Source organism: Ascaphus truei, chromosome 2 (genome assembly GCF_040206685.1).
Source record: "Ascaphus truei isolate aAscTru1 chromosome 2, aAscTru1.hap1, whole genome shotgun sequence".
Classification (NCBI taxonomy): domain Eukaryota; kingdom Metazoa; phylum Chordata; class Amphibia; order Anura; family Ascaphidae; genus Ascaphus; species Ascaphus truei.
This window is the reverse complement of record NC_134484.1, coordinates 97,712,308-97,856,486: the sequence shown is the minus strand read 5'-3', so window position 1 is coordinate 97,856,486 and position 144,179 is coordinate 97,712,308. Positions and strand designations below refer to the sequence as shown.

Genomic DNA, 144,179 nt, shown 5'->3' with positions numbered 1-144,179 from the left:
GCACAGCTCACATTCTGTGCCACACGGGCCAGGAACACACTGCAAAGCTGCAGATTAACCCTTTCATTGCCCAGCTCACATTCTGTGCCACACGGGCCGGGAACACATTGCCGAGCTGCAGATTAACCCTTTCATTGCCCAGCTCACATTCTGTGCCACACGGGCCAGGAACACATTGCCGAGCTGCAGATTAACCCTTTCATTGCACAGCTCCCATTCTGTGCCACACGGGCCGGGAACACATTGCCGAGCGGCAGATTAACCCTTTCATTGCCCAGCTCACATTCTGTGCCACACGGGCCAGGAACACATTGCCGAGCTGCAGATTAACCCTTTCATTGCACAGCTCACATTCTGTGCCACACGGGCCAGGAACACATTGCCGAGCTGCAGATTAACCCTTTCATTGCCCAGCTCACATTCTGTGCCACATGGGCCAGGAACACATTGCCGAGCTGCAGATTAACCCTTTCATTGCACAGCTCCCATTCTGTGCCACACAGGCCAGGAACACATTGCCGAGCTGCAGATTAACCCTTTCATTGCCCAGCTCACATTCTGTGCCACACGGGCCGGGAACACATTGCCGAGCGGCAGATTAACCCTTTCATTGCCCAGCTCACATTTTGTGCCACACGGGCCAGGAACACATTGCCGAGCGGCAGATTAACCCTTTCATTGCCCAGCTCACATTCTGTGCCACACGGGCCAGGAACACATTGCCGAGCTGCAGATTAACCCTTTCATTGCCCAGCTCACATTCTGTGCCACACGGGCCAGGAACACATTGCCGAGCTGCAGATTAACCCTTTCATTGCACAGCTCACATTCTGTGCCACACGGGCCAGGAACACATTGCCAAGCTGCAGATTAACCCTTTCATTGCCCAGCTCACATTCTGTGCCACACGGGCCGGGAACACATTGCCGACCGGCAGATTAACCCTTTCATTGCACAGCTCACATTCTGTGCCACACGGGCCAGGAACACACTGCCGAGCTGCAGATTAACCCTTTCATTGCCCAGCTCACATTCTGTGCCACACGGGCCAGGAACACACTGCCGAGCGGCAGATTAACCCTTTCATTACACAGCTCACATTCTGTGCCACACGGGCCGGGAACACATTGCCGAGCTGCAGATTAACCCTTTCATTGCCCAGCTCACATTCTGTGCCACACGGGCCGGGAACACATTGCCGAGCTGCAGATTAACCCTTTCATTGCCCAGCTCACATTCTGTGCCACACGGGCCGGGAACACATTGCCGAGCTGCAGATTAACCCTTTCATTGCCCAGCTCACATTCTGTGCCACACGGGCCGGGAACACATTGCCGAGCTGCAGATTAACCCTTTCATTGCCCAGCTCACATTCTGTGCCACACGGGCCAGGAACACATTGCCGAGCTGCAGATTAACCCTTTCATTGCACAGCTCACATTCTGTGCCACACGGGCCGGGAACACATTGCCGAGCTGCAGATTAACCCTTTCATTGCCCAGCTCACATTCTGTGCCACATGGGCCGGGAACACACTGCCGAGCTGCAGATTAACCCTTTCATTGCCCAGCTCACATTCTGTGCCACACGGGCCGGGAACACATTGCCGAACTGCAGATTAACCCTTTCATTGCCCAGCTCACATTCTGTGCCACACGGGCCGGGAACACATTGCCGAGCTGCAGATTAACCCTTTCATTGCACAGCTCACATTCTGTGCCACACGGGCCGGGAACACATTGCCGAGCTGCAGATTAACCCTTTCATTGCCCAGCTCACATTCTGTGCCACACGGGCCAGGAACACATTGCCGAGCGGCAGATTAACCCTTTCATTGCACAGCTCACATTCTGTGCCACACGGGCCAGGAACACATTGCCGAGCTGCAGATTAACCCTTTCATTGCCCAGCTCCCATTCTGTGCCACACGGGCCGGGAACACATTGCCGAGCTGCAGATTAACCCTTTCATTGCACAGCTCACATTCTGTGCCACACGGGCCAGGAACACATTGCCGAGCTGCAGATTAACCCTTTCATTGCACAGCTCACATTCTGTGCCACACGGGCCGGGAACACATTGCCGAGCTGCAGATTAACCCTTTCATTGCCCAGCTCACATTCTGTGCCACACGGGCCAGGAACACATTGCCGAGCTGCAGATTAACCCTTTCATTGCACAGCTCACATTCTGTGCCACACGGGCCGGGAACACATTGCCGAGCTGCAGATTAACCCTTTCATTGCCCAGCTCACATTCTGTGCCACACGGGCCGGGAACACATTGCCGAGCTGCAGATTAACCCTTTCATTGCCCAGCTCACATTCTGTGCCACACGGGCCAGGAACACATTGCCGAGCGTCAGATTAACCCTTTCATTGCACAGCTCACATTCTGTGCCACACGGGCCAGGAACACATTGCCGAGCTGCAGATTAACCCTTTCATTGCACAGCTCACATTCTGTGCCACACGGGCCGGGAACACATTGCCGAGCGTCAGATTAACCCTTTCATTGCACAGCTCACATTCTGTGCCACACGGGCCAGGAACACATTGCCGAGCTGCAGATTAACCCTTTCATTGCACAGCTCACATTCTGTGCCACACGGGCCAGGAACACATTGCCGAGCGGCAGATTAACCCTTTCATTGCCCAGCTCACATTCTGTGCCACACGGGCCAGGAACACATTGCCGAGCTGCAGATTAACCCTTTCATTGCACAGCTCACATTCTGTGCCACACGGGCCGGGAACACATTGCCGAGCTGCAGATGAACCCTTTCATTGCCCAGCTCACATTCTGTGCCACACGGGCCGGGAACACACTGCCGAGCTGCAGATTAACCCTTTCATTGCCCAGCTCACATTCTGTGCCACACGGGCCGGGAACACATTGCCGAGCTGCAGATTAACCCTTTCATTGCCCAGCTCACATTCTGTGCCACACGGGCCGGGAACACATTGCCGAACTGCAGATTAACCCTTTCATTGCACAGCTCACATTCTGTGCCACACGGGCCGGGAACACATTGCCGAGCTGCAGATTAACCCTTTCATTGCCCAGCTCACATTCTGTGCCACACGGGCCGGGAACACATTGCCGAGCTGCAGATTAACCCTTTCATTGCCCAGCTCACATTCTGTGCCACACGGGCCAGGAACACATTGCCGAGCTGCAGATTAACCCTTTCATTGCCCAGCTCACATTCTGTGCCACACGGGCCGGGAACACATTGCCGAGCTGCAGATTAACCCTTTCATTGCACTGCTCACATTCTGTGCCACACGGGCCAGGAACACATTGCCGAGCTGCAGATTAACCCTTTCATTGCCCAGCTCACATTCTGTGCCACATGGGCCAGGAACACATTGCCGAGCGGCAGATTAACCCTTTCATTGCACAGCTCACATTCTGTGCCACATGGGCCAGGAACACACTGCCGAGCTCAAGCGCTTCATTGAGAAAGAGCAGGGATGCATGGCACAGCCAGCCCTCTGGCAGGGAAGGGTTAATCTCGTACTAATGTCAGTTATCTAGAAATCATAAAGGGGATTCTTACATTAACCACACAACAGCCCCCGGAGTAACTGTGCCCGGCACCACATGCATTCCGGAGACACCAAGCAGCAGGGACCGGTCAGTGCACAGGGAGCAGCAGCAGGGACCGGTCAGTGCACAGGGAGCAGCAGCAGCAGGGACCGGTCAGTGCACAGGGAGCAGCAGCAGCAGGGACCGGTCAGTGCACAGGGAGCAGCAGCAGCAGGGACCGGTCAGTGCACAGGGAGCAGCAGCAGCAGGGACCGGTCAGTGCACAGGGAGCAGCAGCAGCAGGGACCGGTCAGTGCACAGGGAGCAGCAGGGACCGGTCAGTGCACAGGGAGCAGCAGCAGCAGGGACCGGTCAGTGCACAGGGAGCAGCAGCAGCAGCAGGGACCGGTCAGTGCACAGGGAGCAGCAGCAGCAGGGACCGGTCAGTGCACAGGGAGCAGCAGCAGGGAACGGTCAGTGCACAGGGAGCAGCAGCAGGGAACGGTCAGTGCACAGGGAGCAGCAGCAGGGACCGGTCAGTGCACAGGGAGCAGCAGCAGCAGGGAACGGTCAGTGCACAGGGAGCAGCAGCAGCAGGGAACGGTCAGTGCACAGGGAGCAGCAGGGAACGGTCAGTGCACAGGGAGCAGCAGCAGCAGGGAACGGTCAGTGCACAGGGAGCAGCAGCAGCAGGGAACGGTCAGTGCACAGGGAGCAGCAGCAGCAGGGAACGGTCAGTGCACAGGGAGCAGCAGCAGCAGGGAACGGTCAGTGCACAGGGAGCAGCAGCAGCAGGGAACGGTCAGTGCACAGGGAGCAGCAGCAGCAGGGAACGGTCAGTGCACAGGGAGCAGCAGCAGGGACCGGTCAGTGCACAGGGAGCAGCAGCAGGGACCGGTCAGTGCACAGGGAGCAGCAGCAGGGAACGGTCAGTGCACAGGGAGCGGGAGCAGCAGCAGCAGCAGGGAACGGTCAGTGCACAGGGAGCAGCAGCAGGGAACGGTCAGTGCACAGGGAGCAGCAGCAGGGACCGGTCAGTGCACAGGGAGCAGCAGCAGCAGGGAACGGTCAGTGCACAGGGAGCAGCAGCAGCAGGGACCGGTCAGTGCACAGGGAGCAGCAGTAGGGTCCGACGTGTGAGCAGATGCATAGCAGCCATGTTACCTCAGTCTACACGAAGAAAACTCCCGCCAGCTCATCATAGCAACTCCCCCATCTGCCAGCACTTCCTCCTCTCCTGTGCACTGCACACACCCACACACACACACATCCTCCCCTCCCCTCTGCACACACCCACACATCCTCCCCTCTCCTCTGCACACACCCACACATCCTCCCCTCTCCCCTGCACACACCCACACATCCTCCCCTCTCCTCTGCACACACCCACACATCCTCCCCTATCCCCTGCACACACCCACACATCCTCCCCTCTCCTCTGCACACACCCACACATCCTCCCCTCTCCTCTGCACACACCCACACATCCTCCCCTCTCCTCTGCACACACCCACACATCCTCCCCTCTCCTCTGCACACACCCACACATCCTCCCCTATCCCCTGCACACACCCACACATCCTCCCCTCTCCTCTGCACACACCCACACATCCTCCCCTCTGCACTGCACACACCCACACATCCTCCCCTCTGCACTGCACACACCCACACATCCTCCCCTATCCCCTGCACACACCCACACATCCTCCCCTCTCCTCTGCACACACCCACACATCCTCCCCTCTCCTCTGCACACACCCACACATCCTCCCCTCTGCACTGCACACACCCACACATCCTCCCCTCTGCACTGCACACACCACACATCCTCCCCTCTCCTCTGCACACACCCACACATCCTCCCCTCTCCTCTGCACACACCCACACATCCTCCCCTCTCCTCTGCACACACCCACACATCCTCCCCTCTCCTCTGCACACACCCATACATGCTCCCCTCTCCTCTGCACACATTATCCTCTCACCCCCCCTCTACACTGCACACACCCACACATCATCCTCTCGCCTCCCCTCTGCACTGCACACACACACACATCCTCCCCTCTGCACTGCACACACCCACACATCATCCCTTCTCCCCTCTGCACTGCACACACCCACACACCATCCTCTCTCCTCCCCTCTCCACTGCACACACCATCCCCTCTCCTCCCCTCTGCACACACCCACACCCACACATTATCCCCTCTCCCCCCTCTGCACTGCACACATCCACACATTATCCCCTCTCCCCCCTCTGCACCGCACACACCCACACATTATCCCCTCTCCCCCCCCTCTGCACTGCACACCCCCACATCATCCCCTAGCCTCCCCTCTGCACTGCACACACCCACACATTATCCCCTCTCCCCCCTCTCCACTGCCCACACCCACACATCATCCCCTCTCCCCCCCTCTGCACTGCACACACCCACACATCATCCCCTCTCCCCCCTCTGCACCGCACACACCCACACACCATCCTTTCTCCTCCCCTCTCCACTGCACACACCCACACATCATCCCCTCTCCCCCCTCTGCACCGCACACACCCACACACCATCCTTTCTCCTCCCCTCTCCACTGCACACACCCACACATCATCCCCTCTCCCCCCTCTGCACCGCACACACCCACACATTATCCCCTCTCCCCCCTCTGCACTGCACACACCCACACATCCTCTCTCCTCCCCTCTGCACTGCACACACCCACACTTTATCCCCTCTCCCCCCACCCCTCTGGACTGTACTGCACACACATAGCATCTTCTCTCAAATAAAATCAGCTTTATTGGCATGACAGAAAAACATTTCCATATTGGCAAATCATGAATAACCAGGTGACATGGTATAATGTTTACACAGTACATCGGTAACAGTTACACACAGGGATGTGGGGGTTAGTAGACATCTCCTAGACCTCGGCCAGGTATGGAACGGGCGCGCTTGTGCGCTGCGCCCTGCTCGGCCGGCCGATTCGTGGCCGGCTAGGTCCGCGCACGTCTGGGGGCGCGGCCACGACGTCACGGAGTTGGTTCGCCCTCATTGGGCGAACCGCTCACGTGACGCCCTTGCGAGCAGCAAATTCAAATTTGCTTGCTCGGCAAGCAGCTAAGCGCCGAGCAGGTGCGCCCGCCCGCTCACGCTGGCCACACACATTGTCGCAATGTGTCTCATCGTGGCGAGCGTGAGCGCCCGGTCAGCGCCACCCTGGACGAGGCCTAAGCCTGTGACAGGTGCTGATATAGTGTGCAGCCAGTTCTGCTGTAGTTTCATCTTCTAGAAGTATCGCTATTTTTTAGTTCTCTTCTATATCATTAAAGTTCTGGATGAGAGCTGTGTGTTTCCAAGTGGGCACTCCTCACTTCAGAGTATTGTGTGCAACGCAGCAGGAAGTGTGTTTCATCTTCTACCTCTCCTAGCTCACATTGCTGACACAGTCTTATTTCCTGGGGCTACCAGTTCTGTCTGTGTCTGCCTGTTTCTAATTAATTAATATAAATTAAATGGGGTACAATTAGGAGAATCCTTGATGGAGAAGGATTTAGGAGTGCTTGTAGACAGCAGGCTTAGCAATAGTGCCCAAAGTCATGCAGTAGCTGCAAAGGCAAATAAGATCTTATCTTGCATTAAACTGGGAATGGATGGAAGGGAAGTAAACATAATTATGCTCCTCTGTAAAGTATTAGTACGACCACACCTCAAATATGGAGTACAGCTTTGGGCACTACTCCATTGAAAAAGACATTATGGAACTAGAAATTTTTTATAAAAGAGCCACCAAATGAATAAAGGGAATGGAAAATTTGACTCATGAGGAGAGACCAGCTAATTTTGATTTATTTAGATTAGAAAAGAGGCATCTATGAGGGGATATGACAAAGAAAAATAAAATAACTGCGCCAACCGTATTAAAATGGATTCAAAGTTTCAGTCCCTTCATAGAGTGTAGTCCTGCTGCCAGAGTTTCTTTCAGAGGTGATTCACCAACCTCTGTGTTTGTCACAGAAAAGAAGAGGGGGGGGGGGATCCTCCGGCGCGGTGTTTCACTCAGATTTCCAGTTAGATAAAGGGGAAGGGCAGTGGGAACAGCGTGATGTTGAAGATGTTTGACCCATCTACATCTCTTCTTCTAGTTCTATTTCGCCTATTAATGCCTCCTCTCTGTCCTCTAAAGGATGACCCATCATTTGTGTTGCCAGTGGGATGAATAGTTCTTTTGAAAGCTCCTTGTATTGTTGCCAAATATATTTGTATATAGTTGTCATATCCCCTTATCTCTTCTTCTAGTTCTATTTCGCCTATTAATGCCTCCTCTCTGTCCTCTACGTCGTTTTCTCTTTTTTTCTTGCTGCTTAGGAGCACTAAATCTAAAGGGGGTTTGGATATCGTGGTAACCTTGACCTCCGGAAAGATGTGCTCCCTTTCCTTGCGCCACTCGGTACCGGATATAGAAGAGACGTGGTAGTTGCCGTTTGCCAAGGTCAAGGAGTGAAGAGGTCTGGATAGTCGAGATGCAAGCTGTGATCGAGGAATGTGAGAGACAGCTTCGTCAGGAGGGAGCCGGGGTCGAGAGCCAGAGAGAATTGTCCGCCAAGCCGCGTCGTAACTTTCCTTTAGGAAGAGGGGTGGAAGTCCATCTGCATAGCAGCTGTATAGGAGAGCTCTGTGGTATTAGGCAGCCTCTCTGGCTCTCGACCCCGGCTCCCTCCTGACGAAGCTGTCTCTCACGTTCCTCGATCACAGCTTGCATCTCGACTATCCAGACCTCTTCACTCCTTGACCTTGGCAAACGGCAACTACCACGTCTCTTCTATATCCGGTACCGAGTGGCGCAAGGAAAGGGAGCACATCTTTCCGGAGGTCAAGGTTACCACGATATCCAAACCCCCTTTAGATTTAGTGCTCCTAAGCAGCAAGAAAAAAAGAGAAAACGACGTAGAGGACAGAGAGGAGGCATTAATAGGCGAAATAGAACTAGAAGAAGAGATGAGGGGATATGACAACTATATACAAATATATTTGGCAACAATACAAGGAGCTTTCAAAAGAACTATTCATCCCACTGGCAACACAAATGATGGGTCATCCCTTAAGGTTGGAGGAAAGGAGAAAGAGGTTATTATACCTTTCATCATTAGGGGAATATATGTATATCCCACCGATAGTTTCATTGGTCTGTAGACTTCTGAGTGCATTCTATTAGGGCTTCTGTGACCCTCTGTGGTCATGATTCAAGTGTCTCTATATGGAAAGGAGATTCCACCAGCGGCAAAGGAAAGGGTTCTTTACAGTAATGGCAGTTCAAATGTGGAATTAATTATCCATGGAGACTGTGAAGGCAGATACAATAGATATAATTTTTTAGAAAGGAAAGGTATACAGGAATATACCAAATAATAAACATGGGAAGAATGTTGATCCAGGGAGAAATCTGATTGCAATTATTTGGAGTCGGGGAGGAATTTATTTCCCCCATTATTAGACATCATTGGATGATGTTTCACCTGGGTTTTTTATTTGCCTTCCACTGGATCAAAATACTTTAAATACAAATATCGGATTTATTTATTTATACCAACATTTATATAGGGCCCTTATCCAGGGCACTGTACATTAGTTAGTAAAACTTGCTTGGTTAGTGGGCATGGGTTGGGGTCAGGTCTCTGGATTTAGTCTTGTCGGTGGCATGGTGATGACATAGGGGACATGGGAGGCAATTGGATCAGTGAGGTGGGTGACGTTGGAGGGTTTTGGGGAGACTTTAGGAAAGTGTGAGCATAAGGGAGATCATGGGCATTGTTCAGGGTGGGTTGGGATAGGAGGTTAATGGGGGATCATGGAATGTGATGGATAAGAGGTGAGTTTTGAGTTGACTTCTGATGATAGGGAGGGGGCAGATTGAATGTGGTGGGGGAGCTTGTTCCAGTGGAGGAGGGCGAGTAAGGCAAATGATCAGAATCTAGAGGAGGCACGGGGATGGGAGCGGAGTGAGGGTTGTGGCAGTCAGGGAGGATGGGAAGATGTGTAGTGCGAGATGAGTGCTGAAAGGTAAGACGGGGCAAGACCATGAAGAGATTTGTAGACCATGGTGAGGAATTTGAAGAGGGAATGCTGTTGGATGGTGTGGCAGGACGGCCTGTAGCCGAGGTCAGGGAACAGTCCACACGTGTAGTTTCAGGATAAATGAAAACGTTCAGTGGCTTTATTTCTCCACAGCAACATAACATGCGGGTACACTGTCCCTTTTAGCAAATAAATCCTGCTCCACATTGGGAGAAAACTGACTAACACAGCAGTCCTAGCTAGCAGGCTGGCTGGCTAAACCATACCCAAACCGTAAGAGTCTTTTTAAGCAGTCATGCAAACAAATGAAAGAAATCTTACTTTGGCTGCAGTAAGTAGTGTGCTGTATCCTTCTGGCTAGCAGCACATCTATCCATGTGCTCTCATCTCAGACAGCCAGCTACTGCTGGTAACAAGATCCTTATCTACCTTGCTGGCTCTCAGGTGTCAGCTTACATCCTGATTAGCTAGCTTCCACCTGAGTTAACCCTTATGAGTGCTGGATGAAGCACTCAGACATATGTTTCCCAGGCATAACTGATAGGGGTTGACTTCACCCTGTCACATACCTCCCCTGTTTGTGTGTGGCTAGTGTCCCACACGGCTGAAGCCCGACCCTCCACTCCTTCTCTTGACAAAAAATCAGCATTTCCATGGTCTTTTTCAGGTCTATGCTGAATATCAAAAGAGAAGGGTTGGAGGGCCATATACCACCTGGTCAACCTTGGATTTGTGTCCTTCATGGTGTTTAACCACTTCAAGGGCGCATGGTCAGTGACCAGGGTGAAGTGTACTCCGGCGACATAATGTCTCAAGGCCTCAATTGCCCATTTTACAGTGAGGCACTCCTTCTCAATAACGGAATACCTCACTTCCCTTGGGAACAGGTTCCGGCTGATGAACAGTATGGGGTGTTCAACACCATCAAATTGCTGAGACAGCACTGCTCCCAGTCCTACCTCTGAGGCATCCGTCTGGATGATGAAGGGCTCTTTAAAATCTGGGCTCCGAAGAGCGGGGCCCTCTGACAGGCACTTTTTTAACATGTCAAAGGCGTCTTGGCACTCCCAAGACCATTTAACTTGGGTCGGGGCACTCTTTTTTGTCAGATCTGTTAGGGGTGCAGATATTTCTGAAAAATTGGGGATAAACCGCCGGTAATACCCTGCTAACCCCAAAAGGGAGCGGACCTGTGTCTTTGTCTGTGGGGTGGGGACTTCCTTTATGGCGGCCACCTTGCTAGCTAGTGGCCTTACTATCCCTCCCCCAACGGCATAGCCCAAGTACTTTGTAGTGGATTTACCCAGGGCACATTTGTTTGGATTTGCAGTGAGCCCTGCTTCTCTTAAGGACGTTAGGACTGCCCTTAACCTTTTTATATGAGACTGCCAGTGTCTGCTATAGATGACAATGTCATCCAAGTAGGCCGCGGCATATGCCCTATGGGGTCGTAGTACCTTGTCCATTAACCTTTGGAACGTGGCTGGAGCCCCATGTAACCCAAATGGCATAGTGACGAATTGGTATAACCCGAGAGGGGTGGCGAAGGCAGTTTTGCATTTGGATTCTTCCGCTAGAGGTATCTGCCAATATCCTTTCGTGAGATCTAGGGTAGAGATATACTCTGCTTTCCCAAGCGAGTCAAGCAATTCATCCACCCTAGGCATTGGATATGCATCAAATCTGGATACAGTATTTACCTTTCGCAGATCCACGCAAAACCTCACCTTCCCATCTGGTTTAGGGACCAACACGATAGGGCTACACCATTCGCTGTGGGACTCCTCGATCACGCCCAATTCCAACATGTCTATTATCTCCCTCTCTACCAGGTCTTTTCGGCCCTCTGGCAATCTATAGGGACGGGACCGTACTTTTACGCCAGGTTCTGTCTCAATCCTATGGGACACTAAATTAGTCTGCCCTGGCAGCTCCGAAAAAACATCTGGGAACTGGTCACATAATTCTAGTAGGTCTGACCTTTGTTCCGTTGTTAACTGCCCTCCCATGGGAACCTGATGGTCATTGTACGTACTACCCTTTGGAAGCTGCGGACCCAAATCCGTCTCTCCTTCCCGAGGGTGGATGAACAGTGATCTCATCGTTTTCCAGGGTTTCAGGAGGTTCACGTGGTAGATTTGTTTACCTTTCCTGGACCCTGGTTGAGAGATCTCATAGTTCACCTCCCCGGTGCGGCGGAGAACTTGGAAAGGACCCTGCCACTTCGCAAGGAGTTTACTCTCTGATGTCGGTAGTAGTAGCATCACTTGGTCCCCAGTAGTAGCATCACTTGGTCCTTAAGCGAGCATTTTGGTTATACTGCCTTTCTTGACGTTCTTGAGCAGATTTGAGGTTTTCCTTAGCAAACCGACCTATCATGTCTAGGCGATTTCTAAGGTCTATGACATACTGAAGGGTATTCTTGGAGGGGGAGGGCTCCTCCTCCCAGGATTCCTTCAGTAGGTCGAGAATACCCCGAGGTTGGCGTCCATATATGAGCTCAAACGGGGAGAAGCCTGTGGATGATTGGGGAACTTCTCGTACCGCAAACAACAGGAAAGGGAGAAGTTCATCCCAAGCTCGCTTTTCAGTGTCCACAAACTTCCTAAGCATGGTTTTTAAAGTACGGTTAAACCTCTCTACCAATCCATCAGTCTGAGGATGGTAGACTGAAGTCCGGACGGATTTTACCTCCAATAACTTTAGGACATCCTGCATTAACTTTGCCATGAAATTTGTTCCCTGGTCAGTTAACATTACTTGGGGAAGTCCTACCCTAGAGAACAGTTCTAACAGCCTGTGAGCAACCTGTTTAGCAGTGGCTGATCTCAGAGGGAAGGCCTCAGGATATCTGGTGGCATAATCTACCACAACGAGTATAAATTTATGTCCCTTCGCAGAGGGTTCTAAAGGTCCGACCAGATCTACCCCAATTCTCTCGAATGGGACGGCTACCAAGGGCAGAGGCTTCTGTCCTTTTTGGCTAGTTAACTGGCATTCAGGACATGTCTCACATAGTTTCATGATGTCACCATGTATGCCTGGCCAGTAAAACCGGGACGAGATGCGGTCCGTGGTTTTATCTCTGCCCAAATGACCACCCCATGGGAGAGTATGGGCTAGGGTGAACACTGTTTTAATCAACTCTTTAGGGACTAGCATCTGTCGAATGACCTCCCGTTTGTGTAACCTTATTCACACAATATAGAATGTCATTCAACAGTTCAAAATGTGGAAACACTTTTACACCCTGTTCATCCATTATCTTGTTGTTGACCTGTACCACCTTCTCATATTGTCTAGCCAGAGCTGGGTCCTCCCTCTGCCTCTGACGGAAGTCAGGAAGATCCAGGTCTGGCAAAATTCCCGTATCTATCTGTTCCCCACCCTGGTCATCCCCGGCCATGACCTGTAGTCCTTTGGGCTGACTAATGTTACCAAGAGTCCCAGCCTTTCTTAACCAGTCCTCTTTTTCCGCACGGCTCTGTTTACGTGTCTTTGGGACATGGTGTCTACGGGGAAAAATCTCTGGGGAAAAAGGGAACAAGTCTCCGGGCTTCTCCGTTACCAGAGAAGTAGGCTCCGTAGGAGTAGGGGCCAACAATGTTTTGAGGTAGGGCCAGTCTCGGCCAAGTAGAACAGGAGCAGGTAGCCAGGGAGCAACTCCCACTAGTAGGCTAGCCTCTTGATCCTGGATACGCAGTAGAACGTTCGCCGTCGGGTATCTCTTTGTATCCCCATGGATACACTCGATATTCCAAGGAGAGTCATAAGATAGTCTATTGCTTGGAATTAGGCCCTCTAGGATCAGGGTTTTTCCAGAGCCCGAGTCCAGCATGGCGTTTACTTTTGTCCCCTCCAGAGATGCTGGGACTAACCACGGATTGTGGTCCCCTCGGAGACAAGCTGTGGCAGTGGTTCTGCTATATGAACAGTCCATCTCATCTCCTGAATCCGCAACCTCGGTCGTCAGCGGAAGCTCTCGACGGGGCTCGGCGTTTGGACCTCTCCGCTGTTGGATGGGATCCTCCCTTCTGGTTGGTGGGGTTATCCTCTCCACCGGGTGGGTGACAGGAGTCCAGGTTCTTGGGGAATACTGTGGGTGGCGGCCTCCCTTGAGTGATCCAGTGGCCTCGGACCCACAACGGGCGTCTCTGCGGGAGTTTGTACCAGGAACCCTCCGAGATGGGAAAGGGTCTTCCGATCGGGTTGACTGGATCTCCCGAGCTGGCGGGTTGTAGACCCCTCGATTGTCTGCTCTCCTGCCTCTAGTATCACCGGAAGCAACTGGTGTTTGCACCGGCCATTCCCAGCTATCCTGTTGGGTGTCGTCGTCCAGGAAGTTTTCCACCAAGCGGACCGCTGAATCCAGGGAAAATGCAGCGTGTCTTTTTACCCAGGAGCGGGAGGAGGGGGGCAGTATCTGTATGAACTGCTCGAGCACAAACTGTTCAAGGATCTCTGCCTTGTCATGTTTTTCCGGTTGTATCCACCTGGTACATTTGTCTACTAAGCGGTGGGCTACGACCCGGGGTCTGTCTCTGTTTGTATATTTGACTGTCCGGAACCGCTGTCGGTAGGTCTCTGAAGTGAGGCCTAGGCGATCCAGAATAGCAGCCTTTAGTTGCTGATAGTCCATGGCCTCGTCTGCTGGAAGAGCCTGGTAGGCTGCCTGAGCTTCCCCTATGAGGAGTGGAGCCAGAGTCGTTACCTAGCGATCAACTGTCCAGCCGTGGGCCGTGGCTACCCTTTCAAAAGTGAGGAGAATGCCTCTGGGTCTTCGTTTGGCTTCATTTTATGCAGCATCACCGGTGGATTATTTGGAATCCCTGGTCTGCCTGGGGCTGGGCCTTCGGCCAGCAATTGGAGTAGCTTTTCCTCTCGCTGGGCCTGTTGCTCATCTTGCTGGGCTTGTCGCTCAGCTTGCTTCTCTGCTAGCTGGAGCTGTTGCTCAAGGAACTGAGAAAAAATTGTCTCCATTTTTTTTTTTTTTTTTACCGTCTGTGTGTGTGTGTGTGGCCCTTCAGATACAGGGCCCGTCCAAATCCCACTTCTGACACCACCTGTGGCAGGACGGCTTGTAGCCGAGGTCAGGGAACAGTCCACACGTGTAGTTTCAGGATAAATGAAAACGTTCAGTGGCTTTATTTCTCCACAGCAACATAACATGCGGGTACACTGTCCCTTTAAGCAAATAAATCCTGCTCCACGTTGGGAGAGAACTGACTAACACAGCAGTCCTAGCTAGCAGGCTGGCTGGCTAAACCATACCCAAACCGTAAGAGTCTTTTTAAGCAGTCATGCAAACAAATGAAAGAAACCTTACTTTGGCTGCAGTAAGTAGTGTGCTGTATCCTTCTGGCTAGCAGCACATCTATCCATGTGCTCTCATCTCAGACAGCCAGCTACTGCTGGTAACAAGATCCTTATCTACCTTGCTGGCTCTCAGGTGTCCGCTTACATCCTGATTAGCTAGCTTCCACCCGAGTTAACCCTTATGAGTGCTGGATGAAGCACTCAGACATATGTTTCCCAGGCATAACTGATAGGGGTTGACTTCACCCTGTCACAGATGGGTAGCCAGTGGAGGTGGGAGAGGAGTGGTGTGGACAGAACGGGGGAGCATGAGAAGTGTACGGCAGCAGCATTTTGGATTTGTTGGAGGGGGAGACCGAGGAGAAGGGAGTTACAGCAGTCGAGATGGGTGAAGCTGAGAGTGAATGAGAAGTTTGGCCTAGGAGAGAGAAATTAGTGGACACATTTTTCTTATGTTGTATAGGTGGTAGCGACAGGTGTTAATGATGGATGTGATGTGTTGTGCGAAGAGGAGGGAAGGGTCAAAGGTGACTCCAAGGTTGCGAGCAGGAGAGGGGGGTGGTGGGGGAAGGAGATGATGGGGATTGAGGAGGATGGGAGTGAGGAGGAAGCAGGAAAGAGAAATTCAATCATAGCTGGGTTAATTTGTAGGAAGTGTAAGGACATCCAGGTAGAAATGGCAGAAAGGCAGGCAGAGATACAGGTGGAAAGTTCGGGTGAGAATAGTGGGAAAGAAAAATAGATTTGGATGTCGTCTGCAAAAAAATGGACATTGAATCCATGGGAGGAGATGAGGTCAGAAAGGGGCAGTGTAGAGGGAAAAGAGGAGAGGACCAAGGATGGAGCCTTAGGGCATTCCCACTTGGAGGCTGGTGGGCAGAGAGGATGAATTGTTGAACGTGACAGAATAGGAGGGGTGGGAGAGATAGAATGAGAGGGCCGTGTGAGTGATGCTAAGGTTGGGGAGGGTGGAGATGGGTGAGGTTGAGGAGGATGAGGATGGAGAGCTTATAGTTGCGAGCTTGGGAGATCAAGTTGTGGATGGTGAGGAGGGCAGTTTCAGTAGAGTGTGTGGAACAGAAACCAGACTGGACAATGGGAATGAGGGAATTGGTGTGGATGAAGGTGGAGAGTTGGTTGTGAACAATGCACTCAAGGAGTTTGGAGAAGTATGGAAGGAGTGTGATAGGGTGACCGTTTGAGGGCAGGGTCGAGAAATCTTTTTTTGAGCAGAGAGATGACTACAACAGTTTTGAAGTTGTCTGGGTTTTGTCCGAATGATAGGGAGAGGTTGAAGAAGGCTGAGATAGGAGAAAGTATCTGTCATTTAAATTTAGCATAGGTAGAACCTGATGGACAACCTCATCTACTATGTAACACATCATCCTCCCTTCTACACTACACACACCCGCACATCATCCGCTCTCCTCCCCTCTGCCTACGCAGACATTTCATGGACACTTAGAGATCATATGGATGTGCAACCCTCCTTGCCCGGCTCCTATGGAGTTAACATCAGTTAATTATGTACATGGTTTTGCTCAGTCTCTCATACCTTACCAAGGTATTGGATCCACGCAGGCTGGGCCAGATATGCAGATGGAATAATGAAGGGCGACAGGAACCTTTATAGTACAAACAGGAGCTTTATTAATAGCCATTGATAATGCTCTTAATAGCAAGACAGTCGTTATTATATACACTTTAACTGGTCAACAACCATGTTTGTACTCTTTAATTCTTCCCTGGGTAACCCTTACTCTCGTGCTGTGAAGGTGCGTAGGCTTGATGCTGTTACTATAACCTTAAGTGGCCGTCTTCTGCATAGCATCCATAACTATCTCAATAGGACCCTATCTTAGGTTACATTCACTATCATGAGACTACAGGTGACCTCTTAGCAGGGCCACTCCGATTAGATCCTAGGGCCACCACCTGAATAACCCTAATAGGACATAGACCACCTCTATAGGAACCTGTAAGCTTCTGTACTTCCTGGATTATAGACTCCAACTGGCTAGAACACTTTCCCTAACTACAAAACAACAAACAGGGACAGGATATTATCACTATACGTTTACTATACATGAGAACCTTTTTAAATTACCAACTGTGAGGGTTCTCCAACCATCACGCCCAGAAACCTAAGTTTTAGAGCATTCATTCTCAAAATATATACCCAGATTGTGACTTCACTGGTCACCATGCATACAGTGGGAGTGGCTTCTTTCCTGCTCAATTCCTCTATACTGTGATGGGAGAGAGGCATTACTCTGCAGGAGTCCACACAGTTAACCGCTTCAAGACATTAACCCCTTAATTACAATAGTAGCTCCTAGAGGGGGGCTACAGGTGTAAGAAACAATTACAGAAAGGACTAAAATGTGAGACAGCTGAATTTTTTTAATTACTTAAACTTGAAGTGGTTTAGAGAGTCTCTGGTAGGTTATTCCAGTTTTGGGGTGCTCGGTAACAGGAGTGCCATGATACCTTGTTGAACCTTGGGACCATGAACAATCTTTTGAAGTCTTATCTCAGGTGATAAGTGTTGCGTGTAGTAAGGTTGAGGAGCTTGTTCAGATAGGTGGGTAGCTTGCCTAGAGTATTTGAAGGCAAGACAGGAAAACTTAACTTTGCGCCTGGACTCAAGGAATAGCCAATCTACCACTTTGAGCATTTTGCAGATGTGTGTGTTATAGTTACATTCTGGGACAAAGCGGCATATGGAGTTGTAGAGGATGTCTAGTGTGCCATGGTGAGTCTTGGGTGCTGTGTCATATACTATGTCCCCAGTCTATAATTGGCATTAACATCTGCTGTGCAATGCGCTTTCTGACCAACGGGCTTAGGGAGGATTTGTTCCTATAAAGTACACTCAGTTTGGCATAGGTTTTGGATGTCAGAGTATCAATATGCAACCCGAATGTTAAATGGGAGTCAATCCATATGTCCAGATATTTAAAACTAGTGACAGGGGCTAGAATGGTTAGAGTTGGTTCTGATCAGTAGCTCGGTCGTTGGTAGCATCTGAAATGTAGTCCCAAATACCATTGTGACACTTTTGACAGTGTTTAAAAACAGTTTGTTTTGGGAAATTCAGCATTCTAGTCTTGAAAAATCAGATTGAAATACGTGTCCAAGGTCGGAGAGGCTAGGGCTGTGTGCATATAAAATGTCATCCGCGTACATGTGCATTGAAGCTGCCTTACAAACTGTAGAAAGGTCATTAGACTGAAAAGAGTAGGGGTCCCAGAACAGAGCCTTACGGGACCGCACAAGTGATATCAAAGGGATTGGAGTTAGAGCCCGAGATAAATATTGGGATTTACCCGATGGGTATGAGTGAAACCAGTTTCAAGCATGTTCCCCCTATTCCAGTGCACTGACGCTTGTTTAACAAGATAACAGGAGCAACAGTATTACAATCCTGTGCAAACTCTAGGAATATTGGAGCAGTAAATGGTCCCTGTTACATTCCACACTGGATCTCATTGCAAACTTTTAAGATGGTAGTCACCATGGGGTGGTTTCGGCAAAAACAAGACTGGAGTTGGCCGACATGTTTTCTTGGTATAGTAAATTGCTTAATTGGGAGTGAACACATTTTTCCATAACTTTGGATAGTATTGGGAGAAGAGAAATTGGTCTCTAGTTGGAGACAAAAACATTCTCCATTTCTAGACTGACAACTCTGGCAGTTTTCAGGTCTGTGGGATATGGGCTGAATACAAGATAGTCGATTACAGGGGCTAGCAGTATGGCAATGACTGGGGCACAAAGTCGTAATAACGCATCAGTCTCCTTCCCTCTGCACCATGCCTCCTTCCCTCTGCATCCATTCATAGCACGATACCTCTACCCCTCTATCCACCCGCAGCACAATGCCTTCTGCACCATGCCTCCCCCTCTGTACTGCACACCCACAGCATCATGCTGCCTCCGCTCTGCACACGTACAGCATCATACCTCCTCCCATATGCACACAGCATTGCTTCTTGCACTCCATACTCCACAGCATCATCCTTTTATATCAGAAAAAGTTGCAGCAAGGCCAATCTTTGCATTTGCAAAAACATTGAATCAAATGGTAGGTAACCTCAGAACAGGTGAGATAACTTGTACGAGCACGTATTATGTAAGCCCCTCAAAGGAACATTCATAAAGTATTAAAGTATTGCATTGTGATTGCCCAAAAACAAACACTCATTGACCACTGGAAACTTGTTGAATCAACACTTCAAAAAATAATTTTCTTCCAGCCACTACAGGCATGCCAATGTATGGGGAATAAGCCCCACCCATTCAGGGGTAGGACAATTTTTGTTAAACAAAATTATATTCAATTAGCTCATTATTAGGTTCCCCATCTCTCCTTACAGTAGTTATGTCCATCAGTCATAAAAGAAAATAATCCTTATGGGAGGGAATGTTGAACTAGCATGGAGGAAGTAGAAGAAAAACACTACAGAACACAGTTCTGGGCAAGTGTCGTCATTCAACATAAGCTGGGCTCACCCTCGAGTTAAAAGGTGGATGCTCAATAACTCGCAAACTAATTTTATGTATTGTTAGAAGTAAAGGGTGGATGGACGAGAACTCAGACTAATGCAACAGGTGACCACAAAGCACCTACCTGCTTATGAAACAGACAAGCAGTAATAAAGGAGCTATTCAACTCCTGCTCCAACTTGGGTAGCATAAGATTTCTTCAGAGGATATAAATAGTTTTTGTACCAATGGCCCTGATAGTCAGCCAAGAGCTGGGTGATCCTCTTCAGGCAAGTAGGGCACATAACTTGCTTTTGAAAACCATAAATGCAGTGAGTGTGCGAGTAGGTCAGTACATTTTAGCACAATGGCTAGTACCACGAGTACACCCACACCTACTTGTTTCCACTGACCACACAGAGTATTGTGGCCCAACGGGATTTAGGACAAATCTGCTCCTTAGTCAGACAATGAGGCCCGCAGGCACCCTACACGAAGATGTACTAGAAAATTAGACCCTGCGAGGAGAGAACCTACCCCCTTGCCAGTGGATCAAAACCCAACTGCTGTGAGGAGAGCTGGGAGCATTATTGGGGGATAATGGAACCAGATAGGTTGAACATTTTATCCTAGCCTGGACTGGGCAGGGCTTATTCCCAATGCATTTGTACTGGCATGGGAGGATCCAAAAAAAGAAGTGGTGTAGACTGTTAATATGCAAGAACTCATCTCCTTTCCAATTGGAAAGGATACAAAACGTACATATACATATATACACATATATATATACACACACACACACACACACACACACACACACACACACACACACACATTACCCATAAGCATGTTAACTGCCATAGTTCCATTTTTTGTTTGTACATTTATCCCAAGTTGGGGCAACAATACATTGAAATAGTGAAATCGTGAAATAAAAGTTTTGCCTTTGGAGTAATCATTCTGCAAGCGAGCACACGGGCATGAGCTGCATGACTTTTCTTTTGTGGAACTGTTGGCAGGTTAGGGAGAACACAAAAACATATCTGCACCTAAATAGTATTTTCGCTCCTATAAAAGTTTGGATAACTTCTTTTTTTTTTAAATCCAACAATGTTTACATTATCGTTGGTAGCTTTGATTCCAAGTCATGTCCAACAACAAAAAAGGGGAGATGGCAGCATCCAGTAATATCGAAAAATACTTCTTCATAATAACTCATTGAACAAAAGCTTTTACTTGTTTCAGCAAATTAACATTTACAAACTGGTCCCAAAAGATATTTCATGACAATATTAACTAAACCAAATGACTTAATGCTTTCAAATGTGCACATCATAATTACAGCAAATGACACAGACACTTAACATGTTTAAGGCTTTCATTAGTAAAGATATAAATATATATATTATTTTTTTATCCAAAAATATAAATGTTGTATACAGAGAACCAAGTTTTCAGGTATCACAATCATAGATGGATGAAAAGCCAAAATATTCCTAATCCCACCCAATTTCCCCATGACTAAAATCGAGCCTGTGTCAAAATCAGTTGATTAAAATTGCTAACATTTCAGCCGAAATACAACTCCAATTTTAAAATAAACCATATAGATGGAATGGCTATGTTGATACCCCCCAAATATTATTAATGGCACTGGTAGAGATTGTTTGCAACAAGCATTAGTCAACTTCTGTTCTAGAGAAAAGGCGGTTTAAATGTTGATATTAACACAGTGTTATGGTGTTCCCCAGTTTCCTAATGTTTTAAGGCATGCATCATAAAGGCATTTATTCTTTGAGGGCCTATTTCTGCAATGCAGGTTAAGCCAAGATAATGTAAACACGCTTTCTTGAAAAATGACCCACTGTTGTTTCAAGTGTGCACAACTTAATTTTTTGTTTTATTTATTTGTCGTTTTTAATCAAATAGGGAAAAAAATTGGCTTATAAAAAAAACTGAAGTGAAAATACATTTATCACGGCATTTACATATTTTAAACATTTCAGTTGGGATATCAAAAGAGTAGGTTGCTGGAACTGTACAACAGGACAAAGAAAATTACCAATGCTTTAATGCAATTTTGCCAATTGTTAAAATGACTCCAGTTTTGCACTTGTCTTCACCCACCCAATGAAACTAATGGGGTGCTTGTGTTGATACATTTGGCTTCAATTTCTTTTTGCACCAGTGCAAAACTGGAGTGAATCCTTGATCAATTACCTGCAATATGATCCTCCATTAGGATTATCCAAAATGAAACAATATAAGTTTTTTCTTGATTTTTGTCAGTTCTACGATTAAGCAAACGCTTAATGGAAATAAAAACGCCCTGCACACAGTTGGCGCTTCATGGCATAGTGTAGAATAGAAACACATTGCATCATATGTTGTAACAGTAAGAATTCTAGTGCTGAGGGGCTTTTTACAGCACAAGGCAACTTCTCTTTGGGAACAGAGTACATTGGAGGCAAAATGCTTTTCTTTTAAGAGGATTTCTCTTTGCGGCTGCGAGGAGAATCTGCTCCGTTCGAGGTTACTGTTCCATTCACTCCGTTTTCTGAAAAGAAGAGACATACTTTAAGTACACGGGCTCTTGCATTGCCATGGTTTTATTCTCCAATAAGTTAAGAAATGTAGATCCAAGTGCTACTAATATCGAACTGCATTTTCTATATAGAAGAGCTTTTTTTGATACTTCTACAGCTTGTCCACTTGGATTTGAAAGCTAATTTTGTTGTCCAAAAAATAAAAAAAAGTCTGCACATATTGTGCCATCTAGAATGAAACAAACCAAAGGAGAATAGGTGGAGGAAATAATTGTAATATATTTGTTAATGTTATATTTTTAGTGTTGGAGGGGATCACTGCTACATATATGGTGAAACAGAACTGTCCCAAAAATAAAACTACTCTGGAAAAAAGATTTAAATAATGGATTCACTTACTGGTTTTCATATTCCCTGAGAGCAGGAAGGGCAACTCCAATCCTCAAGGGCCACCAGCAGGTCAGGTTTTCAGGATATCCCTACTTTAGCACAGATGGCTCATTCTGACCGATCCACCTGTGTTGAAGCCGGGCTATCCTGAAAACCTGGCCCGTTATAGGCCCTTGAGGACTGGAGTTGCCCACCCCTAACTTGGAGCATATTGCTTAATAAACCAATCGATAGCAGACCTCGATAGACACCCTAACAATCATATTTCAAATTCGCTCAGCAGGAAAATAGCTAGACTGGCATTAAAGTAATCCCCCCGCTCATTTATAGTAAATAAAATAAGGGCAGTAAGGAAACCATTTACAAGTATCCTACGGAATTTATACCAACAATTTCTTCAGATGCCTTATCCCTGGTTCGATGATCAGAAATCCCTAGACAGTCGTTTATGGCCATCAAATGCAGGGCTAAAATTCCTTAACCCCTCCATCAAATGCAAACATTGTCCCACCCACATCCCATATCTTAGTACCACCCACACCCCATATCTTAGTACCACCCACACCCCATATCTTTTTCTGCTTTCTGTATTCTAACCCTCTCTACATTCATCAGCAAATGGTCTTTAGGTTGATTTGTTCATTACAATATTCCTGTTCCCATGCTATGTGTACTGAAAATGTACTGTATACAACAAAAGACAAAAATTCCCAATACCACATCCGATAGGACAAAATTATATAGTTAAATACTTCTGTTTGTCTTCTCATAAGGGTCATTTAGTTAAACCCTTTGGCCAAAGCGTTATAAGCCTGCAGCCACGTCACGACATGACCACTCTGCAGGTCCTAACACTACCTGTCACAATTAATCATTTACCTCTGCCATGGAGGGAGAAATGTCTCACAAGATCAATCTTTCACAGGTGCATGAAAACGCCTTCTACTTAAACAAAACTGCAGCGGTAAATGAGAATTTTCACAGGTAGTGTTAGGACCTGCAAAGCGGCCATACCGTGATGTGGCTGCAGGCTTATAACGCGTTGGCCAAAGAGTTTAACTAAATTAACCTTACTTATGAAAAGACAAAGAAGTATTTAGCTATATATTTTATGTCATATCGGATGTAGCATTGCAATTTTTTTCTTTTGTTGTATACATTTGGTCACACACCAACAGCACTCTGACTGACTGAATATGTTTGTATTGAAAACATGCATAAATAAAAAGAAATTCTATGAAATAAAATTTAAGGGAAGAACTGATCTATATAGCAACTCACTATTCTCTGTTTCTCTTCTAACGCATTATTGGTTCTCTCTTTTTAGCGCAGTAAGACTATTAAAATAAAAAATCTAAAAAAAGGAAAATATGTATGCACTGTCCAAAGTTACATCCAAAGTTCCCGTATTGCATTTGCCAGCTGTTTTGCTGTAACTATACTTTGCAACATCTTAATACTGTATTTGATGCAAATAGGGGCTCAAATGCCCTACTCAACAGCATGCCCAAAGCACTCACTGTACCAGAGGAAAAACGCAACTGGGATTCTAATGAGTGCACTGTTTCAACTGTTAAAATGCACAAATTAAAGAGACGCCATCAGTTTAAAAAAAAAAAAAAAAAAAACACATTGTGATCGTTTTCCCTATGGAGTAAAAAAGGTTAAGTAAAAGGAAATGTTTTTATTAAAGAAAAAAACCTACAAAAAAAAAAAATGCATGTTTTAATACTTTGAAGATAAATAACCACACAAAAGCTAAGGCATAGCAGAGAATTCCTAAACCTAGCTTGACAAGTATGGCATAAGACAACAGTATGGTTCAGTAAGGTTCAACAGAAGCGTCACTTATTGCTTAATGCTTTGGGCGGGTAACAAAGCACTGCATGTTCCTACCATCATTAAATAAGTTAAGTGGGTTTCCATAAAATCCGGTTTAACTCACTGGGTCACAAAAAACTCCAAATTAAAGGATTCCTGTCGAAACCCGCTGTCCGGATACCACCCCATATAGCAAAAGATGTAAATACAAAGGCTGGTCATTAAAAAGGAGCAATCCATGCAGTTTTGTGTTTTCTTATCTTGTAACATAGGATTGAAGCAGGACTGAACCTCATTAATTTCAGCCTCTGGGGACCCCCTGCTCCCCAAGATACTTACCTCCATAGGGGTGCTGGTATCTTGGCAAAGTTTAAAGCTCCCGCATTACATGGGTCAATAAGAAGTCGAACCTGATGTCACAGCTTCCCATTGGCCCGCAGGGGGCAGGAGATTTGAAACCCTTCAATTACATAACCCTGCTCCGTGAGCGGCTGCCGGCTCCCCCTTTGGAGGTACGCATCTCAGAAAGCAGGAGGTACTCACAGTTGAAGTAAATGGGTTTTAGCACCAGGGACCCCGATTCAATCCTATGTTAAAAATAAAAACAATTGCATGCTTGGATTGCCGCTTTAAATGGGCTCTGAAAGTGCTACCTATTCTTTGGCATCATCTTTATGCAATGTCAGTTAACAATGACCAAATGATGTCACAGAAACGGGACAATTCTGTTCTGGACACTGGCTGAACTACAAACCTTTTTCCTTTCTGGAGGCTTTGCCTTTAGCAGAGACTGTTTTCTTCCGTTGAGAGGGAGGCTGGGAAGATGAATGCTCTCTCCACCGTCTCAGTTGGAAATTAATGAACTTCCACATCATAAATGCCTGAGTTATGCAAATAGACGCCAACACACTGATTCTAAATGCAGAAAGATGAATTAATGATGAGGTGACAGTTCAATAAATCACTAGTTAAAAGTGACTTCAAAAGTCAAGTTACAAGGTTCAGCAAATGTTGTATTTAGATTTTGTTTTTGTTTAAAGGGCTCTTTAAATAATGTATTTTGTACATCAATGTGTATGTATTTGAATTCCCTGTGATCAGGACAACTTTATTAGATGTTTTGTTAGTCTGATAAAGAAAGACTTACATGTAACAAAGTAAAAAAAATTATATATCCAGTAAATATATATATATATATTTGACGAAGCCACTGCGGATGACCGAAACTGCAAATCCACAGTAAGCCTGGATGGGGATAATTTGGTGCACGTGCAGAAATGGGACGGAAAAAAGACAAAGTGCGTAAGGGAAATCAAAGATGGCAAAATGATTATATATATATATATATATATATATACACACACACACTGTACCTTATAGCTAAAATGTTGAAGTTCCCAGTGCTGATATCCAAATCTTGATTCTCTGCTCTAGCAAGTCCGAATCCAACAGTGAGAACAGAGAGAATGAGGGTGAGAAGACGTCCCAGGACAAAGAGAACAGCCCACAGAGTAAATCTGAAGAGGTAAAAAAAAACATTGTTGGAAATGCAACATATGACCTTACCTTCAAAAGCAGGGCAACTGTACAACATGCTACCTTGAATTCGAGCATGCAGCAAGAACAAACCAGATTTTTTTTTTAAATGAAACACAAAATTGCCTATTTTTAAGATTGTGAGAAAAAAAGTAGTATGCTGAAATACATATCAGTACTTAATATTGCTAATCACTACAAGCTGTTACAGCTTCAACAGAGAACATAGCTCCCAAAATTCATCTGAGCACCTTTACTCATAAGTACAACCACCCCTCACTAGATGCCAAGATTTTCTAGAAACCCTTCTTCTGACGAACAACTCCCTTGTTACAGTACGTGGAGTCATGCAACATCACTGAGACATACCTGGTGAAGGCCTGCACCTTGGTGCTAGTTTAAAGTGGTGTTGCCTCTTGATTTTTTAAATTAGGTTTAAAGCAGGGGGTTCTCCAGAGCTGAACCACATTGATCTCCGCTCTGGGGACCCCTTGCTTGTATTGGAAAGGGTGCCGGTAGCCGCTACAGAAAATATCTATTTAAAAAGTTACTGTGTCCCAATAGGAAGCTGCAACGTCATGCCTTGAGGCTTCCTATTGGTCCACGGGATCTTTAGAACAAGTGAGATACTGGCATCACCTTTAGAAGCAAGTATCAGGGGGTCCCCGGAGCAAACATTCATGTGGCTCAGCTCCAGAGACCACCTGCTTACTAAGGGGAATATACATTCATTTAAAAAAAAATAAATTTAATATCAAAAGGCTTTAAGTTAAAATGTTTAGAAGGCCCTTTGGGTGTTTGCCTTGTGCAATTATACCAAGTACTATATACATTTACAGTGTGCTCATTTTTAATGAGGCAATGTATTCTGGTACTTAAAGTGATAACAAAAATATATAATAAAATCACAATGTTATCTACCATAACTTCCGTTTAAAAAGAAAGCATTAGATAGGAGTGGACACCATCAGCTTTAAAATTAGACATTTCATTTGTGGAAAGCTGTAACATTTAAGATTTTAATTCTTCAACGTCACCAACTACAAAGAAGATTATGATTTCAGTACCAGGTACAAGTTGAAATGTAAGGCTACGGCCCCGCTCCCTCAGTCAGCGCGCCCGCACTGCATGCAGGCAGCGCGCTGAGAGGCACAGACCGCTATCTGCGGTCTGTAGGGAGCGGGGGCCGTGGTTTGAGCGGAGGGGGGCGTGGTTTGAGCTGAGGGACCCGCTAATCCCCCCCTCCACGGGCTCGGTCTCCCGGGCTGCAGGAGGGAGCTGCTGCGGGCTGCTGGAAGCTGCTCCCTTCCCCCACAAATAACAATCACACACACACTCAATCCCACACACATACACACTCAATCCCCCCCCCCCACACACACACACAATCAATCAATCACACACAATCAATCACACACACAATCAATCACACACACAATCAATCACAATGGAGGAAGCTCCCTGACAGCTCCCGCCCCTGATAGGCTCATCAGCGCACCACGTGACACGTCACCGCTCAGGATCACAATTTTCTTGCATCCCCTGGCGGCTGACGCATCACAGCACGTTGTGAGCCGTGCAGTGAGGGGGGACTGGGACCGGCTCAAGAAGGATACACCTGCTGGTGAGGAACGCGCACACGGCCGCACGCGCCGCCGGACGCAGTGGGACCAAAGCCTAACAGTATGGAAATAAACAGCAGCTTTGCAAAAAAAATAAAAATTAAAAACACCTTACCCTTTCTGGAATCTTTCATTACTGAAGTAAAAAAGACGGGACATATGGAAGAGAAATTCTACAAAGTAGTGAAGTACTAGAAGTACAAGACCCAGGTGATTCAGGCTGCAAAATAATAAAAAAAGAATTCAAAATGCAGTTATCAGTTGTTTCCTGTATTATAATGCGTTATGCATGCAACACCGTAAAACTTTGTGCACACAATTGGCACTTTATACCAACACATCATTAACATGACAAACATTTCTGTACAGGTTTAGCTCAAAGCTGCTTTAGAGCCCTTTCACTGTAAATGGATTGCAAGGCCGTGTGCTGCTGCCCCCTCTTTGCAAAATGGATCCAAGAAACACACAGAGTAGGGTCACAGTAACTCAGCGGTGGGCAAACTGGGGGGCACCAAATAATTTAGGGGGGCGCAGGCTGTGTGGCGAAACCTGGGGGCGGGCAGAGCAGTGCACGGGCGGCCAAGCAGCTCAAGCTCCGTGCGGCTGCTTCCCCCGTGCTTGTTGCAGGGGCGGGGCTTCTCCCTGCACACAGAGAAGCCCTCCTTCTCTTCCTGGCTGTTTACCCATGCCGGAGCATGCTCACAGTGGTACCCTCAGGGGGGGAGAGAGTAGTGTTGTGATGTGTGTATGTTGTGATAGTGTGTGTGCGTGTGTTGTGAGTGTGCGTGTTGTGATTGAGTGTGTGTTGGTTGTGATTTTGTGCGTGTGTGGTGATTAAATGCAGCGGTGCACAAACTGGGGGGCATACGCTCTCCCAAGCTTGGGGAGACAAACAAAATTGACTTTGAAGTGCGCTCAGCAAAACACACACACACACACACACACACACACACACACACCATGCTTGGAGAGTTGGTGATGTCACCGCTCTCAGCGGCAGCGTGGACGCAGCCTAATTTTGCAAGTGCAAGCTGTTGAAATAAGTATTTAGACATGTTTGTATTTACATTGTATACCGTTTAATAAAGGTTTTTTATTTTTCATGTGATTTTGATTACATCAGGCAGGGGGGTCCCCGAGAAATTTCATGGATGAAAAGGGGGGCTAGGCATAAAAAGTTTGCTCACCCCTGCAGTAACGTATAAAACCCGAAACTAAACTTTTACAGTGCTTGTGGTGTCACCTCACAGCAACGGTTTGTAACGAGCACTTGACACTGCAGTAAGCCACCATGGGTGCACATCCAGCGGGAACCACGCTTAGGGAGGATTCATGATACAAATCAAAAAGGAAAGTCTGGCTCTCCACTGGTCTTTAGTGAAAATTATAAAAGGCTTTATTGGACAGGAAGATCGACTTTTCGGTCCTCATTAGGAAGATCTTCCTATGCAATAAAGCCTTTAATATTTGACTAAAGACCAGTGGAGGGCCGTACTTTCCTTTTCATTTGCCTTACAGCAGCTGGGCATTTCATGGAATTGGAACCGCAGGGAGCGGGAATGATTGCGCTTCAAAGGCCAATCATATAATTCTCATTCCGTTATTCTGGGAGCAGCATAGCTACAATCGCATGTAAAACATGTATTCGGCACTGAACTAAACACTGATTGAACAAGACAATACAACTCAATACTATGATGACAAATGGAAACCATGCAAGAGTGAGTATCTGAAAGAGCATAGTCATTTTTGTTAATATCATGCTTTAGTCAATGTTTAAAATAATTTTTTTTTAAATTGTATTTATTATAACATTTTACCTAGCTTAATCAGAATATTGAATTATAGAAATGTAATTAATGTGTCTTGTACATGCGTGGGGAGAAACAATATGGCTGACATTTTAAGACTAAACAACAATAGCTTTGATGCCTTCTTATGAGGTAAGTTCTGAGAACACGCGCGCACACGCACACAGACACGCACACACTTTGGAAAAGTATGGAACCCTTTAAAAATACACTTACTTTAATACATATGCTCCTGCGATATGGAAAAGGTACAGACCAATGTACACAAGCTGACGGGGAATATCTTCCTGTTGGAGGGAAATTAAATGGGAAACCAGGATTACAACCAACATGGTGTATTTGGTTATTTACTTATTACACGGATGTTTCTTAAAGGGAAAAACACACAAACACCAGAGCAGAGGCAATTTACCTCAAGACACCAAAACAATAGGGAAACAATCCAGTTAAGCTTACTTTTTTCGTTTTCTGGAAATAGAGCTCCGGAAATGCATGAAGCCAATACGCTAATTGGGAAACAAAGAAAAACTTCATCTGGAATCTATTTAGGGAAAAAAAATAAAAATAAAAAGGATTTAAACATAACTGAACTAGTGTTGAGAACATTGCCCTATAAAGTGAGAACAGACCTAGAAATGTATATTGTTAGAAGGATGTCACAGGTTGCTCACGGGACACCAGTCACTGACTTAAAAGGCAGGTTATTGTGATCCTGCCGCATTAGGTGGTATTGCAGCTTAATTGTTTTCTACTTAATTATCCCCTCATCTTGTTAATATATAGAAAGTAGCCAAAGGTTTCAGCTTGAGACCAAACAGAGAAATGGGTGAGTGTGGATGAAAAAGCAGTTATGCATCAAACTCTAAGGCTGCGCTTATAGTGCCGGCGATGGCGACACGTCGCGGCAAAACAAATGCATTGCCGCCGTTGCGTGCGCCTATAGGAAGCGCAGCGCGACGGATTGGTCGCGATCGCTGGAAGTAATCTCTATTTGATTTTCCAGTGACCGTCGCGTCGCCGTCACTATAAGCGTAACCTAAGGCAAACAAAGGCAGAGTGTAGAAATAAATGTAATTGAAAGGATTTCTTGGACGACCTTAAAAAGGTGCAGTTCAGCAAAAGGATCCCTCCACCCTCCTCGTACAGGTGGGAAGCAAGGGGTCTCCGGTGAACCGCGTTAATTTCAGCTATGGCTGCCCGAGATACTTATTTTTGTAGGTGCGGCTGGTGGCACCGCCATCTGAATAAGCAATATGGAGGTTTAAAGCTCCAGCAGCAAGGGAGGGAATAAGAATCCGAGACCGGGCATATTGGCCCACGTGACTCAGGATTGAAGCCACCATGGAACACATGCAGCATCTACAGAGCAAAGTATCTTGGAAAGCATGGGGTGCCGGGATCAGAAATTAACAGTCCAGCTCCTGTGATCTCCTGCTCCAAACTTATTTTTTTTTTACATGGAAAGCAAGTTTAAAAGGTTTTTTTTCTACCTTAACATGGGGGGGTCAACCAGAGCTGATCCACAGTCGCTTATCCAAAAGATATTTGTAGTTTGTGCCCAAGTGAGAAAAACTACAAATAGTCACAGGATCACCAATAGAAAGTCAGAATGAATGACGTCACAGCTTTCTATTGGTTGCCAGAGCTAGGCAGACACTGGGGGCCATGTTGTGTGAACTGGGCAAGTACACTTGCCCCGATTAAGAAACTATGTTACGTATTAGGAATTGAGGGGTCTCCAAAACACTGTGGACCACAGACAGTCTCAGAAGTATCCCTCCAGCTCAGGTAATGTTTAAACAAAAAAACAACGTGCAGCCTAGACTGCTGCTTTAGCCAACTGACTATTACTTATGAACCTTAACATTATGCTCCCTTGCTTTATCATTTAGACCTTTTGGGTTATCAGGTGCTCTTGGGTCTCTTCCTCTTGAACAGTCTGACATCCTGTACCTGGGAATTCGCATTGGTTTGCAATACATGTTCGTTACCATAGTCATGACCATTCTTTCCACACTTGTTTTCCCTTATTAAGCTAGTGTGGTAACCAAGATTGACCCATTACTGAGGATGCACAACAATTTGTTCTCCATTTACAACCACATTTTCACATCAAAACAACTTTACAGCTTGGGTTCCTTGCATCCTTGAGTATGAACTGTTTTGTTACGCAGTATGAATTCCCACATTAGCTTGTGAGAATCTTTTATAGCCAAGATCTGTTATGAAGGTATTACAGCCAAAGAATACAAACAGATACAAGTGCGCAACTATATACCTCTAGTGTAAAATATTTTTAATTAACCCATTAACCACCTATGTGATAAAATAGTTGGAAAAAAAAAACAACCTCAGGATTGAGAGTAGGCGTCTGAAGCTATAATGTTAGGGATGAGAACACCCCTAGACCAACTGAAATGCAAAGAAAACAAAAGCGCAGACGCACATGGTGAGGTATGTAAAAGAAATATGTATATATTAATAAGGTAAGATATCTGCGTACATCAGATTAAAAGGTTATCAGCATTTCATGTGCAATGACATTGGTTACCCGACGTCACACAGCCACTTGTGGGTCGACGGATGTCCACTATGTTGCCTTTGGAAGAGATCTCCGTCTGGGAATGCGCCGCCACGGCACCTGGGAAAGACCCTACGCTCGTCCTCAAGGTCCAGGTAAAGAACCCTTACAGGTAAGGGCCGTCAGTACCGCCACTCAGTCCAGCTGATTGCCGATGGAGCGCCCTCAGGGATCAGAGCTATGGAAGCCACCGCCGGGCTGGTTCGTCGAGTGTCCCCTATGTGGTTCACGACCGGCCGCAAAGTGAGGATGGCCGTAAAGTGAGATCGCGCGTCACTTCAATAATGCCAAAATCCACAAAAGTTTGTGAAAGAGTCAAATTGATATTTAGCACGCAGATTGTGATCAGAATTACAATAGGGGCTATAAAATCTATCCAACGCGTTTCGTAGCGTGAGCTACTTCATCAGGGATATTAATTACATAAATTCGGAAGTATATATACCCTAAAGCCACATCTGATAGGTCAAACACAATAACATAGTTCACCAATCGAATTGCGAATTAGCCATGTCACACATGTGTGAATACATCATTATTAACCTCTATGCGTATCAGGTTTAACCCCATCAGGTGTGGCCAGGATATCATTAACATTACACAATACACTTTTATTATAATTAAATAACATATAAATAAAAAACAGTATATATTTAAAAAACTGCCATATTGATCAATATAAAGTATATATATATATATGTGGCTCTGAAATAGAACAAACAAGCAGTTAGTACTTATTCAGGAGGAATATGACAAATATTGAGAATACAGATCCAACACAATATATTTGCAAGACAAAGCACAGAAAATTAGTCTTTAAGACACATTCAATATAGACACCATAGGTCTATATTCTCATTTAGACCATTGATACCCAATGTATCACGTTTCTGTACCCAGTATGTTTCTTGGACAGAAACATCCTTTAATCTATCCCCTCCTCATCTGCTCCGAGGTATATGTTTGATCCCTTTAAAAGTTAGGGATGAGTGATCTTTATTATGATGGGTAGAATAATGGCGACTTACGCTGTGAGTCTGTAGGGCATTTTTAATGTTTCTCACATGTTCTTGGATGCGGAGTGGATGATTCTACCCATCATAATAAAGATCCCTCATCCCTAACTTTAAAAGGGATCAAACATATACCTCGGAGCAGACGAGGAGGGGTTAGATTAAAGGATGTTTCTATCCAAGAAACATACTGGGTACAGAAACTTGATACATTAGGTATCAATGGTCTAAATGAGAATATAGACCTATGGTGTCTATATTGAATGTGTCTTAAAGACTAATTTTCTGTGCTTTGTCTTGCAAATATATTGTGTTGGATCTGTATTCTCAATATTTGTCATATTCCTCCTGAATAAGTACTAACTGCTTGTTTGTTCTATTTCAGAGCCACATATATATATATATACTTTATATTGATCAATATGGCAGTTTTTTTAAATATATACTGTTTTTTATTTATATGTTATTTAATTATAATAAAAGTGTGTTGTGTAATGTTAATGATATCCTGGCCACATCTGATGTGGTCAAACCTGATACGCATAGAGGTTAATAATGATGTATTCACACGTGTGTGACATGGCTAATTCGCAATTCGATTGGTGAACTATGTTATTGTATATATGTAGATTTTATAGCCCCTATTGTAATTCTGATCACAATCTGCGTGCTAAATATCAATTTGAGTCTTTCACAAACATTTGTGGATTTTGGCATTATTGAAGTGACGCGCGATCTCACTTTACGGCCATCCTCACTTTGCGGCCGGTCGTGAACCACATAGGGGACACTCGACGAACCAGCCCGGCGGTGGCTTCCATAGCTCTGATCCCTGAGGGCGCTCCATCGGCAATCAGCTGGACTGAGTGGCGGTACTGACGGCCCTTACCTGTAAGGGTTCTTTACCTGGACCTTGAGGACGAGCGTAAGGTCTTTCCCAGGTGCCGTGGCGGCGCGTTCCCAGACGGAGATCTCTTCCAAAGGCAACAAAGTGGACATCCGTCGACCCACAAGTGGCTGTGTGACGTCGGGTAACCAATGTCATTGCACATGAAATGCTGATAACCTTTTAATCTGATGTACGCAGATATCTTACCTTATTAATATATACATATTTCTTTTACATACTTCACCATGTGCGTCTGCACTTTTGTTTTCTTTGCATTACTGCCAAAGACCTAATCACAACTTCCGAAGCAGAGCTGTGTCAAGTGGGGTTTTAAATAGGACATTCCATGGTTGTAAAAAGAGGTGAAACAGTTTTCTTGAACTGTAACAATTAGGAGGAAGAGCAAAACACAAATAGAAAAAGAGGTGACAAGCTTGCAGTGTGTGCAATCTCTCTCGCTCGGCAACTCTGCACCCGTCACAGGCGGAGAATCAGTGTAACCCGAAGATACCCCAGTAACAAAGCGAAAGTTTATATACATAACTTATTACCAGAAGTGTAATAGAACTGTGTGGTTATCAGCAAACTTACGGAAAGTATGTGTGGGGGTAGCCTTTCCACAAACGTGTTGGATCTGCAAAATAATTCTCCTAAAATGGAAATAAAGTTAAAAAAAGATTTTTCAATGGCATTGGCAATACTTACAACTCAGAAATGACAAATCTGGCTGCTACTTAAAGCCCAACCTGTGTAGATACTGCAAATAGCATCCGCCCTATATTTACTGCTCGCTCTGACAAAGCTAATTTCTATATTGAAATTAGTTATTTTTGATTAACATTACAGCAGAACCGCGGCGTTCTCATTAGGGATTGCGCAGGTAGTTATTTTTCTGAAAACAACATTCTGGTTCCTATGGAAACTCTTAGTACCAAAAACAAAGTCTGAAGGCTCTGGGTTTAGTACATCAACAGAATGATTCATTTGATCCCCCTACTTCTGGAGAGGCAGTCAAAATTAAGTAAGTTATTGTTGATTGAGAAACGGCAGAAAAATAAAGTAAGACTTGCAGTCGTGGAGACGGAGTTACTGGGGCCGATGGAGGTTGATCCACAGAAATTATATTATGCTTTTGTTTTAAGTGAATTTTTATACAAAATCAGTCAAATGCAATTTATGTTTACAGTTTAGAGGTAACTAAAGGACTATATTAAAAGTTAATTTGGACTTCAACTAAAAAAAAAAAAAAAAACTGATGGAATACAATCAGGGCCCACAGGAAGTAGAGGAGTTAATCCCATCAGTGCCTTTGGTCCTATCATTTAAAATCATAGCTCCCCACAAGAACATGCCAAAAAGGAGTATGCAGAAATGACACAAAACCCCAGAAATTCACTTATACAGTTATGTCCTTTGCACCCTAATAGTATGTAGATCAGTGATTCCCAACCAGGGTTCCGTGTTTTGATATGTATTTTGTAGGGTGGATTGAGTGAGTGGGGTAATTGATGGAAGATAGGGGCGAGTGAGAGGAGAAGGGGGGGGGGGTGAGGTAGTGATTGAGGTAAAGATGGAGTAAGATTGAGACACGGGATAAATACATGCGAGGTGGGAGGGGGAGGGAGTGAGTGAGATGGATAGGAGAGAAATACATGGGTAGAGAGAGTGGGAAATAGAGGTGGCTCATGGTGTGACATTTTGTGATTTACCCCATTGAACCTAATGTGTCAGCCAGATAGGGTTCCCCGAGATTTTTCAAAATACTTCAAGGGTTCTTCCAAACAAAAAAAGATTGTGAATCACTGTTGTAGATAGTAACAGTAATTAAAAAGTAACAGTAATTAAAAGAAACAACTATGTGTACATAGATATTGTGTTCTGCTCCTCATTTTTGTGTTATCATACCACACAGCTTTTGCTCTCAAATCTCCTATGCATGCAGAAAACATGGCAGAACATATGTATTTGCTGATCCAGGAGTATCTTTAAAATGAACCCAAAATGACTGATTCAAAAGAAGTGTACAGTGAACCTTGTAAGAGAAGAACGATGAGAAAACACTAAGCAAACCGAGACCACACACTTCCCAAATCTTTCCTCAGTATTGAAACCACCGACAGAGAACATACTCACCGAGACAATAATGCTCGCTCCCCAAGCGCAAGAGAAAAGGTAAAAGGCACTTAGCTGCCCAGACTCGTTGAACTTGCTGTGTTTTGTTTTGGAAAAATGCATGCGCCTGTTAATTTTCTGAAATGAAGAGACTTGTGAGATACAAAATGGTACACACCATAAGTTGTGATTACACTTGACTAAATAGGACAATGAAATTCCTGAAATCTACATTTATCTAAGTGTTTTCAACAGAACAGTGCTGATTTCAGTGTTGCTTTTTTGGCAACAAGGGGTCATTTAAAGTTTAATTAGGACACAATCAGCAGTTCTCTGCTGCAAAATGAAGCAGAAAATATATTGGGGTCTTAAAGCGGTAATCCATGCCGGCAGATGCTCTTTTGCGAATTGTTTTATTTTTGAATAGCATTTAATCAGGGGTCTCAGAAGCTGAACCTCATTCATTTCAGCTCCGGATACTTAACTTCGAAGTAGATGCTTGTAGCTGCTCTCCTCAGCTACCAGGGTTCACAATATGTCCGCTGTTCAAAGATTTTGCGCCCTGCGGACCAATAGGAAGCCGTGACTTCCTACTGGCCCATATGACGTGGGAGCTTTAAACTTTAGCCGCAGCTACCGGCCCTTACGTCGGAGGTAAGCATCGAGTCGTACTTAGATACAAATTAAACGGAAGAATGATTGGTTTTAAAGGCTGAATTTAGGGGTGAATGCAAGCAGATGTCATTGTAAAACAGATTTCAAATGGAACTTTCATTTAATATGCAGCAAGCTCAAATGGATGAAATTGCACAGAGAGATTGACCAATGTTTCCTCCGGTCCCAATAACAAGGCAGTTCAATTCACAGTTCAAATGACATGGACAAGGATATAGAATGAGGGAGAGATATGGCTGCATATATGTTATCCCAAGGTTTAAAAGTAGATTTTAGTGCATGTCTCAAACATTTTCAGGCTAAACATTAACAAAAAAACAAAAACATCATTTTTATATCTAATGTGCTTAACAAAAATGGGCCAGTCATATGTTTAACTTATGACCATATAACTGCCATTCGTCTAATTTAGCCCAATGTGAGATTGTACCTTTATAGATCACAGCTGTGTCATAATGCAGAAAATCTCAAATGCCAAGTTAAGACAGAACACACTTGAGTATTAAAAAGTAGCAATCCAAGACGTTCCCCCCCACCCCCATTTTTAATACAGGGGGTCTCCGGAGCCGACCCCCTGCTTCCAGAGATGCTCACCTCCGAAGGGGGTTTTCTGCAGTTTAAAGCTCCAGGTCACATGGGCCAATAGGAAGCCGCACCGGATGACGTCACGGCTTCCGGGAGCTTCGAAAAGCAGCCATATAGTGTATCCTAATGTAAAACAAATATAATCTCTGCGCTTCTCCACGTGAGGAGCATGCAGCTAGTGAAGGATTTGGCCATACAAATGTGCGAAACAAAAAGTGAATCCCTACATCAAAGGATGTATACCAAAAGTCTCCTTTTTTCTTATAGGTATTTACACCATACATGTATATTTATTCCCCATTGATTGCTATCCCAAAGGGAGAAGCGCAGGGATTCACTTTTTGTTTCGCATATAGTGTATCCTGGAGTAGATACCGCACCCATTACGGAGGCAAGTACCTCTGGAGTCAGGGGGTCGTAGAAGCTGAAATTAATGGGGTTCAGCTCCGGAGGCCCCTGCTACAAACAAAACAAAAATGTTTTATATACGTGTGTGTGTGTGTGTGTGTGTGTGTGTGTGTGGTGTGTATATTTATTTGAAGAAGGGGCCTCTGGAGCTGAACCCCATTAATTTCAGCTCTGCTATACTTATTATATATACTTAATAAATATATATAATATTTATATACACACACGATTGGATTGCCTTTAAGTGATCCCATTTTATTGTTGGACAATTTGTAGCAATGTATGTGCATAAACATACAGGGAAATTTATACAAATCTGAAAAGGACTTGCTCATTTTTGAGTAATTTGCTTTCTAAAAGCAGAAATACCAGCTATGTCTTTCATTGTAACATCTCGCTAATTTTTCAGCCTCGTTTCTCCTTTATATGAACACTTCCTTCCTTGACCAATGTATTTTCTTGCACTTACAATTTGTGGAAAGATGGATACACACCCCTATTGTTTAAAATGTACTCTGCTTCCCCCTCTAGAGATGACATCTGACATAATATAATCAGCGTTAACCGTCATCTGATGAGGAAAACCACAACAGCATGCCAGTACACATACCGCTTTAATGATGGGAGTGTCAAACTGATGTCAAGCATGTTCTGAGATGCAGATGACAGCAATGTCGGCTTGGGCTATACATTTATTTCCCAATTGTGCTGTAAGCCAACTTTGCCCATTCCATTCAGTGTCAAAAAACACAGGTAAAATATACAAACTTCAGTCATGTCTCTGGTTCACTTACATCTAACACGTATTCTTGAATAACTGCATGCATTATTATTGCCACAAGCATGTAGAAGAAAACCGTGGCAAGATCTTTGACACCATAGTAATACAGAGAAATTGGTTCGGTGAGCACTCCTGCAAAACAAAATACATGGAGCACAATTTAAGAAAAAGCCTTAATTGGATACATCACATCAGTAAATATGATATGGCTTAGTATACATTTTCATACAAAAGCTACATTACATGTTGCCATGTAGGTCTCCCTCACTCAATTTACATTCCTATAGCAAAGTACCTTCTGGTCTCATTAAAAAAAAAACAAAAAAAAACAAAAAAACATTTACTACAAAAAGCTATGCCATAAGACACCTTATGACCCCTTTGCTTGAAAGGGCCACAAGGTATCTTCCGATGCTGTAAGTTGTATTGTGGCATAGCACGGCTTAGTAAACATGGACCATGATCAACATATGGTTGATATTGAAGGGTTTACTTGTGCAACTGGAAAAAGTCTTTAATTAGCATTTATTATGTATGTAACAAAAGATTACCCATGGCAGCAGAGTTATCACATTGGCTAAACTATTACACCAGGTTTAAATTAATTAATATGAGAGTTACGTCTTAACATCTTAAAACAGAGCTTCAGCCACTTTGTTTGCTTTAGAATGCTCAGCTTCCAATGAGCATTTTCCCAACAGTTAAAGAACAGAACTCAATTCATTTCTCCAATCAGAGCTGATGAGCCCTACACCATAAAAACAGTTTGTGGGCTTCTCATAAAATGTAAGGATGAATTCCATGACAGTGCAGTTCATGGAAAGCCAGCCCTCTCCAGTGGCAGAGCTCACTGCAAAAGTCCAACACCCGATTCAATGCAATACAGATGTGCAGCTAATTTCAGATCCGGGCAGGTCAGAAGCATGCTGCACTAGTTTAAATCACATTTGAAATTCTAGAAAGTAGATCATAAAAATGATAAAGCAAATGTTTGCCTGTTCTTTCAAATCATGATAGCTATAGATATATAAAATAAGGGTTCATTTGGTTGCAGATGGTAAAAAGAAAGGATACGTTTTTTTCCCTTTCATGGTAAATAGAGGGGATTAGTGCTTTAAAAACCTTAAAAAAAAAAAAAACATTGCCATGTAAAAGATACTTGCCTTCAACTGGATTGGTAACATTATACTGAAGGGTGACAAACATGACAGCCGCTTTCGCCGTAATCTAAAGAATGGCAAAAGAAGTATTAGGGCACGAGTGATAGGCCATAACGACATTTCAGAATAATTCCACTAGCTACATTGGTAAGGCACATAAATAATGAAATATCTGTTTATGAGAGCATCCATTTTATAGCTATTAAATCCCAACTTATAGTTCCAGGTGAGGCTTTGCATTGCATTTTTCACAACAAATATATCAATATACATTACCACGGGTACAGTGTTTTTATGTTACCAAACTGGTATCACAGATTCTTAATATGTGCTGCTGATAGGATTAACAACGAAAGGCACCAATTATTTACAGAAATGGTTCAGTATGTCAGCCCTACAAAATTGTGTGAAGTTCAGAACGTTGCATTTCTTACACACTATTCACTCCTTTAATGCTATATGGCAGGGGTTGGCAACTCCAGTCCTAAAGGGCCACCAACAGGTCATATTTTAAGGATATCCCTGCTTCAGCACAGATATTTTTAAAACCTGACCTGGGGAGCTTGCAGCATGTTTCCATCGAACAGAGGTGGGTAACTCCAGTACCCAACAGTCACCAGGTCAGGTTTTAAGGATATCTGTGCTTCAGCACAGGTGGTCCAATCAGTGGCTCAGTCAAAGGCTGAACCACCTATGTATGAAGCTGTCGAAGACTGAGCCACCTGTGCTGAAGCAGGGATATCCTTAAAACCTGACCTGTTGGTGGCTCTTGAGGACTGGAGTTGCCCACCCCTGCTCTATAGAAACATGCTGCAAGCTCCCATTTATAGGATGAAAAGCTGCAGTTATTTTGCTGGAAATGGGAAATACAGCAGCTACTGTGATGCTATAAAGACTATTAATCTGTATTTGTTATAGAAGACCCCAAAAATCAACTACAAATCACCTAAACAAGTGTTAAGTTGGCAAATTGGTAAATACGTCCAAAATTAAAACTAAAAACAATGCCCAGCAAAATTGGGTGCACCCTCTGGTTACCGCCTTATATGCATGCAGCTCTGACGGCGTTACTGCCGACTACTACCAGGCTCTCTCTATGTAGACGCCAGGCTTTACTTTCAGTACCACAGATAAACAGGTCACAAAAAGGTAGCCTCGCCCCTCCCCAACACGGCTCCCCCTCTGGAAAGTGCAGTGGTCCTTTGAAGCACGGGCAGAAACTGTCACAAAAGAACTACATTTCCCAGGAGCTCACATTGCCTCCCTATAAACAGAGGAAAGCCAAAAGCAGACATGCAAATAACAGGGGCCATTTAATTACATACTGACATAGCCAACATTATTATAACCCCGCAGGTGAAATGGTACAATGGACACCCTTCCCAGGTGGGGCTTAATCAAAACAATGGCCGCTTCTCCCATTCGCATGTTGTGTATGTGCCGCTGCAGCACACCACGGGTTGTATCTGTACTATACGCTGGGTCCCTAATGTGCTGCAGACGGTTCTGGGGACTTTTTGTACTTCACTTGTCCTCTATCCTATTGCAGATGTGTTGTAAACCCTCATGGAAGTGAAGAGGTTACATGTCATTTACCAGAGTGTTCTGCTACCTTAAAAACGCACCACAAATAGGAATCACAATGAATCCTCACACTGCTAGAGGGGTCTATAGGCTCTATATTGCATAGCAAATGAACAGAACAGTGGTGGGAAACCTGTAGCATGGGCCAATTCTGGCATTGGCATAGAAGCCAGGCTGCTGGCCCTCCGACCTACGCTTTGCCCTAAGACAGAGGGGGGACCGGGGGAAGACCTTCCGAGGACTTTGATGACTCACGCACAGTAGCATGGTTTACCAAGTTAAATTAAGCTAATTGACACAATTATTATTATATAAAAAATTTAAGCCAAACAAAGTCACATTTTTTTGGGCAAGTTTATTTTTTTTCAAACCGTGAGTTCCCTCAACCCGCCCCAATCCCCCCCCCCCCCCCCCATTATTTTTTCCGTACAACAGTTTGCCAGTCCTTAAAGCCACAGGTAGATGGTTTGCTAAAACTAGTGTTCCTTTCACAAACTAGAAAGATTAAATCGCCATTACATTATTAAGTTTTGTTTTTTTACACTGCTCGCTAACATTGCCCGTTAATCTTAAAGTGAAGCGGAATGGATCGGGGAGGGGTAACATTCTGGTGAGAGAGGGGGAGCGGGGGGGACCTCAGTGAAGAAGCCAGGCTCACAATGCATTGGGTTTCGTCACAGTATATAAACGAACTCCGCATTAACAGCAGAATAGACAACAACAAAAAACGCAGGAGCAACATGCCCATCCCAGCTTGGCACACCGTCTTAAGGTTCATGTTTGGCACACAATAGGAAGCGTTTACCATTACTGCAAGAGAACGATCAAAGTAATACACCTGCAGGACACTGGCAACGAAGAGGAGATTAATTAGCTGCAGTGAAGGTGATAAGTAATAACAATTTAGTCAGAGTGATAGAAATACCAACCTCAAGTGGCAGTATTACATGAAGGCAAATTATCTTCCGAGTGCCATATTGCATTATGAGCAGGCACTTTATTTATTCAAAGCACAAACTGCTCAGAAATTTACATACAAAACACGATACATTATGAGCTTGCCAGAGAACAAAATTGTACACTCTTAAAACAATTCATAGAATGCTGTATGTGGTTTCTAACATTGACATCAAAATGCATATTTATGTTTATGAGTAATAACTACAACAAATCTGCACATTTGACTTAATAGGATAATACAGCTTCTGCCTTCTTTTTTTCCTAGCAAAATGGAAATCTAGACACAGCAATATTTAGGCACTTCCCCTTCAGGCTCATATGTCTCAGTTCAACATATTCTGTCTGAAGCCACGTTACATTGCTCAGCAGCTCCAGGCAGGCAGCCAGTACAACACGCTGCAGCAGTTGTTACAAATCCCTTAATATGCCGCAATTGCAGGCCAACCAGTTTCTTTGCATGTTGTAGCATCGTTACTGAACTGATGAGAAAAAATGATACATAGAAGTAGCTGGACTGGGACATTTGGTGGTGGCTGTTTTGCCACGACCAAATGGCCGCCGGTGTTCAGCAGCAGATGGACCCTCCGCCGCTGGAATCTCCTGCCACTGGCCACTTCTAAGGTAAGTTTTATTACGGTTTAGGGCAGAGGGTTAATTTTAGGGTCTTTCAGCGGTTTGGGTAGGGTGTTTAGGGTAAGGGCTTAGAGTTGGGGGTTAATTTAAGGGTTTTTAGCAGTTAGGGTAGGGGGTTTTAGGCACTTACCTTAGCAGCTAAGTGGCCGGCAGCAGGGTGAGTTGCAGCGAAGTGCCGGCGGCCAAATTGCTGCGACCAAAACGTCCTAGACTGGAAGGGGGTGCTAACTTCAGATGCAAGCTACGAAAGATCGAGTGAAAGGACCTTAAAGTGCTAAGTGTATGTTAATGTTAAGCAACAAGACGTATATCCTGTTGGCTCAGTGACAGGTATATCAGAATGTTTAGGGGCAAGTCAACATACGGTAATTAGCTTCCTTAGAAAGACTGTCACCCTTTAAGAAACTGTCTTGCCTCAAATCTTGTGAAAACGTCCTTAAATCACTTCTTGTCTGGAATATTGCAACCCAGCTTATCACCTACTTATGTCCATTTAACGAACGATGGCACCATGATTACTTTGTAAACAAAAGAACAGCAAACAAAAATACCACGTGTGGTGCATTTGCATGTGTCAGACAGACCTGCAACCCTGTCTTGCACCATTATCGATTAGCACTGCAGCCAGGGATTCTGGGAAATGACATGCAAATGAGCACAGTGAGTCACTCTTAACTTCTTATCCATTATAACATTGACCCCTATAAATTTATGCCTGCAGTATTACACAGCACAGCCCGGGTTAAATAAGTGCATAACCGTAAAAAAAGTGACAAAAACCATCCATCATGAAGTGTACAGCAAAAACAATAAACACTTACGGGGACATTTGCATCTCTCCGTCAGGTCAAACGAACAAAGCCAGCAATGTTAATGATTAGAGCAAGTATTTCAGTGATCAGAATTTGACAAATATTGTAAAACCATTTGTCAACCATGGAAATAAGATCAAATTATTTTAAAATACTTCTACTTGTCCAAGTTTAATTTTTGAAGGTATCAAGTGTACAAAGGACAGTGTCAAGTTGAATGATTTCATCGTATGTTGGACGGCCTCTAAGAACCGCACGGCTAGCCAACAGTGAGGCAGTCAAGTATAATGGGTCAACATTGTGTGCGTTTTGTTTTTTTAACTTATTGTAACTAGGTCAATTAGAAAGATTCACTCACCCTTAAAGTAACTGTTTCTTATCTTTAACTTGTGAAAACTTAAAAGCAGTCCCACCAAGGAACAGAGGCCCCGACCAGCACTATTTTCAGCTGTGTGATCCCACTGGTTCCCACGATGCTTACCAGTATTACTTGGTAGTTTTAAATGGGATTTAAATGGCTGGCCAATAGGAAGCCACAACCGTTGCAGGTTCCTATGGAGACATAATATTTGGCAACCATTTTGTTTCACCTGGGAGATTTAAAACCCGTAAGTATCTTGGGAACCACAAGGTCTCCAGAGCTCAAAATAGGATTTCTTCCCAGCCCGTTATAAAACATTAAAAAAATAAATAAATAAAAACCTTGAGGATTGCCACTTGAACCCTTTGAGCGTCCGCAAGACACAGTCACTAGATCATGGAGATTGGCACGCCGGAGGTCCCACAACATAGCAACTACATCATGTGCAAAGGGCTGGTTTTTTCCGGGCTAGATTGCTTTTCCGCCGTTAAGCACAAAATGACCCCAGCGGTCATGTGACCCCTATTGAAAGCAGTCATGTGACAGCACTGTGGCACTCAAAGGGTTTATAGTTAATATGCTTTGCATTTGTCTAGGAACACTCTGCCCATCAGTCACTACTTGTATCTGTTTACCCAATGATGGCATGCCTTTGCAAAATATTTCTCTCATGGAAATGTTGAGTTTAAAACTTAAACGTCCAAATATTGCTTTTTTTTTTTTTAGGTTTCAATTAGCTACATTTAACCCAAAATAAAATCTGCCAGTGTCTTGAATCCAGTTTGTCCTAGGAACTGGAGTGTTTAAGGAATATTTTCACCTACAAAAACGTACATACTGGAAACAATATCTGGGTATCAACATAGGTGCAGTTTTACGGAGTGGGGGGGAGGGAGGGAGATAATGTTTATTTCCTTGGGTAATTAATTTTACCCCCACAAAAAAAAGGGGAAGGACTGGGTGTGGCACTCGCATTACTAAGACAAAAAGGTACGTTTTAGTGCTTCAGAGCTAGGATGTGTATTCAGGTAGGAGTGATATGAGATGTATACATGGGGTGCAAAGCAGTCTAATGGGGGAATGAAATGAAAAGCTGTACTGAGGTTGTAACATGTAATGAGATACAGTATATACATATATGTATATACAGATGAAGCAAACAAGATGAAGCATATACTGTATAAAGTTTATGCATGTGGAGTAACATGAGGTTTACAGATAGGACATATGGCAGCATACAAATAGGACTAATATACATTAGGTACTCACTTTGCTAGGTTAATATAGTATTAAGCTCAATTTGGGATTTACATAGATAGGCAGTGATTGCCCGATAGATACGATTGTGCAAATGTAGTGGATATATAGGTGCTGTATTTGTTTTGTACATAATTGCTTGGACTGCCTTCTTCCAATCATTCCATATAAATCAGACAAGCACAGGCTGAGATGATGGGACAACACACTACGAGGGTATACAGATTTAACAGTATGTATGAGGTTTGCATACGTGTACATGGTGTATATAGAAGGATATGTCAATCCAAATACCTGTCTGAAGAATATCTTCATATAAGCTTGGTTCAGTAAAATAGTGCAAGAATACAAAAAGTTCATTCCCAAGTAAATCACGAATTCTAAAAAAGTTACAATTTCCTTGTAAGTCTGAAGCCTTTACACAATATATAGAACTTGGTCATGACCTGAGAGTCATGATAGTGCCCAAGGCAGCCTCCACAATGTTTAGCGGATCATAACATTGTTTGATTCGCTTTCCAAGCAATAAACTATGCCCAAGTGTGTTTGTGGTCTGCCCGTGTCGCTTTCTCTACATTTTGATGCATGTTTTAGGAAAAGCTTGTCCCAGAGAACCAGCACCTTGCTAATCTACTGGAAAAGCCATCAGAGACTTAATGACAGGTGTATGATATACGTGCATTGGGAAAGCCCAATATAAGATGTGAACAGATGTTACCGTTTTAATATAAGGCATACCTGGTTTACTGCGGTTATGTAGACTACATAAAAAGCATATAAACTGTACAGATGTTTGGGGCAAAGCACAATGATACCCAGCACAAGATGGATATCCAGAGTTATGGTGTATAAATATAATGCATGTATAAAGGGTAAACACAATGATGGTATATAACGGTGGCATGCACGTGTGTGTGTGTGTGTGTGTGTGTGTGTATATATATATATATATGTTTAAATATATATATATATATATATATATAAAATCTATGCAGGTGATGACAAGCAGACAATGTGGTCAAAGATGTTGGGGACGCACGGATGTGTATATAAAATACGTATACAGAAAGGGCACGTGACAGCTAGAAATGTACATAGGGATGATAGCAAGTATAAGGTGCACAGAATTTACATATGTATATCAAGAAGTTACTTTGCCCATTACACAGTAGTAAACTACTTTTCTTTGGTACACAGTAAATTAGTGGTCTGTGATGAGCTGTACATATGCCGGCACAGAAAAACAACAATTATGTTCAGACAGATCCTAGAGTACATCAAATATGTATATAGGGGGCTACACAGGTCATGTCAAGTATTTATATAGAGAACTGAAATGGATTACAGATATATAGTATAAAGTATATACAGCACATAAATGCTCCATCTCCATCCATCTCCATGCTGATGGCGATATATATTTGATACAGAACAAATGCCCAGATGTTGATTCGTGTAGAAGCCCAGGAAGTACATACCATGTACATTAGAGCAGAGAGAAACAACACATTCAGCACAGGGGATATGCACTTCTTGCACCACACACACAATGATGGGGAAGTAACACGTAGCACTAGCCGTGCGATGTGTCAGTGTGTGCCTGGTGGTAACCCTGCTGTGTGATGCCTCGGTCCCCCCCTCTCCTCACCTCGAACATAAGCCCGAGCAGGAAGACCATTGCCAGACAGGACACGATGTCTGCGTGGTTCTGGATGATGAACTCGTGGCTCAGTACCGGCGGGTTCTTGCTGCTCTTCTTGCGGATACCCATGGTGATGCGCAGGCCGGTCCTCTCTCACCGACACACTGGGGGACACTGACGTGACTGCGGGCCGGGGGGGACACTGACTTGACTGCGCAGCCGGGTGGTGGGGGGGATCTTCTTGCTGCGGGCGCTGGGTATGCGGCCGTTACGAAGCTGGCCGTTGAGCTCCTCGCGAGGTCAAAGCTGCGGTACTGCTGGTGATAATGATGCAGGCCAGCGCGAGCCGCCGCGGATACCACCACGTCAGCACTGCGAGGAGGAGCCTCTCCAACCAACTCAGCAAACACGTGACGCGGGCCATCGAAGTGATGACGTGGGACTGACAGGGGGCGAGCAGCGATCCGCGGCCATCTTTGATTCTGGCAGAAGTCACAGTTATCACCCACCTCCAAGTCCTAGTATATAAATAAACCTGTAGGCGGGATGAAGTCTGCGAAGGTATAATAACACTACTTATATCAGCCGTAGACGTCATTCACCCCGCACTCCTCGTATAATGTGTATATGTGTTTGCACAGTGGACACGCGGCAAGGGGAAAGTGCGTTGCTTTTCTCCTCGCACTTATGTTTGGGTGTTAGCTGAACTTTTATTTTCGAACCCTCTACCTATTATACTCTTTTCCGCACACATCTTGCCACCATCAAAGATGGTCGCCTGTAGCCTCAAGTCCCCATTAGGATTGGCGGAAATCGGTTCTGAAAGATACGATTGCTACAACTCGATGACGTAACGGCGTACGGAGGCGTGCCAACCAGGCTGGTCCATGGACGTAAAGGCGTACGGAGGCGTGCCAACCAGGCTGGTCCAGGGATGTGGGCTGCAGTGGTTGGCTGGAGCTGCAATATGACACAAAGACGGTGCTACACCTACTGTCAGTCTTCAATTGACTGCAAAGATATGGGGGCTTAAAGTACGTGTGCCAGGGTGCTGCCGCCCCTGCCCCAGGGTTTATACATGTTTACATAATGGTAATATGTGTATGTTACTGATTGTGTATGTACAGTGCCTCTATCCAAAAATATGTTCCTGCACTAGTGGTAAAAGGGACCAAGAGGTCTTACCTGCGCATTTTTATTTGAGTTTAATTATACAGTATCGAGTATCACTGTTTATAGAGGACAATGACAACCATATTACGGTATACCACAAGGAAATGGGTTAATAAGGGCAGTCATTTCGATGCATGTTTTTGTTCAACCTCTTCTCTGCCAGTGTATAAACAATAATAGACAGCACTCTAAATAATGAATAAAAAAATCATGAAGTACAGGGTGCAAACGGAACAAAGTGGGCCCAAACAACCCCACTGAAGATCATATAAACCAAAACAAGGGCTCCAGCACACACTGATTAATGGAGAAAACAAAAGAGTCACGGAATAAGCCAAAAATTTAAACGCAGTAATAATAGAACAATAGGTATCACACAAATATGGAAATGCTACACGACTATAAATGCAGAATATATGGATCTTAAAAAGCACAAGAGTAGGGGGGAGAGACACAGGGAAGGGGAGTGGGGGGAAAAACACTAAAAGAAAAACTGCAAACAAATAAACATAGAATAAGACAATGGGGGAGGGTAAGAGAGGCAACGTTTCAGGGTAACAACCCTTTCCTCGGGCCCGTTCCCTTGGGTCCAACGGAACTACAAGGTACTTCCCTTAACCCTATCCCCCCCCCTACAAGACACAAGGTAGCCAAATAAGAATTAGCTCAGAATAAAGCCCTGGTCAAAAGTCCACAGTATATGCAAGAGTGTATACAAACTCAAACCGTCCTTTAAGTGGGATTATCAGGCTTCTGTCCTCTCTCAGATTCAAAGGTGGCCACCTTTGAATCTGAGAGAGAGGGAGAGGACAGAAGCCTGATAATCCCACTTGGTTAAAAGCTCACTCCATAGCATCTCCCACTCTCAGGGGAACTTGCCTGCTTGCAGTGTGATTGTGACAAATCTAATACAGAGTGCTTTTCCTGGTAATGTACAGGTTAATAAAAGCTTCAATCAGACTTAGAACTTTGCAACTAATTTTGACAGATTTATTATAAATCATTCTTCCTGGCAATGCACAGGTTATTAAGAATTTATATTAGTGTAGGGACCCTTGAGGTGTGGTCTGCCGTGCAGTGGCTCAGGGGCTTACAACAATTTGGCCAAAATGTTAAACTAAAGACCATTTTATTTAATAGATATCAGTACATGTATATTTAGGCACTGTACCGTGTATAAAGTTTCGCTGGATGTGCATTGAGCTCTGTCTGTGTTTCATGTTCGTCTCTAGTTTAAAGAAAGACATACATACATATATATATAGCGGTCATGTAAAATGCCTACAGTCATCTCTCCTGCTGGCAGCAAGGCCTGGTAAGTGTGGGCATGCCAGCAGTAATCATGGAGGTTTTCCCTCACACCCTGGTGGGGTGCCCTGTGTATGGATGGGACTGGTCACATGCTCTGACTCCATGGTTAGTGATGTCAGAGGTGTGTCAGCCTCAGAAGTTACATAAGGCACAGCACTGTGTCAAAAAGTTAGTTCAAGGCTAGTACAGCTGAGGAAGGAGTTCAAGTTCCTGCAAGGTGTTTGCATAGTTCAGAGACTAGTGGACGATTATGTTATAGTAGCTGATATAGGAGTCTGTGTCCAGGGACCTGGCACAGAGCAGTGAATCCCTGATCAAGGAGGCATACCTTTCAAAGGGAAGCACGCGCACAATGACTGGCTAAAGATACCCATTGTGGAGGGCAGCTATGCCCACCGTGACAATAAAGATGGAGCTAATCAGAAAGACCCCTGTGTGTGAGAGTCAAATGATTACACAGGAGGTTGCACCACCGAGGAGTTCCTCACCAGGATCATCCCCATGCGGACGCAGGGACCCTGATGAGGTGGAGGCGCTGCACTGGAACTAGGTGAGACTCAGCACACTACCTCAGCTGCCTGTCTGGACGGGTCCTCCCCATACACCATCATGCGGGAGACTCAGGAGTCCTGTTGCCAACAGGTGCACCATCAGACACTACCACACAGTAATGGGGGCCGGTTAGACCACAGGGGCCAATGTGAGATTGGGTGGGTCAGGCCGGGCCAGAAACACCGTTACACATATATACAAGAATAAAGAACCATGGTTTGTTTTATACTACTGCCTGAGACTGCAGTTTATCAGGGGGAGTGCAAGAGGGTTTTCCTGCAGGAACTGCACCCAGCCCTGCTGGAAATGGAGGCGCTGCACCCATAAAGAACTTGGAAGATCCCTAAAGCCTGTCCTGTTAGTCCCCAACTAACACTGGCGGACAATCCGTATCCTGTAAGCCTAGCAGGGGAGCAGCACAACAACACCAGGTAACTGTGAGTCTCCCTCCGGGTGGGGGAAGACCTGTTACATGTATATAATGTTATGTATATATGCACCTGACCTCCCTGGCTTGCACCTTTAATAAATTAACTCCTACTGTGTCTGTAAGTCTGCCACTATACCACTTAGGGCTGTAATATAGTGTGCGTGCGCGTAAATGATAATTGCAGGGTATGACCCTGCAGTTGCTATACTTCAGACGCGCACAGCCGTGAGCGTTGGCGCAGCAGATCTGGGAAAATACAAGAAATTTGTATTTTCATGCTGCGAGCCAATCACAGCGCGGCCTGACACTGTGACGTCAGAGCCACACCCCCTAGCCGCGGATGCCACAGCGTGCGCCATATTAACTAAAAGCGCACGCCACGTGCAGTGCTGGGCGCGCGCACTACATAAGAAGCCTAAGATTGTAAGCTCTTCAGGACAGGGCTTCAATTTGCCTTATACATATATATTGTGTATAACTTGCTGCTTCTGTCCCCATTGTTTGCTTGTTTGGTATTTTCCATGTATTGTAATTTTTGTAAAGGGCGGCCTTCACTGCTGGTTCTATGTAAATGAAATGACGATGATCAAGTCGCAAATCAATTTGCAACACCCATGAAAACGGCATTTGTAATGTATATATTGAAGAGATGTTGACTTTTAAAGACTGAACTTGGAGAGGTTTAAATGTTCTAGACCAAAAATGAGCAGTTTTAATGAACTATACTGGTTTCTGTCAGTGAAATTCCATTGCTGTACATAAGACTTCTCATTGCAAAAGTGAGCAAGACTGACTCCACATTTGTGAGACTCACAGAAAAGTAGTGATTGTTTATTTGATGTTTGATGTTCCATAAAAATGTATGACAAGAAAATGATAGACGCACAGAACCCCCAGGCGCTTTTAGTGAGCGCTACTATGATCTGTACTCACACCCACCTTTTCTCTTAGGCTGCGGTCCCACTAACAACTATAGCGCACTCCTCGGCGTGCGCTGTACGATCAAGCCCCGCCCCCCCAGTACCTCCGGTCCCAGTTCCTACCTTGTCGCGCACCTTTCCCCAGCGGTGCGCGACAGGTTTTCAGGCAGGCAGGGGAATTTGAGTTTGGTATTCGCGACGGAGGCGTGGCCACGCCCCCGCTGGCAGTTCAGCCAATGAGGGCGATCCAGCCGCGGGACGTCATGGCCACGCCCCCACAAACCCAGTGCCACGCCCCCTCCCGTCGCATACCTTCCCTCAGACCGCAGATCGCGGTGCAGCGCTGTGCACGCGCCGCCCCCCCCACACCCCCGGGTGCGTGTGCCACAGTGCTGACTGGGGACTCAGCCTTACACTTCTAGTGATTGCTACATAGACCCAAACACAAACAGTACTAACCCCTATAGACAATGATCCCTACACATATTGTACTCCCAGTTAAGTCGAATTTAGACTTGTGGTCCATTGTTTAGATGATTTTGTGCTTTAAATAATAATAATTTAAAAAAAAAAGTGGGTAAATCTGCTATATTTAATTTTTCATTGTACTTCATTATCAGTATTTGGTGATTATCTTTTATTTGGACTAGCAATTTATATTTTAGTACCAGCTTTCATGAGCTCTACTGTCTTCTTCTGGTCAGACAGGTGAAATCAGTATTGCTTCACCAGAGGAAGATCGTAGTACTCTCAACAGCGTGTCCTAAAATATCAATTGTTAGCCCAAATTTAAAAAAAAAGTATCGCCTAACACTGAAGTACTAATGCTTGTGCACTATTGCCACTGGCCTAACACATAGCTCCTTCAATTTACTGCATATGTATTATCCTCAACATCTATGAATTCTCACCTCGTTCATTATCTTGGACCACAGCTTACAATTACCCGTTTTGCACTATTATATGTAGATTCTTTCTCTGTCACTTTTTTGTTGGAACTCCTATAATTGATCCGCATTGTGATATTGTAAAAATGACTGGAAAGATCAGCCCTAATCAATGCGACTTTAGAACTGTTTTTGCATCCTTTCCTTACTTAGGTGGTGCCTAAAAAGTCCCTCAGCCCTTTTGCTGCTCTTAGATTTGTCACCTTTATGGGATTGCGACTTGATTGCCTGGGTTGGCGATCAGGTGGAAGCAACTGGCTCCCAGTGATGGAAGTGAAGAGGGTGCCATTTTCATTCTCCTCGCGAACACTGCTCCAATGAGGAAACTGAATGCGATGATACGCAAACATAGCATGACATGTACCATAGTTGGAGGTTCTGCTCAATAATCCAACCTTTACAGCGAGGACTACAAATGTATGCATTCAATCACAACGTTTCTATGCAGTGGGACCAGTGGGTCTTCCTACTCCATAAACTATGCCCACATTTAGATAAGAAAATCTCTATAAGCAGATTATGCATACTTTAATTAGAACAAAATCAAACAATTGCCTACTCCTGGATTGTATTGTATTGTATGTCTTTATTTATATAGCGCCATTAATGTACATAGCGCTTCACTATGTACTAGTGTAGTAATACATGTGGTAATCAAATATATAACAGATAATATAAATAACAGATCATGGGAATAAGTGCTTTAGACATAAAAATAACATTAAGGAAGAGGAGTCCCTGCCCCGAGGAGCTTACAGTCTAATTGGTAGGTAGGGAGAACGTACAGAGACAGTAGGAGGGATTTCTGGTAAGTGCGTCTGCAGGGGGCCAAGCTTTATGTATCATGTGTTCAGAATAGCCACAGTGCTATTCATATGCTTCTTTAAGCAAGTGTGTCTTAAGGTGGGTCTTAAAGGTGGATAGAGAGGGTGCTAGTCGGGTACTGAGGGGAAGGACATTCCAGAGGTGTGGGGCAGTCAGTGAAAAAGGTTTAAGGCGGGAGAGGGCTTTAGATACAAAGGGGGTAGAAAGAAGACATCCTTGAGAAGAACGCAAGAGTCTGGATGGTGCATAACGAGAAATTAGGGCTGAGATGTAAGGGGGGGAAGAAGAGTGTAAAGCTTTAAAAGTGAGGAGAAGAATGGAGTGCGAGATGCGGGATTTGATTGGAAGCCAGGAGAGGGATTTCATGAGGGGAGATGCTGAGACAGATCTAGGAAAGAGTAGAGTGATTCTGGCAGCAGCGTTTAGGATAGATTGTAGGGGAGACAGGTGAGAGGCAGGAAGGCCGGACAGCAGGAGGTTACAGTAATCAAGACGGGAGAGAATGAGGGTCTGTGTCAGAGTTTTAGCAGTCGAGCAACAGAGGAAAGGGCGTACAAAATGTCCATGTAGGAGACGAGTGCAGAGGTATAACAAGGGAGACATAGATTTGGGGGAAATAAACATTGGCTTTTATTTAGCCTGGAGCTTCACAACAGAGCTTTAAGGCAGCATACAAATAGGCTGTTTGTTTATCGCTTTGTAATGGCTAACTCATACGTCCCCGTCCCTATTTGCAGGCCTGTGTGGATAGGCCTCTTAACAACCTCTGACCCAAAATCCAAAGAGGTACCAATTATCAGGGGCTCTGTACATCAGTCCAGGTCTGGGTTGGTGTCCATGGGGTGCACCCTTTAGCGTGTTCCAGGGGCCGCTGTGTCCTGGAATAGAGGTTCTGGTTCCTTGGGATCTCTATCTGGCAGCATCCACTTCTTTAGTGCTAGAGATCCTCTGCATTTTACGCAGGAGGATCTTCCACCTGACTGATGAGCCAGGTGGGGACTGGCTAATTGTAGCTGCAATTAACCAGCTCCCTGCAGGACTTAGTCAGATTCAGGCTATTTGGAGCCCTTTTACGACAGGGTTAAGGCCCTGTCACAAACCTCCCCCGTTTGTGGGTAGCTCGGGCTAGCCATGGCTGAAGCCCATCTCTCCACTATCACTTGAGATGTACCTGCGACTTGAATGAGAATGAATGGAGGTAGAGAACTCTCAGTCACGCTGGAATTGGTGTCCTTTCTCCAGGTAACCAGTGTCTCTTCCAGAAGGTGCTTGAAATCAGCGCACTTTAGTCATTCGAGGAGGCCTTTTCCCAAGCATAGTGTTTCCAGGATGCGCTTAGCTTTCTCACCTCTGTGGCGGACTCTTTGCTCAAGCTCCTCTTTCCATTTTACGAAGTTTTCTTTTAACTGCTTGGCCACGAGTTTTTCCATGCATCAAGTGATCTTTTCTTCCCTGAGAGTAGGTTGACCGCCTGCATCTGGCTCCGTAGCAATGATCGCGGGTGGTTCAACCTGGGCAGAGTTTTTATCCACTGTGATTGAGCACTGTGGCATCTCTGTTTGGTAGTCTGTAGACGTATCATCTTGGGCCTGGCTTTCTTGACGTATTACTTTTTCTAAGCTGACCGATTCTTCAATGTGTGGGGAAGTCCCAAAGTGATTTCTGGTGGGTTATCTCTACTGCAGTAGCACCGCCTGGAAGCTCCTTCCATACTGGGTGACCCCGGCCCACAGCTTTCTTATCCCTCACAGGCTTTCCCATAAAAGGTACAACCCCCTTTTCCGTCTCCAAAGTTGCATCTGTTTTTTCATCCTGCTGGAACAGATGGTGCTGTAGTAGGCTAATGTGCCTGGCATGCTTGCCCATAACTTCTTTAAACAAGTGTTCCTGGTCTGTTTGCAGTTGATCAAGGGATTGTCACTCTCTTGGTCAGGCTCTGCTTCCCTGGTATAGTTTGTTGATGGTTTCTCTCTATCAGGACCGGTGAGACACTTTTTTTTAGGGTAAACGACCTATGGGGATTCTGTCATTCCCAGGACGAATTCGCCCTGTGCTCTAGGCTGCATGACATCTCGGCACCCCCTTTTCTCTGTGGGATCTGCAGATGTGTCCAACCCTTCCATGGTAAGTGTAAAACCTTGTTTCTTTTTCCACCTTTTTGCTTTGAACGACTCCGTCCCCTCAGGGATACTGGGGTCTTCTTCTTTGTTTGAAACTTCAGCAGTTTCACATGCTTTTCTTGCAGTTGCATTAGCTGGCGAAAATATTTGGCATTCAGCTGCTCCTGCTCTTTGTGCCACCAATCATATTCACGGTCGTAGAGCTCTGTTTTCTCGGTGTGTACCGGGTTCAGGCAGCTCCACCATCCTAGGGGTGGTTTGTGGGAGTGTTGTGTTTCTGGTTCCACATGAGACATACTCTTCCTCGTCAGTATCCTCTGCGTGGCCAGGTTCATTACAGGAACAGCATATCTTATCCTCCATTTTGCCGGTATCAGATGTGTGTTCCCCTGATCTCGGGGTGCACTACTGCATCGATTTTCTCCCTATATGCTAGAACCCCAGCTTGTAGTCCTACAGATGAGCAGACTTCACTTGCAGAGTTCGTAGCTCTAACAGGCGTATCTGTAAACTTATTTTTCTGAGCAGCCATTTTAAAAACCCATGTTTTTTTTTTCTTCGCACATGTGGTGCTGTAGAAGTTGGTCACAGAGTCAGTACCTTGTGTGGGTCACTGTCTGTCACAGTCCCTCAGTCAGACTGATGCATTGTGGCCTTCTCCAGCACACTGTAGCTTTCCTCCCTGGATGTGTAGCCCGTTAATTATTGTCCTTCTGCACATGGTTCTTTTGTTCTTGGTTTTGTTGCTCAAGCTGTTGCAGGAACTTTAGGCTAACAAGAGCACATCAATTTTCCTGGACGGTCTCCGGGGCCCCTTTGATATTAAAGGGCCACGTCTCATCCCAACTTCTAACACCATATGTAGGAGATGAGTGCAGAGGTATAACCAGGGAGACAGAGATTTGGGGGTAATAAACATTGGCTTTTATTTAATCCATAGCTTCAAAACAGAGCTTTAAGGCAATATACAAATAAACAATTAGCCTATCCCTTTGTAAGGACTAACTCATACTTCCCAGTTCGTATCTGAAGAGCTGGAAGGAAAGGCCTTTTACCAACCTCTGACCCAAAGTCCAAATATGTACCTGTTATTAGGAGCTCTGTACATCAGTCCGGGTCTGGGTTGGTGTCCGTGGGGTGCACCCTCTGGTGGGTTCCAGGGACCGCTGTTTCCTGGAATAGAGGGTTTGGTTCCTTGGGATCTCTCTGGCAGCACCCACTTCATTAGTGCTAGAGAGATCCCCTACAGTTTACGGAGGAGGCTTTTCTATCTGACCGATGAGCCAGGTGGAGACTGGCTAATTGTCTGCAGCTTTAATGAACCAGCTCCCTGCTGGACTTAGTCAGATCCAGGCTTTCTATTTGTAACCCTATTAGACAGGGGTTAAGGCCCTGTCACACTCCCCCTTCCTTGCTTCAGATTAGAAAAAAAAAAAATGAAAAGACCAGTGTTTTTAAAAATGATCCAATTTATTGAAAACACAGCATAAATTCGTCTTAATCCTTGCTCAGTGAGTAAAGACACTGACTCTGGCACTGAGTTTGGAAATTGGTGAGCCTGGTTAAATTCCCAGTGTCAGCAGCTCCTTGTGACCTTGGGCAAGTCACTTTATCTCCCTGTGCCTCAGCCACCAAAAACATAGACTGTAAGCTCTACAGGGCAGGGACTGTGCCTGCAAAATGTCTCTGTAAAGCGCTACGTAAAACTAGCAGCGCTATATAAGAACAAACTATTATATTATTATTACAAGTGGGGCAAAAAAACGAGACCAGACCAATTAAAATCCATGGGATTTTCCTATTTGATAAATCTGGTGAAGTATTGTTGCACGCTTTGCTAAATCACAAAAAACACAATATATAACGGCGCCTGGATGAAACTGATATCACCTGAGTGATTAACCAATGGTAGTCCAGCCCTCACAATCCAAGTGAAATCCAAGGATGATTTGCTTGATGTCTCATAACATATGGGGATAAGAAAGACAAATCATAGTGCAACACTGGAAAACAAACTGGTAAACAAACAAACAAACAAACAAACAAACAAACACTTACAACATACAAACACATAGAAACAAAATAGCTACAATAAAAACTGATGCATTTAATGAAAAAATGATTAAAGTGATAACAATCAACTGTAAGATATACACTGATAGAGGATCACTTCCGGAAGGTCTAAAACTCAAATCCTACTCACGAAAAGTAAATGGTAAATCAGCAGGTAACAGCAAAAGCTGCAAATGGAATCCAAGTTGGAATCAGTGGAGGGACCTCACAAGGTGTCTGCAAACTTCACGCGCTGTCGCTGTGTGTCCCGCTGGTGCGATCTCAGACCTGCTGGTACCGTCGCCGCCGGATGACGTGATGCGCATGCGTCATGAGTCAAATGTCCTGGTAGACACTGCGCATATAGCACTGTGGTGAAATGTACCTCCAAAGTCCTTGAAAACTTAACAAAGGCAAACACAAAGCCAGCAGAGCCAACTTATACCATGACCAAATCCACACAAGTGATCATCTCAATGTGAAGAACCACCCTAAGCGTTTCATGACACTAGGTCACTTCGTCAGGGAAATTTTCTTTTCGTGAGTAGGATTTCAGTTTTAGACCTTCCGGAAGTGATCCTCTATCAGTGTATATCTTACAGTTGATTGTTATCACTTTAATCATTTTTTCATTAAATGCATCAGTTTTTATTGTAGCTATTTTATTTCTATGTGTTTGCATGTTGTAAGTGTTTGTTTGTTTGTTTGTTTACCAGTGTTGCACTATGATTTGTCTTTCTTATCCCCACATGTTATGAGACATCAAGCAAATATCCTTGGATTTCACTTGGACTGTGAGGGCTGGACTATCATTGGTTAATCACTCAGGTGATATCAGTTTCATACAGGCGCCGTTATATTGTGGTTTTTTGTGACTTTGTTGTGATCTGTGCGGATCATTTATATCTGGCAGCCTAGTTCTTTATTTAAGGTTTTTGTAATTATTTTTAGTAGTTGTCACTAAATATATTTAAGCATTAGCGCTTTTTATACACTATTCCCCTTTTTCCCCGCTTTGCTAAATGAATCCTTTGTGCTGGGTATATACATCTAACATACATGTAACATATAACATACCCTAAGAGGATTCTGGGTAAGTTGACACTGTGTGTGTTCAAGACTTGGCTAGTGTGAACCATCAAGGGATTTGTTAATATTCCTAGGGTGAAAGAGCATATTCAGCTGTTCATCATCTTTGCTATGGAGTGCAGGGCAGGCCTTAAGATGAGCAAGGTGGTTGCCTTGGGCGCCACGCCTTTGGAGGCCACGTTCTCCCTCCTCCCGTCGGCGCCAGGATCCAAATTCCGCCTGACAGGTGAGAGCTGGAGGAGGGAGCTGGGGAGTACCCATACGGCACAGGACTGCAACACTGCTCAATTCAAGCCAGGGATGGGGTTAAGAGATAGCTGGGTGGAGGGAGGAGGTGCGTGTGCGTGCAGGGGAGTATTACCTTATGCGGAGTAGCCTTTCTTCTGCAGTGTCACGTTGCCATGGCGATGCTGCGGCACGATCCATTGTGTCATCATGACGTCGCAGGAGGGGGGGGCACTGCTGCCAGCATGTCGCTTTGGGCCCGCCAAAAGGTTAGGCCTAGGGAGACTGAGAAACTCCTAAAGCAGGAAAGATAATCATCCCATACTTCCCACACACACATTCACACTATATGTCCCAAGAACATTGTTTGGAAAACGAAGAGAACCGTTACAGAAGGGTGGAAGTGGAGCAAGCTCAGCGGCGGATTTGAAAATCCACCGCCAGTAGGCACTTTGCTGTTGCAGTCGCGTTGCAACGAGACGCTGTGAGATGTCATGTTGGAACTTCAGGAGACGGAGGGCGGCAGGTAAGGAGGCTGCCGCAACAGCTTAGTGACTTCCCATCAGGTCGATAGGCTTGAGAAAGAGGCATAAGAATGTGGGGGCGGACATTTTTGCCACCCCCAACTTTTGCTGCCCTAGCGGGAAATCTGCCACTGAGCTAGGTAGAGCATGAGAATGTGGAAGCGTGACGTAGTGTAATTGTTTGTCTAAAAAAGAGAAGTAGAACAAAGTTCAGGGAGCCGAGTAGGGAACAATGACAGCATTTGAATACAGATGAGTCTTCTGTTGCGAGTGCTCAAAATGTGAGACAATATATACAAACCCATGCAAGTGGGGATAATGGAGCCAAAAATGACCTATATCGGCAATGTTGACTGGTTCTCCTCCAATGCAGGTTGTAATCCCTAGAGCTGGAATGTAGTATACATGCCAGAGTAAATATGAAAAAACTGGTATGCTACTCACTTGATGGCCAGTCTCCTTTGTATGCTTCCAGTTGATAGATGCAGATAGAGAAAATCCAATGAGGAAAAAACGGAGCACTGCAGTCAAACGAGGAATGACAAAGTGCCAAGAGCGTGAAACGCGTCAGAGATACCCTCCCATGCCGCCCTTCATGCTGTCACCTTTGTTATAATAAAGTATTTTTAATCTTTTGGCTTGTGCATTGCCCCCTCATTGGACTGCAGTGGTCTGTTTTTTCCTCATTGGATTTTCTCTATCTTTTTGTAAAAAAGGTATAAGTATAACACTCTGAATGTGATTCCCTTTGCTTGACCAGGGAAGAGTACTCTTGTTTTGTTCTGCTCACAGAGGACAAAACTGGCTATTTTACTCCTACTGATACTGCGCTCATAATAAACGATTTCAACTCTGTGATCACACATCTGTCAGCCTCACAATACAGGCGGTCCTCGTTTTACGACGAACGGCTTATCCGACGCTTGTCAATGCATCCCTATGGCCCATTTTACGACGCCCGAACGGCTTATCCAACGCTCTTACGACGCTTTAAAAAATTGCTACAAATGAACAACCAGATGGCTGCAGGCTAGGGAGATCATTCTGAACAGTCTGTGTGAAGGTTTGGTGGTGTATTTTAGGCCCTAAACCATGGCTGATCAAAGCAAAAAGCAAAGTGCTGTTACTCCAAAAAGGAATAGAAAATCTACAACTTTGGAGACCAAGCACAACATCATAAAGCGCTCTGAGAAAGGAGAGACGAACACAGAAATTGGACGTGCCTTGGATATACCTCGCACAACTATTGTGACTATAATCAAAGGCAAGGCAAGAATCCTGGAACAGATCAAGGGCTCAGCACCTATGCAAGGTACGACAATAAGGCAACGTGCTGGGCATATTGCGGAGGTGGAAAAACTCCTCATCATATGGCTGGAAGATCAATCCCAGCGTCATGTGCCCATTAGTTTAGCCTTAATTCAGGCCAAGGCTTTGAGTCTGTATGAGGACATTAAGCAACAGCATGGAGAAGGGACCACTGAGGAAACGTTCACTGCAAGTAAGGGCTGGTTTATGCGGTTTAAAGAGAGGGCAAACTTGCATAATATTAAAGTGACCGGTGAAGCTGCTAGTGCTGATGAGGAGGCAGCTAAAACCTTCCCTGTTACATTGGCCAAAATTATAGAGGACGGTGGCTATTGCGCACGTCAAGTGTTCAATGTTGATGAGACTGGGCTCTACTGGAAGAAAATGCCCAGTAGAAGCTACATTGCAAGAGAGGAAAAATCTATGCCCGGGTTTAAAGTTGCAAAGGACAGGCTGACTCTTCTGCTTGGTTCAAATGCTGCAGGTGATTTCAAGCTAAAACCTTTGCTTGTTTATCATGCAGAAAACCCTAGGGCATTCAAGGGTTATGCAAAGAACACACTTCCAGTGATTTGGAAGTCCAACCGTAAGGCATGGGTAACAGGCAGCCTTTTTGAGGACTGGTTCCAGCATCAATTTGTTCTGGCTGTGCAATTATATTGCATGAACCAGAACCTCGATTTCAAAGCATTGCTGCTCCTGGACAATGCTCCTGGCCATCCCGTGTACCTGGATGACCATCATCCAAACGTCATGGTGGTGTTCATGCCCCCCAACACCACCAGGGGGTTATCGCTTCCTTCAAGGCCTACTATCTTAGGCGAACATTTGCCCAGGCCATCAGAGCAACCGATGTGGAAGGTGGTCCAACCTTAAAAGAATTTTGGAAGGGTTACAACATTCTTCATGCAGTGAGAAACATCGGAGAGGCATGGAATGAGGTGAAACAATCCAATCTAAATGGAGTTTGGTGTCATTTGTGCCCGGATTTTGTGTCTCATGTCCAAGGCCTTACAGAGACTGTTGCAGAAGTTACAGAAACTGTTGTGCAAATGGCCAGAGATCTCAACTTGGAGGTGGAAATCGAGGATATTGAGGAGTTGCTCGCCTCACATTCTAACGAGTTGAGCAATGAAGACCTCATGCAATTAGAGGAGCAACAAATTGCTGAAGAGGAGGCCCACCAATCTGCTGATGTGGCACAGCCACAGCCACGTAAATCTTTGTCAAGCAAAATGTTGGCTGCGGCATTCAAGCACATTGATAGCGTACTGGCCATATTTGAGGACAATGACCCTAACATTGAACGGAGTTCAACAGTCAGTCGTGGGGTGTCTAACCAAATCAGCTGCTATAGAGAGATCTACACGCAGAAAAGGAAAGGATCTGTCCAGACTTCAATGAAGAGGTTCTTCAAGAGGCCGAAACCTTCAACTGCACCTACATCACCTCCAAAAAGTCCGTTGTCTATTGAAGATCCCCCCCCCCCATCATCTTCCTCCAATAATTGATGTGTTTTTTTTTTTGCTCATGTACATTTCTGTACAGAATACAGCAGTTTTATTTTTATAGTTTTATTTTACAGTTCTGTAATCAATAAATATAATGTTTACATCATAATCTATGTGTGTGCTGCATATCTTATTGCTTGAGTAACATTTTCTGTGTATTTTAGCATTAAAAATGCCTTCAGGAACGGAACGTTTAATTTAAACAGTGTTCCTATCGGAAAACGGGTTTCGCTTTACGACGCTTCGCTATCCGACGCCATTTTGAGTAACGCATTGCGTCGGATAACCGAGGACCGCCTGTATATTTTATATGTAATACTTTCCACTACATACACTTGCAAACGTTCCTCACCTGTGTCCCCTAATGACGTCTGTCTCCTTCCTGTGACAGATTCAATTTTTAGGCAAGCAGTTTTGACACTTAACCTCCTTGTTTTCATTTATTTCTACTTCCATTAGACTATTAACTCATCTGAGCAGGGATCTTTTTACATATTTTTGTGTATGCAGCAGGCTTTTTACGAATGGTTTAATTTGCCCGTGTATATTGCATCAAGCAGCAAAATGTTATTGCCTTATAAATTAAAGAGAGCAATGCCGAGTGGCCTGTTTAAGGGTCTTTGTAACTTGTTCTCAATTTTAAAAAAAATGCTCGTAAACATACCAATGAAGGAAAACACTATACAAGATGACATGATTATTTTTAACAAACCACAAGTCATATATAGAATATCAATTAATTTTTAACATAGATAAATGCAATGATCTTTAATATCTTGTCAATAATAATATGATCTGTTTGAAGGAAGCCTTTTTCAATGGCACGATTTTATCACCCGAAGATCAAAACAAGTGAAATCTAATATTTGATTGTGATTGTAGCAGATGAACTTGTCGATGTCTTTCCTGACTTTAGAAACAAACTGGTGATTTCACACCATCAGAAGAATGTCATTCACAGATTGCTGAATTACAAGAGTTCCCTCATCTGATTCTGCTTAAAAAAAAGAACTCCGGTATTGTATATATACAATCAGCGATGTACTAATTGTCTTCTTTAGCAGCTCACATTGAGACAGAGTGATAGGGTGCTAAGATTAAGCACAGTGCTTTGAGAGTCACACTACTTTGCAACCCTGCGTACTGTGCCTTTGCAGGACAATCTTTCACAATGGTTTAACTTTAAGGCATTGGGATTGTACATTTTCTCTTTTGAAGTGACCTGCCAAACCGGAGGGACAATGAGCACATCTGTTCTTCTAGTCCTCATTGCAGTGCGCCCCAAATCTCCTTCCGTCTTATGGAATGATTTAGTCATATGGATTTATTCTGTCAAGGTCATCTACGACAAGTATATTGGGACATCTAACATTTCGGAATCAGTGTTTTATTTGAACAACTTATAAAGAAAATGTAATACCAATTGGCAAGGTAAACCTATATCTTTGATGTTCTGAGTGTGGTGTTTACGTTTGCATGTTGCATTAAGGATAAGAAAAAGCTGCTGCTATTTACATATGCAACTATCGCATGGCAGGTAAATCAACGTCAGAAGGTAAATGTCAGTTTAACCTTAATCTCCATTCTCAATATAAATAAGAGAGAAAAATTCATGTTGAAGGAATAGATATAGTTGTAAGTGGACTTGTGTGTAAAGCTGGTGAGGTTTCTCTGAGCAACATTTAACATTATTATTATTAATAGCCATTGGATTCCTACATGCCTCTGACTTAACGATTTAATGACAGCCACTGTGTGGTGCCCCTGCATTCACCCAAACCGTTTTGAATCACTGGCTAAATTGGACAATCCATAAAAAAGTTATCCCCCTGATATACAGTAGAAAGGGATCTTGTGAAACACTTTGGGGGGGTTGGTGGTGACGTGAGCGCCACTTGATGACATTGTGTGACTGCAATCGCAGTCAAAGCAAGGTCATCGATAAAGTTAAACATTGGTCTAACTACTGGTTTGTATACACACACACACACACACACACACACACTTTTTTTGCTGGTTGCACAGGCGCTAAAGCATTGGATGGATTAAAGAGGAATGCTCATCCGCATATCCCTTATATTAATGCCTAAAAGCAAGGGGGAATTTTATTTTTTTAAAGTTATAGCTCAAAACTGCATAACAAAATATTCAGGCACATTAAACTCCTGCCTTTGGGAGCCTAAATGATTAAACTTACTGTAAGAGACGTGTGCAGAGGTACGCAATAGAGACTCTTTTAAGGTGAACTAAAAATAAGGCTTTTATTGCGCCTGCTTCTTTAACACATGAAAATCATCAAACGTATACAAACAAGGGGTTAAACAAAGCTCCTGCTCCACTTGGGAGTATTTCTAGGTAAACATATGCAGTCCAGAACTCCCTTTAGATAGCATGTTTCCCAGCCCCAAACATATAGTTTGATATGTGCAGATATACAACAGTCTTAGAAAGTAAAGCTTATCTGTCTCTCTGGTAGCTGAAGGGGGAATCCTTCTCTGCTCTCCTGGCATAGCCTTTTTGTCCTAAGGCACTTTCAGGTATTAGAAGTCTTCTCCCCTTGTTGTCTGGCTGTCAGTCTACAGCTCTCAAGACCTCTCTGTCCCTTCCTGTTTCAGCCCACGTGGGAGCTCAGGAGTCTCTCCTTCCTGTTTCAGGAGGAGCCTTTTCTCTAACAAATCTCCAATCTGCCAGGTGCTGGTCAATTAACCAGCACACTGGTGGATTAGGGGCAAGTTTTCTGAACAGGGATAAGTCCCCTGTTGCACTTACCATCAATGTCACATGGGGATTTTTTACTTGTAAAATGTCATGTATATATTGTATTTCACCTATCAGTGTCATGATTATGTAAGGGGCAACTTTAAGGGGCAATTTCGGAGGGTTACTATTTATCAAAGTATCCCACCTCTGGGATTTTATTTCCTAAAATCCTCAGATGTTTTCTGTAAAGAGAGATAGTCTCAGATGTGGTATTAAAAAGCTTTCTTTGGTTATACTAACCAGTAAAGAAAGATATTCAAAGTTATAATTGGTTGCTTTGCAAATGTCCTTCTGAATTTATATTAAAATATATAGACCGTTTTTTCTTAACAAAGCATTTTCTGATGTTGTTCATGGATTTGTGAAAGCTGTACAAAAATAAATAAAAATGATTATATTTGGTTTCTCTGTATTGACACTGAAGTTTCCACGTGTCAAGATCCTGAGCATGTTTAAACCATATGAAACGTTTACCTTTCTGCTTACGTGTGTCAAATTCATCAATTCAATTTTCTATTTTCAATTTAGATTCATTAGCCAGGTTAAAGTACATGACTTTTTTTTTTTAACACCAAAAAAAGGGAAGAAGAAATTAAAGCATCAAAATGTGAACTGATGTAACTACTTCCTAATACTTCCTGTTGCTCCAAGTAACTTAACAAATCAGTCACTGATTGTAATTGTTGTTTTGATCAATTAAAACCGTATACAATTGTTGTATTTCCAGTTATAGCAGTGTCGTGTGAAATGAGCTGTTTTATGCTGATGTGAGAATGTAATTGTGTACAGGCATACCCCGGTTTAAGGACACTCACTTTAAGTACACTCGCAAGTAAGTACATGTCGCTCAATAGGCAAACGGCAGCTCGCGCATGCGCCTGTCAGCACGTCCTGAACAGCAATACCGGCTCCATACCTGTACCGAAGCTGTGTGCAAGCGGGGAGACTATAGAGCCTGTTATAAATGTGTTATTTACATCAGTTATGCACGTATGTGACGATTGCAGTACAGTACATGCATCGATAAGTGGGAATAAAGGGAGTGCTTCACTTTAAATACATTTTCGCTTTACATACATGCTCCGGGCCCATTGCGTACGTTAATGCGGGGTATGCCTGTATAGCAGTTTAATAATATTAATCTTAATCACAATAATATTTGGATTTTTGTACAATCCGATTTCGGACTCGATATAAACACGGTCTGTTGACTGGACTTGCATTAAATCCGATGTTGGGTTATTTAAAGTTTGAGAAACCGAGCCTTATGGACGGATGTTAACGGGCGGATCAGATTTTGAATGAAAAGCATGGGAAGGGGATTTGCACTAGTCCGCCAATCTCTAATCCCAACCTGTACCTTCACATCATCCCCAAATCTCCCCCAATTTGTCAGCCACACAATACCACCTCTCACCCTTATATCCTGTCTATGGTGCTAGAACAATGGTGACTAAGGTTCACAATTGATGATCTTGTCCACTACCAGAGGAGCATTGCCAACCACATTAAATAAGTAATGAAAAATACATCACCTGATTAAATCAGCATTTTAATAGTGATGATATGAAATAGTTATATCATGTATAGAAAAGTTCAGTGTTTTTCTATACGGCAACATTTGTTTAAGATGGGACCTCTCCCCCCGAACAAAATGGTGGTGCCTTACTCCAATTGACACTTGCATACATATATATTATGTGGTACTTTTTGGGGTTTCTTAGAGCTTGCTGGGTATCTGTGTTTATTGACTTTGTCCAGCTGGCCTCAGCTGTTTTGGAGGTTAGAGGCTCCTCCCTCCCAGGGTTTAAGCTCGCCCCTCCCCACTTTCCAAGTAAGTAGTTCTTTCATGCAGCTGGTTGGGACAGATCCAATGCAATCATTCTTCCTCTAACTATAGGAGGTAAATAAGAATTTTAATCAATTAGTGTTAGGACCTGCAAGATTTGGTCATGCCTTGAAGTGACTTGCAGGCATAGAATGCTTTGGCCAAAGGGTTTAACTAAATGACCCTTTTTTCAAGAGATATATAGGTATTTAACTGTATATTTTTGTAATATTGGATGTAGCTTTGCGCTTCTTTGTTGGTGCCTTACTTCTGCAGCACTATGTCAATTAGCTAAGTGTGACTGGGTTTTTGCTCATTAAATTAGTATTTGAATAACATTTGCACACTTTAGTGAATCAAGCAGAATGTCTCTTACTTGCTTTCACAAGTTCTAGGAAACATTTGATGTCACATTGTATACTCAGAGGTTACTTCTGCCTTTATATTTTAGTCAAGTGATTCGCTGTATAACTAAAACTGGCATAGCAGTTACTCGTCTTTTCCAACAATAAACACTAACATACTGTATAATTAATTGACGCAATTAAATAGAACATTAAACATATAAAAAGGGCACTGTTTACAATTTGTGCTCCTATTCTTGTTAATCCAATTTTATGAACTGCATTTTTTTCTATCATTCTCCTGGAAGACTTTTTACTCTTCTTTCCTAGTTCACTTTTTTCCATTGCATATCTGAAAGAAACGCTCCACCGTCTGCTCTTTCCAATTTACAAATTACTTTTCCATCTGATGACAGGCGACTGTTCTTGCACTACAAAAAAAAAGATAAATATTTCATGTCAAACCCCCTATTCAATATTCTGCAAAGTGATTAAAAAAAAAAAAAAAGCACGCTTGGGGACATTTTTTTTTTAAATGATAATTTGTTAAAAATAGGATTGAAGCAGGGGGTCTCCAGAGCTGAACCGTGATGATTTCGGCTCCTGGATACCCTGCTTTATGTAATTATTTTATGGATGATTGACAGATAATAAATCTCATCTGGTGTATTCCGCTTGTTCCTCTATCCTGCGGTTCCTAATAACAGATCCACTTCACGTCTTCTTCTTGTGACTTACGGAGAGCACTGTGCCATTTCTTACCCTGCCATCACACTCCTCGAGGTTTCTATATACAGTTGTGTGAAAAAGAAAGTACACCCTATTTGAATTCTATGGTTTTACATATCAGGACATAACAATCATCTGTTCCTTAGCAGTTCTTAAAATTAGGTCAATACAACCTCAGGTGAACAACAACAACACGTGACATATTACACAGTGTGATGATTTATTTAACAAAAATAATGCCAAAATGGAGAAGCTATGTGTGAAAAACTAAGTACACCCTTACTGCTTCCATAGGAATTAAGATGCTAGCAGACAGGTGCTGCTAATCAAATGCCCTTGATAAATTGATCATCAGGAAGTGTGACCACCTCTATAAAAGCCGAAGGTTTAGTAGTTTGCTGATCTGGAGCATTCAGGTGTGTGTTAACACAATGCCAAGGAGGAAAGACATCAGCAATGATCTTAGAGAAGCAATTGTTGCTGCCCATCAATCTGGGAAGGGTTATAAGGCCCTTTCCAAACAATTTAAAGTCCATCATTCTACAGCAAGCATGTCAAACTCGCGGGCCGCATGCGGCCCACAATGAACATATTTGCGGCCCAGCTCGCCAATATTTAACTCGCGCTGCGCGCGCTTTCTACAAAGGAAAAGAAAAAAACCCATCCGCCCTCTCCCGATTGGCTGGCGCGTGTTGGCACGCTACCAGAATTTTTTTTTGGCCCGGAGCAAGCTCTATCCGAGCTTGCATAGTGAGGCCCGGAGCTTACATAGTGAGGCCCGCCTCTTCCTGCTGCCCGCCTCTTCCTGCTGCATGGAGCAAGTCAGGTGACTACTGCTCCATGCCAGCCTTGCTTCCCCCTTGCCCTCCTGCTCCGATTTCCTCCCCCGTTCCGATTTCCTGTGTGTGTGTGTCTGTGTGAGTTTGTGTCTGTGTGTGTGTGTGTCTGTGTGAGTGTGTGTCTGTGTGAGTGTGTGTCTGTGTGAGTGTGTGTCTGTGTGAGTGTGTGTCTGTGTGAGTGTGTGTCTGTGTGACTGTGTGAATGTGTATCTGAGTGAGTGTGTGTGTCTGTGTTTCTATCTGAGTGTGTGTGTGTGTGTGTCTGAGAGAGAGTGTGTCTGAGAGTGTGTGTGTGTGTGTGTCTGAGAGAGAGTGTGTCTGAGAGTGTGAGAGAGAGAGAGTGTGTGAGAGAGAGTGTGTCTGAGAGAGAGTGTGTCTGAGAGAGAGAGTGTCTGAGAGAGAGAGTGTGTCTGAGAGAGAGTGTGTCTGAGAGAGAGAGAGTGTGTCTGAGAGAGAGAGTGTGTCTGAGAGAGTGTGTCTGAGAGAGAGAGTGTGTCTGAGAGAGAGAGTGTGTCTGAGAGACAGAGAGTGTGTTTGAGAGAGAGAGAGAGAGTGTCTGAGAGAGAGAGAGAGTGTCTGAGAGAGAAAGAGAGTGTGTCTGAGAGAGAGAGTGTCTGAGAGAGAAAGAGAGTGTCAGAGAGAGAGTGTGTGTCTGAGAGAGAAAGTGTGTGTCTGAGAGAGAGAGTGTGTGTCTGAGAGAGAGAGAGTGTGTGTGTCTGAGAGAGAGAGTGTGTCTGAGAGAGTGTGTGTGTCTGAGAGAGAGAGTGTGTCTGAGAGAGAGTGTGTGTCTGAGAGAGAGAGAGAGAGAGAGAGAGTGTGTCTGAGAGAGAAAGAGAGTGTCTGAGAGAGAGTGTGTGTCTGAGAGAGAGAGTGTGTCTGAGAGAGAGAGTGTGTCTGAGAGAGAGAGTGTGTGTCAGAGAGAGAGTGTGTGTCAGAGAGAGAGTGTGTGTCAGAGAGAGAGAGTGTGTGTCTGAGAGAGAGAGTGTGTGTCTGAGAGAGAGTGTGTGTCTGAGAGAGAGTGTGTGTCTGAGAGAGAGTGTGTCTGAGAGAGAGTGTGTGTCTGAGAGAGAGTGTGTGTCTGAGAGAGAGAGTGTGTGTCTGAGAGAGAGAGTGTGTGTCTGAGAGAGAGAGTGTGTGTCTGAGAGAGTGTGTCTGAGAGAGAGAGAGTGTGTCTGAGAGAGAGAGAGTGTGTCTGAGAGAGAGAGAGTGTGTCTGAGAGAGAGAGAGTGTGTCTGAGAGAGAGAGAGAGTGTGTCTGAGAGAGAGAGAGAGTGTGTCTGAGAGAGAGAGAGTGTGTCTGAGAGAGAGAGAGTGTGTCTGAGAGAGAGTGTCTGAGAAAGAGAGAGAGTGTGTCTGAGAGAGAAAGAGTGTCTGAGAGAGAGTGTCTGAGAGAGAAAGAGTGTTTGAGAGAGAGAGAGTGTGTCTGAGAGTGTGTGTCAGAGACAGAGAGTGTGTGTCTGAGAGTGTGTCTGAGAGAGAGAGTGTGTGTCTGACAGGGAGAGTCAGAGGGAGAGTCACAGAGAGGGAGAGTAAGGGAGAGGGAGAGTCAGGGAGTGTCAGGGAGAGGGAGAGAGTGAGTGTCAGGGAGAGAGAGTGAGAGTCGGGGAGAGGGAGAGAGTGAGTGTCAGGGAGAGAGTGAGGGTCAGAGAGAGAGTGAGGGTCAAGGAGAGAGTGAGTGTCAGGGAGAGAGTGAGTGTCAGGGAGAGAGTGAGTGTCAGAGAGAGAGAGTGTCAGAGAGAGAGAGTGTCAGAGAGAGAGTCAGAGATGCCAAGTGTCAGGAAGAAAACATTAATTTTATCGTTCTTTTTTTTTTTTATACTGTACTTTTCTAAATAAACCTACGTTTCTATGAAAATTGAAGTTTTTATTTTTTTGCGGCCCACCTAAACTTAAACCTTGTTTATTTGGCCCGTGTTAGCCTTTGAGTTTGACATGCTTGTTCTACAGTGAGAAAGATTATTCAAAAGTGTAAAACCTTCAAAACAGTTGCCAATTTTCCCAGGAGTGGACGTCCCAGCAAATTCACCCCCAAGGTCAGACCGTACAATGCTCAGAGAAATTGCAAAAAAAAAAAAACGAGTTACATCTCAGACTCTACAGGCCTCAGTTAGCATGTTAAATGTTAACGTTCATGACAATACAATTAGAAAAAGACTGAACAAGTATGGTTTGTTTGGAAGGGTTGCCAGGAGAAAGCCTCTTCTCTCTAAAAAGAACATGGCAGCATAGCTTAGGTTTGCAAAGTTGCATCTGAACAAACCACAAGACTTCTGGAACAATGTCCTTTGGACAAGCGAGACCAAAGTGGAGATGTTTGACCATAATGCACAGCGCCACGTTTGGCTAAAACCAAACAAAGCATATCAGCACAAACACCTCAGACCAACTGTCAAGCACGGTGGTGGAGGGGTGATGATTTGGGCTTGTTTTACAGCCACAGGACCAGGGAACCTTGCAGTCATTGAGTCGACCATGAACTCCTCTGTATACCAAAAGTGTTCTATAGTCAAATGTGAGGCCATCTGTCCGACAGCTAAAAGCTTGGCCGAAATTGGGTCATGCAACAGGACAATGATCTCAAGCACACCAGCAAATCTACAACAGAATGGCTGAAAAAGAAAAGTATCAAGGTGTTGCAATGGCCCAGTCAAAGTCCAGACCTCAACCCGATTGAAATGCTGTGGCTGGACCTTAAGAGAGCTGTGCATAAACAAATGCCCAAAAACCTCAATGAACTGAAGCAACGTTGTAAAGAAGAGTGGGCCAAAATTCCTCCACAACGATGTGAGAGACTGATAGTCATACAGAAAACGATTACTTCAAGTTATTGTTGCTAAAGGTGGTTCTACAAGCTATTGACTCATAAGGTATATTTAGTTTTTCACACATGGCTTCTCCATTTTGGCTTTTGTTTGTTAAATAAATCATGACACGGTATAATAGGTCATGTGTTGTTGTTCATCTGAGGTTGTATTTACCTAATTTTTAGACCTGCTAATGAACAGATGATTGTTATTATGTCCTGATATGTAAAACCATAGAATTCAAAGAGGGTGTACTTTCTTTTTCACACAACTGTATGTAGTTGTCCTCAATCACGTGGGTCAGCAGTTCCTTTTTCTAACAGTCTTAATCAGCCAGGTGGAGTCTGGTTGATTGTCTGTCCAATTAGCCAGCACACTGCTGGATTTAGAGGCAGTTTTTCTCAACAGTGATAAGTCCCCGTTACACCCTTTTTTTTAAAATGGATTATGGCTAGATTTGCTTTGGATATGGACTCTGGGATTTCCTTTCCTTCAAAAAAAGAGTTGAAAATCTCCAGTAGATGTGGAGCAATAATATCAAAATATTTTTTAAATAAATATTTAACAAACCATCAAGCCCAGGTGATTTAGTAGGTTTTAAAGCTCTAATTGCGTTACACAACTCAGTTTGTGTGAACAATAGACATTTTAACGAAGGCTCATGAGAATTCAACTGTAGGATAGTCTTTTATTGGTAAATTGGTAATTTAGGGAGGAAAATATAGATAGGGTTTGGCTTCAAAAACAATCTAGATGGATATATGACTTGGATTTTTTTATCACCAGATCTCAGTGAGAAACTCTGGTTTTCTAGGCATTTTTTTCTGTATACAGTAGTTCGCCAGGCACTTTAATTTTCGTAGGGTATTTAAGAGGGTTAAAGCAACCTTTAGACACGTGACCCATTAGAAGCTACCTTGTACAGTGGCAAAACTTGTGTTGATGGAGATCATAATGAGACACCCCATCTTGGATGATCAGCAAATTAAAATACCGCAAACACGCTACAAATGAGCTTGAGTTACCATCGCAAGCGTCCTGGACATGTAGAGTTGGTTGTTTTTTAAGAACGAAGGCTGGGACGGATTAAAGAAACTGCAGACTCAAATGTGATTGAGGACAACTGCATGTATTAGGAACCTCAGGCAGGAGGAACCAGCGACTTTTCCCGGAGTGTGACAGCAGGGTGAAAAGCGGTACAGTGTTCTTTGTAAGTTACAGAAAGAAGACATGGAGAGGATCTGTTCTTAGGAACCTCAGGATAGAGGAACCAACGGATTACACCAGATGAGATTTATTATCTGTCAATCGCCCATGAAATAATCCCATATACAGGGCAGCATGAAAAATATTTTATAGGACTCTTTATTCATATTATCACACGAGTAAACCAGCATTCAAGGAGTATTTTTAAATCTATACCCTTTTCAATGTCTCAGAGCGAGTGGAGTACTATTACCATGAGGGTGGAGATTGTATTGCAATTGGAAGCATATTTCCAGTTGATCTGTGATTGGAGCCTTTTTACTGTTTATATATGAAGAATATGTTTAGATATCTGTCACGTACGGCACACCTGTGAGCACGTTAGACGTAACCGGTTCGATTTGGATTTTGTTGTACAGTGCAATGCGATGAAAGTGAAATTAATTGAGAAGAGATCTGAGGAAACACTAATAGAGGAATCTTTTCAGAAGGCAGCCGGTCTAGATAGCAAAGAATTATTGAAATCTTCTAGAGAGAAATATCAGGCTAAAGTCTCCAAAAAGATTAAGCCAATATCGCAAGATAAAACAGTCTTTTCAACTAAGCATAGTCAGTCAAAGCTATTCTTAATAAGCATTGGGGCATTTGACACATGACCCTGTTCTGAAAGGTTATCTGGACCCACAACCCTCCGTTATATACAGGAGGGATGAGTACCAAAAGACTCTTCTAGCCCCCACCAAGTTACGGTCGTCTGTGCCATCAATGTTTGGTCCCAGGACTAATGGCAATTTTAAGTGCAATAGAGGAAGATGTATCACATGTTCCTTTATTGACACTAACAAAGATTTTACATCTAAATCTAATGGCGAGGCCTTTACAGTTAAGGGTTTCATCAATTGCCAAACTACACATGTAGTATACCTTATTACTTGTGGTTGCGGCCTCCAATATGTGGGTCGCATCACTAGACCACTTTCCACCTGATTCTTAGAGGAGGAATATTCTTCATGGTGTCACCAACCATTATGTATCTAAACATTTCCCCCTTTGCCATAATAAGAATACTGTTGGTCTTAGGGTTATGGGCCTGGAACATACCTCCTTCCATATAGGCAGGAGAAAGGATACAGGTGCTTTCCCGCAGAGAGACCTTCTGGATCTTTAAACGCAATTGTTTGGTTACAGAAGGTCTAAATTAAAATTTAGATACTAGCACCATAGTCTAGTTTCTTTGCTTTTTGTTTTGGGTTCATTTATATGGATCAAAATATACTTTATTATTATATATGGTTTCTTTATGATTCTTATTCGAATTTGCTATACATTTTTATACAGTATAACCTTATTTTTGATTAGCATACATTTTGGATCATTTAGAATGATTTTAAATTCATTTTGTATATAAATAAATAAATATATATATAAATAAATATATATATATATATATATATATATATATATATATATATATATATATATATACACACACACATTTTATTTAGTTGTGCTATATCATAGATCAGTATTTAATTTTCATTTGTAATGATTTATTGGATTGGTTATATGTATTCACCAATTAGGAGTATTTCACCACTATAAAGGTTAAACAGCTGCTACATTTTGGACACACCCCTGATGAAGTCAGAATACGCTCTGACGAAAACGCGTGGGGTTAATGTCGGTTTACTGAGATACCTATCAGCTGTTAGAGGATTCCTTGCAAGACACACGAGGAACGGGAGATCAGAACACCGGGGCTGGCGTTTCCCTTTCATTCTGCCAGCATAGCTGCAGTGAGGCTGCCAAGCTTGAGAGAGTCAGCAGATCAATCAAGTAGGGTGAAGTCCTCGCGTAGTGAAAGTACGCAGACGGATCGGGAGTCGACCGAGTTATTTGCCGCCCCCATTTTCATCGGGGCTACTACTGCATGTGAGCAGAAAGGCATACAATCATACGGATCGGCACATTTGGGGTTTCCTAGGATTAGGAGACTTTGCTGACAGACTACCTGTGGCTACGAAAGGGTGAGATCAAGCCAAGCATTGCCATTAATATCAAACTTTCTTTGGATTTACCTCACTAGCTACGCATAGCTCTTGGTGCTATATTGGTGACTCTGTTACTATTTGTACCACCTGCTTTTCTCCCCTGATACAGTTAGTTCCTCATATACATGTGTCTGGTGCTATAAAATATCCTCCTCTATTGAGTACAGCTTATGATAGTTTTTTTCTCATTGTTGTTTCATATATGTATTTGTTTTATTATCTTTTTTTCCTATATCAATTTAGGGGTATAAATATCTATATCTGTCTACTTGTCAGTGTATTTACTTTTGTGTTAATAAAGTGATGCAAGTTAACGTTAAGGAGTGCTCCTTGTCTGTTATTTCTGTTTTGGTTTACCTAAACGCAGCAGACCATCTACTGGCTGATACGGCAGCAATGCTTCACTAGCCAATCAGATTGCTATATTATTTATTTTGGGGGCATGGGTCTTCATCCAGTTTGGACCTCCTGACCTCCTTCCATGTCACACTGCTGCTCCTTAGACTTAAAGTCTCACTGCCAACTAACCAGGCATGAAGGAAGCCTCAGGTTTTCACGGGAACGTCTGCAGTATGGAGGCTATCTAACTAGGACTACGTGCTTTAATGTTAAAGCTCTACGGTTAAATGATTTGTGAATAACGTTTTTGACTTATGAGAACTGGGTGGGTAGACGTTCAGGGAAGGGGATTGTTGGTGAAAAGGGGAATATACTGTAAGGTTATGACCAATGGTCATTTTTACTTGAATAACAAAAAGTTAGCATACAGATGCAGCGGCCATTATTTGAACATTTACCTGGGTAAATCCTGTGTTACGCTGCGTGGTGGTGCGAGATTGTCCGCTGCAGACATAATGGCCCATCAGATTAACACAGCAGGGTTCCCTGCTGTGTGAATCCTACTGGAGTCTGCCTTTCTGTAAGAGACGCGCAGTAAGAGGGAGGCTGAATCAGTCACTCAAACTGCGTGCCTCTCACGGGCGATCGCAGGGTTTTTAATTTAATTTTAAACATTACAGTAATGTAGCAGGGGGTCTCCGGAGCTGAACCGCATTGATTTCAGGTCTGGGGACCCCATACTTCCCGAGATACAGGCCCCGTTATGGGGTGACGGTTAAAATCCACGTGGGATCTAAACAAAGCAGAGGGATAAAGCACCTCATACCAGGACCTGTATCTCAGGAAGTAGGGGGTCCCCGAGGCTGAAATCAACTTTGTTCAGCTCACGCACACTATGAATACAAATAAAATGTAAGCAGCTTCATTACCTTAGCAGCTATCCGCTAATGATTTTTTATTGGTGGGGGGGGGGGGGGGGGGGGGGTGTGTGTTTGATACTAGTGTGCGGGAGCAGGGGGTCTCCTGAGCTAAACAAAGTTGATTTCAGCCTCGGGGACTCCCTACTTCCCGAGATTCAGACCCCGTTATGGGGTGCCGGTATCTCCTTCAATGTGAAAATCCCTCGATCACGTGACCCACAGGATTTTTACATGGCGGGGATACCGGCACCCCATAACGGGGCCTGTAACTCGGGAAGTAGTGGGTCCCCGGAACGGAAATCAATGCAGTTCAGCTCCGGAGAACCCCTGCTACATTACTGTAATGTTTTAAAATTAAATAAAACCCCCGCGGTCGCTTGTGAGAGGCACGCAGTTAGAGTGACTGATTCAGCCGATGGGCCATTAGTCTGCCGGAGCAAATTTTGAGAGAATCTCAGGCAAATCTCGAAATCCATTTTGAGAAAGGTTCGAATAACGGTCGCTGCATTTGTATCTTCAGAGGGGAAGATCTCCTGGCATGGAGGGTCCGAGGGTGGGGGAGGGGACTTGGTTCATGTTGGAGAAAAATACAATTATTTGGGCGGAGGATTTGATGATTGAAGTTATCTGGAACAAATGTTCAACTCATTTTGCTGCCCATATGCGAGAGAACTGGTCTGCTGACAGCTCCTCTGCATTCTCACAGGGCAGCAGTACTGAAGATTTGTCTTTTAGTGTATTTACCATATTTTGTAAGGGTGACTGTTTTAAAAACTACAGAGTAGGGGAACAAAAAAACAAAACCCAACACTTACATATTTTTCCTTCTTTCTTTAGCTTCTGTAAATGGTGAATGAGGTTAATCTCTGCAGGTTTGTGCAAGTACTCTGGGGTATCCTGTGGGAATAATACCGACAGATTAAACAGGTAGTTTTGCAAACAACACAGGAATAGCAGGTATTATTTTATTAGGGCAATGTCATATAGAGTAGCTCCCTGGTGACCCTCTTCTGTCACAGCGTTTTAGCTTGTTTCTGTGGGAGATCAGAGCCAAAGCTCTCCGTAAGAAAGAGGAATTCTGTTCCCAACGTTGGCTGACTTGCAGCCATGTGATTGCAAATGTAGCAATCACGTAACCGCCAGAGGCGCAACGTTCGGTCACACAAAGGATTGGTAGCAGAATTATTTCAGAATTCTTTAAGATATTAATACATTAGCTGAATTGTCTCAGATATACAAGGTGTGGCTTTGACACACTTCTGCCGAGTGTGCATAACATCTCTTTGGTTAACATTAAGAATGTTAAGGCAGCCCTTCTGTTTAGCATCTGGCAACAGCAAGACTTTCAAAGACGGGGTACACAAATTTATATGGGCAGGCCCTCATTTGACTAAAAATAAATACATTAAAAAAAAAAAAAAAACTTTCCATGGTAGAAAAATGCTTATAGACTTTTTGCAATCTGTATAGAATCTCTTTGCCAATCCCGAAACCTAAATGTCAGATTTTTTTTCTTTTGTTCTTTGTTTTGTAGCTAGCAAAGCAAACATTTTTGCAAGGGATTTAATAATCGAATTAGCTTCCTCAAACAAACGTAACTTTGCTTAACGCAAATTTTTGGCTGCTTTTATTTCTTTAAAAATGAAGCACAAAGCCCTTTTCTTCACGGCCTATAAAACAAAGTGTTCCCTTTACTCTTATCCTACCCCGTCCTTAGCAGAGAACCAATAAAGGGGAGGAGGGGAAGAAAGAGGAGGTGAGGAGGGGAAGAAAGAGGAGGAGGAGAGGAGGGGGAAGAAAGAGGAGAAGGAGAGGAGGGGGAAGAAAGAGGAGAGGAGGGGGAAGAAAGAGAGCAAGGAGAGGAGGGGAAGAAAGAGAGCTAGGAGAGGAGGGGAAGGGAGGGGAGGAAAAAGAGGAGGGGAGGAGGAGAGGAGGGGAGTTTCCCATTAAATCCTTCAGTACCAGACACATTGCTGGCACTTCAAGTTAAGATACTTCCCCCCCCCCCACAAGTTTAACACCAAGAGACCATCCATATGCAGAAAAGGACATACACAATGAATACCTGCCCCAAATCTTACAGTTCCATTTTACTTTATGGTCCCTGAAGCCGGCGTTTCTTCCAGATACAGAAATTACCTTGTATACAACTTTAACAAGTTCCATGGAAGTGAGGGATGTGCCTGCATTGTCTCTGAAAACTTGAAGGATCTGCTGTTCACGTGCCTGCCTATGGGAAATGTACTCTTGAATCTTGGCTCTGGCACCTTGGACCACTGGGCCATGACCTGTCCGTTAAGGATTAAAAAAAAAAATAATGGTTTAACAGGAGGCACCACGGAGATTCTTAACAGGATTAGAATTGTAGGAACAGAATAGAATTTGCAAAAAGATTGACAACAGGATAACGAGAGATGAAGAAAGAATGAGTACCAAATAAATATTCATTTCAATAAGACATTGCTGCAAAGAAACTGTAAAAGGAGGAGATTTAACAGTTTTTAGGCTGCCAACAAGTTTTCGATGAAAATCAAAAACTCAACAGTTTGTTTAAAACAAAAATGATTAGTACGACCTAAATCAAATCAAAACCTTTACCCCCCCCCCCCCCATACAGGGCTGCCACCTTCTATTGAAGGCTAACCCGTAGACTTTTTGCAATAATATTTTTTTACATTTATTTCTCTTACCCGCGGCGGCATCATCTCCCACTGCAAGGTCCAGTCAGCATGGCCCCGCGATGTCAAGTGGCACGCAATGCCATGGCAACGTGATGCCGCATGACGTCGCGCGGCCAGGTTGACGAGATTTGCAGAGGGAGATGCCAAGAGATGCTGCCACTGATTTTTCAGGTAAAACTGTAGCCTGGGGATACGTAGCCGAAACCCGTAGTCTCTGGGTCAAACCCGGAGAGCTGGCATCCCTGCCGCAATAGAGAAAATAAAGGCCACTTTAACGTCAACAATCAAAATTAGAAGCAAACATCTCAGGAAAGGTAAGCGTTAACGGCTACAGCGTTAACATCGAACAATAGGTTTTCTCAAAAGTGTTGGGGATTGAACCAGTAACACAGATATAGTCCCCTCTGAGATTCTGTGCTCCACGCTTATCATACATTGTTATTATTCGCAGCATTATTTTGAAAAATGGTAAGAGCTAAATAAAGAAATAACTTGGGGGTGGGAGGGGTACTCAAATGTGGGCAGAGGCGGAACTGGGGCTGGGCAAGCTCATAACTGGGGGGGGGGGCACAACAAAGACAGTCTTTCAATGCTGTGCGAAAAACGCCAAAACTGCCCAAGTATGCCAGCACTGCAGAGGACAGTGCCACAATCCTGCACGGATCCTGCATCCTCCTCGGCTGGAACTCAGGAGAAACCTGCAGCCATCCAATTGTTCCCAGCCCTGTCGAAAACCCCCGCAGGAGGCAAGTGGGTAGCTGAAGGATCCCCGCGCCGCCAGCCAGAAGACACAGCAATTGTTTTGCACCTGGCTCCTCAAAATTGTTGGGAGGGGGGGGGGGGGTTCTGCTGGCAAAACCCGCCATGGGCACCAAATCACCCAGCTTAACCTCGGTATGTGGGCATACATGATATCAGTAACACCAATATTCTAAGGAAGTGACTGAAAAAGCAAGGAGGCCCTCGTTACTTCTATGCACATTCTTGTGGATTGTTGAAAAAGAAGAGCATGTGCTCAATATCTTATGTAAGAAAATCCAGAGGAGTTACAGGTAAGTGTATCTCAATGGTGACTTGGCAATCCTATTTATAAGTCTACCACTCACTTGGCCCATTGGTTATTGTACCTTTGCACTTGATGTTATATCTTGTTGTAATCAGGCTCTTCTCCCTGACATCACTAACCTGGGTAGATTTTGTCAGCTTCAATTTCCAAAAGCTTTTCTAAAGAGTTCATGTAATCGTACAGTTCCTCAAACACAGCTGTCCCTTCTCCCAGGATGCAGTCACCAGAGAAGATCGCGTTTTCTTCCAATAATACGAGTGCCATATGGTCATCTGTGTGCCCAGGTGTATACAGGACTCTAATACAAGAAAAATAAAACTGATCAGTCTCAATTCAAAGCATCTATGGGTTTTAGGGCAGACTAACAGATTTGCTAAAATTGTGCACTTCTGGCCTTATTTTGCAGCACAAAGCTGCCTCTTTTGATCTTTGTGCTACCCGTTGCAAGCACTAAACACCTTAACGTGACAAACATTGCTTCAAAAAGTTGCAGTAGGCGTTGCAGTATTTTGTTGAATGTTGCTCAGGCCCGTACTATAGTCCTAAGTGGTAGTGAACCAGCATTAGAATTAGCTGGAAATTATTAAGAATGTTCACGCCAGCTCCTTACAACATGCATTGTACAATCCTCTGCACAGCTGCCCATACTGACAAGTGCCTACACAAAAGGAACATTACACGTGCAAAACTTTCTGTGATGCAGTTGCGAAAATGTTAGCGTTTCTCCCCCCCTACCGAAATTTATTCCCTGTAAACCGATTTGCCAATCCTCAAAGGGGTAATAAAGCCTTCAAGGCTTTTATGGAATATACACACACACACACACACAAATAATTTGGTGAAAACACTCCTGAAGAGAAATGAAAACATAGCTGTAGAATAGCTGCTCGCTGAACGATCCGTGTTCACGTCTCCGGATCAAAACAATATAAAAATAGAAAAAGTCCACGGCACCCCAAGGTTAGACAAATATAAAGTTACATTTAATAATCATAAGATACAAACAATATATATATATAAGCAATACGATACCGTTTGGAAACGAAATCAGCAGGCAGCACTCCAGAATTGAACAAACAAGTGTATTGAAAACAAACACAAAACCAACGTTTCGGTCCACGAATGGGACCTTTGTCAAGGTATCGTATTGCTTATTCTTCATTATAGGATCTGCACCCACACCAGTAACTATTATTACGGAGTGCTTTTTGTTCTTTTTCTATGTTATATATATGTATATATTTATATATATTTAAAGATAACAGCAGGCACTTCAAAGGCTCCAAAGAAATAGGTGCTTGTTCAACAAAAATAACAGGAAACCAGGTGTCCCACCAAGGAGACAAAAAACAGCACTCAAGGTATATTGCAAAAGTGTATTTGAAAAAAAAGCAGGCACATATAAATCCAACGTTTCGGTCCTGTATAGGACCTTCCTCAGGGGCGTGCTGGAGAACACTATATATATATATATATATTTTAAATAGACCAACGTTTCAAGCCAAACAGCCCTTACACCAACATTGCAGTGGTTTGAGCTGAGAAAAAAAAAGCTCTAGTTACCAATTCACAATGTCAACTATAAAGATAATAATTACTTCATATCAATAAAGAAAAACATTTACACACTCCCCAAAAATGAGAATGGGGCGATCAAATTTGAATCAAGCACTTCTGCTTTTAGGATGTATTATTGTCCATTAGATATATTGTGTGTCCCTTACATGGAAATACAGGAATACGTTTCCCTAATTGTTACTTATGACTCAGAATCCAAGGGAGGTTTGATATGATTTGTTACCCAGAAGGCGAGGGGCTAAAGGAAAGTTTAAGAGTCCTCAGAGGATCACGAGGGAGGCAGAGCTGCTGAGACCAGAAGCATTGCTTCACTGGCCCAGTAAGGTTGGAGGTCAAGACCAGCACGCAAGCATTACTACTCCAGTTCTGCGGAGTCAGAGCAGCCAAAAATAGGATGGTCAAGGTATACCCCATGTATCAGCTGCTTGTTTCGGGAGTCATGAGTAACTCTTGAGGGGATCCCACTTGTAAATACCACAGTACAGTTGACTGTACGGGTCCTTTTCAAGTCTTTGCCAAGTAACAGGCATGCAAGGTTTAACACAACACACCTAAGTGCTCCAACACTGTGCCGGCACCCATAAAGGGTCCCTTAATAACACGGTCATTGGGACTTAAGGAGAGACATTAAGAGACTAATGTGCAGTGACTCCCATGGTGGTGTATTGTGGTATAAATGTGAGTTTTGCATGATAGGTTTATGATGCTCACGATTGAGAATTATGTAGGAGATGTTTGCAGAGGTGACAACAGGAGACTGCTTTTGGAAAACAAATGTAGGCTTTTATGTCACCCAAAGCTTTAACACAAAATATTCCTTCTGTTCAGCATATAAGGAGTAAAAAAATAAACAAACAGGCCTATCTCCATGTGCAGCACTGACTAGTACCAGACATTAGTCCCTATCGGTGGGTAGGACAGCTAGGCCCCTTACCAACCATAACAAAGTTCAGTGTGGCACCGGCTTCCTCCTGCCGGTATAGGGGTTACAAAGTCCAAGGCCAGGGTACCCTCCACTGCAGCAAAGGGGTCGGACTGGCTAGTCCAGCGAGGTCCAAATGTACTCAGCTTCCTGGATCAGAGAGCCCTCTGCAGTCACTACTGCAGGGTTTTTAAAGTCTGCGAATGAGGCAGCTGATGAGATCATTTAAGGCACCCTGCTTTAGAATTAACCTCCTCAGTGCTGTATCAGGCTATGTAAACAGGTTTTCCCTGTCTCACTATCTGACAGGGGATCCACCCTGTTACAGATAATCAATGTGTTCCTGTGGGAGCATATAAATACAAGCCCGTTATTCAAAGATGTGTTGTGTTATACAGTCTGATATCCGCCAAGCTCTCCGCTAGCAGCCTAGCATTTCGTTCCCATAGGGGAGCACGACTTGGGCCCGGCCCTAGCATATGTACAATCAGCCCGGGGAAAATAAATAGGGGTTACCGAAGTTATTACTTAAAGCATTTTATAGTAACGTGGGAAATGTAACCTTTTGTTTGAGTAGCCCTCAGTCTGTAATGTGTGTTGCATTTACACCAGCAAACAGGGTTAAAAACAAAAAAGGAACACATAGTAGGCGCAGCTTACCTGAGGGTGGCTCCCTCCGTGCTGATCATATCTCCATCTTTAAGGTACTTGTACGCTTGTTCTCCTGTATCTAGGGCTTCTTCTTGGTGAGGATTGCGGGGAAGTTTACTTATGCAGAAGTTAGAACCTACAGTACCACAAGAAGACTCAAATGATATCCCGTAATGAGTTTTATACAAGGGAGACTCGTGACATACAGTGACTCGTAACACTCGTGACACACAGAACGGCGACACAGAATACTACAGTGGGGCTTGAGTGAAGGGAATCATTTATTTGCAGATTTGTTTTTATACACAATACTGAATATGCTCACAGACAAACATGAGTGCAAATAATTTAAAGCTACATTTGTTGTTTTTTTGTGTTGATTTCTGGATTCCATTATACAAAAATGTACATACTATCAAAAATAAAAAATAAACTTCCAAAGTGAATTGTTACCGGTCATATCCTGATCCACAGCATTTTAATAATAAACATTTCTTATCTTACTTCTGAAATTGTTTTGTGTGTTAACGGCTTTAATACTCCATTGTAAAAATTAGACTTAATTCAGCAGAAAATGTAGTATTTAATAATGTGCTCAGTATGTCCTAATATTATCAATGCTGGGGCCTTGATCAATGTCCCATTTCTAAGATAAGGATCACAAAGTGAAATAAGTATATATATATATATATATATATATATATATAAAAAAATAAATAAAAAATTAGGACAGATCATACAGTTTAATCATGTACTATCGTGACGTCACGCGCGCCTGTATTCGAAGCGATCCGTGGCCTGTAGGATTGCGTGATGGGGGGCGTGGCCATGACGTTACATGAGCGGTTCGCCCTCATTGGCTGAATCGCACACGTGACCCGGCCGTCGCGCGGCAAAATCAAAACATTTTGTCCCGGGAAAAAAAAAAACCGGCCTCCCCGTTGCTCTCGTGCAGGCGAGCTCTATGGCCGGCCTCATTGACGTACGGCCTTTTGTTTGCGGCGCGCGCCGTCGCTCTCACCATGGCCGTGGCCTTACATGGTAAGCGCTTTGGAGAGGGAACCACGTCTAACACAATTGTGTTATTGTGTGTAAATGTGATGTGGTACACGAGGTGAATATCTGCTGAGCTATGGGACTCCCGGAGGTCAGGCCAGGGCAGCCCTGCCTCAAAATATCTCCTGGCTCAGGAGATCTTAAATCCACTCTTCGTGTGGAAGGGTGAGAGCACAAGGATCACTGTTAAACAGCAAACCAACTATTACAACGTGGACACACATATTAGGGCCCCTATTTACTAGGCGGTGCTATTCCATAAGCCGCCATCTGGTGCTGGGAAGCACCTTTTGGTCAATTCAAGTGTGTGGATGCAAGGTATCTTCCGGCGCTGCCTGGTGACGTTAGGGCAGAGCACCACTTAGTGAACATTGGCCGAGTGAAAAAGTACCTTTAAGAACATTTTAAAGTGTGTACATTTCCATGAGCCGAGTCTGTAGTCCGTACTGAATGATTGTGCCAAGAATATAATAAATAAGGTTAATTTATAGAACATATATAAAATGGAAGGCACAAACAATATCCTACCATTCATGACATCCCTACATATGTCAGCTATGCCACCTGTATGGTCCTGGTGCCAGTGGGTCACTATGATTTCCTGGATTGCAGTGTTGAATTCAGCCAGTGCTTGCTTTAAACAGTTGATGTATTCTGGCACTGCAGGCTCTCCTGTGTCAATGAGAATTCTCCTACAGAAAAACAAACAAACAAAATATATATATAAAGATTCCCAAGCAGCGGATGAAAAAATGCAAGATGACATTATTTTTTTTTTTTTTTTGTGGCTGCATCAGAAAAGTAGTATACAGACAGATTACTGTGTGTACAGTGTTGATACAATGACGGGATAAAAACACAGAGGGATGATTGAGCACCCGTGGCAGATTCTAGGATTAACTGTGGCTGTGTAACATCTTTAGTGTCACATATGAAGTGTATGCTGCGTTAAAATTGCAGTTATCATCATCTCTGGATGTTTTGTATATCTTTAAACATGGATCCATACTAAATATCTGGACTAACATTCTGATCCATTTCTTCAAACAGGTACAGTATATATGAGTTGAATTCTTCTATTAATTTAACCCCAATTGCAACAGAACTTATCTAATGAACATCTGCTTGGTATGTCTGTCCGAGTGGAATAGGCACAACCCCTCCATTAATTATTGGTCATGTAAATCTGTTTAAAGTATTTAGGTTAGTCTATATTGGCTGCGCAACATCTTAAGTGCCACATATGAAGTGTCTCCGAAGTTAAAATTGGAATTAAACTGAAGGTGAAGAATATAAGAACTGGACTCTGCTCTTCATCAACAACCCTGCAACTGTGAGAAATTGGCTTTCTAAATGCTCTACCAATTTTTACACATCTATAGACTTACTTTCTAACCTGTTGTTTAATCTTCAATCCTATACATCCCTCCCAGGCCTGATTCATACACCTGCTCTTTCAACTTCTACAAATCTTATCCTCCAATACCTGGGAACTCTCTCCTCCTACCTTTCTCTCCCTGCATCTCATTATGCCCTCCCTATTGCTTTTTCCGTTTGCAGTTTCCGCACTCCTTTGTAAACATTTCCATTCTTTCCAACTTCCCCGCCCCCATCCTTTCTACGTTTCTTCTTCCCTCCACCTATGCTTGTGCCCAGACACTGCACCACTATTTACATACCTCTTTCCCAACAACTTCTACACCCTCAATAAAAAGCACCCCCACAAATCCTCTATTCACCTCCTCTCCCTCTTTACTCCTTCTTCCTGCTGGGGATCTCTCTCCAAAATCCTGCAGCCTGCTATGTACACACACCTAGTCTCTCACCCACTCCTTCCTGTCACCCTCTTTCCCTGCGAATGGTGCTAACGCACTTACCAGAACTCCCTCCTACTGTCTCTGTACGTTCTCCCTACCTACCAATTAGATTGTAAGCTCCTCGGGGCAGGGACTCCTCTTCCTTAATGTTACTTTTATGTCTAAAGCACTTATTCCCATGATCTGTTATTTATATGATCTGTTATTTATTTGATTACCCCATGTATTATTACTGTGAAGCGCTATGTACATTAATGGCGCTATATAAATAAAGACATACAATACAATCTAATTTAATACCGTCCAACCTTAAAAACGCACCTCTCAAAAGAAGCGTCCTAATAGCGAGGACTCATGCTACTGTCCCACTCCTACCAACAATTGTGGCCAAGCACTTCACTTATTCCCTTACCTGCTGTGTCTGTAAGTCTTCCACCATACCACTTAGATTGTAAACTCTCCAGGGCAGGGATTTCATTTCCTATTGTCTGACTTTGTTGCTCTTATTGTATTATTATAATTCCCTGTATTGTCTTTGTAAAGCATGGAGTACACTGATAAAACTCCAAGTGCTCCTATTCGCTATTGATATGCTAAGCAGCCTTCTGCCATAAGACCACTTGCGGTGCTGAAAGACATTACAGTCTATTCAATCCAGCCGACTGTTTAAGGGTCTTCCAGAGCCGGAAGGTGTTTTAGGCAGGAGACTGGTTAGTATACATGGGCCATAATCTCTAGATACAATACTTCACTAAAACAAGTCTGGTGATATAATAATGAAATTTCACAGACATGGGCGGACTGCACTATAGGGTGATCGGGGTTGCCCCGGTGGGCTGGTGCTGCGGCTTCCCAGGTCCCTGACTGCCTGCAGTACTCTCCCTCCTCCCGTCGGTGCCCGGATCCAACTTCCACCATGCAGACTGACTCCTCACCCCAAGGTCAGTGTGTGTGTATGTTGGAGCGAGTGAGAGGGGGGCGTCATACCTTCTCCAGAGCAGCATCTCCTCCCGCAGCTAAGCGCTGTCATGGCTACCAGACGACAAATTATACCATAACGACACATGGTGAAGCGTTGCCAGGACAAAATGACATCACATGACACCGTGCCGCTGCAGGAGGATGACAGCTCTTCAAAGAATCACCCGGGACGGCATGTACTCTATACTCTATAAACTTCTAACTACATCACGATTAGTTAATGGGTAAAAGAAGCTATAACTATAGGATTTCCATAGTTCTCAAACAAGAAAAGACCAAAAATCTCAAAAGGTTCTATCCAATTTAAAAAAATTTTTAACACTAATAATATGCTCATTTAAATGGAAACTCCTGTTCTCCAAGAATCTTAAAAAGGTATTAAAAAAATACAGGACAGTTATTAGTATGACAGAACAGCAAACGTAGCTCAAATCGAAGTTCAGTAATTAGTACAGTTATGTTGCAAATTGAATGTTATGATAGCGGGGAGTATAACAATCAAGAAAAAACAACATCAACTCCATCTACTCCCCTTGTTGGTTCAGGCATTCAAAGCAAAGAAAGCACGTGAAGATTAAAGTAGCAAGACACATCATATAGAATAGAGGGCGATACTTAATCTCTAAAACAAATTAATTCAAAGCAAATTTAAAAATAAAAATCCTCTAAGACGTTTTGTGGGTTAATCCCACTTCATCAAAGAGATTAAGATGAGAGAACTTTCTCATTTTCAAGTGGAAAATTCCATTAACATCTTAAGAGTGACATTTCTGATATGTAAGTGGGTGAAGGCAATGAAGTGTTTGGTGTATTTAAAATGAATCCATTTTAGCGGGAGGAAACCCATAGCATCATCATACAAGGTTTAAACAGCAGTGGGCAGTAGTGCAGGAACAGATTTTTGGGTAGAGGCGCTGTACATACAAAATAAGTAACACACACACACACACACACACACACACACACACACACACACACACACACACACACACACACACACACACACACACACACACACACACACACACACACACACACACACACACAATTTCCTGATACAAAACCCATTCAGCAATACACCCCAACAAACTTATAATTACAGAAGGGATTCTCATCCTTTTATTAAGGCGGCAATAATACTTTCCAACGTTTTTATTCTCTTGTGTATATGTAAAGCATGTGACCATGTATAAGTCTACATTCTTAGGCCGATCTCACGACGCGGCGTGCGCACATCTGTCTGCTGGGCGATATGTGCTCATCCCCAGCAGACTGAATGACGCGACTTGGAGGCGGGACTTCAATATCCTCCTTCGTGAAAAAAAGAAAACTAAGTGTGTGTGTAATCTGATTGGCTGGCGAAGTACACGTGACGCTGCAGCAGCATGAAATTACAACTTCAGTTGTGTCCCTCAAGTGCAGCAGCGTCAACGCTGTACTCCGCCGCCAGGAGTCGTTTCTAGTTTGAGAACTCCCATACACAAACATCAAAAAGTGACGAATGTGCGCGCGCGCACGTCGCGTAGCGGGCAGACTGAGCGGGGCCTTGCTTAAGCTGACAATCGTTTGGTGCTCCTGTTCTAAATGTGTCAAAATCCTGATTGTGTGCTTCAGTCAGTGTAACTCAGCAGCTACAACGTATCCTTATATTCCTAAGGTAACATTATCTATTGTTACAGTTTGCAGCTCAAACTGCTTGGGAACATTTGAAACAAATTATCCCAAACAGGAAAGTGTTACAAAGATCTTGCACTGCTTGGGAGGTGGGTTAAAATCTGCTCTTAAAATCAAAGGATTCTTTAAAATTCATGAAAAATAGCATTAAAGAGGCAATCCAAGGCGACAGTTTTTTTTCCTCACACATATAGAATTGAAGGGGGGGGGGTCTCCGGAGCGGAAATTAACGGAGTTCAGCTCCGGAGGCCCCCTGCTTCAATTCTATTTTAAGACAATCCAAAAAATTCAATATTCGCCAGCTTGGATTGCTCCTTTAAGAGTTGAATAACAACAATAACAAAAAACGTTCACTATTATCGAACACTACAGAACAAAAAAAAAAAATCATAAAATGTCATGTGTTTTGCTGCTTTAATCCTGTGCAGCACTGCGCGTAGGAGGGAGCGCAACCCTGGGCCTGCTTTAGGGGCAGCGCCTGCTCTTTGTATCTACAAAACTGTATATATTTACTATTCATAGTTACATAGTACATGAGGTTGAAAAAAGACTTGCGTCCATCAAGTTCAACCTATGCTAAATTTAGACAGATACTTTGTCCTATATTTGTACTTACAGTATATTGATCCAGAGGAAGGCAAACAAAACCCCCCCAGTGAACTAACATCTAATTATATCTCATAAGGGGAAAAATAAATTCCTTCCTGACTCCAATAATTACTCCCTGGATTAACATCCTTCCCATGTTTACTTATTTGGTATATCCCTGTATACCTTTCCTTTCTCAAAAGATATCCAACCTTTTTTTGAACAAATCTATTGTATCTGCCATCAGTCTCCATGGGTAATGAATTCTACATTTAACTGCCCTTACTGTAAAGAACCCTTTCCTTTGTTGCTGGTGAAATCTCCTTTCCTCCAACCTTAAGGGATAGCCCCAAGTCCTTTGTACTGTCGTTGGGATGAATAGTTCTTTTTAAAGCTCCTTGTAATGTGCCTTGATATATTTGTATATAGTTATCTTATCCCCTCTTAGATGCCTCTTTAATAATATAAATGAATCTAATTTAGATAGCCTCTCCTCATAAGTTAGATTGTCCAACCCCTTTATTAAATTTGGTGGCTCTTCTGTGCACTCTCTCTATTTCCATAATGTCTTTTCTAAGGACTGGTGCCCAAAATTGAAGTCCATATTCAAGGTGTGGTCTTTCTAATGCCTTTATACAGGGGCATAATTATGTTCACTTCCCCTCCATCCATTGCCGTTTAATGCAAGATAAGATCTTTGTGTTATAATGAATATTATAGGCTAAAGCAGTAAAATTCAGGGCATTATTGAAAACCCTGCTCTCTGATTGGTTAAAATTCCGGGCATTACCCACAGTAATGCCCTGAATTTCAGCAGCTTGCAAAATGCAGTTTTCAATCTGTTTATTTCCAGCCAATCAGCTTTCAGAACAGCTGAGACAGGGCAGGGGATTGGTTTGAATTAAGTAAAAGCTCTGAGACATGGCAGGGGATTGGTCAAAAAGTATCAGCCACGGTTTGACTCCTCCCCCTCCTGAGCTGAGGAAACTGCAAAGAAGTAAGTGTGTTGTGTATAGAGGTGCAGTGTTGTGTGTGTGTGTGTGGGGGGGGGGGGGGGAGGGGTGTAGAGGTGCTGTGTTGTGTGTAGAGCTGGGGGGGAGAGTGCAAAGTTTAGTAAGTGGCTGCATTTTTTATTGTGGCTGCAGTGTGTGTGTGTGTTGTGCTGTTGTATGTGTAGCAGCAGTTTGTGTGAGTGTAGAGCTGATGTGTGTGTGTGTGTGTATAGAGCTACTGTGTGTGTGTGTGTATAGAGCTCCAGTGTGGGTGTGTCAGTAGCAGTGTTTATGGGTGTAGCAAGTGTGTGTAGCAGCACTGTTTGTGTGTGTGTAGAGCTGCTGTGTGTGTAGAGGTGCTGTGTAGTGAGTGTAGAGGAGGTGCTGTGTTGTGTATCTAGAGCTCCAGTGTGTTTGTGTGTGTATAGGCACTGTGTTGTGTGTGGTGTGCTGGTTTGTGTGTGTGTGTGTAGCAGCAGTTTGTGTGTGAGCTGCACAGAGGGGGCGGCAGTGTGTGGATATAGATATCTGCAGTGTAAGAGTATATAGAGGTGGTTTTATGTATTTACCATTTTATTTTAATAAAAAAATCTATTTAACTATACAAAAGTGTCTTATTTATGAAAAAAGCCTACATTTAGCCTATAATAGTAATAATCCCCTCAGAATAGGGCATTACTCGGCTTCGCCTTGGGCCTTCAACTCTTCCAGCCAGGGCATTATTGGCCAGTAATGCCCTGTTCTTCAGGGATTATTACTTAAATATCTACAAATATAATTAGAAATTCAATCGTTTTTATAAAAAAGTTTTATTTATTATTTATTGGTGTGTGGAGCTCAGCACGTGAATTATATACACGGTGGTTGACTGTTCCAGTGTTACAATAGGAAATAAAAATAAAATAAAAAATTATATTTATATATATATATATATGCAAATATAGCTGTATGCTCATCTGCATGTCTTAGGCAGGTCTGCAACCCCGCCTTTCCCCATTATCACCCAGCATACAGCACTTCCACTGCAGCAAGGGATTCTGGGAAATGACATGCAAATGAGCACACAGTGTCACTTTTTGCCTCAATAACCATTTTTAACATGGTTATTGAGGCAAAGCTCATTTGCATGTCATTTCCCAGAATCCCTTGCTGCAGTGGAAGTGCTGTATGCTGGGTGATAATGGGGAAAGGCGGGGTTGCAGACCTGCCTAAGACATGCAGATGAGCATACAGCTATATTTGCATATTTGCTTTCCTGTGGAGTGTTTTTGTCACTTTTTTTACTCACCATAACTTAACTCAGTGTATATATATATATATATATATATATATATATATATATATATATATATATATATATATATATATATATATATATATATATATATATATATATAACAGTGTTCGACAAACCTATACATTTGCTCGCCCCGGGCGAGTGGATTTAACATCGTGGCGAGCTCCTATTGGCCCAAGCAGCACACGTTTGGTACTAGGTGGCGAGTAGATTTTTTTGTGTGGCGAGTAGATTTTTTGGTGATTTGTCGAGCACTGATATATATATATATATATATACACATATACATACATACATATACACACACATAACGAGATTGCCTGCTACAGACTGTACTATATACAGAGTACCACACTTAGTACATAGGCTATCTAATGAAAAGCCACTAATGGTGCTTGGAATAAGAAATATATAAAGACAAAAAAGGGAAAAAGTATTCCAAAATTAGCACTCGGGTATACTCACTAAATAAAGTTTATTATAAACGTCATATAAACAAAACACATATAGATAAAAAAACATTCCCTGACAACAATAAATAAAGGATAAACCAAATATCAAGCAAAAACAAACGTAAGCGAAAAGAATAAAGAATATGTAATAGCACCTATGTATATAAATTGCAAGAGAGGGTACACAATAGACCCTCTCCCCAACAGGACCGGCCGGTCAGCAAGATGCACACATATAAGTCTGAGAAAAGGAACACAGGTAGAAGCCTCAAAAAAAATATTGCTAATAATATATGGTGGTAAGCATAACATGAACATATGCTGTGGTAACTACAAGAGAGCTGTCCCCCAAAATGTCCCAATCAATATGCAGGGACTAAGAAACAACAAGGGGGAAAAAACTCAATGTAAACCACCCTATGCAATGTACCTGACTTCATGTAAGAAGGCACTGTATACAAACTGCAATTATTCAAGGCAATGACACCACACAAGCATAGATGGAAATAAAGCAGATGCCTAGGTAAAAGAGGCACTGCAAAAATACTCAAAAGAGATGAGGAAAAACCTGGTCCAATGTCCCATAGACTCTCTACAGATTCCGCATAAAATAATAATGGGGTGTCAGAGAAGGCAAACAAAACCCCGACGGCCGTTTTGCCCCAGCTTTTTCCTCTCATTTGAGTATTTTTGCAGTGCCTCTTTCAACTAGGCATCTGCTTTATTTCCATCTATGCTTGTGTGGTGTCATTGCCTTGAATAATTGCAGTTTGTATCCAGTGCCTTCTTACATGAAGTCAGGTACATTGCATAGTGTGGTTTACATTGAGTTTTCCCCCCCTTATTTCCTAGTACCTGCATATTGATTGGGACATTTTGGGGGATAGCTCTCTTGTAGTTATCACAGCATATGTTCATGTTATGCTTACCACCATATATTTTATCTATATCTATAAAAATGAAAATGTTGTATATTTGCTGTGCCTCTGGGCAATCTGATTGGTCCGTTGGTCTGTCACTCACCCTCTGGCCAATCAGATTGGTCCATGGCCCCGCCCCCGCACGCTTCTCATTGGCCTGCGTGGCTCTATGACCTCACCCAACTGCCACACTCTCACCCGCCACCGACACAGCTTGGGGGGGACGGGACACGCACAACCACCCGGCCACTCTCTTCTCCTCAACCCGCGGCCCGGACCGCCGGCTCCCCCCCACCCCCATCAACACCCCTCACCTCCCCGCTACCTTGCCCCTCGGCGCGCCTTCCGCCCTCGCGGCACCCTTAACCCTGCTTAGCCGCTGTTCGGATCGGCGGCTGTTCCACTCCCTTCCCCCCCCTGTCCACTGTGTGTACATGCCCTTCCCTCCAGTCCCCTTGCCCACGGCGCTCCCTTTGTTGTCCGTGCGGGGCAGGAGATGGGCGCGGGGGTGGTGCGCAGTCACGGCTGGCGGTGGGGAGCCACCTGTTCGGATGGGCGGCCGTTCCACTCTCTGTCCCCCCCTCCTCCTGTCCACTGTGTGTGTGTATGGAAGAGTGTGTGTATGTGTATAGGAGAGAGAGACTGTGTGTGTAAGTGACACTGTAGATCGGAACACAGGAACTGAGTAGGGGGGGAAGCGGAGCTGCGCGCGGGGGGGGACACGGGACGGACAAAGAGCGAGTGGGGAGCGGGGAGAGAGCGGGGAGCAGAGAAAGACAGGGGGAGTGGAGAGAGAGGAGGGAGTTGGTAATTTTACTCCCGGGCAACGCTGTGTTTCTCAGCTAGTTAGCAATATTTTTTTTGAGGCTTTTACCTGTGTTCCTTTTCTCAGACTTATATGTGTGCATCTTGCTGACCGGCCAGTCCTGTTGGGGAGGGGGTCTATTGTGTACCCTCTCTTGCAATTTATATACATAGGTGCTATTACATATTCTTTATTCCTTTCGCTTAATATTTGGGTTATCCTTTATTTATTGTTGTTAGGGGTTGTCAGGGAATGTTTTTTTTTAAAATCTATATGTGTTTTGTTTATGTGACGTTTATAATAAACTTTATTTAGTGAGTATACTCGAGTGCTAATTTTGGAATAATTATATATATATATATATATATATATATATATATATATATATATATATATATATATATATATATATATATTTCTCTTATCTATCCCTCAAATTATTTTGTCTTTTTTCAACGATCCGTATGTTTTTTTTTTGTTTTAATGCAACATCTGTAAATAAAGTGCATTTTAAGGAAACGTCTATAATTATAGCAGAATTTTTATTGAGCTATTTTCTAAAAATTCTGAGAAGCAAATAAATACGGAGCAGAGATTAGAACAATCCTTGCGCAACATCAGGGTGCAAACTTCATTTATGTTCAAATTGCAAAATCTATAAACACAGCTGATACTGATTTGGACGCAGTGCCCATGGTTTGGGGCAATGCATGCCCTTACACAGTGCCCGTGGTTTTGGGTAATGCATGCCCTTACTTAGTGCCCATGGTTTTGGGTAATGCATGCCCTTACACAGTGCCCGTGGTTTTGGGCAATGCATGCCCTTACACAGTGCCCGTGGTTTTGGGTAATGCATGCCCTTACACAGTGCCCGTGGTTTTGGGTAATGCATGCCCTTACACAGTGCCCGTGGTTTTGGGCAATGCATGCCCTTACACAGTGCCCGTGGTTTTGGGCAATGCATGCCCTTACATAGTGCCTGTGGTTTGGGGTAATGCATGCCCTTACACAGTGCCTGTGGTTTTGGGTAATGCATGCCCTTACACAGTGCCCGTGGTTTTGGGTAATGCATGCCCTTACACAGTGCCCGTGGTTTTGGGTAATGCATGCCCTTACACAGTGCCCGTGGTTTTGGGCAATGCATGCCCTTACACAGTGCCCGTGGTTTTGGGCAATGCATGCCCTTACATAGTGCCTGTGGTTTGGGGTAATGCATGCCCTTACACAGTGCCTGGGGTTTTGGGTAATGCATGCCCTTACACAGTGCCCGTGGTTTTGGGCAATGCATGCCCTTACACAGTGCCCGTGGTTTTGGGTAATGCATGCCCTTACACAGTGCCCGTGGTTTTGGGTAATGCATGCCCTTACACAGTGCCCGTGGTTTTGGGTAATGCATGCCCTTACACAGTGCCCGTGGTTTTGGGTAATGCATGACCTTACACAGTGCCCGTGGTTTTGGGTAATGCATGACCTTACACAGTGCCCGTGGTTTTGGGTAATGCATGCCCTTACACAGTGCCCGTGGTTTTGGGTAATGCATGCCCTTACACACTCCACTGGATTATTGTCATTCATTAAAGCAGCTTTCCCGTACTACATCAATGCTGGAGGCGCCTCTGGGGCCGCAGAACAGGCTTTGGGGATAGCTAATGGAGTAAAACACATGAGTTTGTACTCAGATACCATACAACAGAAAGCAGCCCGAATGTGCGGGACAGAATAAAGAAGCATGGCTTGGTCCAAGTGCCCCAAGATCACCTGTCACTGACTCGGGTCCTATCAACGTGACACCTGTGCGTAATGATCACGCATTGCAACGCGACCCCACTGTGACCTCATCACCGCGCCGCCAGGAGGCGCTCCGCCCTTTACAGGGATCTGCCCCGCCGCGGATGGATCTGTTTCTGACGGATCTTTACCTCCGGCCGGTGCCCACCAGGTAGGTGTTGGTGCCCTGCAGGGTCATGGGCCCAGGGTTACACCCCAGCACGCGCACCACCCGCGAGGACAACTGCTCGATCCGAGGCAGCACCGACAACGACATCCTCGGCACGAGCACAGAGGGCTGTCACGGGTTTGGAGCGGTGACCAACCACAACCCGCTGCGTCATGGCGAAGCTGGGTCGATGGGAGCCTTTAAGGCATGACTCCTCCCCCTGTGACGTGCCCGAGGAGGCCGTCTGATATCACTAGGTGGAGGGGGCATCGCTTCTATATGCCTGTGTGAGGCACGGAAGTGCGCCCAGGGGTCCGTAATATGTCCAGTAATATGTCCAGCCCAGCAGGGACATGACCACAAAATAAAGGATATTTTACAACAATTATTGAGTTAACAATTCTAAATGTTAATTAGGTTGTATTTATTTGTAATTATATAATTAATCCTCTTTAACAAGGAGGGCCGTTATTATGGGGTAAATAAGCAATGGACTAACTCAGAGAAAACCAGTGACTTATCTGACAGGTTTAGCTCCTGGGTGAGGATACTGAATATTTTTCATGTTAATGGGAATATGCACATGTCATATCATGATTCAGTGATTTGGAATTGTCAGTCCCTCCAGTTCACTGTTGATAAAACCCTCAGTAATATAGTGTTACCATGCTTTCATCCCAAGTAATGCCCATAGTTATAAAAGGATGTGCTTGGGACTTGTAATGTCGTCCTTACTTTTGTGGGGAAGATAGGAATCTGCTCTTTTTAACGCATGGGCCATTAAACCATAGAGAAAAATATTTTTCCTGTTTAAGGGTTAGGTTAAAATAAAAGTTGGTGACCTGAGAAGGGAACATCCTGTGTTGAGGATGACACCTAATTTACACATACATAAACCTACGTTCCTCCTACTTACAAATTAGATTGTAAGCTCTTCGGGGCAGGGACTCCCTTTCCTAAATGTCACTTACGTCTGAAGCGCTTCCCATTATGTGTTATTTGTATTATTTGTAATTTATATGATTGTTACGTGTATTACTGCTGTGAAGCGCTATGTACATTAATGGCGCTATATAAATAAATGCTAAGTGAAGGTGAAAGAAACGGCGCTAACTCTATTAGTGTACACTTAAGCTTTATAGTGAGTTTCTTGATAAAATCTATTGATTTTTCAACAATGATAATGTGCTTAAATAACGTGCAAATGATAATAAAAAGTTCAAACCCCCTGCTCAGACCCAGCTGGTAGGGACTGGTTTCACTAGTCCCACAAATTGTCACTTTCGTTGTAATCCAGGGGGAGCATGGAGGGAAATAGAACAAAAAGACAAAAAAACAATCTAAGTGTAGACAGTTTTAAATTAGTGTAAAACTCTATGTCTTGTCTTGGCTCATATGTTGTGCCTACTTACAAGATGTAAGTTGTATTCAAGCGGTTTTGACACACAATGGTCTCTGCTAAGGATGTTTTTCTCCATTCTGTGATGCGGTCTCCAATTCTCAGCTCAGCAACCAAGTGTATGTGAAAAAAATGATACCATAGTGCAGACCAGTACAATAATAAAACTAGACTTTATAAGGTTTAAAAATGGACACTTACAATAAAAACATATAGTTTAAGCATTTTTCACAATCATTGTGATCAGGGAGAGAAGAGTGTGTTAACTTCAGGCTCACCCGCCTCCTCCGATGTGACTTGGTGTATTTCGTCTCTCTCTGGGACTGTGTGTCTCCGGCGGTGGACTGCGTCTTTCCAGGCTGTATCCCCCCGTGAGCTATCAGACTCCCCTTCAGCTGTTATTCGCAGGTACTGCACTTGGAGCTGCCTCTCGGGTGGATAATCCTGCCTCTCTCTCCGCCGGTGCGTCACTTCCGCTCTGTCCCGATACGTCACTTCCGGGCGCGGCTAGGTGAGTTTCTGTATGGCAATCTCGCCTCTCTCCTCTCAGAACGGCTCCCACTCTTTACAATTTTACCTGTTCCTATCTATGTGGAAACATGGGATGAGATGATAGGAGGATATAATCTTATTACTATGTCATATGGATGATCCTATTACATTAAGGGTGATCAAGTGGACTTGAATTCTGTCCACATTATGGGACTCATTAAATAGAAGCAATATATTGTTTAATGGGTCTATTTTGATTGGATCTGTCTTGATCCTGGTTTTACCTAGCAAGGAATAGGTTACAACCTTGATTCCTAAAAAAAGGGAGGCTGAGCAAGGGGACACAAGGGAAAAATCTATTCACGGACCCTGAGGGCCTCAGATAAATTCCTCTTGTGCAATCTCTTGCTACAAATATTGCAAAACATATAAATAAACTATAAAAAATGTATAAATAAACTATAAAAAATGTGAGAGCTCCATCATATATATATATTCATATATTGTCATTGTATATTATACATTGGTATTAAAGAGGGATTGGTTGTATATCCTATGGTCATATTTATATTATGTACATGGAAGTAATTAGACAGATGGGAAATGCATGACCTTGCCAATTTTATATCAGATACTCATATTTACAGTGCAAATATTAAAGTCAATAAACTAATGGGAGTTAAATGACCCTATATTCTGCAGCACTTCTCCAATGAACACTTATACAGAATACTTTGCAATATTTATACAAATGAAGAAAAATCACATTTTCATTATGTGCATAGTCTGGGGGAAATAGGCTAGAGTGATCACAGTGGCATGAACATTTTCTATTTGAATGACAGATGTCAAGTGCGTGCTGCGGGAGAGAGAAAAAAAGGAAGAGAAAACAACAGATGGAGAAAGCAAATAACCGGTTATTCTCATCCGATAATTCTAGATCTATATAGATTACAAAAAGGGTGCTAGCTCTATTTCCATGTTCAGGCCCCTGGGGGAGAGAGTCCGCAACCTGTGAATCCAGAAAGTCTCCCTCTTCACGAGTTCCAGATTGCGATCTCCCCCCCGCCAGTGGCCCGCAACATGTTCTATAGGCATGTAAGTCAGACCTGTGGTGTCCCCCTGGTGTTTTTCCATTAAGTGTTTGGAAAGACTGTGTGTTAGAAGAGATCTTTTAATGCTGCTCAGATGTTCTATAATTCTAGTTCTTATTTGTCTCTCAGTCTTCCCCACATACTGCAATTTGCATGGACACTCCAGGAGGTACACCACATGATCTGACCTGCAGGTCAGACTAGATTGTACAATAAATCTCTCCCCTGTGGTATTTGATGTAAATTCCAATTTGTTATCGGACTTAAATTGACATGCTCTACATGTCTTACATGCATGAAAGCCTTTGTTGGATTGCAACCAGTTCTGAGGTTTAGCTTTTTGTTTGAGGATACTAGGGGCTAGTGTAGTTTTTAAGTTTCGCGCCTTCCTGAAAATGATATTAGGGTGCTCTGGGATTTCCTTTCCCAAAACTGGGTCATTCTTTAGTATGGCCCAGTGTTTGTGTAGGATCTTCCTAATTTCCTTAGCTTCCCCATTGTAAGTTGTGAGGAAAGCAAAATCTGTCTTATTTGTTGTTGTTTTGTCTTTCCCCTTAGATTTCAGAAGGTCTTCCCTCTCCAGTTGGTCTATTTTCAGTAAGGCCTCATCTAACTTTTCCTCTTTATATTTCTTTTCTATAAATCTCTCCTTCAGTTTTGTTGATTGTTGTAAGAATGTTTCTCTCTCACTGCAGTTCCTTTTGATTCTGGTGAACTGACTGGATGGAACCCCGTCCATCCACCTTGGAAGATGACAGCTGGTGCGCAAAATGTAATTATTTTTATCTGTTTCCTTGAAAAATGTTTTAGTCTTTATTTGGTCATTTTCTATATAAATTTCTAGGTCTAAATAGTTTACTCTTCTGTCACTGTACTCACTCGTGAATTTAAGATTCAGCTCTTCGTTCTCTATTCCTAATAAAAATTATTTCAACTTACTTTCTCCATTCCCCCAAATTAGGTACACATCGTCGATGAAACGACGCCAGAGGACCAGGCCCTCCCCAAGCTCTCCATTCGGCCAGATGTTATCCTCCTCCCATGATGCCATGAATAGGTTGGCGTAGCTCGGGGCGAACCTGGTCCCCATCGCCGTTCCTCGTTTCTGTAGATAATGACTTCCCTCGTACCAAAAGAAATTGTGCTGCAAAATAAACATAATTCCATCAATAACGAAATTTGCCTGTGTTTCTGCAAGGTCTGCATCCTTCATTAAAAATCTTTTTATGGCCCTGCATCCTTTTGTGTGGTCAATTGATGTGTATAATGATACAACATCGCATGTTGCCATTATGAATTGTCTTTCCCATCTCACTTTACTTAGTGTATTTAGTAAATCTGTGGTGTCTTTCAAGTATGCCTTTTGTTGCGTGACATATTTCTGGAGGAATATGTCTATGTTCAGTGACAAATTTGCTGTTAGTGAGTCAATCCCCGAGACTATAGGTCTGCCTGGGGGATTGACTTCACTCTTGTGAATTTTTGGCAGCTGGTAAAATACCGGAACTTTTGATTTGTCACTGTACAGAAATCTATATTCCCCCTCATCTAGTACTTCCATGTTCTTGCCCCTCTCTAATAAACACTTTAGCTCTTCTGTAAATTCATTTATTGGGTTCTTTTTCAATTTAATATATGTTTCTTCATCCCCCAGTAGTCTTAAAGATTCCTGATTATATTTGTCTCTGTCCATTAGGACAGTGCCTCCCCCTTTATCAGCCTGTTTTATGACTAATTCTTCATTTTCTATAATTTCTTTCAAGGCTGCTTTTTCTTGTTTTGTGAGATTTTCTTTTAGTTTCTGTTTACATTCCGACAGGTTCTCAAAATCTGTATTAATCATCTGGAAAAAAGTTTCCAGATGATTCCCCTTGGCAAATTGAGGATAGAAGGAGGATTTGGGTTTTAAACCCGTATGAATCATGTTGACCTCTTGTGCTACTACTGGAGGAATACTTGGTCCCAGTCTGGGGGCTTGGTCTTTAGCCATAAAGAACCTTTTAAGAGTTAGCTTACGAAGGAATCTGTTTGCATCCATAAAGAGATCAAAACTGCTATGACTCTTTACTGGAGCAAATGACAGTCCCTTCGAAATTACACTTTTTAGTGTGTCTGTCAATATTACTTTACTAAGATTGAACACACTGCTCTTTGGCTCTATCTGGCACTTCTCTTTCTTTCGTGCTCTTTGTCTCCCCCCCCTCTTTCCTCTGACTGTCGGGTTCTTTTTAGTTTCCCCTTTTCTTGTGTTCTCTGTTGTTGATTTGATCTGTCCTCTAAATTCGAAGACGTCCCTGTCTCTAAAAAAGAATCCGAACCTTTCTTTTCCCTTGTGTGTGATTGGCTCCGCTCCCTACTCCTATCTCTTCTGTCATGACTCCGTAAATTCAGTAGATAACTTTTCATTATATTTCCTAGTTATACATTATAAATGCAGTCAATATTACACAATATGACAACTGTTGATATATGATGTCTGTATGATATCCAGTATATGATATGAATTCAGTATATCATATTCACACACAGATACCCACCAAGCACTGATAAACCCCAAAAATTACCACATTATATATATATATATATATATATATGTATATAAGTGTCAAAAGGAGTGCTACTGGGCGTGGCTAAATGTATACAACAATAAATCCTTTGGCCATCTGTGTGTATTTATTAACTGTGTCCAGCTGGTCTCAGCCGCTTTGGATGTCCCCCAGGGTTTAAGCTCGCTAACTAGATGACCCCTTTTCAAGAGATATATAGGTATTACACTGTGTATTTTTGTCATTTTGGATGTAGCTCTGGGCTTCTTCTTTTTTTTTGTAGTATACAATATTCAGACACTGCAATATCTGCATGCAAAATTACACGTAAACACAATTAGTGTTTTGATTCCCCAAGAGCAGGATAATATCCAATTTAGTGATGATATTTACACACAAAAAATATTATTGACAGTTTAGCCACTTTCTGTCTGCACAGCATGCCATACAGTTTCTGGATCAGCAAGTATTATCATTTTACAAAACAACTGAATATCTGTAGAAAAAACGTTTGAGGTCTCAAAGGTTTGTGTGCAACTGCATCTATGAAGAACTAGAACTTGTAACAACATAATTTCACAAAAAACTTGCATTTTGCAACCATATGGATAACATTTTCATATATCTAATTAACACGTAAAAACTTAGCTTGAATCTATAATTCACCTGATTTTGAAGACTCGTGCATAAGACCTTTAATGAACGTGTACATTGAACCCTATGAATACATTATGAGAACAGGGATACACAATACACATGCTGTTGCTATTTGCTTAAGCCTACCATGTGACAAAGGATTCATATTTCATTTCAAGAAGTGCCGTAACCTTTATCCTAACTTGGTTACCAGAGAATCAAATGACTCTAAAAAGAAACCTGTTTGTAATACCTTTCTAGTAGTACTTCCTTCAACAGTGATTTGTTTTTACTTTCGAAACACTTCCTTTTCTTCTTCCGGCAAGTCACAGGGTAAGACATTTTTTTGTTGCTTCTTTTTGGAATGAACTGTATTTTAATCCTGTTTGATCGTGAACATGTGAAAGACGAGGTACAGGTAGGTGTGACTCATTGGAGGAAGTTTGCATTCAGTATGTTTGGATAGAGCAAGGAAAAAGTGTAACATACTTCAAGCACTTCTCCCTGTCACATTTTTATTTCATTTTCTTTAAATATTAGCCCAAATCATGCAATTATGTCAAACTCCAAAGACCCCCAGTGAAATGTGGGCGTTGTGGACCAAAAAAAACCTGCCATTGTAATGAAAGAATGATGTCTTTTAGCACTGAAATCTATAATAAGACTGCTCAAGCAGAAAAGCACACAAAACAGTGCACGGGCGAGAGTTATTGTAAAGTGCAAAAGGTTAGGTTTCTGTAACATTAATATTCCACAAGGTGAACAGCCTCCTACATATTTATATGACTTGAAGTGTATTGTAGCAGATAGAGTAAAGTCTTCCCCCTTTAAGTTTAATAGCAAGAGCTGTTTGTAATCGTTAGTCAGCCTCAAAGTGGCCCTTTGGTTAAAGCAGCAGTTCAAGCCCCCCCCTTCCTTTTAATATGTGTATCAATACAATCCACACAATTATAAGTAATTAGCTAAGTTGACGATCGATACGTTCTACTGTGATCGATCGGCAAAGATTCGGTTTGGGGGGGTTCACTAAATGGCTGCAGAGGAGTATTCTGCAGTCAGTGGAGCGCATATGCATATTAATATGACAAAGTGTAACAGATGTGGGCAGAGGTATGCAATGGAGACCGTTTTAAGGTGCAACTAAAATTATGCTTTATTGCACCTGTTCCTTTAACACGACAAAAACATTAAAAATAAACAAAATAAAGGCCTACTCTGCTTTGGAGAATATCTACACCTTTACTCTGTCCCTTTCTAAGTGGGTGGGTAGCTAAGCTAGTTACCAGCCCCTAAAATATATACATATAGATATACAACAGTCCAAGAAGAAAGTCTCTTATCTGTTTGTTGTAGCTGTAGGGGAAGGCCTCTCTGCTCTCCTGGGTCAGCACCCGTGTGTGCTATGGCAATGTCTGTGTCCAGGTATAGAGGTCTGGTCCTGTCAGCATACAGTCCTTCTGCAGCTCAAGACATCAGTTCCTCTGGTCAGCCCTAGTTGTGGGATAAGGAAATCTTCCTGTTTCTCAGAACAGGCTTTTTCTAACAGAGTTTTAATCAGCCAGACGGAGTCTGGTTGATTGCCTGTGCAATTAACCAGCACACTGCTGGATTTAGAGACAGTTTTTCTCAACAGTGATAAGTAACTGTTACAGGCAGACCATGTGACCAGGCAGTCACTAGATACAACTGAGCTTGTGCACTGCTAGAGAGAGGGCAGCGTTCAAAAAGGGGTGAGCCAGAGCCTGTTTCAGAAGAGGAAGGGGATGTGACTTTGTTAAATGGTTGCTATAGAATCAACATTGCTTGTTACGTTAAAATAGATTACAAATATAATTCAGAGTTGTGCTACAAGTATTTTTCTTATAGCACAGAATTGATTTATTAAAAGAAAATAAACACGTAGGATATTGCTTGGTCTGCAGCTTTAAAGTCTATACTGGCCAAATGTCAAGAAATGACTGGAATTCTCCTGAGAGTTTGAGTAAACTGAAATATCCCACATGGCAGTCTGTCTGAGAGTGAGGCTCAAGGAGACGGTCTGTTCTGTCTATTAGAGTGTGTATGCATCTATAAGTGTATGCTGCATATCAGGGGTCAATTACTTTTTGTCAAGCTTCAAATTTGGGGTGCTGGTATGGTTAACGTCCAGGCTCATCTGTGGGGCAAAGAGCAAAAAAACGAATATCAGCTCCAGAAGCAAAAAGGTAAGTGAAATCAAATAACAGTCTTTTAAATTGATAATAGCAATGTCCGGTACATATAAGTATAGATACAGGGAGAGGGAAGAAAACCAAGGGGTTAAGCAAGGTATAATAAGCGGGGTACTTACAGAGAGGTTGGATTCCCACCAGGCTGTGTGACCCCCTGAGACGCTTCACCTTACCCCCGTCTCCTTCCAAATGAAGTGGTGTAGAGCCGCACGCTCACAAGGTGTCACCACTAATCCATTCCTCCCGCAACAATGGTGAAACCGGTGGTGTCCTCCGATCCAGCCAGCAACAGAAACAAAAAATGATCGAGTGGACTACCGCTAGCTATGAAAAGAAGTTGGGGAAATCACCAGAATTGAAGGTTAAAAAAGTCTTTAATGAAAACTACATAAAATGACAAAACTCCTCCTTCAGCATGTTTCACGCCCACTATGGCGCTTTGTCAAGGACATGAAACGTGGGAGGAGGAGTTTTGTCATGTTATGTAGTTTTCATTAAAGACTTTTTTCGATCATTTTTTGTTTCTCAACCCTGGGGCAAGACAAGGCCCATGCCATATCAGGTACATCATTAGGGCACTGTAAAGGTTAATCGTGCTGCCAATGTTGGTTTTATAACAGGTTTTGTGTAGATTTCTCAAGAAATCACTTTTTTTTGCTCTAAGGAGGTTTTCCTTAAGCTGCAATAGTGCCAATCGGGGCACTATGAAACAGAATTACCATTAAGGTCACAAGGAGTTTAAGGAATAACATCTTAAAGTGTAAAACAATATTTGAGCATATATAGAAACATATAAACCAATGGAAGCAATTGTTGCATTTCTGCAGTCTACTCATGTACTTGTATGTCAAATTGTTATTCACTATTTCGAATAGATCAAACAGATCGCAAATTGTCCACTAAGGGGCAGTCCCTCCTAGGACAAGTGACATGTTTAATATGTTAAATGTAGCTGATTTAAAAAAACAAAAAAAACAAAACAAATAAGTACTGTATAAGTATTCTTAAATACTTTTTAAAACATTTACATTTTCCATGGTACACACCCATTTGTGGTAGGTTTTTACAATCCTTATGTATTCTCTTTTGGGGGTGACTGTCAGTCTTCTAAACTAACAGTGATGGTGGATGATTTTTTTTTGTCTTGTCCATTGTTTGTATAGTAATTATTGAGTCATCATTAGTCTAACAGATCAACACCAGTAGTTATTTTGTTATTCCTAAAACCTATTGTGCAGGGGGATATGTTCCTCTTAATCCCATTTATAAAATACATGAACTATTTCCCCCCCATATGGTATTACTATAAGGAAGATCATATATTGAGAAACAAGAAAAACAAAACAACACAAACGATGTGTAGATTGTAGTTGGTGTGTTTATTTAAAAATATTGGTATTACAGTAATACTAAACCAAACAGGCCACATTGTAATAACATTATAGCAGACACTAACAAATGACTGTTTCACTTACGCCATTTTTCTTTACATCCCTACATTTTTTTTGCAGTAGATAACAGTGCAACCATAACGGATGAAGATGCAGTATGATAGGTTGTAATGGGAATTCTCTGAAAGTATTTACATCTGCACTTCTTGTCAGCTCAACATTTCCGATGACCATCAAAGGAAAGTATTTTATTTGTGAATTCAAATAAAACAAACAAACAAAAAAAAAATGACTTTCGATCTTGGTAAAGAACTGTGCAAGTTATTTCCACCTGAGAGGTGAGAAATGCTAGAAATATTTCAACCAATATTTCTAATGCCATAAAAGTATTAAAAGACACCATTAAAAGCAAAATTACAACACAGAATATCTCTGACCTCCCCCTACAATAACCCGGGAAGAAGAAGCAGAGGATGACTTTTACCAAATGGAATTTTATAATGTCAATATTTGGGATTTTTACCTTCTTGTTTGACATCGGAGCTGATATTTGGATAGCCGCTAAATATTTTCAGCAAGGACACCAGTTTTTCGGTTTGTTGACCATTTTCTTCATTGTGCTTTCCACGATAGTAGTTCAGGTTTTCAGCTATGTCTGGTTTAAAGACGATTGCAGCGAGGAGAGCTATGGAAGGTTAAAATGGGTGTTCCTTGTTCATCTTTTTCTGTCTGGGACATTTTTACGGTAAGTAGATTACATCACATGTGAAATGAAGAGTCTTTTTATTTTTGTAAATCCTGGAGATGCAAATCTCCTACGACCTTCTAACCCTAGAAAAAAAACCTCGCTGGTTGGAAAAGAAACAATGTATTGTGCTAAGATGACAGAGGAAGATTGACCCTTTTTACACAATGATGATGGAATTAAGGTTACAGCTATTTATTACAAAATGCTTTGTGTTTGATTTGAAAATATATATTACTAACATAGTATCAAAATAGATTAGGTACAAAAATGACATATGTCCTTGGAGTACAAACTTTGTTCAATTCTTTTCTATATTTATTTTTATATTGATCTAGAGCAGGGGGGCGCAGACTTTTTTCCTTGCGCCCCCCTGCCGGTGGCCCCCTCACCTCCACGCGCCCTCACCCCAGCGCCGGCATAATGACGTCACGTTGCCATAGCAACGTGATGTCACATGACCTCGCTGTGTCATTTGACGCCGCGTTGCCATGACGACGTGTGTGAGAAGCCGCCGGAGCCAAAGTAAGTTAGGTTTACAGAGGCCCTGCAGCTCTCCCGACACTTCATTTAAGTGCCTTTGGGAAGCGTGTGGGGCCTCTATAAACCCCGCGCCCCCCCCGCACTCAGCCCCACCGCGCCCCCCAGTTTGCGCACTGTTGATCTAGACAGGGTTAGCCAATCCAATGGAATTTGGAATGGGCTATGTCAGGGCTGCGCAAACGTCCTGCGCTGCGCCCCCCCCTTGCCTGCTCTCCCCTGTGTCGCGACCCCCTTACCTCAAATGTAGCATCAAATGACGCCGTGGGGTCATGTGACGCGTGGACTGAAGCAGGGGAAGTGAGTTACAGAGGCCTCGCGCTCTCTGTGTGGGGCCTCTGTAACCACAATGCCACCCCCCCAAAAGTCTTGCGCCCCCCATTTTGCGCACCTACGGCCTATGTGATGATACTTGGGGATCAGTTGCTCCGGGTTGCTTGAGCTCAATCGGCATCCCCCCACAGTCCCCCAAGGCAGCTGATCCCCGATCCCCGGCTCCTTGCAAGCCAGGAGACTTACCTCACCTGCTTCCTATTTCCACGTGCTTCTGTCTCTGTGACACTCAGTCCCTCCCCTAACAAACCAATAGAATCAGGGTATGGTCCACATTGATCTGTATCCGCAGACTGTCGCTGGAGAGTCCAGAGGGAAGGGCCGCACACCATGTATTCTTGCATCTTTGCTGGGAAACTCTGTTCCTCTTTAACTTGGTGGGAAACGCTGTCCCTCTTGACTGGGCGGGGAATCTGACCCTCTTAGCTTGTGGGGAAACACTGTGCGGGAAACGCTGTCCCTCTTGACTGGGCGGGGACGGTGACCCTCTTAGCTTGTGGGGAAACACTGTGCGGGAAAGGCTGTGCCTCTTGACTGGAAGAAAAATGTTCTGGTAGCGATGGGTTGGGCTCACCACGATTTTGCGGTACTGGGACTCAGCCCTAAATGTCCCGTGTACACTCACATTTTTCTCAAAGATACCATTTTGGCTCTGCACTAGGCTAGTACCATTTGGTGCGGACCACAACTATTTTGAATGTACCACTCCTTTATTCGAGATTGATGCAATTTTAACTTTCGGACACCGGGATAGCTTTGCAATACATAGTCCACATAAAATAAACAAAATAAAAGTCCACATAAAAAGTTCCAAGATGGGCAAAACACAAACTTTCTTTCTTTTCTTTCACTTGCCCAGCCCCACGTTGGGCACCAAATGTAACCTCCCTGCCCGGCTTCCAGGAGATCACATCATTGTTATATATGGCTACTGCGCATGGGTTACCTTGACTCAGGGGGCTGCATTCAGGAGGCTGGGGGATGAGGTAGCAAGAATGCAAATGAGCTTACAGAATGTGATTTTTTTTTTCAATTAATTTTTAACATGGATATTTCCCTAAAGCTAAGGTATCAAGTTTAATGTATTATGTTACTGTACATAAACTCCAGTTGTTTCAGCGTCATCACTAGCAAACCTTATGAAGAGTGGTGATTGGGTGCAAGTGCTGCTTACAGTAGTACAGTAGGTGGTGGAAAAAATAGATAAACACACATAATTTAATATAAATGGATCAATGTTTTCTTGCTTTCATGAAATGTTACCTCCCCCATTTTGAAAGTAGTTTAATGCTAAGATGTAAGTGTTGAATATACAAGCGATCTTTCACTGGGCACATCACTTTATCTCACTTCCTAGTGTGTATTTAAGAAAGAAGATTTATATATCCATGTATGTTTCCTAATACCTGTGTCTTAATTAAAAACCCTTGCCGGTTTGAGACAGGAATAGTCTATTTTTTTGGCTGCTTTGTAATTTTGCTCATATGTACACTGTGTGATATGGACTATATGTATTAATAATAAGTTTATTTCACATAACATATTTCTCCCAATGGCACTCAAAGTGCTTCACAATTAGAGTATAGCACGTGGTACGCAGCACATAGGAATGTCACAGACACAGCCCCTGCCCAGATAATCTTACAATCTGTGTTTTTGGTGCCTGAGGCACAGGGAGATAACGTGACTTACCCAAGGTCACTCAGTGTCCTTGTTATTAGAGTCAGTGCCTTAACTCACTGAGCCTCTCCTCCTAATGTTCTCAGAAGGGATTTTATACATGTTATGTTTTTCACATGCAGGTATTGGTACGCTGCAAAATATGGATACCAGGCAACATCTTGTAATCCAAAAAGAAGAAATTCTGAAGATATTAACATTAAAGCTGTTAATGCCATGACAGACCTGAGCATGCTGAGGTGTTTTAAGACGTACCTAGAAAGTGCCCCACAGCTCATTCTACAGGTTTACATTCTAATGGAGCACGGGCAGATAAGTCTAATTCAGTGTAAGTATAAATGCCTTATCATCAGATTTATACTGGGAATGCACAATAAGTATAGCTATTTGTAAATGTACTCATTATCATTGAATATATCTAATAGAAGCACATTCACATGCAAGTAATGGTGAATGGGGTGCTCTAGGTGTGATAGTATTCACCTACTGATTCCCACTTGACATGGTTGATCTATTCAATTCTAGGAAGGCTGGAACTGTATGGCTCTATATTCAGTTTATGGTCAGCTCAGAAGTAGGAAGTGATTCATTGTATTTTTCTTATAAATATATAGCCCCTCTCCCCCCTCCCTAATCGCAGATCAGGTCCCCTAAGGTGTTCTGGGGTCTGGCTAGATGTCTCTGTGTGGTGCATACCTGCTGGCAACAGGAGGGCCTGAGTCTCCCGCGATGACATGGGGGATAACAGGAACAGGTTACTGGGGTTGATGCCTTCGTCTTTGTTCAATGGTGCAGCGCCTCCATCTATAATAAGCCCCAGGAATGCGGGTGGAATCCTTACCACAGAGATTCCCCACAGGGATGAGAGATTCCAATCTCACACGGATTATCTTTAAAAGCAGCAGTCTCTTTATTCTCTTGGGCAGCAGCAGCCGACAGGTACAGTTGATGCACAGTCCACTAACTGTTCTCCCTTGTGATGTCCCTGCCGCCACTCTGGACCCAAAGGGCATCCAGAGTGTGGCTAGCTCTTCCCTCAACCTCTAAGCAGGGTGAGAGGTATTTGGTCCACCTCACTAACTATGGCTATAGCAGCTCTACTCAGGAGCTGCTCACTCCTCTGCTTCCTAACTCTATCACTACTGTCAGACTGCCAGAACAGAACATAACAGAACACACTAAATAGGAAATGCACTGCTCTTTTATGATCTCAGCAGGCACCGCCCCTGTGTCTCTTGCTTTAACACAGGGTCAGGTGACCTTCCTCCACCATTCAGGGCAAGTGCTTGAAGTGGGGGAAACCCATGATAACTCCTGGCAACCTGCCCTTACCAGGGATTATACCAGCAGGAGGCTAGAACTATAGCCCCATTTCTTACCAGGGCTACAAATACATCATGGACTACCACTGAATTAAAGCATACAGGGACCTAATCCTTCATAAAATGTGCGCTGTACATAAGAAGGTTCTTATGGGACTTCGAACATATGACGCATCGTTTGTCGTTTGAAATTAGTTTTGAGACATTGCATCAAGGTTGAATACCTGATTGATACAATTTAAACTAAAAAGGAATCAGGTGTATTTTTTTGTGACGTGTTAGTAAATATAAATTATTAGTGTGTTATTATTTACAATAGCCAAACTGTGAAAATAATACATTTTTGTTAAGCCACACTATATAATGAGCATCCATGCTGTGCCAAATACATTTTTGGTTCATCCATAGCAACTTAATTCAGCGCCAACAGTATCAACAGACGTTTGAGGATTTACGACAGGTTTGTCAGACGGTTTTGATGCATGTTCTACTTTTTTTTGTCACACTAATTAATATATAGTGCTTTTTTGCTCAAAAGAAAAAAAGGTGCCATTACTCAGGGCCACGAACAGCTTTCCTGGGGCCCAGGACAAGTGGGGCGACTGCCCTCCCCCCAGTGTCGGTGGCCTTGTGAGACCCCCTCCCCCCCTCTATCTCACACATCTCCACCTATCTTTCTTTCCCACCCCCCCACCTCGCTCTCTCCCACACCCCACATCTCTCTCTCTCTCCCACCCCCCCATGCTCCCCCGCACACTCAATAACCCCCCCAAATACACAGTAAGTTAATTGTGGTTTTCAGCCGCAACGCGCCCTTTTGTTAACTATTACAGATGTTAATGCTAAGGATATGCAAAAGAGGTGTCCCCCTAACAATGCCTATCCACAGAGCTATATTATACTTAACACAGGGAGAGATAGAGGCTTCTTTGTTAAAGTCCCAAGTGCTATATACAGTATATACCTTCCCAAACATACCTTCATACTGGGCAGCCAACAACTTTCTTAGGGTCCAAGAAGAAAGTCTCCACCTGGGCCCCAGGCTGTTGAGCAGAAGGGAAGTGTTCGCTTCCGCTATTGACAACCCTGTAAGTTACCCACGGCCCTCTCTCTCTCACAAACTCTCTCTCTCTCTCTCTCTCTCTCTCTCTCTCTCTCTCTCTCTCTCTCTCTCTCTCTCTCTCTCTCTCTCTCTCTCTCTCTCTTCTTTTTTACTCTCTCACTCCCATTTTCACCCTCTTACTTCTCTCCTGCTTGTTCCCCCCTTCTCTTTCGCTCATTCCCCCCTTTTCTCTCATTCTTTCCCCCCTCCCTCTCCCCCCTCCACCCCTCTCTTACATCCTCAACCCTGTCTATCTCCCTCCCCCTCACATCCTCTCTCCCACTCTCTCTTTTACACTCTCTCCCCCCCCTCTCACTCTACCTCCTCCGGATCCAACCTGTGGAGTGAGAGTGCGGGCCAAAAGTCTTACAGTATATTCACAAACTGGCAGCAGAAATAGTGAAAAAAGGGACAAACTTATATGCATGCTAAACTTGCAATGTTTGCACACTTTTCACTAAGCCTAACATATTTATAAATTATTTTTGCAAACTAGCGTGTTCTTTTTTTGTTGTTATTATACACACAAATCTACACATTAATAAGAGTAAGTGCTTAGGGCCGTATTTTTTTGTTGTTGACATATCTGCATCCTCAGTTGTAGAAGGTTTAATTGACAGGGGGTTAATCCATTGATTGCTAACACTTTTAGCAATTATGGAACTGGGAGTGTTCGCTTTACATTAAACCTTCAGTCTCCAGAGGGGCCTGCAACCAACCCTAAAAGGGCTAAAAGCTGTTTTGACAAAGCGTAATGTAAATGGTATTTTCTTCCCATGTGTTATGTAAGTGCACACGTCCATATCTACCTGCAAGTAACGTTTTCTTTATTTTCAGATGCGTCCATCGTGATATCAATGTGCAGTGTCTCGTGGTCCACTGTTGACTATCAAATGTCATTACGGAAATCTCTACCAGGAAAGAAAGGCATTAGCGTGGGATTTCCTATGATTACATATGTATTGTACAAACTTTTCACACTGACCTCATGGATATTAAGCATCGTCTTTCTCCTTGTCTGCAGTGCTTATATATTTACTGCCCTTCTGACCTTACTAGGGATAGTGGGCTTGGGGTGGGCTTGGAAGCAGCAGACTGAGTTTTGCAAGACGAAGGGCATGGAAATCTTGTATAGGATGGTAGTTGGAATCATTCTTGTTTTTACATTCTTCAATGTAAAAGGACAAAGGACTAAACTCCATATTTCTGTTTATTATTTTGTCAGGGTGTTTGCAACCACAGGTATTCTCACGTTGTGTTTCTACCTTAAACCTTCCCTCACTCACACTCTATTTTTTGCGGCGCTCAGTTTCCTTGTGGTTATTGCTTTGGGATTAGGTATTATTTCTCTAATCCTTTATTACGGGGTTTTCCATCCGACTCTTCATTGCAAGGATCAAAATCTTCAACATGCAGTTGATGGACCCCCTTGTGAAAAGATGAGCAGAATGAAACATTTTATAATTCTTTAGTGAATCTATCTTTATGTGTGTATATTAAACAGCTTCCCAGAGTGGTCATTTTAGCAGAAACATAGTGGCTTGTTCTATCTATCGATATATATATATGTATATATATATATATGTAACGGTTTTTCTGGCCCGGCTTGACCTACCCAATCTCACATTGGCCCCTGTGGTCTAACCGGTCCCCATTACAGTGTGGTAGTGTCTGGTGGTGCACCTGTTGGCTACAGGACTCCTGAGTCTCCCGCATGATGGTGTGTGGGGAGGACCCGTCCAGACAGGTAGCTGAGGTAGTGTGCTGAGTCCTACCTAGTTCCAGTGCAGCGCCTCCACCTCATCAGGGTCCCTTCGGTCACTTGGGGATGGTCCTGGTGAGGAACTCCTCAGTGGTGCAATCACTTGACTCTTACACATGAGGGTTTCTGTGATCAGCTTCATCTTTATTGATACGGTGGGTTAGCTGCCCTCCACAATGGGGTGTCTCTAGCCCATCATGGTGCCCGTGCTTCCCTTTGAAAGGTATGTCACCTTGATCAGGGATTCCCTATCCCAGCCGGGATATCTTTATTCTGCGCCAGGTCCCTGGACACAGACTCCTACTACAGCTATTAGAACATAACTGTCTTAACTACTTGAACTTGAACTTGACAGAAATCTTCCTCCCCTTAGAACTCCTTCCAGAACTAGACTAACTTTAGACACAGTGCTGTGCCTTATGTACACTCTGGAAACTGACACACCTCTGACATCACTAACCATGGAGTCAGAGCATGTGACCACCCCCATCCATACACAGGGCACCCCACCAGGGTGTGAGGGCAAACCTCCATAATTACTGCTGGCATGTCCACAACTTACCAGGCCTTACTGTCAGCAGGAGAGATGACTGTAGCCATTTTACATGACCGCTACATATATATATATATATATATATATATATATATATATATATATATATATATATATACTGTATCTTTTTTTTTTTTAAATGTTAGTGCTTCAATACATTTCACAAACGTCATTGAGAAATCCTTAGGTTTTTATTTTAGTAACAATATTGAATATTTTTGTATTTTCTAAAATCTCATTCATAGTCAGTACACTTTTGCCATCACTGCAGCATTTTAATCATATTATGAAAGTATAATCTGTGATATTTACTGTTGTAATGTTTACAACTAGACTTTTGGATCTAAAAATAAAATATTTAAAAATATTAAATTATTAAACAAACATTAACAATTGAAGGTGTTACTGGAAAGACAAGCCTTCTGAGTTACATAGTTAAATAGTGGATGAGGATGAAAAAAGACATATGTCGATCAAGCTCAACCTATGCAAAATTTAGACGACAGATACTTAGCCTATATTTGTATTTACAGTATTTTGACCAAGAGCAAGGGAAACAAAAAACCCCAGTGATGCATAATCCATTGCTGTTTTATAAGGGGAAAAATAAATTCCTTCCTGACTTCAATAATTGGCAATCAGATTTCTCCCTGGGGCAACATCCTTCCCATATTTACTTATTAGGTATATCGCTGTATAAATCTCCTTTCTAAAAATATGTCCAACCTTTTTTTGAAGCTATTTATTGTATCTGCCATCACAGACACATTTTAACTGTCCTTACTGTAAAGAACCCTTTCCTTTCCTCCAAACTTAAGGGATGACCCTGAGTCCTTTGTACTGCCCTTGGGATGAATAGTTCTTTTGGAAGCTCCTTGTATTATCTCCAAATATATTTGCATATAGTTATCATATCCTTTCCTAGACGCCTCTTTTTTAATGTAACCAAATCTAAATTAGCTAGCCTCTCCTCATAAATCAGATTTCCCATCCTCTTTATTAACTTGGTGGCTCTTCTTTGCACTTTTTTTAGTTCCATAATCTCTTTTTCATGTACAAAACTGTACTCCATATTCAAGGTGTGGTCTTACTAATAAACAAACAAACAAACAAATTGATATACGCCCTCTAAAAAGCGCTGACCTACACACTGTGAAATTAAAAGTGATTATATCCAAAAATATGTGATTTACAATAATGTGATATAAAATTAAGCAGCCTAAGAAACAAAAAAACAGCAGATTATTCCAAATCTGTACAAACAATATATATACACAAATTAATCGTTCCTGGCGCTGTGGATAAAGTCCAAAATACCGTGAACCAACAAGGCAGTCTCTAATGCAGGCTTCCTTCAGCAGGTTATTGGTCTTGATAGTGGTGTATCAGACAGGGGAAGTTGTGGTCCTTGTAAATGATGTTCAGCTATTTCTGAAATAACCGAAAAGACAACAGGACACGCCAATTGCGTAGTGTGTTTCTTCAATTGTCCCCCTGTCTAAATTCTAGAATCCTACTTACAGGATATGGGCTGGTAACATTCAGTTGAGAGAATCTGTTACATCCGTCCCTTTCCTTCAGATCATCTCACGGATCCCACGTGGTCTGGTCTGCTGGAATCTCCCTCACTCAGTGTCGATTTTTCACTCCAACACTCTCACAAGTTTGAAATTGGGAGGGGGGGGGGGGGGTGGAAATTAAACAATACTAGTGTGATACCGTACAGGATTTAATAGCTTGAGAAAAAACGTTAAAATCACACTTACATAAAAACAAAGTATCAAATACCGCACAAGATGCCGTCCGCAACCTGCACTGCTCCTATAGACTGCCGAGGGGAGAATGACCGCACGCTACACTCGATACCGGCACCTCGAGTGACGTCAGCGATGCCACAAACCGGTGACTGGAAACCGGAACTCTCCTCGCGTCAGGAACTACGGGTGCTCAGACGTTCCAAATCACTAAGCTCCTCCTCCCTACGCGTTTCGTGACCCGTTGTCACTTCGTCAGGGGATAATGGAGCTTAGTGGATAGGTTACTTATATACAATCCTAAATGGAAGGACCTTCCTATAAAGGGATGGGCTAGGCATTTAAAGCTGTACACTATATGAATCTACAATTGATTGCAAAGAAAAACGGGATCAAATGATAGTGCCTGCAGTTACTAACCTAAACAACATCAATGATATAAACAGATGGGAGGAGGAATATTAAGGAGGGATATCCCAAATTACTCCTGTAATCTTAGAATGAATAAAAATGAATAAATATGAATGAATATAATGTTTTACACTCAATTAGAATATACTTGTCAACTGATTTGTGACATATCATATAACATTATATAAAATTATATAAAAATTGATTGCAAATATAAAGAATGGTACATTAAAATCAATAGCACTAAAACAATTCAAAAACAGATATATGGAATTGTACACTACTACCAATATGTGTAGACAATGAATTATAGTTGAAAGAAACCAATTAATCTCTAAAATATTATTATTGGCCTGTTTTTAGGAATCTTTTAAAAATGCCGCTAAATCAAAATCGATATTCAGGCCGTGTGGGGACAGTGTCTTAAGTACATAAATCCAATAGCTTTCTTTTTTGGATACCAGATTCAGTCTGTCTCCCCCACGCCAGCTACCTTTAGGATTATCGATTCCTACACATACCAGACCTGCAGGGTTCTGACCATGGTGTATTTTAAAATGATTGGAGACACTGTGGGTCTCGAGGCCCCTCTTTATGTTATAGACGTGTTCTGCGAACCGTCTTTTGAGGGGTCTTCCTGTCCGGCCTACATATTGCAGGCCGCATGGACATTCTAATAAATACACACAAAAATTGGTCCTACAATTAATAAATGTTCTAATATCAAAACTGGCCCCTGTTACATTGGATTTGAAATTTTTGGTTTTTATACTGTGTTTACATCCAATGCAATTTGTGCACGTGTAATAGCCCTTTAGACCATTCAACCATGTCACATGGCGATCTCTAAGGCCATCGATGGGACAGCTAGGAGAAAGGGTGGATTTCAAATTCCTGGCCCTCTGTACGGTATCACACTAGTATTGTTTAATTTCCACCCCCCCCCCCCTCCCAATTTCAAACTTGTGAGAGTGTTGGAGTGAAAAATCGACACTGAGTGAGGGAGATTCCAGCAGACCAGACCACGTGGGATCCGTGAGATGATCTGAAGGAAAGGGACGGATGTAACAGATTCTCTCAACTGAATGTTACCAGCCCATATCCTGTAAGTAGGATTCTAGAATTTAGACAGGGGGACAATTGAAGAAACACACTACGCAATTGGCGTGTCCTGTTGTCTTTTCTGTTATTTCAGAAATAGCTGAACATCATTTACAAGGACCACAACTTCCCCTGTCTGATACACCACTATCAAGACCAATAACCTGCTGAAGGAAGCCTGCATTAGAGACTGCCTTGTTGGTTCACGGTATTTTGGACTTTATCCACAGCGCCAGGAACGATTAATTTGTGTATATATATTGTTTGTACAGATTTGGAATAATCTGCTGTTTTTTTGTTTCTTAGGCTGCTTAATTTTATATCACATTATTGTAAATCACATATTTTTGGATATAATCACTTTTAATTTCACAGTGTGTAGGTCAGCGCTTTTTAGAGGGCGTATATCAATTTGTTTGTTTGCTTGTTTTCAGTTCCGTTAACCCCTCGGCAGCAGACCACACGTATTATGGCACTATTCACCACTAGAACACTGAGAGGGCAGAACCTAGCAGGTTTCTTTAATGATACAATTGATCCTATGGAGACTGATAAGGACAGCTTAGACACTCAGTTTTCTAAACTAGAGAAGTTACTCACACAGGAAATGAGGCAAATCTGGGAGACTTTTACGCTGAAACAGTATTTAGAAAACAAAAGGATTCCCAGAGGACTCAGAGTACAGAAGCCACCAACATCAGACTATGATGATGAGGAATTTTTAACACAATGGAATTGTATATTGGACACATGTTCGGTCGACCTTATGTTACTCATTATCAAACACAGGACTGGTACAATGGAAGTTCTGGATGGTCAGATTAATTCAATTAAAGAACAGTTGGAACCATTCGCAGAACTTCCAGAGTACAAAGCCCTAGAGGAAAAGACATCTTCAAGAATAGACAAAATAGAGAAAGAGGTCAAATTGACCAAACATAGAAAATTTATAAGGGACAAAAAGGACTATGACGACAATAAACAAAGGAATTGGAAGTCAGATAAAACTATTAATATTGTTGAGATAGAACAGAGTGGACAAGATTCAACCCATCTAGGTAACAACTTTAGGGATAGAATAGATTCCTCTAGGAGCGATATAATAGATAAGTCCACTTTAGATAAGAAAGGGGATTTGCAAAAACAAGAATTAAAACCCCCTGCCAGCTCCAGCAAGGGTAAAAAGAAATCTATCAAACAAGATCAGGGAGAACAACGAGAATATAGGGAACACCCGAATGGGCAGCACACTATGGGTCATCAAGTTAGAGATAGATCCCCCATTGGTAAATCCCGTGGGGGCCAGCATTACCGGGATAGATCCCCAGTTGATAGGCAATATGGGGGCCGCCATGAGACTGATAATTCTAACCGAACTTCTTTTTTGGACCAGCGCCAGGGCAGAGCACCAATACAGGAAAGATGGAGAGGAGAAAGAGCTCACCCAGCCAGACAGGATCCAATAAGGGTAGAAAAGAAAAGATCGAGATTGGAAGATACAGAGGAAAAAGAGGAGGGACAAGGAAGAGAAAGAGAAAGAAGAAGGTTAGACCAAGGGAGAGATTGGTAAAAAGCAATGTGTTTAACATTAGTGATGTACCCCTCAAAAAAGCAGAGTTAGATGTTTTATCACGAGGTTTAAATTTTGCCCCCGTGAGTGGACCCAATATGTTTAATACATTTGTGGATGTCCATCGTTTTCTGAGAAAAATTTCACTTAAAAAATATTACATCAGGGATGCAGTTAGTAGAGCGGTGATTTCACCCAATCTTAACCCTGTGGCCAACAAGCCTCCTCTAACACCTTTTAAGAAACCCTCTATCTTCTACCCTAAAGGAATGAAGGGAAATTTTGTTGAGACATTTGCCGAGATGGTGATCTCGGATTTAGAAGCAGCGAGTATAGATTTCAAATGCCCTAAACAGAATCTTACTCAGGAAGAAAAAGATGCAATAAAATCCCTAGAATCAAATACCAACATAGTGATCAAGGCGGCAGACAAAGGGGGGGGGGGGGGTGGTCGTTATGAACTCTTCTTATTATGAGGAAGAATCACTCAGAATTCTGGGTGATAGTAGTACATACCTAAAGTTGGACAAAAATCCGACCATTCCATTTAGAGAAGAACTGATGGCGCTTTTGGATCAAGGTATTCGGGATGAGATTATTACTACTAAGGAAATGGAATTTATAGCCATTGAACAGCCCAGAATCCCGATGTTCTATTTCATCCCGAAATTACATAAAAGCCTCACTAGACCCCCAGGCCGCCCGATAATTTCTGGGATCCGTTCCCTTACTTCCAACCTGTCCCAATTTTTAGATTATCTTCTTCAAAAATATGTAGTGCAGGTCCCATCTTATCTAAGGGACACGTCTCAGGTATTAACCCTTATACAAGATTTGGTATGGACAGAAGATATGTGTTGGATGACGTGTGACGTAGTGTCTCTGTACACCATAATTGACCATAAGATGGGATTAGACGCTATCAAGAGGGTTTTAGAACGTGATGTTGGGATAGATGACAGATTGAGGAATTTCATTCTGGATGGAATCAATTTTATTTTGACCCATAACTTTTTTAGTTATAAACAAGAGTTTTTTCTCCAGACATGCGGCACTGCAATGGGCACCAGGTTTGCCCCTAGTTATGCGAACTTGTTCATGTCCGCGTGGGAGGAGGACCATATATGGTCCTCCAACCAATTTGGGGCAAACCTGGTGCTCTGGAAGAGATATATCGATGATGTGCTGTGTGTCTGGAGAGGGTCTATTGATCAATTAGAACAATTCAAAGTCTATCTGAATACAAACACAAGGAATCTAAAATTCACGTTTAACCATAACAAAACCAACATTAATTTCCTTGACCTATCTCTGTATGTGGTGAACAATACGGTCCATACTAAGACTTTCCACAAAGAAGTGGATGCAAACACATATCTTTTGGCATCTAGTCACCATCATTCTCAGTGGCTACGTAATATTCCTAAAGGCCAGGCACTGAGAATAAAGAGAAACTGCTCAGAAGATGCTATATATCAGCAGCAGGTCAAGGAATTAAAAACGAAGTTTATAGAAAGAGGATATAAAAATCAGGAATTAAACAAGGCAATTTCAGAGGTTAATGCCATAGATAGAGCTTCTCTAATTTGCCAAAAGGATAGTAAAATTCCTAAATCACAGACCCAAGAAAAGTTCCCTTTTTTCATCACTCAATATAGTGGCCTGGCCCCGGTTATAACAAAAACGTTAAATAAACATTGGGGTATTCTCCATAGAGATCCTATATTGAAAACCATTCTCCCAAGCAAACCCAAAATTGTTTACAAGAGGGCCAGGAATTTGAAATCCACCCTTTCTCCTAGCTGTCCCATCGATGGCCTTAGAGATCGCCATGTGACATGGTTGAATGGTCTAAAGGGCTATTACACGTGCACAAATTGCATTGGATGTAAACACAGTATAAAAACCAAAAATTTCAAATCCAATGTAACAGGGGCCAGTTTTGATATTAGAACATTTATTAATTGTAGGACCAATTTTTGTGTGTATTTATTAGAATGTCCATGCGGCCTGCAATATGTAGGCCGGACAGGAAGAGCCCTCAAAAGACGGTTCGCAGAACACGTCTATAACATAAAGAGGGGCCTCGAGACCCACAGTGTCTCCAATCATTTTAAAATACACCATGGTCAGAACCCTGCAGGTCTGGTATGTGTAGGAATCGATAATCCTAAAGGTAGCTGGCGTGGGGGAGACAGACTGAATCTGGTATCCAAAAAAGAAAGCTATTGGATTTATGTACTTAAGACACTGTCCCCACACGGCCTGAATATCGATTTTGATTTAGCGGCATTTTTAAAAGATTCCTAAAAACAGGCCAATAATAATATTTTAGAGATTAATTGGTTTCTTTCAACTATAATTCATTGTCTACACATATTGGTAGTAGTGTACAATTCCATATATCTGTTTTTGAATTGTTTTAGTGCTATTGATTTTAATGTACCATTCTTTATATTTGCAATCAATTTTTATATAATTTTATATAATGTTATATGATATGTCACAAATCAGTTGACAAGTATATTCTAATTGAGTGTAAAACATTATATTCATTCATATTTATTCATTTTTATTCATTCTAAGATTACAGGAGTAATTTGGGATATCCCTCCTTAATATTCCTCCTCCCATCTGTTTATATCATTGATGTTGTTTAGGTTAGTAACTGCAGGCACTATCATTTGATCCCGTTTTTCTTTGCAATCAATTGTAGATTCATATAGTGTACAGCTTTAAATGCCTAGCCCATCCCTTTATAGGAAGGTCCTTCCATTTAGGATTGTATATAAGTAACCTATCCACTAAGCTCCATTATCCCCTGACGAAGTGACAACGGGTCACGAAACGCGTAGGGAGGAGGAGCTTAGTGATTTGGAACGTCTGAGCACCCGTAGTTCCTGACGCGAGGAGAGTTCCGGTTTCCAGTCACCGGTTTGTGGCATCGCTGACGTCACTCGAGGTGCCGGTATCGAGTGTAGCGTGCGGTCATTCTCCCCTCGGCAGTCTATAGGAGCAGTGCAGGTTGCGGACGGCATCTTGTGCGGTATTTGATACTTTGTTTTTATGTAAGTGTGATTTTAACGTTTTTTCTCAAGCTATTAAATCCTGTACGGTATCACACTAGTATTGTTTAATTTCCACCCCCCCCCCCCTCCCAATTTCAAACTTGTGAGAGTGTTGGAGTGAAAAATCGACACTGAGTGAGGGAGATTCCAGCAGACCAGACCACGTGGGATCCGTGAGATGATCTGAAGGAAAGGGACGGATGTAACAGATTCTCTCAACTGAATGTTACCAGCCCATATCCTGTAAGTAGGATTCTAGAATTTAGACAGGGGGACAATTGAAGAAACACACTACGCAATTGGCGTGTCCTGTTGTCTTTTCTGTTATTTCAGAAATAGCTGAACATCATTTACAAGGACCACAACTTCCCCTGTCTGATACACCACTATCAAGACCAATAACCTGCTGAAGGAAGCCTGCATTAGAGACTGCCTTGTTGGTTCACGGTATTTTGGACTTTATCCACAGCGCCAGGAACGATTAATTTGTGTATATATATATGTGGTCTTACTAATGCTTTATAGAGGGACATAATTATGTTTACTTCCTTCCATCCATTCCCTGTTTAATGCAAGATAGGATATTGTTTGCATTTGCAGCTACTGCATGACTTTGGGCACTATTGCTAAGCCTGCTGTCTACAAGCACTCCTAAATCCTTCTCCATCAAGGATTCCCCTATTTTGTTCTCTATTTAATTTGTGTGTATGTATGTATGTCTTTATTTATTTAGCACCATTAATGTACATAGTGCTTCACAGTAGTAATACACCCGAGAATCATATAAATAACAAATAATACAAATAACAGGTCATGGGAATAAGTGCTTCAGACATAAATGTAACATTGTGGAAGAGGAGTCCCTGCTCTGAGGAGCTTACAATCTAATTGGTAGGTAGGAAGAACGCAGAGACAGTAGGAGGGCGTGCTGGTAAGTGCGTCTGCAGGGGGCCAAGCTTTATGTATCATGGATATTATTAGCCAAGGTGCTACTCATATGCTTCTTTAAGCAAGTGTGTCTTAAGGTGGGTCTTAAAGGTGGATAGAGAGGGTGCTAGTCGGGTATTGAGGAGAAGGGCATTCCAGAGGTGTGGGGCAGTCAGTGAGAAAGGTTTAAGGCGGGAGAGGGCTTTAGATCAGGGGGGCGCAAACTTTTGTTCCCTGCGCTCCCCTGCTGGCGGTCACCTCACCCCCGCGCCCCTCCTCACTCCCACTTACCTTGGCTCTGGAGTCGTCGTCATGACGTCACGTTGCCATAGCAACATGACGTAAAATGCCGCCGCGTTGCCATGGCGACACGTGTGGAGCCAAGGTAAGTAAAGGTTTACAGAGGCCTTGCAGCTCCCCCGTCACTTAATTTAAGTGCCTTCGGGAAAAGCGCGCGGCCTCTGTAAACCGCGCTCCCCCACCCCCGCAGGCAGTCTCGTGCCCCACCAGGGGTTGCGTCCCCCAGTTTGCGCACCGCTGCTTTAGATAATTTGTAAGTCGCCTTTATATTCTTGTTTCCCAAATGCATAGTGAAAAAATAGGGGAGCCCCTGCTGCTGCCACGGTAGTGATAGTGAGCGGTGCTCTTGGGCAATATTATACTGTATATAAGAGGCTGGTAGAAAAGGAACCCAAGTGTAGCACTCAGGCTCACCCTCTGGTGATAAATGTAGTAGTTAAAACATAATCTTTATTATGCAACCACAAGTAAAATAATGGGTTTTAAAGCGACGAGCTGAAGGTGTACACTGGATCCAGATGCTGATAGCCGTATTGGCTCAGGATCCTAAAGTAATAGTGTGTCAATAGACCAATGCTAACACTACACTAGATAACAGTCCTTGTAAAGGATCTGTAGGTAGGTGGAGACGTGCAGGGAATTCTCGTGAGCAAGATATCATATACTGTAAATCAATTTAACAGACAGACTGATAAACCAAAATGGGATAAATAAGGCGGTTTGATTTACAGTAGCCGGTATGATTCCTGTGGTGTCCAGTTTATAATATATTGGGTGTACTACAGTTCAACCAGCAAATAAAATGTTTGATCAGAGCTTAACTGGGTCCTCCACATGTGACTGTTAATAATGATGTAGGTAAATCCGCACCATTACTATTGCTGACATGACCTCAAATAACCATTCAAGGAGTGTGCAGCAATGATCTAGGTAGATCTGTATGATACCTAGACCATCTGTGCTAGATATAGCTGCTTAATAGATGCCGAGGTGAGTAGTGTGGACCGATAATAGTATATAAGGTCCTTTGGATTTAAACCCCTGAGCATTAATAAGTATGCGGCTAGCTCTGCAGCCACACCATTAGTTTTGACCTCAAGTAACCTTGGGGTTAATCTTATGTTCAGAGAGTGTCCTCTATTCATCCTGTGTGGTTAGAGGTGGTAAAGTATAGGTTCTTTTATTATCAGGAGAACCATACACTTATAAATCGTAAGTCAGCTGAGTAGAAATGGATCACAGATGAGGCAGATGCTAGTGATCAAAGGTAATGTACTGATAAGTAGCCCACGGGCACTGCTATTGTAGAGAGACTCTTCTACTGTGGTGAGTATATTAGCAGGAGTGTATAACGTTGCAAGCTATTGAGATACAATATCTCTCATACTTATCAGGAGTACATAGATCTTGAGAGAATAGTATCCCTGTATGTCTGAAGGAGGTTTTGTGTGTCTGTCGGGGCACTTGGAAAACTTATATTGTGCAGGGGCAGAGAGCCGCACCAGCTCGCAGTGCGAGACAGTCAGGTGCGGTGGCGATCAGACTCTGCGCGTGCACATCTGAAAACAGAGCCGATGCGCGCGTTTCGCGAGAGATTGGTGAGTAATGATTAAAACTCTGTAAACCGCGCCCCCCCCTCACACAGGCAGTCTCGTGCCCCACCAGGGGTTGCGCCCCCCAGTTTGCGCACCGCTGCTTTAGATAATTTGTAAGTCGCCTTTATATTCTTGTTTCCCAAATGCATAACCTTACATTTATCTGTATTAAACCTCATCTGCCATTTACCTGCTCAAGTTTCTATACATGTCCTTATGGAGAGAAATTACATCCTGTAAGAGACTCTGCTCTCTATTCCAACCTCAAAGTCATTAATAAACAAGTCAAAAATAAGGGATCTCAGTACCGATCCTTGAGGTACTCAAGTCACAACATTAGTCCAACCTGAAAAGGTTCCATTAATGACAACTCTCTATCCTTCAATCAGTTTTCAATCCAGTTGCAAATATTTTTTACCGAATCCAATTTCCTTTATTTTGTACACTAACCTCTTGTGTGGCACTGTATCAAAAGTCTTTGCTAAATCTATGTAGACCACCTCAATTGCATTACCCTGGTCTAAATTCCTACTTACCTCATAAAAGAAACTAATAAGGTTAGTTTGGCATGTTCATAATTCCACACTGGCTGTTACTAATAATTGTGTTACCCAATAGATATTCCTGAATATTATCCCGTACTATACCTTCAAGTAGCTTCCCACTATTGATGTCAGGCTTACAGGTCTGTAATTCCCCGGATGTGATCTAGCTCACTTTTAAATATAGGCACCACGTCTGCTTTACACCAATCTTGTGTTACTGAGCCTGTGGATATGGAGTCCTTGAATATTAAATGTACTGGTTTGACTATTACTGAACTTAACTCCTTAAGAACTCTTGGGTGCATGCCATCGGGGCCAGGTGCCTTATTTACTTTAATGAACTTCTTCCTCATTTGTTAGTTAATATAGAGGTTGTGGCTTCCTCCTGTGCACTATTTTTCCAATTAATTCCTCCCCAGTAAATACAGAGGCATAAAATGTGTTTAATACTGTCACGACTGTGCTCGCCACAAACCTGGGTCGGACCGCGTGGCTGAGGTGGGGTTGTAAAAGCACCGACCTTAGACCGCGCAGGCTGATCCGAATTGCGCAGTTCGTAGTCGTACGTAGCAGGATCAGGATAGGAGAAGACTGCATCGTCGGTGGACCCGCCAGGGTCAGGACTGGAGACATCAGGGTAAACGTTGTTCAAGCAGGAGTTCGGCAACAGGTAGTCAGGAGAGCCCCGCTTCAGCTTAGGAGCGCGGGAGTGGCCTCTGCGCGTGCGGCGACCATGGCCCATGGTACTGGTCTCAGGAGGTGGTAGACAGACCAGAGTAGCACACCGCCTAGCTGCACTGGTAAACCAGTGCTTCAGCGCAAGAGTCCTGAGCGGGCTGGGGAATCCTCCGTTTCAGCGCATGAACCAGGACACGGCCTCTCTAGATTAGGGAAAGAGTAGGCCCCAGGAACCAGGAAGCTAAAGATACACAGGGAAACCTCCGCTTCAGTGCAGGAAACCAGCAACAGACCGCTGCATGAATATAGCAGCCGGTCACAGGAAACAAGGAGCTGAAGTAACAAGGAGAGTACTCAGCTTCAGCACAGGAAACAGGAACTGACCGCTGCATGAGACTAGCAGCCGGTCACAGGAACCAGGGAGCTGAAGACAACAAGGAGAGTACTCCGCTTCAGCACAGGAACAGACCGCTGCGTGACACTAGCAGCCGGTCTCAGGAACCAAGGAGGAAAAAAATAGAGATTGCTTCCGAGGTTCACAGCACCTTCACTCAGCCAGTTGTATGAATATAAAAAAGTTTATTAGTAACCAGCAATGTACAACAGCATGAACACTCTTACGCGTTTCGTCCAAGCCAGGACTTTTTCAAAGAGTGCTGTTCATGCACAATGTCCCAGTTCATATAGGGAGAGAGCTAGATCAACAGCCAATCATTCCTAAGGTCAGATAAATTATCACTGCTGAAATCAATTAGGTGATTCGCTATACTATAGGACTGTTTATATAACATCGCTCACTACATGAAGGGACATACAGACATGCAAATATTGCATACATTGTTCACAATATTCAAATGACAGCCTAATGCTGTATAAAATTAATATCAAAATCATACAAAGCATTATGTTCAAATACTGGTATAAATAAAACATTAATAAATTGTATAATAATTAATCAATTAATTCAATCTGAAAGAAAGTGGATAGGAATTATAGCTTACATAATCATAGAAATAAATGAATAATGTAACATAGAATTAATTCTCAAAACTTAATAAATGTTATAATACACAGTGTGGATATTTTGAATTAACTTTATATTAATGATTTTTCTATAATGGGTAATGATACCCAAATAGACATAATTTGGACAGTAAGCACACCCTGAACACCTATCATACTGGGCCATCACCCCACCAAGAAGTGCTTGAGCTCCCAGTCTTGGTTGATTCCGGCCGGATGAAGTGTGTTCAGGGTGTACACCCAGTACATTTCCTGTTTATTCAATACACCTTCCCTATGTCATCCTCTAGCATGACAAGGTATATGCTCAATAGCAGTATAGGAGAAATTATTTATACCTCCTTTGGGGCATCTAGAGAAGTGTCTAGGGACAGGGTGGGTAGTATCATTCCTTTTGATAAGTCTTACATGCTCTGCTATGCGAGTTTTGACAGGTCTAATTGTGCGTCCTATATATATTTTATTACAGCCACATCTTAAAAGATAGTAAAGGACGTATTGCAATTTAGAAACTCCTTAATAAAATGTTTTTTTGTGTTAGATTCTGATTTTACATATTTGGTACTGTGGGCATACCTACACATAGAACAATTTCCACATGCAAAAAAGCCCTTAGGGATCCCTTTTATTTTATTAGAGTTTGACTGAAAATGGCTAGGTGCCAGGTGTGATGCTAAAGTTTTAGCCTTCCTAAATGTGAATCTTGGCCCATTTCTTATATATTCTACAATATCCCTGTCAAGTGACAGAGTATGCCAATGTTTATGTATGATATCACATGTTTGTTTGGATTGTCGATTATATGTGGTAACAAAAAATGGACTCAATTCACTTAGCTCAGGAACAGGTTTTGTTTGATCCATAAAACGTTTCTTTTTCTTATATTTTTCCAGGAGTACAGAACGATCCAAAGATCTTGCATGTTCAAATGCCGTTTGGATATCCCTACTGTTATAGCCTCTGGCCTGAAATCTTTGAAACAATGCTTCTGATTGTGAATAAAAATTCTCATCATTTGAACATATACGTCTTAACCGTATAAATTGAGCTTTAGGGATGCCTTTGAGTAATGATTGGGGGTGGCAACTTTTTGCTGACAGTAATGTATTCCTAGAATTGGGTTTACGGAATATATCAGTTTGGATTTTTTGATCATGGTCGATGTACAGAAGCAGGTCTAGATAATTTATACAATTAATATTATGCTCATAAGTAAATTTAATATTTCTGTCATTAGAATTAAGGAGATTGATAAATGTAAGAAGTGATGATTCATCGCCGTCCCATACTATGATGAGATCGTCGATGAATCTTTTGAAATAAATTATTTGTGAACGATAAATATTGTTGCTGTGATAAATATATTGTGCTTCCCATAAACCCATAAATAAGTTTGCATATGATGGTGCAAAACTCGTGCCCATTGCAGTGCCTAACAACTGTAAATAAAATTGTGAATCAAACATAAAATAATTGTGAGTTAATAAAAATTTAATAGATTCTAAAAGAAAAGTGCAAAGTGACGTGGATAATTGTGATAATTGTAAAAAATGTGCAATTGCTGTCAACCCGTGATCGTGATGTATAATTGAATAAAGAGACATCACATCAAGTGTGACCCATCTGTATTCTTTCTTCCAGACCAGGTCCTGTACATCGACCATGAGATCCGAAGAATCCTTTATAAAAGATGGCAATGAGCAAACAAGGGGTTGTAAATATGAATCCACAAAGCGTGATAAACCATCTCCCAAAGATCCAATTCCTGCCACTATAGGACGACCAGGCGGGTTGACCAGTGACTTATGGATCTTTGGGAGATGGTGGAACACCGGAATCACGGGATGTGGGTTACTTAGAAAATCAATTTCCTGTTTGTTGAGTGTACATAGAATTTTACCAAATTCAATGAGTTCCTTATACTGCAAAATAAATTCAGCTGTAGGATCTTTTTTCAATAATCTGTAATGTTGTGGGTTCCCCAACTGTCTCAGTGCTTCCTGTCTATATTGTGTAGTTGATAAAACAACAAGGGCCCCCCCTTTGTCAGCATTCCTAAAAATAATGTCCTTGTTACTTTTCAGGACATCAAGCTCCTGGACCTCTGTGTATGTCAGATTATTGGCATGCACAGATGAACATGAAAAGCCTTTTGCTAGTATTTGCAAGTCCCTTTCTACCAACCTTTCGTTGTGTCCCCTTGTACCTCTAACCGGTTTTCCAGTACCCCACTCCCCTTGTTAGTATCGGAGATACCCATATATTGCCTTATTACCTGCATCACCTATATACCGGCGTCAAACCTTCTTTCCTAAACACACTCCATAGTGCCTGGTAGTGGCCTCGATAATTGGGGTTACCCTATTTTTTCCATCAGGAACCAAGGAGACAGACAAGGCTTATGGCAGAACACAGAGACATCCAGGAAGGACTATGCTCGGCAGGGAGCATTGTGGGAAGGCAACACTTAAAGGTCAGAGAACCAATGGCAGAAGGAGCGTGTGGCAGTATTGCTTTGGTGAGTGAACCCAGGCTGCAGTAAATATCAGGGGAAGTGTTCCGGGACTGCACAGGGGTTTCCAGAGCAGAACCGCGTTGATTTCAGGTCCGGGGACCCCCTGCTTCCCGAGATACAGGCCCCGTTATGGGGTGCCGGTATCTCCTATGCATTTTATTCCCACAGTCACGTGACGCAGGACATTTAAATGAATAGGAGATACCGGCACCCCATAATGGAGCCTGTATCTCGAGAAGCAGGGGGTTCCCAGACCTCAAATCAATGCGGTTCTGCTCCGGAGACCCACTGTTCATCTACACCAGTATTAAAATTTATATTAAAACATCTGCTACCCACAATAAACATTAAAAACACAACACTAATACCCACCTCCTCTACCCCCACATGATTAATACCAGAGGCTGTGGGTGTCCGTGGGCCCTTGAGTGGTCCCCGCAGGTGTCTGGGCACCCTCGGGTTGTCTCTGTGGGTGTCTGTGGGCCCTCGGGTGGTCCCCGTGGGTGTCTGGTGGACCTCGGGTGGTCCCTGCGGGTCCCCGCTGGCCTGTGGTACCAATCCTGTGGCAAAAAAAATGTGCAGTACATTTAAATAAATACACCTCCCCCCCCCCATCCCCAACATATACAGTACAGTAATGAGCAAAATAGCTATTATCCAGTTATGGATAATAGCTAATTTTCCCATTATAAAATAAAACATTGGCCAGCCAGCATAAATGAAGTAAATAAAACTTTCTTCTTACCCCTGCCATCATGAAGGATGTCCTCATCAGCATATTCCAGGTCCATGTCCTCCGTTGCCAGAAATAATACAAGAAAAAATACAATCTAATGGCCCCTAACCCCTTAATCACCTTAGCGGTTAATAACTGCTATAGTAATTAAAGGGTTAACTGACACTCCCCTGCTACCCAGCCGGGAGGCCTAACCACCCACCCCGGGACCACTATACCCAACCTCTACCCATTGATAGGCATAGTTGTACATCATACCCATATAATATGGACATGATAAGCCACTATAACAGTCAATGATAACCCTAATAAAAAAGAATGAAGGCCAAAAATACACAATAATAAAAGATATACACCCCTATAATAATGAAGTTGCCTGTAAATTAATTTTTATTGCATGGGATTCATACCGGGGGTCTCCGGTGCGGATATTAATGGATTTCAGCTCCGGAGACTCCCGGCATCAATCCGATGCAGAAAAAAAGCATTTTCCCCCCTAAGTCCTGTCTCGCAGCCTACCAGCAGCTTCTCATCAGCTTCACGCAAACTTTTCCTGGTGTGAGGATTTTGAGAGAGACTCGCCATTCTAGAGCCGTGATAGGCCTCGATAAGCTAACCGTGGCTACTAGAATTGCACGAGTTTCAGAACTTGCCAATAAGTGGGTTATCGACGCTCACCCGGCAATCTTTTTTTTTGACGGCTGAAAAATTTGGCGATTCATTCCTTTATCGTCCACTTATCGAGGCTTACAGAATCGCAGTAGGCATTTTGGCCAATACGTGCTCGATTGATATTATAAATCTTTTATTATTGGAACATGTTCTTTGCGCTAGTAGTTTTTCTTTAATGTGATCCCTTTGATGTCTTGAGCCATCTTTTTTACTTGCTGCATTTTTCATGTTCTAAACATTATTTGTTCTATCTACACAGGGTACTTAGCTGTGGTAGTTAAACACAGTTGGTTTTGAACGCACCACATTCCCTTTTTTAATTACTTCTTGTTTCTTTTATATTTATTATCCAAGGGTATACACTGATAAGTGTGCTTTTCTAATAATGTTTTAAATACTGCCCATTTATCTTCCACATTTTTCCTGCAAAAATGTAATTACAGTGTAGATTATTCCTCAATTTATTAAAATCTGCCTTTCTAAAATATAAAGTCTTTGTTGAAATCATAAACTATGTTTTTTGATAATTTATTTCAAATGAGAACATGTAATGTTCACTGTTTCCCAAATGTTCCTGGACTTAAATATTTGCTATTACTTCTGCATTGTTTGATATTACTAAATCTATTAATTAGTTCAAGCTGCTTCATTTTATCCATCAGGATTCTTGCTTTAGCAAGCATGCATTTAAGTTTTTTTTCCAGTCTGTGCTACTGTTATCTTATCTGCTCCTGCTTTCTACTCCAATTGGATGAAGTTATTAGACGTTTACTAGTATTATCTGTTTTTAATATGGGTGTCTCCCAGCCTGCCAAACTCCCACTTCCCTTCATTCTCCCCTGGTGACCCCTAGCCAATTCTCCATTCCTATCTATTCTGTCTAGTTCATTATCTGTTTCTTGTCCCTCGTCCCTATTTTTTAGTTTAAAATCTCCTCCAACCTTTTTAACATTCTAGCCCCTACAGAAGATCCCTCTTTATTGAGGTGCAATCCGTCCCTAGCATAAATATAGCACCTCTCTGAAAAGGACTCCCAGTGCTCATAAAACCCCAAACCCTCCTTCCTACAGCCACACATTAACCTCCCTAAACTATACCTGTCTCTCTGGGGAGTGGCACTGGTAGTATTTCAGAAAATACCACCTGTAGGTCCTCAAGCTTGCAGCCCTAATCACTGAAATCCTTTTTTAGGACCCTCGATCTTTGTCTAACTTTGTCATTGGTGCCAACGTGTACCAAGACCGCCAGGTTAGTCCCAGCCCCTCCCAACAATCTGTCTACCCGATCCTCAATGTGCTGAATCCGAGCTCCCGGGAGACAACAAACAGATTGCCTTCTATAACAATAATTGTTTGTTATTGTATAGCACTGCTAGTTTTACTTAGCACTGTAAAGAAACATTTTTCAGACACAGTCCCTGCCCCGTAGAACTTACAATCGATAATTTTGGTGCCTGGGTCACAGGAAGATAAAGTGACTTGCCCAAGGTCACAAGGAGCCGACACCGGGCATTGAACCAGGATCCCCTGCTTCAAACTCAGTGTCAGTGTATTAACTCACCGAGCCGCTCCTTCTCTACCTTGCTGAGAGAAGAAAAGACAATAATTTGCTCGAAGTTCAGACTAAGAAACATATCTAAATATGTTTGGCTAATTAAGAGAATAAACACAACCCAGTGAAGAGAAGGGAAGTCCTAGTAAAGCATTCAGTTCAGAATGTGAGTAGTTATTTTCAATTCTGGTTGTTTGTGATAGCAAAGAGCAGGGATGTGTGAAACTGTGCGATGAAATGTGAAACATTTACTCCCAGAATGTAATCTTTGAGACGGGATTTGCCAAGCCTCAAAAGGCTAATGATGTGGCGCAGTTAGTCTTACGTTCAGCAATTTTATAAGCTTTCAGTGAAATAGCGACAGACAGTGAGCAAAAATATGGTGTGTTCCCTACTTACCGTCTCAGCAATAAGGAATGTTGCAAACAAATCTAAAGCAAGCATTTTAAACGATTTAGGAATGCACTTAACGTAATGCCTGGCGAATTGCCTGCGGACGCTGACGTTTTCGCAATTCTTAATGGGAACATTGTCCATCATTCGCAATCTCATGCAAACGTTTTGTACATATCTAGTGAAGAGAAATAGTAGATAAAGGATCAATGGTTTGCCATACATGTTTGGGACCATTTTCATATATTTTGGTAAACTATTTTCAGAACCTGTAGAAAACGGGTAAATCGCAGATTAACCCAGCAGGCGCTCAGAAATAACAAGTTCCATGTTAAATAATGTGATATGTTGCTTATATGTCAACCCCAAATATAAAGATATAACCATATGTAATGTCTCTTCCAGCAACTGGCTTGCTTCAAGCACCAAATAGTTGAGATAAAGAGACTAATTAGATCTTCAGGTTGATGGGGTAAGTGACCTCTTCAGCCTGCAGCTGTGTATCCCGAAAGGCGAACACCTGAAAGGGTTTCCCAAGAGCTGCTCCGCTCTGCACAGGTACAGAGTGCTAAGGGTTAACATCTGGGATTGCTTGCTGTGTTACGTCAGTCCTGGACTGCAGTATTTTCCTAGCATAGATGAATTTATTCAGAACCTCTTCAGCCTACATCTGCGTCGCCCCAAAGGCAGCAGCCGAAGGACAGCCAAAGGGTGTCAGTCGTTTGTTGCTGCTCGCTGATGATACACCTGTTCTGTTACAATCCAAAAAACACCAACCTTCGCATCCCCTTGTACCCTATGTTTCCACTTACCCTACCGTATAGAGTGTAAGCTCCTTGGGGCATGGCCCTCCTTAGCTACTGTTTCAATATATGTTTATGTTTGTTACTTATTGTTTTTTATCCTCCAACCGTATTGTACTGCGCTACAGAATATGTTAGTGTATTATAAATCAATCATAATAATAATTTTGGTAAAGATCAATGGCAATTTTTTGCACAAAACTAACATACAGATGCAGCGGCCATAATTTTAACAAATCACGCGGTGTATACCTCGGAATTCCCATGTGATGGCGCGGGATTCCTTCCAACCGTACCGCCTTAAGACGCGAGTGCAGGCGAGTGCATAAAATGGCATTTTAGTGTTCTGGCTTATAAACACCTGACATTGACACAGTAGCACAGTACTGTACACATTACAATTCATTCATTTCGTTGCATTCAATTGCACACAATCCATGAAATTAAAACAAAGCACCCGCGATCAGCATGTGTGCCTGGGGCGACTGGCCGCGTTCATGCTGAGTGGAGTACAGCAGCGCACACGAAAACGGCTCAGTGATTTCTTAAAATAATGGCCGCTGCATCTGTATATAGACTACCAGCAGCATTGCTATTCAGCAAATTAGCACGAGTTCTGGATAGTATTGCTTTGTGAATACAAGATAACTAGATAATATAATCTACTCCTGATTTGTAAATCTATATTGTGATGTACTCAATGAGAAGGTGTTTGCAGGGAGGTATACAGTATAGGGCCTCGCACTCTCCTGGGTGTGTATCATATCCCTTCACCTGGGCACTAATGAATGGGCTGTAGTATAAAAGGTAGCACAGATTTTGCTGCTGCTGTTCTGATCTGGAAGCCCACACACTGATAACCTCGGTTCATGTACAGGTACAGGGTTCTGAGTGGGGAAAGAGTTCAGTTCTCCCACTTATAGTGGGTAACTAAGATGTATTAGTTAGAGATTCAAAGTGGAGTTACAGTAGGTCATTTTTGTTTTATGTATCCTTGTTTTGCCTTGTATATAAACCCTGTTAAGCAAATCCTAAGCTTTCCTGCCTTTAATAAGGGACACAAAACCCTGCAGCGTGACGAAGACATCACAATATATATAATTTGCAAGTGTCCGTGCTTTACAATCTGGATCTCCTACATTTATTTTTACATGGTACTGCTGTACCTTTGCAGCAAACTTTACATAAGTACGTCCAGCAAAAAATATTGGAAGTTTACATTTCTATTTTTTTTGTAATACATATCGCTTGCATTCCACTTACGTTACATCTCATACAAGTGTGTGGGCTCCTCCTAGTTTGCATATATTTCATTACAATTACATAATGTCATAGGATCAAAAAATGAATGATTGCATGGCAAGATATGTTAAGAAATATAGTGCAATCTTCAGTGTAGCTGGTGCTATACTATTGTTAAACATTTGGGGAATCACTGTATTGAAGAAGCCTAATTAAAAAGAAAAGAAAATGTCTGTGTCATAGCAGATCAGATTTTTCACAGGGATCGCAAACCACAGTTCACTTTCCAGTTGACCCCTAGATACAGAGACAAACCATGAACAATTGTGGAGACCTCAGCCACCACCTGAAATCATTGAGGATGGCGCTGCCGACCAATCAATGGAGACCTTTCCTCCTCTAAGCCAATCAGGAATCAGGGACTCGACTAGATGGACTAATCAGAGCCGTGGGTGGTGACAGTGCCTAGGCACAGCCCCAGGGAGCATGGAAAATTGGAACTGATGAATGGAAATCAAGCTGATGGTGCTAGGACGCAGGCCTCAGTTCCCAATTACAGCTGTATACCTCCCGCAGGGGTAGACATCTGGCTGCTGGGGAGAGATCAATGCTTCGCTTTTGGAGCATGTAAATTCCCAGCAGGAGGGACTGCCCTTTCTCACCTCACCATTATCCAGAGAAAGTGCACCGGGCCCCACACATGGGCTAGTCTCTGATTCATTATATGTTAGCCAGTCTACCTTTGATAGTGGCCCAAGCATACGGGTCACACAAAATTACACTAAAGTCACAGAGATAATACCTAGAAACATAAGTACATTAGAAACCTGATAACCAAATGTCCCATTCCGGCAGGGAAAGCCTATTCAGGGTTGACGGGCATTACTGCTCTTCTACTACCGTGGGTTCAGTAGCCATTCCTGGGTGCCCCAACCATGAGGAGGAAGCAATGGTTCCACCTGGCACAGGGTGAAGAAGATTACCCAGCTTCTTTTACAGCAAGATTGTAGCCAACGTTATTACAACCTCTGATGCGCTCCCACAGGTGAAATAGTGATGGCCCTGCCCTTTTCTGGCACGTGGCTGACTAAAAACAATGGCTGCTTTTAAGGCTGGTGTGTTGTGTATGTCCCACTGCAAGGCGCCACTGGCTGCAATAAAGTTGGTTACATCTGTACTTTCTAAGTTTGAGACAAGAAGCACAGGATGCATTGAAGTACAGTAGTTTGAAAGTAGCATAAGGGAACGAAAAGGAAGGATTGACCATGACTGCTTAAGTCTTGAGTACGTAACATTTGTTTGAGGTCGTGGAGAGGTTTTAGTTTATTATGGTTAAATCCTGAAATACTTACAGTTCAGAAAATGACAACAGTGAGGTTGTAGAGAGGAACAGGGGCAAAGGTGTGTGCTATATGAGGGTAAGTAGCAGTGCCAGCTACCGAGTACCAAACCTCGTGGTTACAGAGGCTCCACGCTCTCCCCCAACCTATTTGACGTCGCAAAGCCATGATGCCGGGACCTTGCAGGAGATGATGCCGGGAGATGATTGTGATGGGCAAGGGTAACCAGGCTTTATAATAAAGTTTAAGCCCTCTGGTTGCCCTTGGGTCCTGTGGGTCCCAGGCAGCTACCAGGCACTATAAAACAGGGGCCAGGTATCTTGGCATGAAAAGTTCAAGTGTCCCTGATTTTCCACTTTCCATGTTCCCTTTACCCCAGACTCATGAAACTTGCTTGGTGTAAGTGGGATATTTGTGTAAGAACGCAATTATTTTGTTAGCAGGAGTTCGGGGTCCAAAGCTACCGGTAGTACCTTCATTCTACCCTGGTACGCGAGTAGAATTACACTGGAGGTGTCCAGCATCTCCCAGACTTCTGAGTTTCGAGCCCCAATATCCCAGTCCTAAGTCCCTTACAGTCATGAGTCTCCCCAATATCCCCCATGTATTAAAGTATGTTTTATTATGTTTGATACATTTCTTATAAGGCTCTATTCAAGTTAGCCGGTCATCCAGTTAAGGTGCCAGAAAATCTGCATAGAGTCCATAGTTCAAAGAGGAGGGTATGAAAACGTGTGAAGTGTGCAAACGTTTGGTGGGCGAGGGAAGAGCGAATGGCCAGGTCCGGACTACAAAGGGCACCCCGTGGGGATACCTTTCGTAGTTTCCAGACTTGGTGGAGCCGGCCCTGCAGGTGGCAATGAGTTTGCCAGGGAGGATGCAGCCATAGAGTCTGCTTTTCCTTTGGCTAAAATCATATTTCCCGCTCACCCGGCTTTTCGGGTCTGCTGGGTACGCCTACGCCTTTGACGACAGCTGGGGACGAGCCCCTCTTTCTATTGGCTGACGGGGTGGAATTCCCACACTATGATTGGCTGCTCCTTCCCCCTCCGTTCTGGGGATAGCCCAGTGGAGTGTATGTAAGGTGCTGACCAAGAGAGGGAGCAAGTCCATCCAAGCCAACCAATGATCTGAGTCGATGAAGCTAAGGCGGGCTTTTCAAAGTTGCTCTGTTCGGGATAGCAGAGCAACCGGCTTCGTTTTGAAGCCTGAAATGTTTGCCTCGCAGAGACTAAGTCCCGTCTTATTCGCCTAAGTTCTCAGAATCTAACGGAGCGGTCGCGGCTAGGAATTGAAGCCGAAAAGAGGAACAGGAGAACCGGGTGTATATCCCAGTCAGGGTAAGCTCATCCAAGCGGTCGGCCTGCACATAGGAAAGCCTATATTTTTTTCCCCTGTCCCCCAGTAAGTGTATTTTGAACTGTTCCTTGTGTATTTCTTCTTCTTGTACGTGGGTTTACCAAAATAAAAGCAATTTGTTTTTAATATCTTTTCTGCCAAATGAATGATCCCGGTAATATATAAATGGTGTAAAAAGTACCTGGTCTCCCGTGACAATGTAGATACCAGGAGATGCCACCGGAGAAGGTGAGAGCTGAGGACCCCGCCCATGTCCCTGCACACTGAGCCCCGCAAACATCCCAGCTGGCCCTGGTTAGTAGGTACAGTACAGTAAATGTAGTAGTAGATGTATTTATGTTTATCTTTATTTATATAGCGCCATCTATGTGCATAGCGCTTCACAGTTGTAATACACATGACATAATAATATAACATATATAGGGAATAAGCGTTTGAGACATTAAAGTAACATTAGGAACAGGAGTCCCTGCCCCGAAGAGCTTACAATGAATCTACAGAATCTAGTGCCCAGCTTGTGCAGTGGTTACCAACATTTTTCATTGACTTGTCACATCCATATAAATGTGTTATTGCACTTATGAATGAGAGTTTGAAGACCTCATGTTTACGACTTTTTGAGAACGTCCGTGGAAACTTTTTTTTAATGTTGGCAGCTATGTTTCAAGTTACTAATACTAATAGCATTTATTGCAATCAAATCACTGGCTATTGAGCATAAACTGGATTCTCACTGCATACAGTAACTCTCCCCCTACTTCACTTTGTAAGTTTATTTTCCTAGCTCTTCGAAGTACATATGGGGACATGAGCAAGTAGAAGGGTTAAGGTTTTCTTTAATGGCAGATACCGCCAGATCTGGTCCGTTATCCCGCATCGCACTTGGATGACTCCTTGACAATATCAGGCAGTGAGGCATTTAAAGTGAGGTTTTTAAGTGATAAATACAGTTAGACTACAGTTTGACTAGAGGTGAATGGGGACTGAATCTACTGCACACTCTTTTACTCAAGACAACATACGGTAAGCTATTCAGATCACACTATGATCCCAAGCTTGCTAACCTGCCTATTTCAACCCCCCACCCCTTTACAATTTATTTACTGCAGCCTCTCCCAAAACTGACTGCACAATACACTGAAACCCTGAACTGACTCTAGCATTGCAATACAGCTAAACATTTCACAAGGAACAGGCACACGCCTGCTGTTTAGTCTGCTCACACTCACTCTGCTCACAACAGCTCCTTGCAGCACTGCCTACCTCTGCCATCATGAACCTGCTATTTATTTTAACTTTTTTCTTTCTCCTGGCCTCATGGAGATGTTACTCTCTCTATCCACTACAAACTCCTCCATCCTGGCCCACACCCAGCATCACCATACACCCTGGACTACTCAAAAGCCTTGCACTATCTACTGAATGTTGGTGGAGAACTCTAAAAACCAGCACACCAACCACTGCTCACTCTAATGGCAAACACCACAAATCTACAACTTGCAAACAACTAACCAAATTTCTACTCATACTATTACTCTCTTTAGCAGGTGATATTGGACCTAACCCAGATCCTCCCATTTCAGCTCTGTCCCATGCCCCTGAGAATTCCACCTTTAAATTCCAAAAAGGGTTATCTGTCGCCCATATAAACATCCGGAGCCTGCTGCCCAAACTGGATGAACTAAGGGCATGGTGCCTTATGCATAAACCTAAAGCCATCGTTCTTACAGAAACATGGCTATCCCCTAAAACCCCTGATGCACATATTGCCATTCAGGGATACTCCATTTTTAGGAGAGATAGGTCAAAGAGAGGAGGAGGGGTGTTATTTTATATTGCAGACACCTTACAATTTACACTGTTAAATTGCCCACCAAGCCCACCCTCTTTTGAAACTCTAGTTGGCAAAATCTGCCTCCCCTTTTCTAAGCCCATCTTGCTTGCTGGCATCTACTGCCCCCCTAAAGCCCCTCTACAATCCCTGACTGATATCACCCAATTTCTTGGCTCCATTTCCTCTCTGAATGAGAAGAGTGAGCTGCTAGTTCTAGGGGATTTCAACTTCAATTGGCTTGACCCTAAAAACCACAAAATCCAGATACAACTCAAGTCACTTAACCTATCGCAACTCATTTCCCAACCCACACGGATAAACCTGAAATCGCATAACCACTCCTTGCTAGACTGGATTCTCTCCTCAAACCCCAGCAGAATCCAATCCTCTGGCATCCTTCCTGACATTTTCAGTGACCATGCAATAGTGTACTGTGTAAGGAAAATTAAACCGCCCCAATCAAGCCCTAAAGTTCTCCTCACTAGAACATTTAAAAACTTTAACCCACAACAGTTTCTGGATGACCTTACCAACTGCCCATGGCACAGATTCGATTTAATTCCCGACCCCGATTCTGCGCTTGACTATTTCCAATCCGAGTTCTTAAAACTCTGCGATACCCATGCTCCACTATGCAAAATAAGGGTACGGGGGGCCCACCTTCCATGGGTTACAACTGACCTTATAGCACTCTACCAGTTCAGGGATGCCTTGTGGAAAAGCTACAAAGTAACTGGCACTACCAAGGATCTCAATCACTACAGATGCATGCGGAACATGTGCACAAGGCAAACAAGGCATGCAAAAGCACAATATTACTCTGACAATCTCCACCAAAATACATCAAACCCAGCTAACTTCTGGAAGGTTATCAACAATATATTCCAGCCTCCTAACCATCAACAACCAAGTAATATCACTAAGGGGGATATTACTCTGACAAATCCCACTGACATTGCAAATGCATTCAATGATTACTTTGTGGGGTGTGCCACTAACTTATTAGCGAAACGCAGCACAAACCCCAAACATGAATCTCATCCTGGGAGTATCTCTACAGTCCCACCCCCTCCCAACACTGCCCACAATTTTCAATTTAGCCCAGTATCTGAAGAGGAGATTACACAAGCGCACCTCAAACTAAAACTAAGCAGCCAATGTGGACCTGACTTACTACAATCTAGGTTCCTACGACTTGGTGCCCCAGCCATTGCCAAACCAATTGCGTTCATAGTCAACTCTATCCTGTCTGCAGGCCATATCCCTAAGACCTGGAAAACTGCCAGAGGTGTCCCAATCTTCAAAAGTGGGGACAAAAACACTGTCTCAAACTACAGGCCAATCTCACTTCTCCCGATTCTATCCAAAGTTATGGAAAAATGTGTCCACTCCCAATTAAGCGATTTCTACACCAAGACAAATTTCCCAAGCCAATTCCAGTCTGGGTTTCGTCCCAAACACTCCACCGTAACTACCCTGCTAAAAGTTTGCAATGAAATCCAGTGTGGAATGGAACGGGGACAACTCACTGGTGCAGTATTCCTAGATTTTGCAAAGGCTTTTGACACAGTTGATCATGTTATCCTGCTTAACAAACTCCAGAGCTCTGGAATAGGGAAACATGCTTTAAACTGGTTTCAGTCCTACCTATCAGGAAGATCCCAACATGTGTCCATCTCAGGCTCTAACTCCAACCCCCTGGATATCACCTGTGGTGTCCTGCAAGGCTCTGTTCTGGGGCCCCTACTCTTCTCAGTGTTCATTAATGATCTTCCCACAGCTTGTAAGGAAGCCTCAATACACATGTATGCAGATGACACAATCCTATATGCACACAGCCATAGCCTCTCTGACCTTCAACACATACTTCAGTCTGACTTTTTGAGACTCGAAAACTGGATTTCCCAAAACAAACTGTTTTTAAACACTGACAAGACTGTAACAATGGTATTTGGGACCAAGACTAAATTTGTAAAGCTTCCAGTGACTGAGCTCCTGATTAGAACCAACGCTAACACCACCCTAACACCTGTCACTAGTTTTAAATACATGGGCTTATGGTTTGACTCCCACTTAACATTTGGGATGCACATTGATACCCTGACAACAAAGACCTATGCCAAACTAGGGGTACTTTACAGGAACAAATCCTCCCTAAGTCTCCTGGTCAGAAAGCGTATCACACAGCAGATGCTAATGCCAATTATTGACTATGGAGACATAGTATATGGCTCGGCTCCTCAAACCCACCTTAGCAAACTTGACACCCTCTACAATTCAATTTGTCGTTTTGTTCTCCAATGCAACTACAACACACATCACTGCGATATACTCAAAGAACTAGATTGGTCATCACTAGAGTCTAGGCACAAAGTTCACCTTTCCTGTCTCACCCTCAAATACTTTCTGGGCAAGCTACCCAGCTACCTGAACAAGCTCCTCACCCCTACCACATGCAGCACCTATCACCTGAGATCAGACTCCAAAATACTGTTCATGGTCCCAAGGTTCAACAAAGTATCCGGACGTTCCTCCTTCTCCTTCCGTGCACCCCAAAACTGGAACAACCTACCAGAGACTCTCACATCCACCACCAGCTTAAGTTCTTTCAAATCTAAGGCTGTCTCACATTTTAATCTGGTCTGTAACTGTTTCATACGCTCATAATATATATTTTCTTTAACTGTGCACGCAATGTCTTGTATATAATGTATACCTTGTTCATTTATGTAACTGTACTTGTAACCATGTATTATTTGTTTTACTCTGTGCCCAGGACATACTTGAAAACGAGAGGTAACTCTCAATGTATTACTTCCTGGTAAAATATTTTATAAATAAATAAATAAATAAATATATCCACAGGTTCTACAAGTTGCAAAAGTGACACAGGTCCTTGCAAAAAATAGTGTTCTCCATCCCCTGGAAGGCTAACCGAAAATCTCCTACATAACAAGGCATAAAGAATCTAGAAGATGCATGTGTAGCCCTCTTTCCCCCTGGCTAAAGAGACTACCGGTACTGCCATTACCTGTTGCTCACAGAAGGCCTAAGCTTCCGCCTCTGGGAGCCTGGGGTAAAGCGCCTCCACCTGCGAGGGATCCCAGCGTAGTGGGAGGAGCCCCTCACAGGAACCAATCGTAATAGTAAACACACACAGTATATAATAACAACCTTTACTGAACATATATCACAGTACCCTGTTCTACACAGTATATATATATGAGACGGCATACAGTATACCAATGGAGTGTCCCCCAAAGTACACAGGGTGCCAGGCACCAATACCCCGATGTCTTTCTCCCAATGTCAGGCCCACCCAAAAGTGTTGGAGATAGCGCTATCCCGTGAAGTGTTGGTGCACTTAGTTGGGTACCTGCCAAGTACTCCAATACTCGGTGCGGCGGACTTAGTGATGGGGATACGCTGATCCAGCGACGTCACCGTCCCCAATGGCATCCGCCTCTGCGTTGGGAGGACTCCGGTAGGAGGGTCCCATCTTTATGAGTCTCTGTACTTGGTGGTGATCTGGTCACAGACCACAGGGCGGAATTACTGCCCGGCATCTTCACTAATCCCTATCACTATCAGGCTACTGGGGAATGTCCCTATCTGGGGCCTTTCCCTGAAGCAGCCACAACCTAAACGTGAGTGGGGCCTATCTGGGACCTAAGGGGAGTTCTCTGGCCTAGTCTTAGTGCCACTGACACTCAGACCCTACCTTCCCCTTCTGCATCCCTGCTCCGACTGCCTCCTCATGCTCCAAGCGCGCCAAATGTAGCGAAATCCCTCACAGTACCATGCTGCAGCCCTATTGGTTAACCTTGCCCATGTGATCTGAGTCCTCCAGGGGATCCTGGGATATGTAGTTCCCCTGCGGACCCTTCCTACCATGACCGCCACTCTTCCAACGCCTCTGCGCATGCGCAAGCTCCTGTTCGCCGCCGGGACCCTTCTGCGCATACGCGCCTAACTGTCATGGCGGCCCTCGCTAGCCGGGGGTGCCGCAGAGCCTTGTAGCAACGGAGCTCCCTCTCCTTGCACGCACGTCGCCCTGCAGTGTCCCTGACAGCCACATGCTGCCCGATCGCTCCCGCAGGCGTCACAGCCTCCCCCTTCCCCACGCCTGCAACAGAGGTAAGGGGAAGGGGGGCAAGGGGGACATGGCTACACATGTTTACCACACCACATGCTCCTACCTCACAAGGGATCTACACTACACATTTTAGATTTATTTGTCAATACAGTGTACAGTGTTAAACAAAGAGCAATAAACTATGTAGCCAGGCTGGTTTCCTTTGGCTACTAGTCTGCCCTCCCTGGCAGTAAGTCCCGATAACAGCAGGCCTGCCAGGAATTATCATGGGTTTTCCACACTCACAATAGCTTCTTGAGTGACAGGGGAGGCAGTGGGACTAGGCCTGTGTGTCAATCATGGATTCAGACCTGGTACCTACTTCCCTTGTACTTAAGGAGCTGCACTGCTAAATTTAGTCAGTGCCTCTACCTCCTTGAGAGAGGCTGGTCTGCCCTAACAATTGTGCAGGGCTTTGCCAGTTTGTACTCCCTCCCCTAGGGGAGAGTAGGGGAGACTATACACTTTACTCCACCAGGGAGTAAGGGAAGAGCAAGAACTGCTTCAGGTGCCTTTGGCCTGGAGTGGATGTCCAGGGTACATCCTGAGGGTGAAGCCCCAAGAAGTGAGCTGTTTCTGTAAGATTGGCCAGTGCACTGAATAAAGTGATCCTGTTTGAAATATATCCTCTTGCCTGAGACTGCAATCTATCAGGGGTGAGTGGAAGTAAGTTCTCCTGCAGGGATTGTCTCCACAGCTCTGGGGCCTGCAAGAGATGGAGGCGCTGACACCATGAGAAAGAATCAGATACTACCCCAGAAGCCTGTCCTGTTCTCCTCCACAACAACACAGGAGACTCAGATCTACTGTGAGCCAGCAGGTATGCACCACACCATGTAATGGTGAAATCTCCCAGAGGGTGGGGGAAGCACCGCTACAACTATAATGGACAGACAATGCAAGTTGTAATCTAATGCTTATGTTGTTCTCATACTGAGTCAAACTGAGCTATAGGATTACACTGCTAAGGCCAAACAATCAAGAAACCAATACTTTTAAAAACGCAGCACAGAACTATAATATTCACTGTGAATTTGTGTAGACGTATTTGCGCTAAACTGCCTGACAACTTTAGGAAATTCTAAGTACCATATATCAGCGATGCGCAAAATTATTCAGGGGGAGTGCAACATTATTCAAGGGGGGCGCGGCGGTTGCAGAGGTCCCGCGCTCTTCCCCCAAGGCATTTCAATTAATGCCGGGGGATTGCGTGAGGCCTCTGCAACTTCACTTACCTTCTCTTCGGCGATGCGTTGCCATGGCAATGCGGCGTCAAATGACGCTGCGGGGTCATGTGACGTCACATTGGCATGGCAACATGAAGTCACGTGACCCTGCGGCGTCATTTGAAGCCGGGAGCCGAAGAGAAGGGAGGGGGGGGGGTGCGAGCAGGGAGCGAAGCAGGAAGGGGGGCGCGAGTAGAAAAGATTGAGCACCCCTGCCATATATGATGGTTTTCTAATGCAACTTTCTTTATAGGTTGTTAGTCATTGTATTTTATCTTCAGCTTTGCAGCTGCAGCCGCTCTGACCGCCTCACTGCCAATAATGAGGAATGGAAATAGCACAGCTACAGAAACTGTACAGATCATTTGGGGTCTTTTTTCACTCATGGCTGTTTATTTTTATCTGGGAATATTTTCCATCTACAATACATCAGTGGAGAATATTCCTAAACACATTTTCATTAAATTAGATCAACAAATGTACTGGAGGCAATTCTACATACTGTATATACACTATAGATTGTTCTTCCAGGCTTTCACGTAAGAATATATAATCTTTTTACAATGGATTATACGTCTGAGATTAGATCCCTGGCTGTCTGTTTATATGAAATTAGTTTATCAAATGTAGTTCTATCTCTTACCATTTGAGTGTTGACTTGGGAGGAAGATGCCCCAAATCTAATTTGAAGGTACCTTAATAACTCTTTATTAGGCATATTGTAGTTACCTTTAAGATGCTGAGAACAATTCAAAGATTTCCTTGTAGGTATATTTATAGGAGGAGGCC

The 144,179-nt window shown here is 43.3% G+C and overlaps 4 protein-coding genes and 2 long non-coding RNA genes across 9 annotated transcripts in view; 2 read left to right on the top strand and 4 right to left on the bottom strand.

Annotated features, from left to right (window-relative positions):
- Positions 1-4,792, bottom strand: part of ORC5 (origin recognition complex subunit 5) — a 36,233-nt gene extending 31,441 nt beyond the window's left edge. Inside the window, exon 1 of one of the 3 annotated variants that reach the window (XM_075583691.1) lies at positions 4,696-4,792. The gene's annotated coding sequence lies outside the window, so the exon portion shown is untranslated. Of the gene's footprint in view, positions 1-3,562; positions 3,738-4,695 lie in introns of those variants that run through there. The other 2 variants (XM_075583685.1, XM_075583697.1) reach the window with 2 other exon arrangements.
- A 15,829-nt stretch (positions 4,793-20,621) lies between these two features.
- On the bottom strand, positions 20,622-46,984 carry TRAM1 (translocation associated membrane protein 1). The gene is made up of 11 exons (XM_075583676.1): positions 46,592-46,984; positions 39,340-39,403; positions 38,190-38,308; positions 35,749-35,865; positions 34,207-34,265; positions 29,589-29,673; positions 29,349-29,419; positions 27,437-27,541; positions 25,537-25,680; positions 24,918-25,078; positions 20,622-21,963 (listed from the first exon to the last, which is right to left on the bottom strand). The coding sequence occupies exons 1-11, from the start codon at positions 46,712-46,714 to the stop codon at positions 21,890-21,892; spliced, it is 1,122 nt and encodes a 373-aa protein (XP_075439791.1). The 5' UTR covers positions 46,715-46,984; the 3' UTR covers positions 20,622-21,889.
- Positions 46,985-64,799: 17,815 nt separating this feature from the next.
- Positions 64,800-95,003, bottom strand: LACTB2 (lactamase beta 2). The gene is made up of 7 exons (XM_075583654.1): positions 94,791-95,003; positions 83,874-84,037; positions 82,299-82,425; positions 79,258-79,436; positions 77,531-77,679; positions 76,207-76,288; positions 64,800-66,935 (listed from the first exon to the last, which is right to left on the bottom strand). The coding sequence occupies exons 1-7, from the start codon at positions 94,913-94,915 to the stop codon at positions 66,892-66,894; spliced, it is 870 nt and encodes a 289-aa protein (XP_075439769.1). The 5' UTR covers positions 94,916-95,003; the 3' UTR covers positions 64,800-66,891.
- On the top strand, positions 94,713-98,970 carry LOC142483645 (uncharacterized). Its single transcript, XR_012797409.1, has 4 exons — positions 94,713-94,810; positions 98,351-98,389; positions 98,488-98,564; positions 98,754-98,970. It is a non-coding gene; the product is annotated as an uncharacterized LOC142483645 (long non-coding RNA).
- On the bottom strand, positions 96,361-101,164 carry LOC142483652 (uncharacterized). The gene is made up of 3 exons (XR_012797411.1): positions 101,005-101,164; positions 98,732-98,936; positions 96,361-96,793 (listed from the first exon to the last, which is right to left on the bottom strand). It is a non-coding gene; the product is annotated as an uncharacterized LOC142483652 (long non-coding RNA).
- On the top strand, positions 101,153-113,733 carry XKR9 (XK related 9). 2 transcript variants are annotated; one of them, XM_075583639.1, is made up of 4 exons: positions 101,153-101,307; positions 104,696-105,320; positions 107,996-108,201; positions 111,135-113,733. In XM_075583639.1, exons 2-4 carry the CDS (start codon positions 105,049-105,051, stop codon positions 111,767-111,769), a joined length of 1,113 nt encoding a protein of 370 aa, XP_075439754.1. In that variant the 5' UTR covers positions 101,153-101,307; positions 104,696-105,048; the 3' UTR covers positions 111,770-113,733. The 2 variants fall into 2 exon arrangements, with proteins under 2 accessions (XP_075439754.1, XP_075439761.1); XM_075583646.1 differs by lacking the exon at positions 101,153-101,307 and adding an exon at positions 101,313-101,392.
- Positions 113,734-144,179: the final 30,446 nt, after the last annotated feature.

What these genes read in the sequence shown, in the direction of transcription:
- TRAM1 (XM_075583676.1), bottom strand. Translation starts at nt 46,714, where the DNA reads ATGGGTATCCGCAAGAAGAGCAGCAAGAACCCGCCGGTACTGAGCCAC. An exon ending in TGCTCGGGCTTATGTTCGAG is followed by an intron (nt 39,404 to 46,591) that starts GTGAGGAGAGGG and finishes GCCATTCTTTAG; the next exon opens with ATTACGGCGAAAGCGGCTGT. An exon ending in TTCAAGAATACGTGTTAGAT is followed by an intron (nt 35,866 to 38,189) that starts GTAAGTGAACCA and finishes TCTTCATTTCAG; the next exon opens with AAAATTAACAGGCGCATGCA.
- XKR9 (XM_075583639.1), top strand. Translation starts at nt 105,049, where the DNA reads ATGACTTTTACCAAATGGAATTTTATAATGTCAATATTTGGGATTTTT. An exon ending in CTGTCTGGGACATTTTTACG is followed by an intron (nt 105,321 to 107,995) that starts GTAAGTAGATTA and finishes TTTCACATGCAG; the next exon opens with GTATTGGTACGCTGCAAAAT. An exon ending in GCAGATAAGTCTAATTCAGT is followed by an intron (nt 108,202 to 111,134) that starts GTAAGTATAAAT and finishes CTTTATTTTCAG; the next exon opens with ATGCGTCCATCGTGATATCA.
- LACTB2 (XM_075583654.1), bottom strand. Translation starts at nt 94,915, where the DNA reads ATGTCGTTGTCGGTGCTGCCTCGGATCGAGCAGTTGTCCTCGCGGGTG. An exon ending in ATGTAGGGATGTCATGAATG is followed by an intron (nt 82,426 to 83,873) that starts GTAGGATATTGT and finishes GTGGTACTGTAG; the next exon opens with GTTCTAACTTCTGCATAAGT. An exon ending in AAAGAAAGAAGGAAAAATAT is followed by an intron (nt 66,936 to 76,206) that starts GTAAGTGTTGGG and finishes TTTTTTTTGTAG; the next exon opens with TGCAAGAACAGTCGCCTGTC.